This window comes from Pangasianodon hypophthalmus, chromosome 26, assembly GCF_027358585.1.
Source record: "Pangasianodon hypophthalmus isolate fPanHyp1 chromosome 26, fPanHyp1.pri, whole genome shotgun sequence".
NCBI lineage: Eukaryota > Metazoa > Chordata > Actinopteri > Siluriformes > Pangasiidae > Pangasianodon > Pangasianodon hypophthalmus.
In genome coordinates, this window is record NC_069735.1 from 5,389,457 (window position 1) to 5,511,352 (window position 121,896).

A 121,896-nucleotide genomic window follows, 5' to 3' on the forward strand; every position below is an offset into this window, starting at 1 on the left:
CAAGTGGGAGAGCTTCTGTCAAAAGAGGTTCCACTTTGGTCCTCTGTGGTATCTGCTTCATGAATCTGGTTGTCAAACCACATATGTGCCACAGTCATACGGTTCTGAGTCAGAGTTCCTGTCTTGTCTGAGCAGATGGTGGAGGTGGAGCCAAGTGTCTCCACTGCCTCAAGATTTTTCACCAAACAGTTCTTCTTCGCCATACGTTTGGCAGTTAAAGTCAGACACACCTGCAATGTGCAAGAACTGACTAATAGTATTTTTGATAAAGGCTATATCAATATTTAGTTACAATATTTATTCATCTGATTCTGCTAACTTTGAACATAATAGTGAAAGACTTACAGTTACTGTAGCAAGCAGACCCTCAGGCACATTGGCAACAATGATTCCAATAAGAAAGATGACAGCTTCCAACCAGCCATATCCAAGAATGAGAGACAGGGTGCAAAATGTGACACCCAGAAACACAGCCACAGTAGTGATAATGTGAATAAAGTGCTCTATCTCTATGGCAATTGGGGTCTTTCCCACCTCGAGGCTTGAGGCCAGGGTAGCAATTCGACCCATCACAGTGCGATCACCAGTGTTAATGACAATACCTGTGGCAGAACCTTAAAAAGAATTGTGATTAATATCAATTTCCTTTTTATTGGTAACCAGTGGAATAAATTCATTGCTATTAAATTTTATTAGTTTAGTAGTGTAGTGTAGACTCCTTAATGAGCAAGTCAGTAGTAACAGTGGCAAGGAAAGACTCCCTAAGACTACATGAGGAAGAAACCATGAGATGAAAAGTAGTTTTATGCATATAGCTTTATATCATGTATGAGGATTGATTCTGTAGGTCCTGTCATTTTAGTAGCTGTGTTTGTGATTTTATATCTTGAATGGTTAATCATTTCATTGAACAGCTTTCTATATTTATCTTATTAATTTATGAGATCATTTCTTTTTGTTACCTTCAACACAGTTTGTTGAAAAGAACACAATATTCTTTGTCTCCAGTGGATTATCATGGGAGAATTCAGGAGTACGAGGTTGAGGTTCAGATTCTCCGGTAAGGGATGAGTTGTCCACCTAAGAAAATTTCTCACTTGTTTAAAAAGTTCACAAATAAATATTCATTCATAAACATCAATATATTTATCATAGATTTCTTCATATACTCAATATACCATCACTTAGAAATGTGATAATCCGGCTCCCAAAGGGCACAGCAGAAAGCTTTAACCTTCTCTTGACTCCTGGCCACAGATGGCTGTGGCATCATCGGGATTCAAACTTGCAATCTCCTGATGATGCCACAGAGACACACTCATGCACAGAAATTTGACCTTATATGCACCTTTGGTTTGGACAGTGTTTTGGTTTTAATTGGCATTTTGGCATATCAGACCATGAGCTTATTGAATTTAGTGTCAGTTTTATTCTCTCACTGAATCCAAATATCTCATTATAACAAGTCCTTTCAAAAAGCCTAGATGCACCCATTAAAACTCAAACTTTTTCTCTTTGGCTCTCACTGACCTAATGGCCATGAAAACCACTGGTTGCTGGCCACTTGTTTAGAAAGTTCACAAAAACCTTTTCACAAAAATGTTTGAGAAATGCAGTATGTAACTTTAATGAAAGACTCAAATTATACAAAGTATACATTCAAACATTTAGATAAGTGAAGTACAATGAAAATGTGAATCTTTATTCACAATATTTAGCTATTTACTGAAGTATTTGTTATTTTGCTTATTTCCTAGGCTGTTGAGAATATTACCTTGCATCCATGTGCAGTGATGATACGCAGATCAGCAGGGATTCGATCTCCACCCTTGATCTCTACCAGGTCACCAACGACGACATCCTCAGCTTTGATATCCTTCTTTTCACCATCACGAACTACTAGTGCTTGCTACGTAATATATATGAAATTAAATTATGTCAGAAATCATTATATTTCCAATAATATTTTATATCTCTATTTGAATACCTGTGGCACAAGATTCTTGAAGGAATCCATAATTTTTGAGCTTTTAGCCTCTTGGTAATATGAAAAACATCCAGTGATCAACACCACTGCAGCCAGAACAACACCCAGGTACAACTGAAGAAAAATAGCAAAAGTTATTACAAGATTTATGTTACATATAGTACACTACACCATACATAAGCTATGTAAAATTCTCCAATATTTGAAATGAAAGAAACAAAATGTCTTACATTATCATTTGTTGGTTCATTCTCTGTAGTAATCTGAACAGTAAAAGCCAAAAAACAAAGAAAAGCTCCAATCCACAATAATGTACAGAATCCACCAAAGAGCTGTCTGCAGAACTTGATCCATTCTGGGGTTGTAGGAGGAGGTGTCAGAGCATTGGGTCCATCACGTTCTAGGATCTCCTTTGCACGGGAACTGGACAAACCCTTAAAATAATACATGACATAGTAATGTTAGAGTTTTGTGTAAAATGTCTTTTTGCTGTGCTATATGTATACTTAATATATGTATACTTAATGATATGTACAGTGTTTTTTTTTGTTTTTTGTTTTGCATACCCTGTTAAGATCAGTGCCATATTTCCGGTGGAGTTCATCCAAAGTCAGCCTGTGATCACTCTGCAAATGAGCAGTATACCTTAAATATGAAACAATTACAAACAAAACAAAACAAACCAAAAAACAGACAAAAAACATACAAATCATGTAAAATATGTTGGTTGTAACATTCACACGTCTTACCAGATCCAGTTCTTTCTTCAGCTCATCCCTGTTCTTTTCTTTATTATCCCTTTTGTCAGTGTCAGCAGCCACCTTGTATTTGTCATTCCCCCTCTGTGTAAAAAAAAAAAAAAAACAGAATAAGTATATATTATATTATAAAAGTATATTATACACTATTAAGGTTCCCCTTAAGGGTCCTTAAGTTGTCTCTCTGGGGAACCCTTAACATTTCTTAAATTTATCGTAAGGGGTTATCATAAAGTATCGTAAAGGGCTCCTACTAGACCCTTTTTGGAAAATAAGGACCCTTAAAAAGTGTAGTTAATGTAGGAAAAAAATCTGCTGTAGTTAACTCACTCCTAGTCCCATTTTTTTCTATTTTATTAAAATTCAGCAGCTGTCCTCCTGCCCTCCAGTCCTCTTGTCTGTGTCCTGCAGATGCATCAGAGATTCTGCATCACCAAATCAGGTACATAGATCTTTATACTCCTTCCTTTCACCTGTCTGGTGGGTGTGGTTTGGGTAAAACTGGACATAGGGGTAGGAAATTTGTCTACATGACAACAAAACAAAACAAACAAAAAGTATTCCCTCAACATCTGAGATGTTTCTGGAAAAGTTGTTAAATTATTTGCGATACACACTGTTCCTATAAAGGTAGGTGACTCTCACATTATTCCCAAACATGTTATTCCTGTTATTGCAGTCTAAATGGCTTTGTGAGGAACATGAGCAAGCACAGGTATCCCCAACAACTAGCAAAGGCTGAATTTTTAACTTTAAATAATTTAAGTAAGACAGATGGGTATTGTATTCTAGTGCCAATAATAAAGTGAACCTATTTCTTTTAAAATATAATTAGTCAGTATATGTATTATTATTTTTTTTTTTTAACTGACATTTTACATAGTTTTCACTGTCTGACCAAAGTGGCAATAAGACACATGGCAAAGAAATCAGGGTTATTTAGGTTATTCAAGGTTATTGCTAAAGGTAAAATACGGAATGTGGAATACAATGATTTGTTTAGACTATAAGGACTATGGATAATTTTGTTTCTCATAATGTATGAGTAGGCAAAGTTGAAACTACATGAACACTTCTCATAACTCCATGGTCCCTGGTTCAATGTAACAGCTTGGGTTAGTGTCTGTGTGGAGTTTTGCATGCTCTGCCCGTGTTCATTTGGGTTTCCAACACATGGTATGTGGTATGTGGATTGGCCACTCTAACCCCTTTAGACCCTGCATCCATTATAATGGACAGTACATTAAAGGCACTGTCTCTAAATGTAGACCTTTTTACAGCCAGGAACACTCCCAATTTAATCCTAGTTATGACAGTTAGCAAATCAGAAGCTTCTAAATGTCATTACACCAATTTCTGGAATATTACATACCGTTTAAAGAGACAGTCAAATTGGTGTATGTAAACTTTTGACCCACTGGAATTCTGATATAGTGAATTAAAGTTGAAATAAATCTGTCTGTAACTGATTGTTTTCAAATGACCTCTGATGTAAACAAAGTAGATGCTGTAATTTGCTTGCCAAAAGAAATGTACAGTAACATGAAATGTGTGGAGTTGTGAAAAACTGATACTACTGAATATCTTTAGAGTTGTATATAAACCTTTTGCCTAAACAACATTCTAAGTGCTCACTGCACTTCATACAAAAAGTCCACAGTTTTGTTGTTTCATGTAGTTTTTATGTTGTTCAACTGTTTTTATACTGTTCCTACTGTCGTTTTAACATATTTGTTTGCAAAGTTTTATGGAGAGTTAGTCTGCAGAGTATGAATTAATAAAAACAACAGATCAAGAAGAAATTTATATTATGATGACAAAAAAAAGAGAGGCTAAAAGAGATCTTTCTGCACAGGGACAAAAAATCTTTTTATATGTAGTTTCACCTGTATGTTTATGTATAGTTATTACATAGAGTTAGCTGAGAAAAGCAAAAGAAAACATAAATCCAACTGATAGATTTACAGCTGATAATGATAGTTGATGATAGTAATGATAGTTTACAACTGTTGAATTTTTTTCTTTTCTTTTTTGTCAAAGGTTTAAGTATAAAAAAGCACAGATTAATATTTTCTGGTGCCTAGAAGAAAATCAGGTCTGAAGGGGCTAAATTGTTCCTAGGTATGAATGAGTGTGTGAATTTGTGTGTGTATGATGCCCTGCAATGGACTAGCATCCCATGCAGAATGTATCCTTGTGTGTGTCCTGGATAGGCTCCTGATCCACCACAACCCGGTTACTAAAGATGAATGGATGAATGAATTTTTTTATGCGAAACTATTTACCAGAATGACAATGATGAGAGGCATGATACAAAAGCACAAATGCAAAGGAAATATGAAAACAATGTTAAATAATATACAGTATAACACATTACCACAACAATAGTTTGCAGGTAAACTTGGGTCTGTATACCATACACATCGACAATGTGGGCAAAATATTCATCAGAATTTTCCAAGCATTTTAGCCAGAGAATTAGTTTTTCCATGTTTCTGTTGACGCAATTTCGTTTTCACAGAACTTGGACTTATCCCTGGTATTTGTCTTCCACAAATAGAATTTTTCAGTTAACCCATACTAAAAACTGTATCTATTCCAGTCAGTGTCCAGGTGAAAATAATTTTGTTTTAAAAGCATACTTATGCTTCTGCATAAATTACAAAACTGACTGAAGAAGTAAAAAACATTTTTTTTGCATTTTTGGTTTTATTATTTAATTGAAAATAATACTACAAAAATGTAGTAATTAAATGAAAAAGTTATTTATTTATAAAGATTAGTAGAAAAAGTAATTTATGTACAAAAGCCAAAGTGGAATACTCAACTATTCTGTGTCCCTGTTTCTTTCCTCTAACATAGTAGTAATTTGATTAACTTGATATATATATACACACACACTATATATATACACACACACTATATATATCCAAAAGTGTATGGACATCTGACGATCACACTCATATGTGCTTGTTGAACATCCCATTTCAGATGTAGTCCCCCTTTGCTGTTATAGTAACCTCCACTCTTCTGGGAAGGCTTAACACTAGATTTTGGAGCGTGGCTGTGGGGATTTGTGTTCATTCAGCTACAAGAGCATTAGTGAGATCAGGCTGATGTTGGGTGAGGAGGCCTGGGGTTCAGTCGGTGTTCCAGTTCATCCCAAAGGTGTTCAGTGGGGTTGAGGTCAGGGCTCTGTGCAGGACACTCAAATGCTTCCACCCCAACCTTAACACACCATGTCTTAATGGAGCTTGCTTTGTGTACAGGGTCATTGTCATGTTGGAAAAGGTTTGGGCCACAAAGTTGGAACCAAGGGAAATTGTAATGCTACAGCACACAAAGACATCCTATACAATTGTGTGCTTCTAACTTTGTGGCAATAGTCTGGGGAAGAACCACACATAGATGTGATGGTCAGGTGTCTACAAACTTTTGTCCATATTGTATATATACACAGACACTATGTTCCATTGCTCAGCAGATGTGTAATATTTTATGAATTGAAGTCCACTGTGAGGACCATGGTCACCTGTTGTGTGCTCATCAAAGAAACAGACATATCTTCAGGCCATTTTTGTGATAGAAAAAGTATGGATCAGCATACCCAGGTAGCAATCTCAGTTCAATTGTATTCAATTTTATTTCAATAGCACTTTTGTTAAGCAACTTTACAGAATTTCAGGGCTAGATCTCAAATGTATGGAAGTCCAGAAAGGCCATGCACTATTTCTTTTTTTTTTTTCTTGTGATCTCAGTAACAAAAGTTAATTTCTGATGATGGAAAAAGTCTGAGAGCATTAGTGAAAATGCTTATATTTTGCATTCTTTTCTAATTTACATCAACAATTTTCGTTACAAATTACATTATTGACAACAACTTGAGTGAAAAATAGAATCTTTGAAAATTTTTTATGAATTTCAGAGTTTCTTAGTATTTGGTGTGTCCCCTTCTGCTATAATTACGGTGTGCACGTGAGCTGGCAATGGCTTATGATCCATTTTAGATAAAATCCATTGGTGTGTCATCTGAACACATGGTTCAATAGAAGAGATTAGGCATGAGTGACATAACATGGTCAAAATTGCTTACATTTAAATAGGGACCTAGAAATAGTGCAGAATTTTGAATATTAATATTCAAGATATTGAACATTTACTTGCTTTGTTTTAAATATAGTAAAATTCTAAAACCTCCCGTTTATTTCCAATTTTAAATAAAAAAAATCCCAGATTTTCAATGTGGTCTCAGACTTTTGGACCCCACTGTACATGCTGTATATTACATACTTTAATCAGGGATTGAAACAACAGAACATAGCTGGTGCAGTTGTAATTTTGTGCCTCACAGTGTTAGGGTTCTGGGCTTGATCCTGATAGCGTTTAATTTGACTTTATTTTTCCCAAATGCTTCCTTGAGGATCAATAAAATCTCTCTCTGTCTCTCTCCACACACACACACACACACACACACACACACACACACACATATATAGCTAGCTAGCTGTATGTTTGTCAGTGCTAGATAATTTCCAAATTAGTGTCGATAATTTGTCATGGACACTAAGGCACCCTGACCTGGTGGACAGTTTCATTGAGAGATGCTGCCTAACAGTTTGCAGCTCATGAGTCAAATGGTGATCAAAATATTTAGAAATAGAATGTAATTACTGCAAACTCACCATAACACCAATACATGACAATGTACCGCTGGCCACAATCATGTAATATGCTAAATGATGTAATATGCTAAATCAATCAATTCTATTCAATCCAATTCAATTTTATTTGTATAGAGCTTTTAACAACACACAACAATAGAACAACAAAGCAGCTTAACAGAAATAAATAAATACAATCAAGATATAAATTTTAAGTGTATGAATTTATCCCTAATGAGCAAGCCAGAGGTGGCAAGGAAAAACTCCCTGAGATGAAGAAACCTTGAGAGTAAGACTCAAAAGGGAACCCATGCTCATCTGGGTGACACCGGATAGCACAATTATAAATAAATCCCTTCTATAACAGTGTACTTCCGGTTGGAAATCATGCAATTCATGGTGAAATAGTGCAATTGTGTAACCGGGAAATTCATGATAGTTTTCAGCTGAAGTCTGTTTTGTTGAACTTTTCACTGTTCACTGATGGAGACTTGAATGCAAAACTGTTCCTAGCAATTGCAGTCCTAAAGCTATCATATCAATTGTAGTCCTAATCCATCATAGCATAAATGTTCATATGAATTGTGGGCCAAAGCCATCTTCATGGTTTTTAAGTGGTACCATCCACAGTAATCTCAATGATCTTCAGGCTGTCCATGTGGGGCCATCCTCAGCAGCAGCGAGTGATTTCCAATTGATGAGAACTCCAACCAGAAGTAGGGCATCAGGATGGCTTAGGCAGGTCCGGAGAGCAGAAGGGGTCAGGATCACTGGTATCTCAGGAGTAGCATGTGCAAACATCCCAGTTCACCACAACACTCTATACCAGTGAACCCTCCAGATCTGCTCCTTTACCTAAGAAAAAACTGTTCACAAAAAGCTTGACTAAACAAATATGTTTTCAGCCTAGACTTAAACACTAAGACTGTGTCTGAGCCCTGAACACTAATTGGAAGGCTGTTCCATAACTGTGGGGCTTTGTAAAGGAAAGCTCTACCCCCTGCTGTAGCCTTTACTATTATTATGAGGTACCAAGAAATAGCCTGCACCTTTTGATTGAAGTGGGCGTGGCGAATCATAAAAGACCAAAAGTTCACTCAGGTACTGTGGCGTGAGACCATTCAGTGCTTTATAGGTCAAAAGTAGTATTTTATTTCATGAATGCTACTTTGGATGGATTCCACCTGGTGAGGGCAGACAGGACGAAGGAAAGTGGTAAGAGGAAAGGAGGAGGGCTGGCAGTATTTGTAAATGATCGATGGTGTAATACTAGGCATATCACTGTGAAGGAACAAACATGCTGTAAGGTTTGAAATAAATTTAAGTACCAAAACAACCAACTTACCTGATTGGTGTGTGGGCATGCAGGACTATAGAGAGGTGGTCGTTGTGTGGTTGTCTTTTTGCTGTAACAATTTAACCCAGGGACCATTAGTTTGAGTAAAAAGCATTTGGGCTGGTCTAGCTTTCAGCAGACATTGCACATTGTTTCTGTTCAGTGTTCAATAGAAATGTGCCTCATGTGTTGATGCCATCTAAGTAATTGGTCACATTTGATAAGCCCTGCAGTGGTGTAATCAGAATCTTATGTCTTGAAGACACATTGGCACACAGGCCAAACCATATAGCACCCAGCAAAATCTGATTAACCCCACATCTGTGATATAAGCTCTGGCCCTACATGGATAGCCTAAAGTTTGCTGTGAGATGGCTGTGGATGGTCTCACTTGGTTTTGTAGGCAAGCATCAGTGTTTTAAATCCTGTTGTTGTAAAGGAGAAACCTACAGTACATGTTTGAGAGAGGTTAGCAATATGAGTAGAGACCAGTCATTGACAAAACAGTATCCATATCTGACTGATGAAAATAACTTGTAAATGTAGAGTGGAGGATATCTTTTTTGGACTTTCTGTGATATATGCACATGCAAATGCCACCTGATTTCTTTTCGGTGACAATGGTTAGAGAAAGTTAAGGTGGCACATCAATTTTCTTGTCAATTCCCTCTTTGAGAACACCTCAGAATGATCTCACTTGTTAGAAAAGAAGAAGTGAAGATGTGTAAGTACAATTGACTGCAGAGGTCCATTAGCTCTGGAAGCATACATGTCAGATCCTTGCAGAATAGGACAGCATATCATTGCTGGAGAAGGTTGCTGTTAAATGCTCAAGTGCAGGAATTGAGGCATGGGAATGGGTCACCAGATTTTAGGGGCATGTTTTATGGAATATTACAAATGAGCAAGCAAACAATCAAGAAAGGCAGGCAGAGAGAAAAAAAAGAAATAAAGAAAGAAAGTAGGGAAGAAAAGACACTTCTACAACTGAGTTCTCCAACTTGCAAATGAGTTCCAAATTAGGGTGGGCTACACTGTGGCCACTTAGCTGGTGCCCAGAGGTAAAAGGAGGGAGGCGTCATCTGACACACTCATACACCCACCTTAAGTGATGTGTGACCGAAACTCACTACGTCATCGGTGCCTTAAGTAATAATCACTATAATTAGTTTGCAACAAATTCTTTTACTGCCATAAACTGATCACTTTAAAAATTTTGTACAGTCACTCATACCTGAAAGTGATGTGCATTGTAATGCATTTATTGATCAATTGCTTATCAAGAACCTACAAGCTTAGTTTGTGGTTTTGTTGTTTGGTGGTTGCAATAAGTAAACGCAATAAAGAAACACAAGACAAATTGCATTACTTGATTTTATTGGGCTGTTGAATACCATTACTTACAGTTATTTCATACCTTGAATAAGGAATTTGCTTTGTTTTAATGATTATACTTTTAATGCAATTAATAATTAAATGCATCACATTCATTAATATTATATTTATTATGGATTATTAATGTGTGTCCATGGAAGTGGAAGCAAGCAAATCTTCTTTATTTAATAATATGTTTCCTTTTCCACCCAACCTAAAAAAAAGGGAAAACGGTTATCTGTTAGCACTTTCCATTTTCCTTAATTGATGAAATTATATGTAATCTTTCTTTAAATATTTTTTTTTTATTAAATCGATAAAATGCTCATTGATATCTATTGTATTATTTGTACAATAGATCTGACAAAATATTTCAGGTTGGAAGTGATTTGATTAATTTTTGAAGGCACTTAATAAACTCAGTAACTAAACTTTTCATAGGACAATATAAACATAACATATACATCCGTCCTTACCTCCAGGGTTCCGTCTAAGGATGTATCTTCTAGTCTCATCATATATAAAGATGAGGAAGGCATATGGTAAGGCACATAACCACCATGATGGTCTATAAGGAAAAATTGGTCAATAGTTATAATAAGTCATTATAAATGGCCACTGCTACACTACAGCTGAGTGTCAGTGCAAGTGTTTTTGATGCTTACGACTTGTAAAATTTGTATATATACACACAGTATATATATATATATATATATATATATATATATATATATATATATATATATATACACACACACAGTATATAGATTTGTAATCAAGTTGAAATTTTAGTATACCATTACTTTTTTTTTCTTTCAAATTATAAGCTAGGCAAACTTACTTGAGTGGATACATTCTAAGTGCAATATCCATGCCTGGACAATATGACAGAAAAGAAGCCAAAGCTGTCTCCTCCAAAAGCCCAAAGATAAGGATTTTATTTCTGAAAGAAAATGGTGAGGATGGTGAAAGATTGTGAAAATAATCAGAATTTGGCAGGTAATTCTGGTAATTATGAAATCTGACTCCTCTTTAACTATGACAACTGCTTGAAAGTGATTTACGTACTTCATTTTTTGCTGTATAATGGAATTCATCCTGGTCTTACAGATGATCAAATCAGCCCACTGCACTATCACAATACTGACAAAGAATGCTGTCTGGCATGTGTACTCTACAATTTTTCTGCTCTCAAAAGTCTGCAAAAAATAAACAGAACATACATGCATTTATGAGTAAAACAATGCAGAATAGGAAGTTTTAACATCTTGTGTATTCTACTCCATTTTGACCCACATTTGCAGGACATACCCACTGTTGGCCATAACTGTCCTCCAAGTCATTAAAATATTTATCATCCCAGTCAATACGCAGTCCTATCAAGTATGAAGGCAGGAATCCATTCTCAGCTAAGATTACAAAATAAGTGAAGAAACCTGCAGCTGCCTGCATCATTCCTAAAAATAGAAAATAATGTGGATTCCATTAACATTTCTGTAATCCAGATCTGAATGACTAATATCCTAATTAAATTAAATCCAGCATCTCAGTCATCTTACCAATCTGACCATAAGCCATACTGATTAGCCTTTCATTCACTAGCTTGTCTTTTTGTGGGTTTCTGGGCTGTCTTTTCATGATGTCACTCTCAGCCCTTTCATATGCCAGTGAAATAGCAGGCACCTGCATTAAAAAAAAGAGGAAATGAAATGTAAATGCCAAGAAAATTTCATGGCTTTCCCAAATCAAACAACAACAACAACAACAACAACAATAATAATAATAATAATAATAATAATAATAATAATAGCAGCAAGCAGTGTTCTGTGGGATCCAAGCACTCTTTGCAAAAAAAAAAAAAAAAAAAAAACACTGGCCCCAGTGGCCAGTTCTTGCCAAATAACATAGAACAATACAGAAGCCTTAGATGAATACTTATCAGGTTTTGTGATGATATCTCAATGCTAGTTGTGTGAACTGCATTATGAAAGCTTTATTGGATGAAGGCGGCCATGTTTTTGAAGTAATTCAGTGATGATTAAAAATCCAGTTACAGATGTTGGCCATGTTTTTTTAATTAATTAGGTTATAGGTTAGCACATAGCTGAATCATACCAAAATAACAGATTAGCTCAATTTATTTGTGAGAACCCAGGAAATCCAGGGAAAAAGAATTCTGAGAGACTTACAGTTCTCAAGAACATATATAGTGCCTATATGTAGTCCCTATAGTGCCATCATTAAGCTAATTGGTAGCTTCTGTAATCCTGATTAGCAGGATTACAATAAGGAATTTAATGTCTGTGGCTTACGGTTTGGTGTCCACGATTCGTTTTAGGGGAAAATAATAATAATGATAATAATAATTATAATAATAATAATAATAATAATAGCTACAGCAGCTATAATAAATAGCAATTAAGGGGGCCAAGCACTTTCTGATGCCAACACTTAACAACGGAGGAAGCCCATCACCACTTGTTCTCAAAGGCATATACTGAATTTAAAGGCAAGATATCATGCCATCACATCATCACTTCCTGTTTTTGGTAGTCCTCCTAAGTTGTAAATTAACTCAAAGCTTATTTGTTATCTTAATTCATGTTGCTAAAAACATGTGATAAATTTGGTGTAGACACAAAAAAGCGTTTCTGAGATATGCCTTCAAATCATCTGTTTCATGGCATAGTTATCAAATTTATTTGTCAGTTATGGACAAAACACTGCAAATCAAAAATTCGAGAAACAACTTTTGTTTGGCTTGGTCTGTGATACAATGCTGTGATACAAATTTTGTGATAACTGGACAAATTCAAATTATTTACATCAACATCATTCAGCACCTTCCAGGAAACTAAGAGAAAAAGTTGTTTCTCGAATTCTCTTAGTTTCATGATAGTCATGATTTGGTGTTGAACAGTTCAAATGTTATGAGCCATTTTGGAAGCTGTTTTGGAAAAAATTCAAAATGGCGGAAAATCAAATATGGTGGAAATTAACACATGGTGTCTGAACTTGGCTTGACCCAAAGAATCATAGGAAAGTGGAATCATGTTTCTGTGTCACTGTGTTGTAGTGGTTTCTATTGTAAACTTCTGTCCAAATTTGCTCTATATCAAGTCCTCTATCACTGTGCTAAATTTCATAAAAAGCATATGAAGAGTTCTCTGGGCTGCCATAGACTCCCATGTGTGTACTACTACTACTACTACTACTACTACAAATAATAATAATAACAACAACTTACCATGTCAGTTCCCAAGTCTATACAAAGTATAGTGACAGTGCCAAGAGGGAGAGGAATGCCAGCAATAATGAAGAGGAGGAAGGGGGAAATCTCAGGAATGTTACTGGTTAAGGTGTAAGCAATTGATTTTTTCAAGTTGTCAAAGATGAGACGACCTAAAGAGAGGATTATATTTGTGTTACTTATTTGGCTTAACTCAAACCAAACTTGAAAAACATGCAATTCATTTTTTTTTACCTTCTTCTACTCCAGTAACAATGGAAGCAAAGTTATCATCCAGGAGAATCATATCAGCAGCCTGTTTGGAGACGTCAGATCCAGCAATACCCATTGCTACTCCAATGTCAGCCTTCTTCAGGGCAGGAGAATCATTAACACCATCACCAGTCACAGCCACAATGGCACCCTGTCAGTAAATAATGTTAAATGTTAAAGATATTTATTAACTAAAAATTAAAAGTATTAGTAAAACTAATATAAATAGTTCATACTTGTCTCTGGCAACCTTCCACAATAATCAGTTTTTGCTGAGGAGATGTTCTGGCAAATACAATCTCAGTGTGGTGTTTCAAGACATCGTCCAGCTGCTCTGGTGTCATTTCCTTCAATTCTGCACCATGGACCACACAGGCCTTTGCCTGTCTGCAAAGTTGATTTACATCAGTCTGGTTAAAGAGTTTAAGAAATGTTTTACACTGTAAATATATACATTTATCACTTAAACCGGTCCACCGACAATGCTGTATCTACAGCCCTACACTTTGTCCTGTCCCACCTTGACAAGAAGGGAACATATGCCAGAATGCTGTTCATTGACTTCAGCTCAGTGTTCAATACAATGATTCTACAGAAAGTGGTCACAAAGCTGAAGCTGCTGGGCTTCACTCCCTCCTACTGCAATTGGATCCTGGACTTGCACAGAACAACCACAGACTGTTCAGATCGTCTGCAACACCGGATGCAGCACCATCACGCTGAGCACCAACACACCCCAGGGCTGCATGCTCGCCCTTTGCTGTTCACTCTGATGACATGTAACTATATTGTGAAGCACAGCTCAAACTGCATCATCAGGTTTGAAGTTTGTGTTTAACACAATAGTCTCAATTGTGACTCATCAGCAGCAACACTGAGACAGCACACAGAGCGGAGGTTGAGTAGCTACTGCACTAGTGTCAGCTCAACAATCTGTCTCTTTATGTTGACAAGACAATTTGGATGATTGTAGACTTTAGGAAGACCAGGGTGCACCACTCATCACTGCTGATCCATGGCTCTCCTGTAGAGATAGTGTCAACCTGTAAGTTTCTCGGAGTGCACATGTCTGATAACCTGTCCTCAAAAAACCATGCTCCTGGCCAAAAAAGCCCAGCAGCACCTCCGTTACTCCCTCCATCCTTACCACATTTTGCAGACGCCTCATTGAGACTGTCCTCACCCGGTCTCATCCCTATGCTGCCTCAGCAAAGCCATCAGAATAGTGGCTGACTCCTCCCATCCCTCCCATAAACTTTTCGTACCTTTGCCATCCAGCAGAAGATACCAAATTGTGCAGGCTAAGATCACCAGACTCCAGAACAGCTTCTTTCCACATGCTGTCAGGACTCCCAAAAATAAACTACCTTCCTCCCATCTCCCTTGGAATGAACAGGCACAACCCCCATGGTCACACACTAGTCACCTTAATCACTAGGCATCTCATCTCCTTATCTTGTTCTTTTTCATTACTATACCACATTCTTAAAAACATACTCAGGAATGTCACTATGCACTGTCCGCCTACAGCAGCATTACCTGTCATACAGTTACAGCATTAGAGTCACATTATTTCTAACACTCTTCTATCTTGGACTTCTATCCAGGTGGTAAAACTTACTCACCACACACCAACCCACACTACACTATACTAATTAGTATACTGTATGTTGTACTGTTACAGTAATTATGTTGTGTTGTGTGTTGTGTTGTATTTAATGTCTTGTGTTGTATTTATTGTATTTTCCTCATTGTACAGTCCTTGATCAGTGTCCATTTATTGTCTTGTCCATTGTTCACTGCAACTTTTTCCTAAGTTTGCATTACATGTTGTCAGGCGTGTTCACTGTTGTCACTTTCTGGAATGTTGCACCAAGGCCTTGCAGAATTCTATTCTGCCGTATACTTGTACAGGGCTAGAATGATAATAAAGCTCTCTAATCTCTAATCTCTTATTCATTAGGCAGAAGCTTTCATCCAAAACAGCTTACAGGTGGTTAAGGGACTTACTCAAAGGCCCAACAGTGGCATCTTGGCAGTACTGGTATTTGAACTTACAACTTTCCAATCAGTTGCCCAGAGCCTTAACTGCTGATTTATTGAAAAGTTTTGTTTGAAGCAGTTAGTGGTGAGTAAACAGGTTATCATGTGTGTTTGCAACAGGCAACATGAAAAGTCTATCTTTGGTTATCTGCCATGTCAGTCAAATTGCATCTTTCAATGAAAGTATGCAGTCCTTGTCCATATCTGTTGATGAAACATACCATACCCTTTACAGAATGCTAGAGGTCTGGCTTAGGCACCACTGCATAGCCTATTTCATAATACACATTGCTTAGAGCAAATGAAAAATTCCAGGTAACCTGGGGTTGACGTCTCCAACAGGGACGTTCAGACGAGCAGCGATGTCTTCCACAGTCTCATTGCCTTCAGAGATGATACCCACACCCTTAGCAATGGCTTTAGCAGTAATTGGATGATCTCCTGTAACCATGATAACCTGGAAGCACAGGTAAGTATTTAAATATGAGACAATGATGATCTAATTACATTCTTACAACGTGTCCTTCATAGAACTGCTGCATAAACTAAAGAGTTTACCTTGATTCCAGCACTCCTGCACTTAGCTACAGCATCAGGTACAGCTGCACGGGGAGGATCAATCATTGACATGAGGCCAAGAAAGCACAGATTCTCAGTAGTGAAGTTTACATCCTCTGTGTCAAATGCAAAGCCCTCAGGGAACTGATCATCAGGGAGACTGAAATGGCAGAAACCTAGAATGTAAAGAATAGCACAGTGTATAAAACATAAGTCAACTACTCTCAAAATATCTAATTGTCCATTTTGCATCTGAGTATTCAATTAGACTTTCTCACCTAATACCCTTTCTCCAAGGCTCCCAAGCTTCACATAGGCATGTTGGAAAGCATCTTTCATCTCTTCATCCAAGGGTTGCTCTTTCCCCTGAATCATAATGGTCGAGCACCTGTACAGAATGCTCTCAGGGGCTCCTTTCATTACTAATATGTGCTCAGTCTCTGAAGAGTTGGGGTTTTTGTGGACTGAGAGCTTATGTATGACAGTTAAACTTCTGTTAGGGTTAACAATGATCATCAAATAATCACATAAAAAGTTATTTTAAGGTTAAATCTAAACACCTGGTATTTGTTGGTGGAGTTGAAGGGGATCTCAGCAAGCTTTGGATACTTGTCTCTCATTTCCTTCACTGAGCCACAGCAGAGCTCAATACACTTTAACAAGGCAGACTCTGATGCATCACCAGCTGTATCTCTCTGTAAGATAAGGAGATGGTTTTCTTATTTCAGCATTCTTGTTCCTTGCATGATGACAAATAACCTTTAATAGATTGCAAACCTATCAATGGTATAGCTAATATATGCATAAGTAGTTATAAAAAAGTGTGAGAAAAGGGAACAAAAATTGCTTAGAAAAGTAGTAGATCAGAGAACATTAAAAAATGACCAAAAACCTTTAATAATTATACAGACCTTAAGTATTGGAACTTTACTCTGATCACCAAGGAAGACTGCACGGTTGCAGAGGCCAGCTACACGAGCCAGGGCAGACCAAGTGGGAGAGCTTCTGTCAAAAGAGGTTCCACTTTGGTCCTCTGTGGTATCGGCTTCATGAATTTGATTGTCAAACCACATATGTGCCACGGTCATACGGTTCTGAGTCAGAGTTCCTGTTTTGTCTGAGCAAATAGTGGAGGTGGAGCCAAGAGTTTCTACAGCTTCAAGATTCTTTACTAGACAGTTCTTCTTTGCCATACGTTTAGCAGTTAGAGTTAAACACACCTATAAGAACAAATATTTAAATTATTATTTTTTAAAAAAAATATAAGTACTATTGACCACTTTCTTGGTTCTTGATTAAAATTAAAAAAGGTTATTGATTTTAATTCATAAAAATGATTATATTAACTTTGATTCAATAAGTTTAATGTAGAACTATCATGGAGATTTATAGGTACAGTACTTACAGTTACTGTTGCAAGCAGACCCTCAGGCACATTGGCAACAATGATTCCAATAAGGAAGATGACAGCTTCAAGCCACCCATATCCAAGAATTAGGGACAAGATGAAGAAGGACACGCCCAGGAAAACAGCCACACCAGTAATAATGTGGATAAAGTGTTCAATCTCTATGGCAATGGGTGTCTTTCCACCCTCAAGACTTGAGGCAAGAATAGCAATACGACCCATAACTGTGTGATCACCAGTGTTGATGACGATACCTTTGGCTGTACCTGAGAAAGAATATATATTTTTAATTAAATGTACATTTTATTAATTATCTTTTGTTTTGTAAAGAGCTTATTTTATAGTTCAAATGTACATTTGTACCTTCCAGGCAATTTGTGGAAAAGAACACAATATTCCTTGTCTCTAGAGGATTTTCATTTGAGAAGTCAGGAGTACGAGTTTGCGGCTCAGATTCTCCAGTAAGAGAGGAATTGTCCACCTGCAAGGGCATAAGTATAGATGTCATTCTTTCTCTGCTCAGCTAGGTTTTAAGTTATCCTTCCCAAAATACTATTATGGTAACTATTTATGGTACATGGGATAAGTACAGTGGCACACACTCCTGTGCATACTTAATGTTTTTGCTTTATTTATCCTGCTATATTCTTGTTAGTAAAACATGTATTTGAGTACGAGTGATCTTTGTGGCTCTGGTAGTATGGTGGTAATTGATTGCAAAAGACAGCTATTTCATAAAACATGCAAATATATTCATAAAAGACAATTGATACAATTCATTGTAAACAAATATAAGCAGTATTATTTTGTCACTTTTTTGTTATTTTGATTTCTACTAGTTCAGACCTTGTCTTCTTCCAGGGTTTTTTTTTTACCCCAAAGGTTAACTTTTAGATATTGTCTTTCACAAGCAGATAGGGACTAAAACAAGAGGAACCAAGAGGAAACCCACATGAACATGGGGAGAACATGCGCAAAAACACAGAAAATAACCTGAGAATGGGGATGGAACCTGGGATCCTGGACCCTGGGCAATGTGCTACCCAAGTCGAAATAAATGGTCTTAATTTCCTTTAAAATGTATGTGTTCTTTTGATCTATTTGGAAGAACTGTTGTCTTACCTTGCATCCATGAGCAGCAATAATGCGCAGATCGGCAGGAATTCTATCACCACCTTTGATTTCCACCAAGTCGCCAACAACAACCTCTTCAGCATTAATGCTTTTTCTCTCACCATCACGAATAACCAGAGCTTGCTATATAAGAAAAATGCAGTTAAATTAAGGCAGAGATGCAGACATCTTATATTCCTTTGTATAGCTTTATTGTATTTTACATGGGGAACAAGATTCTTGAAAGAGTCCATGATCTTTGAGCTCTTAGCTTCTTGGTAGTATGAAAAGCATCCAGTAATCAGCACCACTGTGGCCAGCACAATACCCAAGTACAACTATAAAAAAAGTAAATCTTATTATTTCCTTCATTAATATGTTTAGAAAAAAAATATCAATGAGTTATATAAAATAAATAAAATTAACATTAATCTTACATTATCATTTTCTGGCTCATTCTCAGTAGTTATCTGAATTGCAAAAGCCAAGAAACAAAGAAATGCTCCAATCCACAGTAGTGTACAGAATCCACCAAAGAGCTGTTTGCAGAATTTGACCCATTCTGGGGTGGTGGGAGGAGGCGTCAGAACATTGGGTCCATCACGTTCAAGGATCTCCTTTGCTCGAGAACCAGACAAACCCTTCAAAAGTAGGAAAAAATAAAATTGGAAATAAGTTATTAATTAGTGTTTTTAGTTATTAGTTTTAAGACAACAGAACCGATTAACTTTCTTTTTAAATTCAGTGGGATAAAAAATATTTTGCAAAATATAGCATTGTCAAATACTTGTAGCATCACTATATTATGTTTTATTACAGTGAAAAATGAAAGGAAAACCAACATATCTTCTTAATGTGTTGGGCCACCAGCGGCCACCAGTACAGTTTGTGCAATGTGAATTGCCATAAACTCTATTATTTTCATCATTATTAAACTGTGCAGTGAGCCCTCCTGCCCTGTGGATGGGGAGTCTGAGTTTAATACAAGTGTACTGTAAGTTGTTATTTTGTTATTTGCCTTAGGCAACTATATTAAAACTTCATGCTTCTAACAAGGATATTATAGGTGCAGGGTTTCACCATTGTAAAAAGGCTGTTTTGGCTCAAGTCACTATTTATTTTAAACTAGTTGCAGGGCAACAGTAGATTACATGGCTACTAATAGATGCAGCTTACAAAAATGCTCACAGAAGGCTATCCATATATGGAAAAATGTCTCAAGAATTCTTGCAGCATTCTAACTCACAAATTTTCCTACAATCTCACAACTTACCAAATTTCTCTCAACAACGAAATTTCATATGGCACATTGGTTCTTATGATAAACTATGAAATACATATACTTAAAAAGAACTGTCTGTTTGGTCAGAATTACACAAATGAACCAGAACCGAAACATGGGCACAGCTGACTGAGATTGATTGAAAACTATAAATAGCAAACTGAAAACGGGGAGAAAAAATAGACACATTGCAAATTTCAGGACTTCAAATTAGTCTTTTCTGGCTTCATTAAATTATTTCATGATTTATTATTTAATGTCATGGTCTCTCAAGACATCTGTATAACTTAGATTTGTAAATGGATTTTCATTTTTTCTAACATTTACTGGATTTATGAAATGTGATTTATGAAAAATAATTAATTGGATAATTTCAGCAATTTACAACTCTAAAAATTGACCAGCGGACGAGACTCAGAATAACTATGTTTAATACCACTACACATAGCAATTTCCTTCCATACAACCTTTTAACTGTACACTTGTAAAATAACAGCATCAAAATTCTGAATTTTAGAAATTGTCTAAAAAAATTAACTGGTCATTAAAACATGAAGATTTTAGATGAGTTTAAACAACTTTTTTCAGTGATTAATTTTCTCTTCCAAGAGATCTTCTACTCACTCTGTTAATGTCAGTGCCATATTTATGGTGCAGCTCATCTAAGGATAACTTGTGATCATCCTGCAAGGGTAAATATGATTTAAACATTAGTCAAGCAATAAACATTCATCAAACATTTATCATTCCATTTTTGATACAAAAATATAAGCGCAATTATATCTAATAATAATAATAATAATATTTTTATATATAAAAATATTTTAATGTATTGTTTTCAGTATAATATTTATATTCTATGAACTGTAAAAAATACAAAAAAGTGCAATTCTTACTAGATCCACTTCTTTCTTAAGTTCATTTATGTCCTTCCTCTTTTTCTTCTTTTTTTCCCCTTCTTCTGAACTTGCAGCCAGCATGTACTTATCATTTCCTGTCTGCACAAAATTTGTAAAAGATTAACACAAAAAATTGCAATTCCCAGTTTAAAGTCATAATTAAATAGCAAGTACATAAATCAAGGGTAATTTAAGCACATTATCCACTTACCCCTAACCCCATTTTAAGTTTTTGTCTAGTAACTAATCAAAGCATATCCTTGTCCAAACCTGGCAGACAAACCTTTATATCTTAGCAATTCATCAGCCTGAAGGGAGGAGTTTTGGTCAAACTCCATGGCAACCAAGCAGTTTAATTCCTCCATGGCAACCAAGCAGTTTCCCCAAACATCTGGGAAAGGGGTGAATTGTTTGTGGAAAAGTTTTTAAAGTATTGTAGATACACAAAGCGTCCATACAGGTAGGTAATTTAAACTCTTCAAGTGTGTTTACATAGTAATATATCAATATTACCCACCAATATTATCCATGTATTTCTTGGAATATTTAAATATTTATCACATAAACAAATTCTACATATGACAATCTACATATTACATTATTAAATTTCAACTTGTATATCTTTTTAGGATATGTCAAATTTTCATTCAGTAAGACTTTAGTTGGTGTGGTGTTTATAGGCATACAAGAAACTAATATTAATCTACATACATACACTATACAGCCAACTTGATCATCACACTCATATGTGATTTTTGAACATCTCACTCCAGAATCAGACCCCCAACACTTTTATAATAACCTTCACTATTCTGGGAAGGCTTTCTACTAGATTTTGGAGAATGGCTGTGGAGATATGTCCATTCAGGCACTGATGTTGTCAGGGCTCTGTGCAGGCCACTCGAGATCTTCCACTCCAGTCTTGGCGAACCATGTTTTCATGGACCTCACTTTGTGCACAGGGTAGTTGTCATGCTGGAACATGTTTGAGCCCCTTAATCATGACAGCTGACCTGATAGGTCAGTGTACATCTGACATAATGTCACATGTCAAAAACCAAAGACAATTTACATAACTCTGTCATGACAGTGTCATGCCATTGCCATAAATATAATAAAAATATTATCAGCAGTTTTAAGATATTCACTTTATTTAAAGGTCAAATAGAAATACAGATCACTTTTATTGCAATGTAATTCGTGAGTATGCTTTGAGATTTGAGTGCTATACAGCAGGTTCTCATGCCAGTGTTACCACCATATACCAGGTGCTGAAGACACTGTAGGGAATCATTTGCAAATGCCTACCTAATCTAAATAATGTTTACCCAATTTAATTGATATTGTATTAAATAAATATATATTAGGCTCTCCATTAATTCAGAGCTATTTGCTTTTCTTAAGATATGTTAGAATAGACAGAATGAAAGAAGCTTCCTGCTTAATGTTTGCTGGGGCTTAAGGCCATGACTACTGCTGCCATGATTCAGAAAGGAGCACCATGGTAGAGTATTTATTATTATTCAATCGCTTCTCAGATATTTTATATGCTATTTTATCCATGAAAGAATCTGCTTTTGTGGATACACATCACAAAGCTATTTAGACTTGCCAGAAGAAGCTCCGGAGGAAGGATAAGGTCATGATAATGCCAATCCCCTTGTGTACAATTCAACAAATACATGATTTTGAATCCAGCATTAACTTAACTGGCAAATTTAGTTAACTGCAATTCTTGAGAAAGATCATGCCTGTAGTGTGTTCTGTCCCTAACACATGTTGCTTACTCACACTCACCTACCGTCTCCTCCCTGTGTATTTTACTGTTACTGTTTTTTTTTTGGCCTCAAGTGTGTTTTGACCATAAAATCAAAGCAAAATGCTGTGAAACTAACACTTTAGTACAGAGAACCAAAGTATATTTTTTTCTGTACTGTTCTGCACTTTATAGATTAAAGTGCAGCTTAAAGTGATTAGGAGTAATTATGTAAATAAAAGGGATAAATTAAACACAATAATGCTTACAAAATAAAAAGCAAATAAAAATCTACATAGGAGGTTTTATAATTAAGAAAGAAAAAATCAATTTGCAATTAGCTCTTGTCTGGACATATAAATTTCTTGACAAATGTTTAGGTCTTGAAATTCGGAAGCATTGGTTTTTAAAAGGTTTACACAATGCTTATGAATGTGTTATAAAGTGCCTATGTACTAGTACCCTACAAACAGTGTCACTAGTATGATAAAGCTGGTCATACAGTTTGGGTAAATATAAAATGTTTCTTTTTAAATTTTACTGAATTATTGAAATCCATATACTATTAAATCATGCTATATTATTTGAACCATCTTTAAATTTGAGTAAATAGGCCATTGTCTCCATCAGTCAGAACAATAATGATGCATTACGCAAGAAAATCTTGTGAATAAATGATATGCAGTGACATCTGACAATTTTTTGTCAATCTGAGCTGTATTTAAAATAATTATTTATTCAAATTGTCAGCCAGACTGTCTTATTTGGTCAAATATCACCAGTGCAAACCTAGAATAAGTGTAGATTGGCATACCTAGTTCTGGACCTTTTCCAGAGGTTTTATGACAGGCTAAGTAATTTTCTAATGCAAGAACCATGACCAAACTACAAAGCTGAAACGATATCAACATAAGCTTTTAGTTTCTGAAGTGAATATACTGATTTATTCCCATTTTATATTAGATTACATTTCTTAACAGTGTTCTAAATGTCAGGCATTTTGGAACCTCAAAGATCTCATGATTTAAAAAAAACCTAGTAATAGAATATTACAATGAGGATTTTTTCTGCATTATTAAGTCTTTAAGAATCTTTTCAATTTTTTTCTTCAAAACTTTAGATCTTTAGAATAAACAATGCTTGAATCAACCATACAGAAATTATGTTTAAGTGTAGACCTAATTGGCTTATATAAGTACATTCTTTTTATCCACAGTCTTCCTCCATTTCTTTCTTTTCTCTTCAGTCTTCTGAGATTGTCATCAGCTTGTATCTATGCAAAATAAAATGCATTATACATAAAGAAACATTATATCAGGTATGCACATAAAAATACATAAAATGCAATAAAACCAAAGCATATGCTGCAAAATATTTGAAACAATGATTTTAATAAGGTGGTCAAGAATAAAAATCATTTATTTAAGAAATACTCACCAATAATTCAATTTGCCTTTCTCCAGTTAGGGAGGTACTGTTGCCCTTTATTGGTGTTTCTAAGAAACATGCTAATGTATGTCACAAAGCCACCATCTTACCTGTCTGAAGGGGAGGTGATTTGAATAAAGGTGAATCACAACAAAAGACTTCCCTAAACATGTAAAAGGTGGGGGAACTGTTTGTGTACAAACATTTAAGTATTTTAGACACACCAGGTGTCCATGCAGGTAGGTCATTTTAAGTGGTCAATGACAACCATCCAAAACGTATTAACATATGGGTTCCCTCTACACAATTTAGTCAAGAGATGTTAATGCATTAATAGGCATTCAAACTTATTATACTGTTACAAAATGTACCATTCACCCTTTAATGCAAACAGGAGCTAATACGTGCTCTGGGTCATCAGAAATTGCAATTTCTGTAGAAAACCTAACATGATGATAATGTATCTGATTGATTTTTTAATGAGAAGTGAAATGAGGTCAGTGTAACTGAATAAAACAATTTTGAAGGTCAGTTTTCTATGATAAATCACTTCCATTCTAAATCACAATCATAATATTGTATACATTTGTTAAAGGTTTTGTCTCTGATGAACTTCACTGTGGCTGTGGTACTGGTACAATGGGGGCGGGGACAACACATACCACAAAGAATACTATAAACATCACAGAGGGGGTGAGCTGTTTGTGGACATTTTTAGGGACACAAAGCAAGACAAAACAGATCCTCACCAGCTAAGATCAGACTGATTATGAATATACCTCTTTAGCAGAGAGCACATGATAGTGAGAGGAAGGGTTTCTGTGGACAAATGCTGTTATTGGTGAGTGATTTTTTTTAAGTGCTAGATAGTAAACTCATCCAATTTATATTTAAAGGTCTTGATATTAAATGTTGAACCTGGTTTGGGCAGAGTTTGATTAACAGGAGGACAAAAAAAAAAAAGAAACTAAAGTGAAAACTTAAAAGTTTCAGCTTTTGAAATTTCTCAAGGAAGCCAACAAATTGAAAGAATTTATTAGATTTTCTATTTTAAAAGTGTCTCATAAACTTTGCTTGTATAGACAGTATTTATAATCAGTATTAAAAAATTTTCAAACCATCTTAAGACAAACAATCATAACCTAAATATGTATTGGACAAATCAAATTGTTTCAGTTTTTTCCCTCAGTATTATGCAATATCTTCAAATCTCCATGAGATAACAATAACCCAGAGGTAAATTTAATTGCTTTAAGGGTTCTCTTTGATATCTTAGGAAATTTAATGGGGATTCTCGCTTGTGTTTCATTTAGGCATCAACTTTGTCATAAATGTTTCTCCTATAATTCCTTAGGACAAAGAATGAGACAAAAAGAGACATGAGAAATTCAAAACAGAGAGAAAGATTCTCTTGATAACAAGGCAAATGCTTTACTTCAACTTGTTAACAGTAAATTTTACTGTAATTTACTGGTAACAGGGTTACCATTAAAGTACTGTAAACAGCTGTAAACATATTTACAGTAAAGTAAATAATAGCAAAGTAACTGTAACATCTTACGTAGAATAAAATAACACATAATCCAGTACATTGCTCATTTGACTGATGCTTTAAAAAAAATCAACTTACAGTTGAGATTGTTCAGTGGGTTTTGCTTGAGGACATAACCATGGCAGTTTGTCAGTGCTGGGATTTGAACACACAGCCTTCTAATCTGCAACTCAACATCTTAACCTCTGTGTTATCTTAACCACAACTTTTACAAGTAACTTGCTTTGATTCAATGCAATTTTAAGCTGAACTTAGTTTGAATTAATTCAGTGGTAGAAGTCATTTAATCAATGTAAGCTAGTTGAGCTGGTTGTGATGGTTCTGTGGTTAAGGCTTTGAATTACAGATTAGAAGGTCTGGGAGCAAGACTCTTAACCTTTAGCTCAGTTGTATCCTGCATCACTTGTAAGTTGCTTTAAAAAAAGCATCAGCCAAATGAGCAAATGTACTGGATTTTTTTTTAAAAAAAATTACTATACTGGTTGGCTGAAGAGCTATATAGTTAAATCAATTTATAATAATATTTCAGTAAAATAAAACTGAAATCTCTCTCCGAGTGCAATTAAAAGTTTGATAAAACATGTATTTAAACATACCAGTATAACATTACTATATTGAAGCTTGCTCCCATAAAAGCATAATTAATTTAATGTAGACAATAATTAAGTAGACCTGATGTTTATGATGTTTAAACCTGTATAACAACATCTATAACTAAAATAATAATAAAGTATTTGGCACATAGAGTATATCTACCGTATCAAAATACACTAGTGTTCTTCTTTTCAAATATACTTGGATAGCATATCGAAAGTAATCTCTCCAAATATACTTCAGTATGCTTGCAGTAAACTTGGTATTTTTAAATCAACATGATGCATCATTAACTTGGTAGATGTGAGAAGAGTATGTGACTTTTTTGCAATCTCTACTGAAACTCAAGATGAGACATATGTGATATTACTGCGGTCTTTTCTCTCAGGAGAAAAAACTGAGAGACGTGAGATATAAGCAGACACCTCTCTTTTATTTCCATTTGATCTCATTCCTGTCTATAGAGATAATAAGGTGATCTCTTTTTAGCAAGTAATAAAATTTATGTAATACAATGAAAATGCATCTATACTGATCTTTAAACTTGGATGTTTGAGTATCTTTGACATAAAGGTTGTAAATCATACAGCTAGATTAATTCTGTCCTTTCAAGGAAGTACAACATTTAACATATTAATATTACATATTAGTACTAGACATAATGTATTACAGTGATGGGGATTTGAGTTGGCCATAGACTGGCTCACTACTCAACTCAATCTCTAGCCAATATGATCTGAATTTCACTTTTATGCTGACAACTCACAAATCTAAACCCCTACCACAGATCAACGTCCACCTTCTATTTTAACTGCTTAAAGGACATTAAACACTGGCTGACACTGAACTTTAAAGTTAAACTGTGACAAGACCGAGCTCCGGATCCTAGGCTATTCTTGTCAAGGTTAATGATCTCTGCCTTGATAGAGATGCCATCAAAAAATTCCCTCCCCCACTGCGCGAAATCTTGGGGTCACCCTTGACTAACCTCTTTCTTTTCAGCCACACGTGAACACTGTAACCAAATCAGCTTTCTTCCACCTTTGTAATATTGCCTGTCTCCACCCCTCTCTCAGCTTTCAAGATGCAGAAAAATTGAGCCATGCATTAATTACATCTGTCTTGATTATTCTCAGGGTCTCCCACTCGAATCCCTAAACAGACTTCAATATATTCAAATCTCTGCTGCTAGATTACACAAGAAATCTGCATGTCACTCCTGTTCTTCAGCAACTATTCTGGCTACTGGTTACAGCCCACATTCAATAAAACATTCTTTTATCACATTTAAAGCACTTCATGTACTCATCCCTCTTTGAACTTCTCCTACCGTATACACCTTCCCATTCACGCAGATGTTCCGGTACTGGTCTTCTTACCATCTCTTTCACTAAAGTCTCTACAGTTGGAGCTAGATCTTTAAGTTCCACCAAGTCTTTGCTTATCTAAATCAAAACTCAAGACACCTGTTCACAAACTGTTTCCTTCTCACACACAACTAACTAAAATTCTCTTTCTCTGCTGTTTCTGTGCTTTCTGCTAACCACTTCTTATTGAACTGCTATGTTCTCCCTACACTATCTGTTTCATACATTTTTATTTTCATACATAATCTTGTATACCATTTTATTGTTTTTATTATATGTTTTAATGTCTCAAATACTTTGATTGCTCTGTAAGGCAACATTGTGTTTGTGAAAGAAACTATATAAATAAAACCTATTATTATTATTATTATTATTATTAGTATTATTATTATTATTATTATGCAGTACTCTTGGCACACATGCTGAAGAAGTAATTAGATACAGAACCAGGATAAAAATGCTCAGAGCAGTACTAGGGGCAAGAGCTGTTTCATAATGCAGTTAAAGATTAGAAAATGTAACTAAAATGGCAATTTCTAAAACTACATCAAAAACATACTAAAAACGAGGGGCTTTGTTTATCTTCACATGGTGGTTAGAGCAAAAACATTATTAAGCTAATGTCAATAAAGCTACTGAAGGATTAGTTATTGTACTGAAGTATTATTAGTTATAAGGTGAATATTGCTAAAGCCATTACTTTTGAAAATATTACTTTTTCTATTACTTTTTCCCATCATCCCAGTGTCATATAATCTAACAGGATACCTTTATTAAATTAAAAATGTATTAAAATCTCCCTTACACTATTCAAAACTCAAGAAATACCTAACACAGTAGAATGGCAGGTAGAATCTCTGCGTATTGGATGATCTACTTTGTCATGTGATTGAGGGACACTTAATTTCTTACTCTCATAATCAGGAGACATGCTTGGAATTTCATGTGTATGTATGCGTATGTATGTATGTATATATATATATATATATATATATATATATATATATATATATATATATATATATATATATATATATATATATATAAAATCTTTTTTTTTGCTTGGAATGTGCATGAATATATATATAACATCAGTCAGCGAGGTGGGGTCTGTATAATATATATAGCGAGCAATATACGTGTATTGCACACATGTATGTACTTCACTGATCTAAATTCCTTACTGAGTACATCCTTGGGAAGTAAAGGTTTAAATAAAGTGCTATGTCTATGATGTTATTTTGGGGGGACTGACATACTTTATTTCAAAACTAGGATTGTGAGAATCAGTGGTAAGTGAATTGACATAGCTATACACACAGATATGAACTAAAAATATTTATTACAGCCCTTGACCCTCTTTTGTAGGGTGCTTTTTTTTGGACATACCATGCCATTGCTATCATCCTAAAATGTGGTGTTATTCCTCTGTCCTCTTGTATGCCTTGTATGCTGCCTGTATACTTCTATTTCTTCCTTGCTGCCCTTCTCTTCTGTCTTTTTCTTATGTTCCTTGCTCTTTTCTTGGTTTTACCATTTGATTCTGAAAAATATTTAAACTGCTATATATTATGATGATAACATGAAATTCCTACTTGTCAACTTGGGGGAGTCTTCTCTTCTAGTTCTTTCCCAGTTTACAGAATGATATCAAGTAAACATGGCTGTACACAGCATCAGAAGTAAATAAAATATGACTTATTATCTTGAAAAGAGTTATGCTGTATATACAAGTATTTGCTTCAAATCAATCAACATACAGACATACTCGCTTGTCAAATCTATAACACTGCCTATGCAGTTTGTTGTTTGAGGAGGAAAATATACATCACTCATCACAGTTAGCTGGCTAGCTTGTTGCTAACAAAAGACAGAGATCCATGTTTTTTTCCAACTTTGTTTGTCAAATGTGCTGAGGTTGAAAATGATATCATTCCAACCTGCGAATTACCACTTAGGAGGTAAGCCAAGCATTAAGCATTACTTTTTAGAAAGATAATTCACCTAAAAACACTCTTTAAAAGACTTGATTAGTTATCCCTCTTTGCTAACATTATTGCTAAATTGGTACAGAAAAAAACGCTTGTAGTAAAAACACAAAAAAATATTTGAAATTAATTTCTAGATTTTCTGCTGCCTTTTACGCTGTACTTCCATATTTACCTAACCCTTAACTTTTTTAGAACCCTAAAATGATTTGCTTCATATAGCTATGTCAATTCACTTACCACTGATTCTCACAATCCTGTGCAGTGTGGCAGGGCGCATTATCCTGCTGAAAGAGACCACTGCCATTAGGGATTACAATAACTTGGTCGCAGCAATGTTTACGTAGGTGATACGTGTCAAAGTAACAGCCACATGAATGCCAGGACCCAAGGTTTCCCAGCAGAACATTGACCAGAGCATCACACTGCCAGCTTGATGGTCTGGTTCTGATGCTCACGTGCCCATTGTAGGCACTTTTGGTGGTGGACAGGGGTCAGCATGGGTACTCTGACTGCAGCTACGTAGCCCCAATGCGATGCATTGTGTGTTCTGACACTTATCTATCATAGCCAGCATTAACTTTTTCAGCAATACTTTTTCAGCAACAGCACTTCTGTTGGATCAGATCAGACGAGCTTGGTACCTACCAAAAGTCCAAGAAAAGACAACCAGTGAACCAGCAACAGTGTCATGGGCACCCACTGCTCACTCATGTGTGTGGGGAGTGAAGGCATGCCCATCTGGTCTGATCCTACCAAAAGTAGCACACTGGGAACAGCTCACAAGACCTGCCATTTTGAAGATGCTCTGATCAGTCATTTAGCCATCACAATTTGGGTCTTGTCAAAGTCGCTCAGATCCTTACGCTTGCCCATTTTCCCTGCTTCCAAAACATCAACTTCTGTTTACTTGCTGCCTAACATATCCCACCCCTTGACAGGTGCCACTGTAACAAGATAATACATGTTATTCAACTTCACCTGTCAGTTATATATATAAAACTGACAGGTGAAGTTGAATAACATGAAGGTGAAGTTGAATAATAACAACTGTCTCCAGAGTTTACACAGAATGGTGCGAAAAACAAAAAAAACACTGAGTTACAGGAGTGTGGGTGGAAGATGCCTTGTTTGTAAGAGAGGTCAGAGGAAAATGGCCAGAATTTTTTGAGCTGCCAGGAAGTATATATTAACTCAAGTAATCACTCTTTGCTACAGTGGTAATCAGAGAAGCATCTCAGCATGCATAAAACATCAAACCTTGAGGTGGAAGCAGAAGACCACATTGGGTTCCACCCCTGTGAGCCAAGAACAGGAATCTGAGGCTATCATGGCCACAGGCTCACCCAAACTACACAGTTGAAGATTAGAAAAAAAAAAATCACCTGGTCTTTTTCCAGTCTTCAACTTGTCCAGTTTCTGTGAGTCTGTGCCCATGATAGCCTCTGATTCCTGTTCTTGGCTGACAGGATTGGAACCTGATGTGGTCTTCTGCTGTTTGATGTGCTGTGCATTTTGAGATGCTTTTCTGCTCACCAGGGTGGTAAAAGAGTGCTTATTTGAGTTACTACAGACTTCCTGTCAGCTCAAACCAGTCTGCTCATTCTCCTCTGATCTCTCTCATCGACAAGGTGTTTCAGCCTGCAGACCATACAAATTCTGTGTAATATATAGTGTATATATCCTGGCTTTAAGCAGAAGTAAGGCTTTTGTCTGTACAATGTGTACTGCAGTGCTTTCCCTAGAAATAGTATAGCAGTGTTTTATTTATGTGCAATAAATTGCTTACAGCTAATGAACTGGATGTTAACTAATGTTTATGAATAAAGACTAGAGCACTGGGGTCTAGTCTGGGGGCATACGCATGTTTCTATGTATTGAATGCAGTTTAACAAGTTATTCTTGTACGTGTGGGTGTGTATATTTAGAACTACACCTCACCATGCATATGGAGAAACCCCTAATGGTAGAAAAGTGTATGAGGAGCTCCCATCTCACTTAATCTCACTCAATATCAGTTGACAGAGCCAATACTGACTGTGGTGCTGACAACAAATTGCAGACAGGTGATTTTTGCAGACAGTTTTTTTTTTTTTTTTTTACAGTAAAATCATGCAAAAGGCTCATCACAAGTTTTCCAAATGTAATGTGGGGAATGCACATGTAGCCATAAAATCACCCAATTTTCATTTATGTAAACAAACAAGAGCAGGAAATGTGCAGGCAACTTGTGGCGCTCTTGTGGCATACAGATGAATTTCTTCAATATTGTGGCCAGGAACACATGATCCTTTTGATTGCACATGATTGCACAGTTGGACTTTGACATCAGCAAGCTGGTACTGGAGATGGTTGGCTTGTTTTATTTCTTAGGCACACTATTCGTAAAAGTGACAAATAAACCATTCTTGTTTTATTCTGCTTTATTCTACATACAGTCTACTTCATTGCCATTCTACTTTATTCTTTTTTTCTTTTTTTTTTTTTTTTTTAGCTCTATTTCATTGACAAGCAGGCAACTGGGTTTTTGAAAGGGACATTTTTACCATATGTGATTATTTGGGTTTGTTTCTTTATGTAAATGAGTGTGGCCATGCACAATTGCAGCACTTTATAATGCGTGAGATTTATCAACATCCATATGACGAATGGCAATTTTCTTGTGCATACTGGCTGTTCCTATGAATACATCTAGAACTTCTTCTACACACGCTTTGATAAATGAGACCCCTGACTTCAACAGAGAGTGGACGTGGTGTGTGTGTGTGTGTATGTTCCTGTAGCCTGTTTGCAAATAAAGATGGGAATAATCTGATTATATGGTCATCCTGTCTTTTCACAATGTTGGCGTCCATCTTCAAACATCATGTTACATGACCATTACTATTATCTGGCTTCACTGTACTTGGGGAAAAGTCAATTTCTCTCAGTTGAGTTTTTTTTTATTAGATAAATATAATATGTGCTAGAATTCTGATCATTAATGGTGGAGGCAACAAACAGTTATCTTTCAATTTGCTGAATTTGGATGGTATTTAGAAGATTATTAAGGTTGTTTTTAAGATATGCTTGAAATGTAACCATGGTTTACCTGGGTAAATTTACTGGTCCATTTGTCATTTCAAAGTAGCTCCTGGGTAAAATGTGATGTTAGTTTTTGCTAGCTAGGGTTAGGGTTCGGGTTCGGTACGCAGCTGATTAAGTCCCACCTGAACATGCTTTCCTGAACTAATGCTTGGTTATTCGGCCAATGTACTGCATTACTCAGCTGCTCTTCCATGCATGCAGGATATCTGAAGAAACATGAGGCTGTCACAGCTACAGCATGATGTACCAGAGTTTAAAGGAAGGCCATGTCAACAGGAATGCACAGAGCAGAGAACAGTTGAGCACAGAACAGTTTTCAAAAATGACGTCCCATGGAAAATAATCAGGGGTAAGTCTCATATCATGTTTCATAAGGTGGAGGTTAGATTACGAAGTCATTAGGGTGGGGTAGTTTAAATTCACCTACTTGTGATGTAATACTGATTTACTGTAATACAATAGTGTTGATATTTAGTCTAAAAGCAAAGGTACATTTCACTGCTTGTATCACTCTGCTTGTCTGTGTTTGCTATGTGATGTATAACACCACGGTAAAGACAGCTTGCAGTAAGCGATTCATGATTCAGTCTGGTATAAATCCGCAGTTTAAAGTAATGGTAAAGTAAAGTAAAGTAATAGTTCATTTTATTAGTCTTGATTTGTGAATTCTGGTGATGTAGTTCTTGTCTTTCTTTTCTAAAGCATATAATGTCAAAAGCTATCCACTCAGAGTAATAAAATTGGCTGATTTGTGAAAATTTTCAGTTTTTGTCTGTCAGTGGTAGATAGGTTTGCCAGTCAGGAACCATAAAATAAAAAGGTGTCTAAAGGTGTGTAAGCAGGCTGAAATTAACCAGCCCGATTTGTGAAATGTTTCACAGCTATGTTTTTCTATCTGGCACTAATTTATTGGTGAGCTGGTATGCCATCATGATGAAAAACAGCATTTTTGACTTTGGAGTGCTCTTTTAGATAAAAGATGTGCCTTTAACTATGCCATTTCACTTTAGGTAATATCTGATTTATGAAAACTTTAACATATAGAATTAGGCATATTCTATCATTTAAAACAGCTCTAGACCCACTGCCATATGAAGTAATAGGGTATTTCAGTGAGGGGACCAAGCACTAAAACATTAATGCATTTTTATCAGTTAACCTTTGGTTAATTTTGAGTTGAGAATGTAAAAAAAAGGTTTTGTCCGTGGGAAGCAATTTCCAATAAATATCCACCCATCCATTTTCTGTATCGCTAATCCCACACAGAGTCACAGGGGAGCCTATCCCAGGGGACTCAGGGCACAAAGTGGGTTGGCACCCTGGACAGGGTGCCAACCCATCACAGGGCACAATCTCACACACACTCATTCACACACTAGGAAGAATTTGGAAATGCCAATCAGCCTACAACACATCTTTGGACTGGGGAGGAAACTGGAGTACCTGGAGGAAACCCCCAAAGCACGGGGAGAACCTGCAACCTCTGCGCGTACAGGGCAGAGGCTGGATTCGAACCCCCAACCCTGGAGGTGCGAGGCAACAGTGCTAACTACTAAGCCACCATGCCCCCGCAATAAACATATTATAATGCAAAACTTAAATTATAATGTTTTGTGGTATTATTGTTTCATATCATTACTTATCAGGAAAATATAAGCTAACAAAAATGTAAAGCATGTTCACAAGTAAGAAGAAATGTAACTTGAAGAACCCTTTTGAAATGAGTTAAAATTTTTTGAATAGAAAGAATAAAAGAAATATAGACATAAAACAAAAAAGGCATCACAGGTCTAATGAAAACGCACATTATCATCGACTGTGTTTTCTGATTTCCTCTACCTTTCTCAGGGTCAGGTCTGTGCATTTGGTATGCGTCCATCATGCTCTATGAGCATGCATCACACTGCACCTGAACGACCTAATTTCCCTGACAAAAAAAATCCTTCAGACAACTGTCTGACACAATTATTATATAAATAACTGTTACATTTTTTCTTATTTATGAACATTTTCATTAGCTTACATTTATTTACATTTTCTTAATACGTAATGAAATTGAAACAGTCATGCCACAAAATTATAATATATTTATTGGAAATTGCCTCCCACAAACTAAACTTTTTCTTTACATTCTCAACTCAAAATGAACCTAAGGTTAACCAGTAAAAATGCATTCATGTTTCAGTGCTTGGTCCCCTCACTGAAATATCCTATTACTTCATATGGCAGTGGGTCTAGAGCTGTTTTAAATGATAGAATATGACTAATTCTCTTACGGAAATACCCTACATGCCATACTTCCTATGGCAGTGGGGGTAGAGCTGTGGGTGATGCAACACGATGTGAAGCAGAGTCTGTATTCGCTACATAAAAATCCAATTATAGCAAAAGGTTGTTACATTGAAACCTTTACTACACTTACTACAGGCTGTTCATTGCATGGCAACATGCAATGCTCTATACAGCTGTGGCTCCTTTGGGAATTATTTTTGTTGGCAAAAGCGAAAATAAATATTTTCACATGTTTCATGTGTCTGAAATGTCAGTTACTTGATATTAATTTCTTGTTCATATAACTGTTTTACCTATGGCTGAATCACAGCTGTGCTGATATTCAGTAGAACAAAATCTTGCTCCTATGATATTGCACTCAAACACAAATGTCGTACCCAAATGGTTAGCTACAACTGCAGATGTTTTTACTTCCTTTTGAAAAATGTTGTTAGCCTATATAGGCTACCTTTAAACACAAGCCAGTCAATCTATTAGCTGAGCATTCCAATATAAAACAGAATAGTTTTACATGGGAAGGTGAGGTAAAAGGGAGGTAATACTCAGGTTTTTCCATTTGGATTGGTGATGTTTTTTTCCTTTTTTGCCTTGAGAAATTTCCAGCCCAAATTGCCTACTGTTTTTTTAGTGAACTCAGTTGTGCTCTGATAAAGTTACACCAGCTAGAAATGTCTGTGACTTTGTATATGGGTATCACCCTTTTGCTGAAAAAAAAGGTTTTTTGACTGCTGCTACTCATCATATTTAGCCATTTTGCCTGTCAATGATAGGTGATTTGGAAGAGTCTCTATAGAAATGTTGTTGCTGTTGGTCATATCACTTTGTCTACATGCTTCCCTGGGGGTATACTAGAACAAACAGGGAATAAAGTTAACCAAAAGAAATCAAAAGAAAGACTTAATCCCTGCGTGATGATAAAATTCACAACTGTAATCACACCTATGGCCAGTGGGATGGTGTTGATGGTGGGCTACAGGATGAGGACTAATTTGCAACACCATCCCATTGGCTAACACTAAACCAGGAACATGAGCGTATTCCCTGTGCTTAATGCATAGAGTTTCTTTTTTGAAGCACCACAGGCTAAAGATAACCTTGGAACTCTATAAATAGACAATAGAAAATGTGTGACATAAACTAAATAGTTTTTTAGAGCATAATTATTGTAGGTTTCACAGCACTGTGTCAGCAGGATTATTTTCTCAGCAGTACCATCACAGTAGTTTCAGCTGCAAATCACAAGGTAATGCACTCATTCTAATACACTATATGGCCAAAGATATGTAGACACCTGACCATCACACCCATATGTTGTTCTTCCCCAAACTGTTGCCACAAAGGTGGAAGCACAGAATTTTCTAAAATGTATTTGTATAGTGTAGCATTATGATTTCCCTTCACTGGAACTAAGGGCCTCAACCCTGTCCAGCATGACAATGCCCCTGTACAAAAAGTGAGGTCCATAAAGGCATGGTTTGCCAAGGCTGGTGTGGAAAAACTTGAGTGATCTACACAGAGCCCTGACCTCAACCCCACTGAACACCTTTGGGATGAATTAGAATGCTGACTGCATGCCAGGCCTTCTTGTCCAACAGGAATGTCCAAAAACTCTGTTTTACCAGCTCCGTTTTAGAGGACATGGTTTTAGAAAGGGATGCTCAACAAGTACATCTGGTTTTGAGGGTCAGATCCACATACTTTTGGCATACTTTTGGTGTATGTGAAGAACTATGTGAGAAATTGTTGATCTGATGAAATTTTCTGTGAGGAGATGTTTAAAATTTATTTCTAGAACAAGTCTGCAGTTGAAATTGTGTTGTAATTGTTTTAATTGTATTGGCTTCAATGCCAACTAGGCTTTTAAAAATACTGGGAAAATGTCTATGTATAATTATTATTATACATTATTGTTATTGTATAATTATGCATTGTGAAAGCAGCCACTTCTCAACATTACTGTCTCAGTTCACCTTTATTAAAATATAGCAGTACATTTGTATGATTAATGCAAATTGGGAGTGTATATTTTGTGTGCCCATTTATTTCTAGGGCATTGTGCATTTATCATGAATTTCATAGTTGAAAAGGGGGTTTTCTTAGTAGTATGTCTCCTTTTCCACCCATCCTGAAAATAGAGAACATACACATCAGAAAAATGTCATAAAATAAATTAGTTAGTTTGTTATAAAATGCACATAATCTCCACACCCATATGAGTTAATTGTTCTTACCGCCTGGGTTCCGTCTAAGGAGGTACCTTCTTGCCTCATCATAAAGGAAGATGAGCAGTGAATATGGGAAGGCACAGAACCACCAGCTTGGTCTAAATGGGATGAATAATAGTTATATAATGGGCTACATTGTCAATTTTTGTGGAAGAAGTCATTTCCACATACATTCAAATATACTATATTTATGGTATTATAAACCTATGTGTAAAGCAAACTTACTTCAGTGGATACATTCTAAGAGCTACGTCCATGCCTGGGCAGTAGGATAAGAAAGCTGCCAAAGCGGTCTCCTCAAACAATCCAAATATTAATATTTTGTTTCTAAATAGCAATAAAGAAAGAAGTTACAAGGGATTAGAATGCAAAAGAGCAAACTACATAAAATGTAAACCATTTTAACATTTCTTTGATGTAGTAATGTGGTAATAAAGTACTCCACTGGCCCGCCAAAACTTTATGATTGCTTAATATACTTTCTATAACTGGTTACGTACTTCATTCCCTGTTGTAGGATGGAGTTCCTCCTGGTCTTACAGATGATTAGATCGGCCCACTGCACAATTACTATGCTGGCAAAGAATGCAGTATGGCATGTGTACTCCACAATTTTTCTTCGTTCATAAGTCTATGGTAGCAATGAGGAAAGGACAACATGTAGTGTACTTGAATGTGTAGTATTTATGAAAAGTAAATTCTGTATTTAGCAGTATTTTACAGTCATGTAATTATTACATACCCATTGTTGGCCATAGCTGTCTTCTAGATCATTGTAATATTTATCATCCCAATTAACACGCACTCCTATTAGGTCTGAAGGCAGGAATCCATTCTCAGCAAGAATCACAAAATAAGTGAAGAATCCTGCAGTAGCTTGCATCATTCCTATAAAGACATAAAAAGTCATAAAACTATCAGTCATATTTTTACCCTGATTTCTCCCAGTTTGGTCATTTGTCAATTCCCAACCACTAGCTAGCTCTGTCCTGTTGCACGAGAGCCACCAACCGGGGACAGTGAGGGCTAGAATGTTCTTCCTCCAAGACTTTTCAAGTGCTGCTCATGCTACATCACAGGGCAGCTGAACACACTCACAGGAAAGTGCCTTCTTCCGCAGACATGAACTCATACCGCAAGGATGCCCACAACTGTCGTGTTGATTTGATTGACAAGGGAGAATGTAATCCCACCCCAACCAAGAGATCATCGTCAATTTTGCTCTCTTGAACTCCTGTCCACAGGATATTACAGCATATTGATCATACTGACTTACTGACTGTAATTCAGCTGTGGCTATGCACAATTTGTAACCCCCCTCAACGGAAAGAGCGCATTATAGGACCAATGCTGTCCATATATTATGTAGGTGGAGGGCCATTCCCAGCACAGCAGTGACGCTGACTTGTAGTGGCCTGGTAGTGTATGTGGTGGTGGCTTGAGTGGTTCAGACACTGCAGTGTTGCTAGGTTTTTAAACACCTCAGGGTACCTCAGGGTCAAGGGAGCAAAATTGGCAATGATCTCTTGGTTGGGGTGGAATTACATTCTCCCCTGTCAATCAAATCAACACGACAGTTGTGGGCATCCTTGCGGTATGAGTTCATGTCTGCGGAAGAAGACACAAAGGAAAGAATGGTGGTTTGGTTATGAAGTGGGGTCCTTTGGCTGGTCTGGTTTGAGTCCACTTGTGAACATAGAGATCAAATCAATACAAAGTTATTGTGGCTGATCATGTATCTTATATTGAAACATTTCTATCCTGAAGGGGACGTTTTTATCCTCATCCACAGGGCAGGAGGGCTCACTGAATGAGTATGAAAACTAATGTAAATTAAAATGCTATGGCCTTCGCAGTCACCAGATCTCTATCCAATTGAACACCTAAGGGAGATTTTGGCCCAACGTTTTAGACAGTGCTCTCGACCACCATCATCAAAACACTAACTGAGGAAATATCTTTTGGAAGAATAATCTTCATCCCTTCAGTACAGTTCTACAGGCTTATGCCAAGGTGCACTGAAGCTGTCCTGGTTGCTTGTGGTGGCCCTTTTAAAGATTTATTGGTGTTTTTTCCTATTAATTTGTCACCCATCTGTATATGATGGTGTACCTAGTAAAATGGCCCATGAGGATAGGTACTCTTATAGGTACTCTTATTTCTATCTATCTATAGGTACTATATGTATATCTATCTATCTATATGTATAAACACATATAAGTAAATATATGACTGTAAGTCTGGGTTGAATATATAGACGTATATGTCTATCAAAGGTTTATTTGCATAGTAAGTGGTCTCTTACCAATTTGACCATAGGCCATACTAATAAGCCTTTCATTCACCAGCTTGTCTGTTTTAGCATTTCTGGGCTGTCTCTTCATGATGTCACTTTCGGCAACTTCGTATGCCAAAGAAATAGCAGGAACCTGAAATATGAGTAAAAGTCACAATTATACCATCATCTTTATAGTCTTATATTGAGTGGATCCATGTCTATTTCTACTCTGATTGGAACCTTACCATGTCAGTTCCCAGGTCAATACATAAAATAGTGACAGTGCCCAGAGGAAGAGGAATGTTTGCAATAATGAAGAGCAGAAAGGGGGAAATCTCAGGAATGTTGCTGGTCAGAGTGTATGCAATAGATTTCTTCAAGTTGTCAAATATCAGACGGCCTAGAGACAGAATAATATTTTAGCAAAATACAGATTAGCATTGTTAACCTGATAGTTCTGTAGATATTCCTACCTTCTTCTACTCCAGTAACAATGGAAGCAAAGTTATCATCCAGGAGAATCATATCAGCAGCCTGTTTGGAGACGTCAGATCCAGCAATACCCATTGCTACTCCAATGTCAGCCTTCTTCAGAGCAGGAGAATCATTAACACCATCACCAGTCACAGCCACAATAGCACCCTGTAATCAAAACAAACATATTTACAAATTAAGTCAGTAAAACTTCAATGTTGAAAATGTTGAAAGAAAGCTAACTGTACTGTATTAATTGTACCTGTCGCTGACAGCCTTCAACAATTATCAATTTCTGCTGTGGAGAAGTTCTGGCAAACACAATCTCAGTGTGGTGGCTTAGGATGTCATCCAGGTGTTCTGAGGTCATGTCCTTCAAATCTCCACCATGGACCACACAAGCCTTTGCATCCCTGTAAATAAGCATTGCTTCAGCTACAATCTAAACAACGTTGGAACACTTCAGAAAAGCTTTTAAATACACTATTCCAAAGTATTGCAGTTACCTGGGGTCGACATCTCCAACAGGAATGTTTAGACGAGCAGCGATGTCTTCCACAGTCTCATTGCCTTCAGAGATGATACCCACACCCTTAGCAATGGCTTTAGCAGTAATTGGGTGATCACCAGTAACCATGATGACCTGGAAATGCAAAAATATTTGAGATCTTCTGGGGAAAATCAATAAACTAATTATGTCGTAAAATATACACTGACAATATGAGGAGCTAAAACACTGCACCTTGATTCCAGCACTCCTGCACTTGCCCACTGCATCAGGTACCGCAGCACGAGGAGGATCAATCATGGCCATGAGTCCAACAAAGCACAGGTTTTCAGTGGGGAAGTTCACCTCATCAGTATCAAATGCAAAGCCTTCAGGAAACTGATCATCAGGGAGGCTGTAATGACAGAAACCTGCAAAAGAATACAATTAATTAATTCATTCATTTCTTTAGCACTCATTAATGAATATATTCATCATCAGGAACTGCTTTTTCCTGGTCAGGGTCATGTTGGATCCAGCACACACATTTTTACACATATTCACACCTAGGGACAATTTAGAGTAGTCAGTCGATTAAGTGGATGTTTTTTTCAGAGGTGGGAGGATCTGGAGTAAACCTACATGGACATGGGAGAACAAGCAAAACTCCACACAGGATTGAGCTCAGGATCACATCAGGGACCCTGGAGCTGTGAGGTGTCAATACTACTCACTTTTTTACTGTGCTGACATGCCTTAATATGTTAAGGTATAGTGTAGTTAGTCTTTTCTACCAGGAGAAGGCCAATTCTTACATGGGTGAATTAACCATCCACTGCTATACCATCCACACAGTGTGACCTACCTAATACTCTTTCTCCGAGACCTCCCAGTTCCACATAAGCATTCTGAAAAGCATCCTTCAGTTCATCATCCAGTGGCTGCTCTTTTCCTTGAAGTATAATAGTTGAGCATCGGTCTAGGATTCTCTCAGGAGCTCCCTTCATTACAAGCAAGTGTTTTGTCTCTGAAGAGTTGGGGTTCTTGTGGATTGAGAGCTGGGGACAATCAGATGTTTTTAGGACAATTGCCTTACAATGGCTTTTTTCCTCCAAAAGACAGAATACTTAAAATAAGTACCTGGTATTTATTGGTGGAGTTGAAAGGGATCTCAGCAATTTTGGGGTATTTGTCCCTCATTTCCTTCACTGTACCACAGCAGAGCTCAATACATTTCAGCAAAGCAGACTCTGATGCATCACCAGCAGTTTCTCTCTGTACGAGCATAAGGCATTTATAATAGAATATTTGCCCTTAAACAACACTTCTTTGACCTCATTATAGTATAATAATATGGTGGATATCTGATAACTTAGTTGGAAAAAAAAGATAAAAAAAAAAAAATAGATTCATGAAGAGGAAAAAGAATGATAGAAGATTTGATAGTATGGCCCACCTTAAGGATAGGAACATTGGCTTGATCTGCAAGGAAGACTGCACGGTTGCAGAGGCCAGCTACACGAGCCAGGGCAGACCAAGTGGGAGAGCTTCTGTCAAAGGAGGTTCCACTTTGGTTCTCTGTGGTATCTGCTTCATGAATCTGGTTGTCAAACCACATATGTGCCACAGTCATACGGTTCTGAGTCAGAGTTCCTGTCTTGTCTGAGCAGATGGTGGAGGTAGAGCCAAGTGTCTCCACTGCCTCAAGATTTTTCACCAAACAGTTCTTCTTCGCCATACGTTTGGCAGTTAAAGTCAGACACACCTATTTGATATAGAAAACTGTTGATGCTCTTTGGCTTTTGATTAGTTTAGCAAGTTCAATGAGGTTACGTCTGAGTGCTGAGAGCTTCTCAAAATATGAAAAACATTAATAGCGCATATTAGACAAGATATGGTTAGCTATGCATTTCCCAATGCCCAAATTATGTCCATTCTGCACAAAAACATTCACTTAGAAGATTTCCAAGTGAAATGGTTACCACATGAAAGCATACAAATTTTGTACATAATATATATTTTTGTACATATTCTAGCAAATTAGGCTTATGTTAGGCTTATTTTACACATGCTTAAGTATGACTGAAAGTGAATAATAATTCTACTTTTACTCACAGTTACTGTAGCAAGCAGACCCTCAGGCACATTGGCAACAATGATTCCAATAAGGAAGATGACAGCTTCAAGCCACCCATATCCAAGAATTAGGGACAAGATGAAGAAGGACACGCCCAGGAAAACAGCCACACCAGTAATAATGTGGATGAAGTGTTCAATCTCTTTAGCAATTGGTGTCTGTCCAACCTCAAGACTTGAGGCCAGGGTGGCAATTCGACCCATCACAGTGCGATCACCTGTGTTGATGACAATACCTCTGGCAGAACCTGAAAACGAGATATAATATAATATATAGTATGTACATATAGTAGTAGTACATATAGTATGGATTACATTATTTCCTTATTTGTCATCTTTCAAACAAGTAATTTATTTTTCTACCTTCAACACAATTTGTAGAAAAGAATACAATGTTCCTTGTTTCCAGAGGATTGTCATTGGAGAAGTCAGGAGTACGTGTCTGAGGCTCAGATTCACCAGTAAGGGATGAATTGTCCACCTGAAAGGTAAGCAAGTTAAGTTTATCAAAGAAATGCAAAATAAGCAATTAGCAGGAAGCAAGTGCCTTGTGGCCATAGATTTTGGTGGAGCAGGATAGTATTAATAATGACATAGCCCCAAACAAAATTAAGTCGAGAGGTTATCCCACTTGTATTTACAGGCTATTATCTTTAGAGTAATAGGCAGTTGAAAATTGACAACATACAGTCATCCATTATATAGTCTAACAGCTTGTTTTGAGAGGTTTTAGAAGTACTTAAACAAACAAGTGGCAAACAAGTATTTCACAAATATTTCTGATGTACAGACATAATCCACACCATAACCCCCTTTCTCTCTCCCAATATCTTACAACAGAAACGGTTCTGAACATTAGAGACACAGTCGACACACACACTTTGCCTTTTTTCTGGAAATCTATTAGACTTAATTTATTTGTTACAAAACAAGATCTTAGTTGGAGCACAATCTTCCAACCCTGTCATTAACTGTTGTGTCCACTGCTCCTTCCCCATTGAAATTGTTCACAGAGTGGTCAAGGGGCAGTGAGTATTTTACCCCTATAGGCCTCTATTAGATCTTATTGTAGTTCCCATTTTTGACCACTAGGTGCAATAATAACTCTATTGAAGCTAAGTTTGGCAGTCAGCTCGCTGCATCACGTTTGTAATATAGGAAGGGGGGCAAATTGAAGGAAAATTGGCTTATGTCTGTCAAATAGTGACACTTTTTTAAATTGCTGGCTCAATCAAAAGAGATAATCAGTATTGCAACAGAATTTAAAATGTATGGAGTTAGCAGTTCACATGTGATGGAAAAAAATCTGGAATTTCAGTGTTTCTAGCATGGTTAATTAGTCAACATAGTTATTTGGAAGAGGTTTAAGGATGTCACCTTGCATCCATGTGCAGAGATAATGCGCAGATCAGCAGGGATTCTGTCACCACCCTTAATCTCCACAATGTCACCAACCACTACTTCCTCAGCATTAATGCTCTTCTTATCACCATCACGGACAACCAGAGCTTGCTGAATAACAGAGAACATGTCTATAAGCGGTAACAAGACCTCTCTCCACTCTTTCAGTGGAAAAATATTTTATGTTTATACCTGAGGGACAAGGTTTTTAAAGGATTCCATGATCTTTGAGCTCTTAGCCTCTTGATAGTATGAGAAACATCCAGTAATCATTACAACAGCAGACAGGACAATTCCGAGATACAACTGCAGAAAAAAAATGAGAGAGAGAGAGAGAGAGAGAGATGGTTTGGGGTGGGGGGAAGGGACAAATGGACAAAGGTGTTCTATTAAGATATTGGGTAAGTGTATACCACTGACATTTTAAAACAGTAGGTGTCATTTATTTTTCTTACATTATCATTTGCTGGTTCATCTTCCGAAGCTGCCTGGATTCCATATGCCAAAAAACAAAGAATAGCTCCAATCCACAATAAAGTGGAAAATCCACCAAAGAGCTGCTTACAGAATTTGACCCATTCTGGGGTTGTAGGAGGAGGTGTCAGAGCATTGGGTCCATCACGTGCCAGGATCTCTTTTGCACGAGAAGCAGTCAAGCCCTTACACAAAGTATGAAATCATGTTAGAATTTTGTTAATGGAAAATGTTTAATTTAATAATTAATTTTTACACTTTAATTTTATAATAATTAACTTCATGTAACACAAAGCATTTGGTCTATCATTAATGTTCTGAAATCACCAGCACTTTAAATGTTGAACATTTTGAAGTGTTTTAATATTTTTCTTATAAAAATACATGATTATATTCAGCTACATGTCTAAAAGTGTACAAACAAAAAATTTTTGCTTTTTTTTTTTTTTTACACGTAACACACCTAACCTCTACTCACTCTTTCAAGGTCAGTGCCATATTTGCGATGAAGCTCATCTAAGGTCAACTTATGATCATCCTTCAGGGAAAAATAAGAAGACATAACAAAAATGGTAAAAATGAGTGTTTATCATTAGCGTTCTAACTTTTAAATTGTAAGGCAGAATTTCTCACCAGATCAACTTCTTTTTTTAGATCGTCCATGTCCTTCTCCTGCTTCTTTCCCTTTTTCTTCTTTTTCTCCCCATCCTCAGAGGTTGCTGCTAATTCGTACTTATCACTGCCCTTCTGTGCAAAATATGGCAAGAAAATTTTACACTCAAATAAAAAGTCAGAATAACATATTGATTACAGCATTACCAAAGCACCAAACGTATTAGAAATATCAGAACTCATCTACATTAAGCAAAAGAAAATCAAACTCATTAAAGCAGTTTAAATGTTTGAACACTTACACCTAATCCCATTTTGTCTTTTTAATTTATTCAATGTTCAGCAGGGCTTTTCCTATTCCCGTCCTCTGGAGACAATTAAAAGCTCCTGCTGTTCCAAACCGGGCTCACATACATTTATATCCTACTTGCTCACCTGCCTGCAGGGGAGGAGATTTGAGTAAACTTGGTCAGGATTGGCAGATGTGTGGTTTTTTTTTTTAAATTATAATTTATGATCTATTTAACCTTCATTCCCGTGTTTGAACTTTCAATGACAACCACTAGCAAAGGACAACCAAAGTCCTTTGCTGTAAAAACCTACCTAGTTTTATGGACTGCTATTGCAAAAGAATCTGTAAATCATTTACACAAAACATATAACTATATATTGACTCTACTATAGTGCTTGTACTTAACTGCTGTTTCCTCCTTATTCAGACTTTTCTTTAGAAATATTAATGAAAACACTTTTAAGACTATCCCTGGAAACTATCAACATAATCTCACTCCACTATAATTAAAGTTGAGGATCAAAAATCTTTAATAGCAAATAATGAAAGCCTACCTTGGCTCACAGGTAGTTTGTAAAGCCACTAGGGATTTTTAAACCTAGATCATGTTTTGTAAACGGCTGGCTGTTTGTTGTCAGATGGTGTAGGATAGCTTAAGATAAGAGCAGTAAATCTGACGTCCTTCCCACAATCCCACGATTCTCACATTCATTTCAGCACAGTATAAATGTTGCTGCCAAAATGTCAATTTGCATGTGAATTTGCCTGAAACGTCTCTCCCACCATTTACAAATAGACTTTCGTTTTAGATACATGAAGAAACTCAGTATTACTGAATTAAAAATGTCAGTGAAGTGCAAACATATGAAAGGAATCTAAACAATGACCACTCAGTTGGCTGAAATGCAGATTGAAGGTATATCAACTTGTCTTTAACATCCAGAGCAGCTTCTAAAAATCAGAGTTGAACATTTCACCATGTTAAAGATTAAAATAGACACTGTTCCACATAGTTACATTTTAATAAACACTATTCCTCCCTCTCATAAAACTCCAACATTCATTAACTTGGAACTGCCTGAGAGAGAGTGAGGGCCATTATAGTGGAAGAACCAGCTTTATGCAAGCAAATGACACAGACAAGACAAGTAACAATACACTCAAGAGCACAAGAATTTCACTGCAGATAGGTTAATAATAATGCAGGTTTGCCAGGCATCTAACCGGATCAGGAATAGAACATTGTATCCACTCTTCTTAAAAGTGCAGTGCATTTTAAGGATCAATTTATACATTTAAACATTTACTAATGTCAATTATGAACAATGAATGAATGAAGAAAAGTGCCCTGCCTGATCTTATATGAAATTTGTAACAATTAAAACAAGAAAGTGATATTTAATTTGTTTTCCTATTACAACAGGTACAAATGCTACTCCTGCCCCAACACTGACATTAACCTTCATAAATGTTTATATGAATTGATTAATGTGCATTGTTTCATATTTGCAACAGTGCGACCATGTTAAAACTGCTATGAAGAAAGGAACTCAATGACAGTAAGATAATCGCCACTTTTATAAGAGCTTCTAGTATCTCACTGTTTTGAATCTTAGGGACAATTATCCTTATGTTTTCAATGAATCTTAGAATGATTTCTTTAATTTTACCTAATTTTAACCTTTTTTTACACTAGGTCTGGTGTTTTACAGCAGGGGAAACTGGTAATGCATCGATGATCACAAATAACCAGCAAATGCTATATTATAAAGTGGCAGTGCAAAAGGGGATATAAAGTGTAAAAAGGGAACTTTGTGAAGTCCTCCCAGTACAACAGTTGACATTTTATTTGTTGTTTTTCTGGGTGATACTGAAAGCTGATCTCTGTCTCAACATCAACAGCAAAAAGAAAGCTTTTATAGGACCCTGGAGAGATCAATCTGCCTCTATGTGCCTCTCTTTCAGTCACATGGTCATACATGCACAGGATGGAAATTTCAGCAACAGACAACCTACAAAGAGGAAGAGTGGCGGCAGCAGATCAGGCACCACAATAAATATTTCACTGTGTTGTCTCTGTTTGAACTTGTGTTATGCAGAGATTTTATCAAATAATGGAGTGCTAAATAAAGTATTGAACATAATCTTGTACCTTCTACATTGTTATTTCAAAAAGACCTTTCAAGAACCTTTTTTTGTAAGGCATGTAACATATTTTGCTTAACAAAGCAGAGAGGAAGAGTAATCCAAAGTAGATATTTGAATAGGTTTAGTTTAGAATATTAAATGAAAATTATGTGCAACCATAGTATTGAATAAAATACAACTGCTATTTATTTAACTTCATTACAGTAATATATATGTATAAGTTTGTTTCATAACCATGAGGCACAAATAGCTAAACAATAGATTCTCTGTACCACAGAATAACCCAGTGGAATGTCAGGACTAAGTCTCTGAATGGCCATAGTCAGTCACCCACACTGGTGCTTTTGTGTGAGGCAGGCATGCTGCTTGTAAGAGACCATTGTGCCTAGGAGAGAGAATTGTGTGCTCAGGTTACCAGACTCTAACAGCACCCTTCCCAACACAAGTTTCTACTTTTTTTCTTTGGCAGAATTATCTACTCATATCCTTCCTGCTCTTGGTGTTCTTGTCTTCAACAAGCATAAATTATTTTTTACCCTGATGTTCCATATACAAAAACACAACCAATCTTGTGTAACATTACTGAAACACATGTATACTATGATAAATCAGGAGATTGCACATTTTTCTTATAATCAAAAGAAAGACAATACTCCAAACATTATGACATACTGAAATTGCAAAATACTCTTTAATACACAATAATGATATATTTGACAATATTGTGATTTTGTATTCTAAGAAAATGCATTCTATTTCAATGTAGGTTTGTTTGTACAACACTATGAATGGTTTCTTAGCATGCTGTTTCAAGCTAATACCCTCCTGTAATAACAGTGTGTTAGGTAAGGTCAGCTCTGTCTGGAGCCTCCTACCACTGTTTTTTGTGATATTGCATGAGTAAATTTGCATAAACATAGACCAAAAATGCCTGATTAATTCAGAATACTTCAAAAGTTCTAAAGGTCTGGAAAACTATTCATTTTACTTAGCATATGAAAATTACACCCTTTATGTTTGTATTTGAAGCCTGTTGCTCAAGAGGTTGAGCTACACTAAAATTCTATCAAATTGTACAAACTTGCTTGTACTTTACATTGTGACATTACAGTTTTAAATTACATATTTTATTGATTTCTGAAGTTTAAACAAGTTATCTCAAACACTGCAGCAAACTGTTTTAAAAAGTAACATTTTTCTGCAAATGTTAATTCACAGTTATTTTATATTTGATGAACTAAAAAAAATAGTAATTGTGGCCTGTGCAAATGTTTGGACATCCTTCCAGGTGTAAAGTCTCAGAACTTAAATTAACTGACTTGTTAGGACTCATTACCGAGGTCGAGAATTGTCATTATGAATAATAATTCCAGAGTGTAATAAATTCTATGACTCTTGTGCTAACAATCATGGGCTCCTGAGCAGCTGACTGACGATCTGAAAATAAAGCTACTTGATGCCTAGAAAGATATTAAGCACTTCCAGCTTGCAATTTCCTTTGTCTGAAATTAAAATTAATGGCAGTTAAAGGGAACTGTTGAAGTCAAGAAAGATCTGAAAGGACCTGCAGGAAGGTTTAGCTGACACAGGAGTTGTACTGTTGTACTGTGCACCTCATCACAAAAGTCAACATCTGAAGCATGCAAAACATCTAGATAAGCCAGTGGCATTTGGGAAACAAGTGCTGTGGACTGATGCAGTAAAAAATTTAACTCTTTGGACACAATCATCAAAGGTATGTTTGAAGAAAAAAAAAAGGAGTAGCATTTGATGAAAAGAAGATCTTGTCAACAAGTTTGGGGATGGATCTGTTATGCTTTGGGGTTGTGTGGCAACCAGTGGCACAGGAAACACTGCACATGTAGATGAAAGATTAGGGCCCTGTAAATATAAACAAATTCTGGAAGCACATGTGACAGTCAAGAAATCGAAACTGAAAAGAGATTGGCTTCTGCAACAGGAAAATGAACCAATATGGATACATCAAAATCCACTATGAACATTCCTTCAGGAATGCAACATGAAGCTTTGGAATAGCCCTCACAATATTTAATTTCTTTTTTTTTTTATAGAACTGTTGTATAAAAGCAATATCACACTGGCAATTATGCTTGTACTGAATATCAGCAAGGCTGTGAATACCTGTGGCATGCTTGGTATTCAATATAACAGCACTCTTGCTTGTTTGATATTGCTTAACTGAACTCTGTATAAGCAAAGAATTCAGAAAAAATAGTATCATGATACTAAACCATACCATTAAGCAAATAAAACATCAGCTCAAATTTGGCCTCTTGGTGGTGCTGGAGAGTTTGAGGGGCAGACACTCAAGTTGGTGTGGAGGATCAATTTCCTATTAATTTTCCAAATTTTGTAACAATTATGTGCCTGTCATTTTTTAAATCAAAGTTATCCTTAAAATCATTTACAGATTAGCATATAGAGTAGATGCAACATGCAAACTTTAAATGAAGAACACAAGCACATACACAAGAATTGTGACAAAAGCATATACAACACAACACAAGCGTGTGCACAAAAAATTGTCTCAAGTTGGTTTAAAAAGGCATTGCATTTACAAGCTATAGTTTTCCACAAGTGTAATTTCCTTAGACTTCCTTGAACTGTATATATGTATATGAACTGTATGTATATATATCCAGTTTGCCCTATTTATTTTTTTGTACCCCAACCAGGCTAAAGCAGTTACCAGTAACGGATAAATGAAAAGTTCTTTTAACAACCTTTTGCCAACATGCTCTTTAGCTAGTAATCTTTGGACTGACAGCAAATCAATTTGCAATCAATACAGAATGTATAATTCATTTATTTTTTTTATTCAGTACAAAAGTGATTTTTGATAATTATGATCATTAAACAGCAATTAGTTTCAGTGATTCAAACCTTTAAAAATATTATAATATATTAAAGGTATTCCATCCTGTTAAAATCTCAGGGATATTTATATGTTACTGATATTTGCAGTTATGGGAAAAAGAAAGTACACCCTCCTTCAATTCTATGTTTTTTATTTATCAGGGCCTAAATAACAATTGGGTGGTCCTCACCAACTTCTATAAACAAACAAATAACCTCAGGGGACAACAGAAACACATTAGATACAGTATTTTATAAACAGTCATTTTTTTCCCGAAAAAGTAAACCAACATTCAGAAACCAGGCAGGAAAAAATTAGTACATCATTCCTACTTTCACAATCATAAAGAGAGTAATTAGCAGAAAGTTGTTACTAATGTAATCCACAAGATCAGTTAATCATCAAGAAGTGAAAAAGAAAAGTGACTACCTATATAAAAGCGGAACTTGCAATTATTGGAGCATTGGAGGTGTGTGTCTACATCATATCAAGAAGAAAAGACAGCAGCCATGACCTCAGAGAAGCAATTGTTGCTGCTCGTCAATCTGGGAAGGGTTATAAGGCTATCTCCCAACAATTTGAAATTCACCATTCTGCAGTGAGAAGGATTGTTTGGAGAGCATTCAAGACAGTTCCGAATCTTCCCAGGAGTGGGCGTCCCAGCAAATTCAGTCCAAGGTTACACGTACAGGCCTCTGTAAGCATATTAAATGTTTATGTTCATGAGAACACAATCAGAAAAAGACTGAACAAGAATGGCTTTCATGGAAGGGTGACTAGGAAAAACTCCTTCTTTCCAAAAAGAATATGGCAGCATGATTAAATTAAAAAAATTCCATCTGCACAACCCACAAAAGTTCTGGAACAATATCTTTTGGACTGATGAGACCAAGGTGGAGGTGTTTGGTAATCATGCACAGAGCCATGTTTGGCAAAAACCAAACACAGTGTATCACTACAAACACCTTATACCAACTGTCAACATAGTGGTGGAGGGGTGATGATTTGGGCCTGTTTTGCAGCCACGGGAACTGGGAAACATGCAATCATTGAGACAACTATGAAATCAACTTTAATGTGAGGCCATCTGTCCAGCAGCTTAAGCTGGGCCAAAATTGGGTCATGCAACAGGACAGTGATCCCAAGCACACCAGCAAATTGACATCTGAATGGCTAAATAATAAAAAAAAATCATGGTGTTGGAATGTTCATGTACAGACCTCAACCCCACTGAGATGCTGTGATGGGATCTTAAGAGAGCTGCACATAAAAAATGCCCTCAAACACAATGTTGTAAAGAAGAGTGGGCCAGAATTTCTCCAAAACAAAGTGAGAGACTGATAAACTCCTACAGAAAACATTTACTTCAAGTTATACACGTTACTGAATTATGGGGTGTACTTAATTATGGGATGGTTTCTGAATGTTGGTTTACTTTTTTGGGAAAAAAATACTACATGAAATACTACATGAAATCTGTTGTGTTTTTTTTTTTTTTTTTTTTTGTCATATGAGGTTATTATTTTTTTTTTTGTTTATTGAAGTTGGTGAGGACAACACAGTTGTTATTTAGGGCCTGATATATAAAAACTAAATTGAAGGAGGATATACTTTCTTTTTCCCATGACTGTATGTGTTACTGTTACTGTGACAGTATGACCTTCAACTCTCCTTTGCAAATCACATGGCATGAGCTTTGCTACCTTTGGTGCTTGTTGTTAAAAATACTTATTGAGTTTCAGGTAAGCTATTTTACCTAGTGCAAACACTAGGCCTCATTTATCAATCTTTTAATAATGTATTATGTAAATTAAACCAAAGTAAATTGAAAATTTCCACTAAACTTACAGAAGTTTCAGAAATGCTGATTTTCTGCATACTTGCATGTGTATGTTGATGAAAGGCAGTCACTCGTAAAGTGCAAGCATGTTCCTGACACAGCTCAATTGCATTTAGTAACGCCCACAAATCTCCATGAAAGCAAAAGCTCAGAGAGAGAGAGATGAAATAGCAAAATGAGGAAAAAGTGCCGAGTAGACTCTTAACTGACAGGGGCAGTGAGAATCACCTCGAGCGTGTACACACATGCCAAGAGCTCCCAACAAAGTCACAAAGTGATGTACGACACCAGTGTTACGGGGAGATTAGTTCAGTATGAAAAACACATCAGTCAAAAAATTCTTAAAATAGATTAAATAAGGCAGAGGTCTTTAGTCTCCATTTGAAGACAGAGAGTGACTCAGCTGTTTGGACAGCCAGGGAAAGTACAGTCTTCCATGCATGTCTTCCCTGAGGGAAAATGGGGTACCTGTAGGCAAGCATTAGTGTTTTATATCTGATGCAGGCAGCTACAGGGATCCAGTGTAGGGAATGCTGCAATTGGGTGTTGGGTGTTGAGAACTTGGGAAGACTGAAAAAGTATTACAGCTGTATTCTGGATCAGTAGCAAGGGTTGGCTGGCATGCAGGGGCAGATCTGCCAGGAGTGAACAAGCACCTCAAGTTTACGTGCAGTGTCAGAAGTGAGAACTGAGTTGTCCAGGGATATCACAAGATTTTGACATGAGGATGTATCTTCAGAGTTATACAGTAGCTTAGTCTTGCTGGGATTTAGATCCAGTTGATGAGAAATGAATTCTTAGAGCCTTGTCTATAGCTGTTACATACCAAATTTGGTGTCGTTGAAATGAACAGTCTACAGTAGAAAGAAATTAAAATAATAGATTATCTAAAAATCTAAGTGGGTTGATCTATTAATGCTGTTCATATGCTATAGATCAAAATGTAAAATGCAGGCAGCCCTTTACTACCAAACGTGATATTTTAAGTGATATGTATCCTTGACCCAAGGGTCCCTATAGCTGAGCCACAGATCAGTACACACACCTACTAACACTCACACGTTTGTCTTCCTTCCCTTTTAAGGACCTTTGCAGCTAATTAAGGCTATGAACCTAAATCTAACCCTAACTTTAATCTCAATAACCAAATGGAAACCTTTTGGCTATTTTAGTTGCAGTATTTGTGGGAAAAAAACTGACAGATATTCCTATCCTTGTCAGGACATTTTGAGATTTGAAATGCTGTGGGTTATTTTTGTCCATTATTTGCCTACCAATAATTCTAGAGTTAACTAACCCTTTTTAAAAATGATTTTAGTATGGGCTGCACAAAGGTGCAGCGAGTTTGATCCTAAGCTTGGGTGACTGTTTGGAGTTTCTGAGCATGTTCCCCCTATGTCTGCATGCGTTTCCTCTGGGTTCTCTGGTTTCCTCCCACCTCCCAAAAACATAAGATTAGGTGGATTGCCCGTAGGTGTGAATGAATATGTGTGTGTGTGTCTGTGTGTGCATGATGCCCAGGATAATGTGGTTAATGGAAGTAAATGAGTGAGTATTTCACTGTGCAAATGTTATTTTGAGAATATGAGATGGATCCATTATTTGTACTTGGGGCCAGGCCAAGGACATAGCAAGACATGGCATGCACAAGAGGAGTGGAACTGTTTAGTGTTGGCAATCATGTGGAGGTGGAGCCTATGTTTACATTGTACACACATCATCTGCCCTTGACTTTTTGTGTCCTATCGAACTTTCCTTGAGCCAGGTATTCCTGTGCTTCATGTCAGTACTTTTCTTGCTTTCTCCCTGTTTGTAAACAGTGTTTGTGCTAATACTGAGAGCTGTGACTCAGTAGAGGAAGGTTCCCTTCTACATTCCACTAATTTGCTACTAATAAAATTGAGTCTTAATCTGCAGATCAATTTAAAAAATAAATAATAAAAAACTCATTTCCACATACACCAATGTGTCCAAAATAATTTAATACTGAAAAGATCTTTTCAGATGGTTTAACCAAATGATCTTTGGACACTCACACAAGTATTCTAGAAGTCACAAGTTTAAGGGATTTGAGCTTTAAACATTTGTGACAATATTGCCAGATCCACATGTAATTGACAAAAATCGGCAGGGCATTTGAATACAGTGTGTTATCTGCATCATGCTGTGAAAGATTTGTCCTTATTCTATAAAATGCTCTGCCTCTTGAAAATGATATAAAGGAATTATTGGCTCCTCTGACCTCTGTTTCAAAGTGATATGCTTCAGTGGAGTGTGGTGACTCATTAGAGGAAGTTGTCATAGAAAAATTCCACAACTCTTTTTCTCTTCTGCCTTTTTTCTAAGGTTGTAGAACACTCATCAAGTAATATCAGTACAGGATGAAGCATAAGCCACAACACATTCCAGAAATAATACTCATGTCTAAATATAGGACACTTATCAGCATTCCTTTATATAGAGCTATGTGCTACAGGACATGTCTCCCTTCTTAAAGCTGCTCTGGTTGCTCATGGTGGTCCAACACTGTACAACTTGTCTGCAAATATAACACTGTAATCTGATGCTCTTTTTGTGCTTGTGCTACGACCATGAAAATGGGGGCCTCTGGTACTATTTAAAGTGTTCCATAGAGGTCTTTAAAAAATTTAAGGTCAAATAAATCAAGTTGCCAGTTTATTAGTTATGCATACTAACCATACACATACATTACATTTCAATTTTATCATGGAAACCTCTTATATAGGCCATTTTGTAGTTGTACAATTACCTTATGCCTGTATGACTGTAGCCATCTGTTAAGATGTTTGCTACCATCTTACCATAAATAGAAAGAGGATCACCACAGGACGACAATATTAGTTGGCTGCTGGGCAATTCTCAACACTGATGAAGGGCTACAAGATGATTACCAATAATGAACTTCCATGTGTTAGATTAGTCTCCTGTATTGTATTAATGATTGAATCCTATTAGAAATTTACAATTCAAATATAGACTCAGCTTTTCACAATATTCAGCTACACAATTTCTAATCAAGCCTTGAGATGAATTTTAGTACACTTCAAACATGCTAACAAGTTAAATGAACAAATGCAGCTTCCAGCAAGACTACTTGTGTGGGAGTCCAAGAGAGCAGAATTGGCCATGCTCTCAGAGTGGGAAGGTGACTTACTCTTTCTCCCATGTCAAACACAGTGACAAGCCAATCATGGGCATTTATGAGCTCATGTATGTGGAAGAGGATAGTGCTTTCCTCCAAGTGTGTTACACTGTCCTGTGACTCATCTTTTCAAATGCAACTGTTCAAAAAGATGTAGTTGCCTGCCTACGTTTTTTTTTTTAACGCGCCACCACTACCCCTGTTCAGAGGACCACTGAGAATTTGTTAGGATGATGAAGGCCCCATAAAGAGGGAGAACACATAAAACACTAACAATTTTTCATTTGCATTACAATTATGCAGACCAGCGTCAAGGGATGCAATAGATATCACAAATATATGACAGATATAACAGAAAAACAGTGCAAAAAAAACCCCAAAAAAAACAAATAAAAAAAATTGCATTTTTACAGATACACATACAACACTGTGGGACTTCAAGTAGGAGACACTGTGCAAATCTGGGTGTATCATTAGGACTGTGTTTTTGCACTGATTTGGTACGAGACACCTGAGCAGGAATAGTCTCACTTGGGGTCTTTTCCCTAGGTGGGAGGTGTTGAGATACCATATCAGATCTTCGTCTTTCCTCTCTTTCCTCCTTGTCTCCCTGTATGTGGTGGGCAGTGTGTGGATCTTCTGGTCATGAAGTCTGCTATGATCTATTTGGTTTTAGTGGTGTTGAGACTAGGTTGTTCTCTGAGGTTTTGCACCTCATCTCCTGTCGGCCGTCTCGTTGTTGTCTGAAATCAGACCCACAACAGTGGTGTCATTTGCAAACCTGACTATTGTGCTGGAGGAGTGTTTTAGGGTGTAGTTGTGTGTAAACTGGGAGAAGAGATCAGGGCTGAGGACACACTCTTGCAGCACTCCTGTGTTCAGGATGAGTGTGGGGGATGTGCAGTTTCCAATCATCAAGTTTTGGGGCCTGTTGGTTAAGAAGTCCATAATCCATGAGCAGAGTGGGGTTCTCAGGCCAAGGTTGCAGAGTTTGTTGACCAGTTTGTGGGGGACTATTGTGTTGAAATCAACAAACATCCTCACATATGTGTTTTGTTGTTCCAGGTGTGTGAGGGCTGTGTGAAGTGCAATAGAGATTGTGTCCTCCAAAAATCTGTTTGTTTGGCATGCAAAATCGTGTTGGTTGAGAATAGGGGGAGGACGGTGTTGGTGTGCTCCATTATTAGTCTCTTAAAGCACTTCATGGTTATGGGAGTCAGGGCAACTGGGTGGTAGTCATTCCAGTATTGCACTGCTGACTTCTTGGGAACAGGGTTGATGGTGCTAGTTTTGAGGCAGGTGTAGACAGAAACTTCCTGTACTGAGAGATTGAATATGTTGGTAAAGACCTCTGTTATTTGGTCAGTGTACTCTTTCAGTCCGCAAGCTGAGACCCTGTCTGGACCACCTGCTTTGGTGATGTCAGTTTAGCACAGGGTGGACCTCACCTGGTGGCAGTGAAGAACAGGTGGTTGTTCATTCTCAGATGAGTATGAGCTCATTTTGAGGAGATAAATATCTTGCATTCTTAGGAGCTGTCTGAAGATGCCAACAGCCCTCATAAACACTCACAATTAAATGTTCTCACAATTGCTTATACATTTATATCATATCTATGTCCAATGTTAGCCTATAATATGTGTTTTGCATAGCTTTCAACAAGAAGTTTAAGTCTGGCAGCAAACAGTCTATTGAGAGCTAAAAATAATGGGTGATTAATGGTGTTTTTACATATGCAGCGTTTACTTCTAATCCATTTGTGGAAGGGAGAACACAGCAGCTGCACTCTTGGTGTGGACCAAAAAAACCTATCCAAGAATGTCTGAGCGAGGTGGTCTTGTTCCAGTTCTAAGTGAACTCTAGTGAGTTATTGCAGTGAGAAAGTGATTTGACTTTGACTCAGCCTGATTACAGGAAGTGAACCAAACATGCCATGTATTTTGGGTTGCAGCATTTTTTGTTGACCTGTGACCTGCTGTAGCTCTGCAAGAATACCATGTGTTCTGGATATTGGGCCCATTGAACAAAAAGAGAAAATAAACACTGGGTGTAATAAACTAAATGTTTAAACTAGTTATTCATTGAATTATTTAATGATTTATTAAGAACAGCTTCTGTATTCTCTCTTATGGTGTGGACCAAGCTGCCCTGTATGATGGACTAATAGATGTGAAAGCACTTTAAGTGTATGGGCAAACCTAAAGTGTCCTCTGAGGGCAGCTGAGAACAAGTATTCTGATCGGATAATCATAGAATGTTTTTTTTTTTTGCACATTTTTTTGCACTAGCTACATTTTGCCACCACGTTATCAGAACATCACTTTTTCCATTTTGAAATTGACGACTGGAGAAACTACAGAGGTCCAGACTTCGATGTCCTCATAGCCAGTTATTGCCATTTGAGGGTGAGTTTGTAATCTCTTGTGGGTGGGAGCTTGGCTAGATATGGTCATGGTCACTGTGGTTTAAATTATTTATTTTTTATATTTTGGTATACACAACCAACCAAGTTAATCAGAAGACACTGTGGCACCTGAGTGGTCCATCAGAAACGTGTTTGCCTATTGTCAGGGGATTGCGAGTTTGAATCCCAGTGATTCAACAAGACAGTAAAGCCTTATGTGGAAATGGGAAGGGATGGCACTGATATCTCTCCCCTGTAACACTGGCCAATCATGGGTGTCTGTGAGCTCATGCATGCAGAACAGGGCAGATAATACTTTCCTCTTCAGCAGCTCTGAGGGTAGCCAAGAAACAGTTGTCACTTCTGATTGGATAGTCATGAAATTCAAGTTTTTTTTTTCTGCACATTAGGCTATCAGGAAATAACTGTTTCCATAGTGAAATTGAGACTGGTTCTCACTGCGCTGTGAAGCTGCACTTGCTTGCTCCTCCCTCCCTAGTTGGTAAATGTCATGTGATAGGGAAAAGTTATCTAGTGAGTGAGAATTGGCAAGACCAAACTGGTATGAAAATGGGGGGAAAAACCCAGAAAATATTGTGAGCTGGTACAAGCAAAAATAATTGCTAGAGTGGGCCCCATCAGTTGAAATTCCTTTATGAGAGGACAGAAGTGGGATTAAAAACAGTCTTAGGCTTGGGACATTTGACAATAGTATTGGGAATCACCACTAGATTCCAACTATCGTGATGGCTAACAAGTTAAAGACAATTTAAATGTCTATGGAAAATGTGATGTCTGCAGCTTGAGGATAGACAAAAATAAATTGTGTTATATCTTGTAATATCGTCACGGGTTCACCAGGCTCTCTCACCACCACCACTCAACGATCACAATCTGATCATGGCCACCTGTCACTCATCAGCACATCTCATCAAGCACCATATAAAAGCACACACCTCAGTTCAGTCACTTGTCTGGTCTTGAACTAGGAAACAGACCCTTTACTGCTACCACTTGATCGGCGGTGCCTGTGAATTATCTCCAGTGAACTTACCTGTGATTTTCCCTCGTGTTCCTCCAAGTGTGTTGTTTTCCCCAGCAATATTCACCTGCTATCCATACTCCACCGTAAGACTGAGGTGTGTGCATCAATGGTCTACTCTCAAGCCAGCATCCATAAGATAAGGACTTTATTCTTATCATTTCATCATCCATCGACTGCACAACCTGCATTTACCTACCTACTTGTTTTTGCACCCGCTGTTGTGAAAAATATAGGTTGTTTGGATTAACTTACCCTTTCGCTCAGTGTGTATCCTGACAAATATGTTTCCTTTTTGCCTATTTCCTTTTTACCTTAAGAACCTGCTGTCTGCCTTGGAGCACAGCAACAAAATATCTTTGTCTGATGCATCTTAGCTTCCCTACGCTTAACTAAACATTAGTGCTAGAGATTGCAGCTACAGCCAACTTGTAACCAGCTTCCATTATTTTTCCGCTGTGATGATGTAACGTGTACACAGCACACGTTGTGTATGTCTGACCATGCCCCCTTCTTTCCCCCCTCAATGCCACAGCCGATACTATCGTCAATCGGCAATAGTTAAGGGGGAACAATGGCACGTTGCACAAGATCTCACAAGCCTACCTTTACCTTACAGTAACAAAAACAGAGCATTCAACAAGCTGCTACAGTCCTGAGGGACCATGACAGGTTAGAGTAGTTTGAGCTGAAACAAGGTAGGCATGGATTAGTCTGTAGTGTCTAATAGTGTTTCAGTTTCACCCCTCCTTACAACCATGGTGTGTAACACTTGGATAACATCTTTGTATATCTGGTAATGTGTGCAGGCTGATATCTACCCACAAGTTTGCATAATGCTGCATGAATGGATGTATTCACCATAAATACCAGCATCATGCATGAATCATTGCCTTTTTCCTTCTCACTTCTGCACAGGTTGGACTATATTAACAGCATGGAGCTATGTGATTAAATCACACTCAGAGTTACATGTGTTCTGTCCTCCAAAACTGCAAACAGCCTCCTCTCTTTTCTTGCTACCTTGGTAAGAGAATTTTTTCATATATTACAAGCAATATTTGTATAACTCTTGGCTAGGGGCTCCATTTCCACATAAGGCTTTGCCTGCGTCATAGAATGGTACTCCCCCAACATTTATTTTGGACTGGGTATTCCCTCCACACAAACAACCCTTTATTCTACCCTTGGGATAGATTGCCTGAGTGGGTAGCCAGTAATAACCATGCTATAGAAGTCTCTAGGAAGTCTTTTAGAAGGAGAGGAGAGGCATCTGTGATACCAGTCATGACATGGTACATTTTGCTGGAAGATTTGAATCTTGCCAGAAAGTCAAATCTAGCCCAAGGGCCTCAGCCTAAAGAGTGTGCTGCTGCAAAAACGTAGGCCCGGAGTGGGATGTTCAAAAAATGATGGTCTGGTGTCCACAAACTTTTGGCCATATGGTGTATCTTCACTTGACTGCTAGGGCTGCTTGCACACTGTGTGCACATGTATGAGCTTGAATGAATTAGCAGAAATAGGCTGCACCTGAATTTCTTTGATGGAATGCAGTGAGCCTGGATTGACCTGATATACTAAATCAAGCGAGGCTATTTCAAATAAGCCTGGCTTTTATTAGCTCACATCATGGAATTACACCCCTGCGCTGTTTGATGTCTGCAGGACTTACATGTGTGGCAAGGAGCATCCCCCTTGTAACAAAGTGCCCAAAAGATCTTCCTTATTAGGCTATGTGTGAAGTGGGTGTCTTTGAAAGCTCCCTTCTTGCTAGTAATTATTTCAGCTAAAAGAATTACAGGCATGCTCTGGAGATATGCTTGCCTGGCATGCCATGACTCTGCAGTGACATTAGCCTGTAGATGTAGATGCCTAGCCCCTACTGACACTCTATAAGAGTCTTCTCCTCATTTATACAACTCCAGGACATCTATGTTACAAATACCTGGATGTAGCCATGCACATTCTCCAGATTTTACAAGGTTAACATCTTCCCTCCCAGTGCTGTTTGCGTGGTGAATATCTCTGAGTAGGTTTCATGGCAATCCTGAACTGTTGTTCATGAAATTGTTGGTACACTGTGGTCTTACATGCCACCTCTGGGTTTAAATGCTAGTGATGTGTAACTGTGGTTCTATAAAGCTTGGATAACTGCCATGGTTCCTTGTTATTCAGAACCTGTGTCAAAGAAGGTTATAGGGAATTATCCATATATAATGGTGGCATTTATTGTGAATACTGAAACATGTCACTACTTGAACTTTTTGGTCAATCTTAGCACATGTACACAGTAGTGGTATAACCTGACAACTGACCAATCTCAATTATTGGGATTATATGTCAAATATACATGAATATAAATCTTTTTGACCGCATAAGTATTCATCCCCTTTGCTGTGAAACCCCTAAATTACATATTCTGGAACAAGATATGGTTACAGAGTCAAATGTTAAGCGAGCTAATGAGAAATTACATATCATTAACACTTCTTATCAGTTATGGCTTTTTTCTAGAAGTGTGCCCTTGAGAAGCAGGACATTTAAGCTTCACAAGCTGACAGATGTTGAGGCTAAAAAGGCCAATGTTTCCCAGAATTCAGTGTTGTTTTAGCCAGCAGGCTGAGCATGTTCTCCCAGTGGTGAAAGAGGGCCTGTGGTGTGAGTCAACATACAGAGCAGACATGACATTCCAGACGCACCTCACTACTCTAGCTATGTTTGTTCAGATGGAGCGATGTGCTTTTCCTCCTGCACTCTCTGACTCTTCTCTGAAAAGCAGCTGCAGTCATGTAAAATAAAAAAAAAAAATACAAAAGAATGCAGATATGCTATACATATGCACCTACTTCAGTATGTTTTATTCATTCATAGTCAGTGGCCAAGTCAGTAGCCCTGTTGTAATTCCAATTAATCAATTTCATCTACTTCCAAACTGACAAAAAAAGAGTCACTGTTCATTTCACATTTACGTGTACACAAGTTTAATTGTAATTCCAAATAAATTAGTGGAAATGAAGGAGCTTTCATTAGAACTTAAAGGGCTTAGGACTGAATTTAAAAACAAACAAAAAAACCTTTTAGTAACTTTTTTTGCCAAGATTTTAAAAGTAAACATATACATATACATTGATTACAAGTAAATGTACACTATATGTGGACACCTGATCATCACACCCATACATGAGCCTTCCCCAAAATTTTGCCACAAAGTTGGCAGCACACAATTGTCTAGAATGTGTTTGTATGCTGTAACATTAAAATTTCATTCTACTGGAACTAAAGGGCCCCAAACTGTTCCAGCATGATAATGCCCCTGTTCAAAAAGCGAGGTCCATAAAGACTTGGTTTGCCAAGATTGGTATGGAAGAACTCGAGTGTCCTGCACAGAGCCCCGACCAGTCCCAGTGAGCACCTTTGGGATGAACTGGCACTTGCATGACATCAGTGCCTGACCTCACTAAGGCTCTTGTGGCTGAATGGGCAAATCCCCAATGCCATGCTCCAAAATACAGTGGAAAGTCTACCCAGAAGAGTGGAGGTTATTATAACAGCAAAGTGGCATACATCAAGATAATTTACACCTGGTTTTGGGATAATATTTGTGTGTTTTCTCAAGTTTCCTTCCACTTCCCAACATGCATGGTGCCCTGTGATGGACTGGCATCCCATCCAGGGTGTATTCCTACAAAAGATAGGCTCTAAATTAACTGCAACCCTGACAATAAGTAGATTAATGAATATACAGAGACATTCTTTGCAGTGGCACAGAGAGTAAGGTCCCCTATTCAATTCTGAACTAGAGTAACTGTCTGTGCGGAGTTTCTGTACACATTCTCTCTGTGTCCACATATGTTTTCGTATCTCAGTTTCTTCCCACCTCCCAAAAACATGATAGTAGGTGGATAACTTGCTCCTATACGTGTGAATGAATGAGTGTGTGTGAAGTGGCCTCCCATCCAGGATCCACCATGACCCTGACCAGGAAAATGGTTAATGAAAGTGAGTGAGTGATATACAGAGATCCAGCTCCCTCTGCTGGTTAACATGCCTTTTTGCTTTTGTGCTAAATGCTGGAGGAAAGAGACCTTTAAAGAAGGTATAACACAAGTACAAAGGGAGCCATGATGTTATATTTAATGATGCCATTCATAAGTTCCTTCATCCCTGGGGATGCCTCATTCCTAAATGATGCAGTATCTGTGTGGTCCCAAGATTTTTATATTTGCATACAATTGCTTGTATAGATGCTTGTGGTACCTTCAGTTGTTTGGAAATTGCTGCTCCGGGGATTGGACCTGTGGACCTGCTCCAGGGATTGGACCTGTGGAGGTCCACAAAATTTTTTTCTGAGGTCTTGGCTGAGTTGCCTAGTAGCGTAAGTGTAAGTAAATGTTTGGCCTCAACTGTACAGCTTTGGACAAACGCATGTCTGGTAAACTTAGCTGGGCTTTCTGTGTGGGTGAGTTCACTGACGGTGCCACGGCAATGACAGGCCACTTGCATGTTTTCACAGCCTGGGTGAAACTGCTCACTGAACTGCTCACTCACTCACTGTATCATTCGTTGTGATGCTGGACTATCAATGGAGCCCAATGGTGTACTGAATGATTGATGGGTGATTGGTGATTGGTGAATGAATGATTGGTGTACTGAATGATGTGATTCAGATAATAAATTTTGTCAAAGCATGCACATTTAACACTTGCTTGTTTGAACAACTGCGTGAGGACATAGACATGGAACACACATGGCTCCTTCTACACACAGAAGGCCAATGACTGGCCTGTGGCAAGGCCGTAGCTTGGGTGATGGAACTAAGTCAGCCACTAAAACTGATTTTTTTTTTCCGAGAAGGGGTCTGGCTTACTGACTTAAATGTAAACAGTATTTAGAATGGCTGATAAAGTGTTTGCATTCAAAGCAAAACTAGATTCTTAGACAAAGAGGGTTGAGAGCTGTCTATGACATGTTCCAGTTATACACAGAATACATGGGAGAAAGAACAAGCCCACACTTGTCAAACCTCATGCAGAATCACCTGTGTGCACTCTCAGCGGAGTTTGAGAGCTATTTCCCATCCAAAAAAGACCCACAGTTTGGAGGGAATGGATGCTGAAGATCACCAAGCCAGCAGGGTTTGTTGAAGAGGACATGACAAATACTATGGATCTATTAACAAACATAAAAAAGGTTATGGAGTTATAATTAACATACAGGCCTATGCTTTATTCATAGTGAAAATCTATTTTGGCAAGTACATTGTTATGCTGCATCTGTTAAAATAATGGGAACAAAAGAACATTAAACTTCTTCCTTATTACCTTGAGATGGTCTCGTCTGTGGTTGAAGCAATTACACTTCCGGTGTCTCCATTAGGGATTATTCCTTTCAGGGAAGTTTCACCAACGATTGCAGCAATTTTTTTTATCTAACCCTGACACAGCAGATGTACACGGCCCACAATACTGGCCTGAGCAGCCGAGGTGGAGCATATGAGCCATGTGTGTTTGGGTACACAAGGTCCACTGTGTTCCACGGGTTGCGAAATTGACATTTTGGGATAATATCCTCCAATAGAACTGATGGACACAGAAGCCATGCTTTCACCAATAAGAATGACATACATAGAAGCCACACGCACTCCAATAGGAATGGTAGACACAGAAGCCACACCTCCTCCAATAGTACTGATAGGCACAGAAGCCAGGCCTCCTCCAGTAGAGACTGACTAACAGAGAAACCATGCCACCTCCAACAGGACTGATAAACAGAGCAAACACACATCCTCCAATAGGACTGATACACACAGAAGCCACACTTGCTTAATTTTAGACACATAATAATTTCAAACATGAAACCTAATCCTAGACAAACAATAAACTTAGTGAAATCCTAATCCTACCAATAATTTAATGCTAGGTAATTGTCTCTAAAAATAATAAATTAAAAAATGCTAACCATGAACAAGTAGAAGGAAAATGAAATAAAAATCTGTTTAACATAAAGTCATCATATAAAGGATATATTACACATATAAATGTGATAACAACAGACACTATACTTTATCATAGATTAAAGGCCAATAAGTAGTAGCAAGATGTCTACTCCTGGCAGAATACTACCCCACTGCTGGGCCAAGACTGCTAGACAGCAGATTTTAAAACATGCATAAAACCTTACATAGGGAGAACTGAGCAATCAGAATATACCCAAATAAACCTGTCAAACAGATATTACCCAGGGCATTAAACAAAGACAAAGATCCAACCAGACCTCTACTGTTGGCCCAGGAAGCTGGACCAGGTTAAGGTAAATTAACCTTAACAGAAGCCACCCCTCCTACAATAAACTGATAGACAGAAGATATACCTCCTCCAATAGAAGTGATAGACACCTAGATGTCATACCTTCTCCAGAAGGAGTGATAGACACAGAAGCCACACCTTCTCTAATAAGACTGAAAGGTACAGAAGCCACAGCAATCACCCCTCCTCCTATAAGATTGACAGAGATAGAAGCCATACCCCCTCGAATAGGAATGGTAGACATAGAATCCACAACTCGTCCAAATGGGCTAAAAAACAACTTTCTATTCTTTGTGGACAGAAATGAAGAACTGATTACAATAGTGAGTAATAGTAAAGTATTTGATGCCAATATAAATTTAAAGCCTCAATATAATTTTTTTAAAATGCTGGGATATCATTGTTACAAAACTTTATTATATTGCATTGACATACAATTGTATGCAATTACAACTGTATGAAATGGTATCTCACGTACAGATGCAGCAAAAGGTTTACATACACCTTGGCTAAAGATATTCTATGTCATTTTTCACAATTTCTTTTGACAAGTCAATTAGGGCCTCTACTTTGTTCACGCCAAAAGTAATTTAAAAACAATCAATTAGAGACAAATTTATTTCAACTTTAATTCACATTTTCAGAATTCCAGTAGGTCAAAATTTTACAGACATCAAGCTGACTGTCTCTTTAAACAGCCTGGAAGATTCCAGAAATTGATGTCATGACATTTAGAAGTTTCTGATTGGCCACTGGTCGTAATTAGGAGTAAATTGGGAGCACACCTGTGGCTGTAAAATGTATACCTTTAGAGACAGTGCCTTACTGCCCTCAATACCATGGAAAAATACAAGCAACGCATCCAATACCTCAGAAAAAGACTGTAGACCTCCACAAGTCAGGTTCCTCCTTAGGAGCAATTTCCAAACTGAAGGTACCACAAGCATTTGTACGAACAATTCTATGCAAATATAAAAAAATCTTGGGACCACACAGACATTGCATTGTTCAGGACAGATGCACAACCTAACTCCCAGTGATGAACTTTGGTCTGAAAGGTTCAAATGAACCCCAAGACGAAATCAAAGGAACAAGTGAAGGCATTACAGGTACCAAAATATATACAGTACATCAACCATTAAGAATGTCCCATATCGTATAGTGTTTTCAAAGATTTGACATCTATGTATCTTTTACATTTATATCACCACATCATATGCAGGGATGTACAATGTCTGTAACAAAGCAAACTTTGTGACAATAAATACATAAAGCAAATTACAGATGAGTTTGAAAGGTTAGACCAGAGGTTCCCAAAGTAGGGTTAGCAACCTCACATAGGGTTGCTTGAATTACAAATGGGGTTGCAAGAGAAACTCGCAGTCTCTTCTTTGTTTCATTCAATAACTTAAAATAATTTATATTAGAAATATCAAAGACAGATTTTGTGTGTTAATATTTTGAAATGTTACTGGGAGTCACATTCAGACAAGCCGCATTTAAAGTAATGGAGTTTGTGTTATTTTAGTGTTATTTTACTATCCTGACATGATGCACTAGTGTAGTTCAAGCAATAAAAATGGACAAATTTCCCCGTCCATCTACCTCCACTAAACAGTGTTATGATTCAAACCACATACTTGCACACTGTTGTAAACTGGAGTAAGGAGGATGATGGCCAAGCTATCACATATGCTGGAGAAAGACTCCCACCCCATGCATGAGACTCTGGTGGCACTGGGCAGCTCCTTTAGTGACAGGCTGCTCCACCCCAAGTGTGTGAAGGAGTGGTATCGCAGGTCCTTCTTCCCTGCTGCTGTGAGACTGTACAACCAGCACCGCTCCCAGCAGACCCCACCACTTAACTGGACAATAAATCCCTGGTACTAAATTGGACAATAAATCTTTGGTAACCCCCCGTCTCATGGGAACAGTGCAATAATGCAGTTTGGTCAATTTAATACTGTTGTGTGTTTGTGTTTTTGTGCATTCTTGGTGTGTCTCTCTTTCATATTTTTATACTTATATATTTTTTAATTTTTTTTTATATCTTTATATCTGCTGCTGTAACAAATCAAATTTCCCAATTGGGGATGAATAAAGGATTATCTTCAAATCTTACATTACTCCTATATTATAAATCTGGATTTTTAAAAAATGTAGAGTGGTCAAGGGTCAAGTCAAGATTCACACTGGTTTACAAGTGAATCGAAGATAGTAGCTAGTAACAGCGGCTAATGTAGCATTTGCGTTCCCATTATTTATGGGTGTAGCAGGCAGGAGGTCTTGTACATAGAGGTGGCAAGATGAAGTGTGCTCATTAAACTATTTTGCCCCACTGTGATAGCTCTCAGCCTGGTCTGATCAGTGAGCTCAAGTGGAGTTGTGTTCTATCATAATCCAGAAGTTCAAGGTTCCCTGGTGAACTAGTGGGTAGCCAACCGCAGCCACTGGAGGGTTGCACAAGCCAGTGCAATCTCAGTGCTGGTCCCAAGCCCGGAAAATGGGGAGGGTTGCGTCAGGAAGGGCATCTGGCAAAAAACTTGTGCCAGAATCCAAATATGCAGATGGGTGAACTGTTGTGGTGACCCTGAACGGGAGCAGCTGAAAGAGGGAAAAAAATAAATAGTGAAGTTTGGCATCACATAGATATTTTTAATATTTTATACTGTGTTCCCTGGAACAAAACAAAGCAGGACAGGAATCCTAAAAACACTGCCTATTTGAACAGTTATAGATATCTCCAAGTATGTGGAAAATAAAGTATATTAAATAACACACCCATGTTAACGTAATGATTTTGACTCAGTAGTTTATTTGTATCATTAAACATTGCAGAAACTTGCATAAGTAGTCATTTAGTGTTTTCAGTCCTCTGTGCACATGGTCTGTTACTGAGTTTTGTGAGCGTCACTAAATGCAGTTGAGCTGTGAAAGCAGTTTTGCACTTTACCACCTGTAAAATTAACATCAACATACAGAAGAAAATATCAACATATAGAAGAAAATAACAACATATATATCAGCATAAAGAAAATTAGCATTTCTAAACTTTTGAAATTTTGAAGTTGGGTTACCTACAGCGTGATTAAATGAGGCCCATTGTGCGGTTTTGAAGTCTTTTGTTTTTTGGTGGAACTGAATGTCACAGTTTTTGACTGAGGTTGTGCAGTAGGTCAGGATGGGAGCCAGAGCGTTGTCAGTAACCGCAGCCGCTCAGACAGCGAGGCCTCCTCGTGCACGCGCCTGCACCCGTTTACTGTGGGACTGAAATCGTGCTTGCTATAGTTATTTGGCTGTGTGAAAAATGACACGATTTTCAAACAATTGTTCGGCAAAATCAACCAACAGCCTCAACTCAGGGTTTTTGTATAAAAATACAGCATTTTAGTGTCGAATTTACATTTACTGAATTTACATTTTTTTAAAATCACTTTATTAATTCTCGCGCGCGCTGTTCACATGCTGAAGCAAAGCACTGCTGCACCGGCAAAACCGTCATGCCATTTTCTTGTACTTCTAATTGCTTTTACATGAATCGTCGTCATTTCCGCTTCTGGAAACAATTTAATTCGGCGCCATAAAAACCACTGACGTGGTCCGTTGTGCCTGACTGCACGGGGGACCTGTGAAAGTCCCTCAATGATGAAACAGCGCTCGGACCGCTGTGCTGTGGCCGCGGACGCCTCCGGACGGACCACTGCGGCACGAACACAGCCGTCTGCTTGAAAGAGCTTGTTCTTATCTGACATCAAAACGGCTCCAGCGTGTGCAAGCTCGACCATTTTTTGTTTACATCCGCCATGCAGGAGTCGGATAAACGAAAAGGGGCGGCGACGACGGACGTGCAGGTCGACGAGCAACCCAACGCGCTCATCGCGTGCAAAGTCCCCGACGAGGTCTTCAATGACACGCGCGTGAAGGTAGGCTACAGTTCCTCAGACGCCTCGCGCTGCAGCTGCACCTTTAACATCGAGGGGCCTAATCGCTTTTCAGACCGTTTACTCTACTCCTCATTTAGGCTGTGACACTTACATGCAGGTGAGGTGTGCGATGAATCATCATGAGTCAGTAGACAGCGAGCATCCACACGCAACGGTAATAATAATAATCATAATAATCATAATAATAATAATGCAACGGATTATGAACATAAAGTTTAAACATAAAACAGCTTAAACTAAAAAAGCTTGGTTGTCTATTGTTCTTTGCCACAAATATCTCCAAAAAAAAAACAACCTGTGCTATATATCCAATAATCCACTAATCTATACAAATAAATCAGTCACCAAAATACTGTATTCATACTGTCTTTACATGGACACACAAACCACTAAATAAACTGACCTGACAAATAACATTCTTCATTACCGAGACAAAAGAATAATAATATTCACATGTCTATAGGTGTATTTTCCCAACCAATGTGGAAGAAAAATACAAAGGAATATCTAGGAAAACAACAGCAATGTTACAATAACATGTACAAAAATACATTGCACTGCTCAGAAGCAGCAACTGCTCCATGGTGATGTGTACGTTTTCATACAATATGAATATTACGGGTAGACGTAGACTTGTGGATTACCTTACTGTCCTTACTATTATACCCTAAAGTATTAGCATTCCTGTAAACATGGCCAGTTTACTTGCCAAAACACATATAATTGTACAGCAACTATAACTGTACTCACAGCTTGTTAGATAGATTATTAATTCCTGTCATAACCAGAGGCAACCAAGCTACATAGTATTTATAGCTAGAAGCTCTACGTATTTAATATCTGTTGCATTGCATATAACAATATTTTTCTGTAGTGTCCATGTTAAATAAACAAAATTGTTGCAATTTTCATGTCTTTAGTGTATTCTGTGTACAATTCTTAAAATATCATACCTACTGGAGACATGACCACCTGTTCTTTGTGCAAACCGTTGCTTTTCTGTCCATCTCCAGTAATTTTGGACAGATAACTAGAGAACCCAGACACTAACATAACTGCAAACACTGTATTGTATGAATATGATTTTTAAGCCTTGAATCGCAGTGTTTCAAGTCTCCATGCCTTATATATGCATTTTCCTGTTCAACGTAGCTTATATGTTACTCATTAACTTATGTGTTACTCATTTGAGGTGTCAGTTTATTATTCCAACAAGGCAAACATCATGTTACTGCAATGTGTGGAATAGATCATGTAGACCAGTGCTTTCAGCATCTGAGTTCATTTAAGGGTTGGAATAGGCAAAATGACTTTAGTGCAATGTGCCATGTTTTTTGGGGCTGTAATAGTAGAGTAACTTCCAAAAGGTGGTCATCACTGTGTGAGACCTTTTGTAAGGATGAACTAAAACCATAAACTGTCTCATAAGCAATCATTCATTTGAATTAATTTGTTATTGTGTTGCAAGAATTAAAGAGTTATGAAAAATGAAAGCATTTAGGAAATACATCATTTTATGTGAAATATTAATATCTGTAATTAATTCATTTAAATATCCAGCAAAAACCCAAAGTGTATATTTTACTTAGTTTGCTGGTTTAAATTGAATATTATTTGGCAAGTGCTCACAAAGCTAGAAAAAAAGAAAGTAACTTTACTAGAACTGATTGCATACTAAAGTGGGGGTGTGGTTTCTGAACATGATTTGCATATGCATTTCATTTTGAGTGTTATGGATGGGTTGTTTTCAATATTTCCTGTTTTGTGTTGGCTTTAGGGCCTAAGGGTATTTTATTATAAATGTTTTGAAAGATCAAGTGTTTCTGTAAAATTATCTTCAGTCAGGTGTATGGATTGTGTGTGTGCCAACAAATCAGTTGAGTCGTCATCTTGGGTTCTGTCAGTTCAGTCTTTATCAAGGCTGATGTAAGATGTTTTAGAAGATGTGAACTTTTTAAGCTGTCGTGCATGAAATGAATAAGTAAATGTTATGTAAAACAAAGGGAAAAATGTATAAACAATGTACAGCTGATGTGATTGTATGCTTGACATGGTAGCGTGGCATGCATATTTTATGACTGAAACACATTTTAAATGAGATGAGGTAAACAAAGATTGCTTCAGGTTGAGGTAGTGTAACTATGTTTTCTATAGTTAATGCAAATTAAGTAAATTCAGTATTAAATGAAGCGTGCGTCTGCCATAACGAGTGAGTCCTCTTATGTTCTGATTAACCTCTACTGAATCTAGAATGGACACAAATGCTGGTGTCAGTGGGTCTTGTAGCTTATCAAAATGAATATTAAAGTCTCGAACAATTACTTCGTCTACAGAAACAACCAGTTTCGAGGCACAGTCTGCAAATTCATGTAAACATTCCGAATATGGCCCTGGGGGTCTGTAAATACTACTTAGTGGATATGAGTGAGTAGACTTATATTTTGTGGCTATGTCTGATATGTTAATATAAAGAAATTCAAATGAGTTGTATTCATGCCCAGGTTTTTGTGTGATGCCTAGAACATCATTATAAATAACTGCAACCCCTCCTCCTGATTTTAGGCAGGTGGATGGCCTCTGGTTGCTGTCTTTAGATGAAAGAAAAAAAAAAAAAAAAGGCCTCAGCGACCTCGTCCTCAGTCTGTGCAGCATGGCTCCTCGCTGCTGGTGGGCATCAGCCCGGCAGACTCATTCTCAGATCTACCGGCCAATGGGGATGATAAGTTGGGCTCTGTTTCTTGGCGGAGAATAAATTGTTGTTGTCTATTCATGTGGAAGAGGGCAGGGTTTCCAGAGCTCTCCTCAAAAGTGGTGAGCTAGGCCTAGTTGCCTCGCCCTCCCGCTTGAGTACTATTAAATTACTATTATACACGGCTCCTCACCACAGCTGTCAGCTGGCCGAGTGGCACTCACCGCTTGGTGGAGAATAAACAGTTGTTGTCTATTCATCTGCAAGAGAGCAGAGCTTGCAAAACGCTCAGCGAACATGGTGAGCTCTGTCACCCAGCTGGGGGTTTTGGCCTGCTGGCATCACTCTCGTCTGTTAATTTGGAAGAGGGCAGAATTTGTAGAACACTCCTCGAAAGCAGTGAGCTCTCCGCCAACTGGGGCATCAGCCTGGCCGACTCATTCTCAGCCTGCTGAGCTAGTTGGAACCGTTTAAAGTGTTCGTGGCCATTAAGGAGTAATGCTAACTTTTAGATGATGTGTACTTTGAACTCTCATGCATAAAGTAGAGAAGTAAATTTTTTTTAAAATACAGGAACAAAAGTTTGATTTTCTTGTTTTATTTGTGCAATTGAACTAAATTGTGTAAAATTTACTTATAAAAAAGACAACTGCTAGTTAAATCTACTTTTGTTTTTAATGAAAACACTCCTTGGTGCCATGTAAACTGTACAAAGACTTTATTTGTAGAAATTGTTACCATGCTTTTCTTGAGTAAATCTCATGCCAATATTTTTGTCAGTGTGTGCTTGTTGAACATCCCATTCCAAAACCATGGGCATTAATATGGCAAACTATGTAAAATAGCACCCTTCTTTTGTGGTGATGAGATACACTCCAATGTTTCACAGCTAATCAACACTCCCGGTCACAGGCTCTGTTGAATTAAGTGAAATAATTTATGTGTACAGAATGTTTGCACTGAAAGGATTTCAAGTGTTGACTATTGCAATTTGGTGTGTTCCATTTTTTTTTGTGCAGATAGCTAGCTATTGTAGTTTTCTATAGAACATATACATACATATCTGAATGTCTGAATGCCTGGGAGAAGATAAGGATTCTGGGCATTATAGTATTTATAATGGTAATATTAGAAGCTGACAGTTAAACTAAAACATTCATGATCATTATTATTTATCACTTTAGAGTGTGGTTTTGCCCCATTGAGTTAAACTAGATATAATGCAATGAAAACTTTTAAAGAATAAAGATGAATGCACAGGTAAAATGTACATGTAAAAAAATCTTCTGTGCCACTTGACTACAGCTGATGATACATTCTTTCATTAACCATCTGTCTAACCATACGTCATGAAATGCACCAAATTACACAGAAAGTGTCCTGCACTGTATATATACTTATTTAAAAATATTTATTACATATCATGTATGTTATTACATATATTACATACGTTATTCAGATAGCGTAGTGGATATGTGGGTGTGATTAAATTATTTTGGTATAGAATGTGACCTTCAGTGCAGTGGAGTGAAAGTTTAATACGTGGATATGCATTGTGTGCTTGTGACAGAACGTTGATATTCATCATATAGATGTGCTACAAGTATGAATATGCACGTAATTCAATTCAATTTTATTTGTATAGCAATTTTAACAATGTACAGTGTCATAAAGCAGCTTTACAGAAATAAATTCATTCAGGATATAAATTTTTTAATGTATGAGTTTATCCCTAATGAGCAAGCCAGAGGTGATGGTGGCAAGGAAAAACTCCCTGAGACCACATGAGGAAGAAACATTGAGAGGAACCAGACTCAAAAGAGAACACATCCTCATCTGGGTGAGAACGAATAGTGCAACTATTAATAAATCCCTTCTGTAACTGTGTACTACATGGTCAAAAAGTGCAATTGTGTAACCAGGAAATTCATTATAGTTTTCACATGAAGTCTGTTTTGTTGAACTTATCCACTGTTCACTGATGGAGACTTGAGTGCAAAACTGTTCACGGCAATTGCAGTCCTAAAGCTATCAAAACATAACTGTTCATATGAATTGAGGCCCAAAGCCATCTTCATGGTTTTTAAGCCACCTGCAGAATTGTGTAGACAATAGGAGGTTTTGTTGACATATGTCTTCCTAAAAAGTATATGGCACACTGCATCTGGTCTAATCATACACTGCATGGTAGAAGATTAGGTCTCTGAAAGGATCTCTGAAGGGATGACTACCTTCAATGTTTTGTGAAGTTGGTGTAGCTTTCTGGATGTTCCATTGAAAACACGATTGCTATTTTGGAAAAAAAGAGATGTAAAATTAGGTAGAAAAGCTCTAAAATATCCTTGACCTCTGTTGCTTTAGTGGACAAAATACCTTTATACACAGTTTCCAGTGACAAATAGGTCAGTGGCCTATTTGTAAGCAAGCTCATATTTGCACAGAGACATGACTTGCAGTTTGTGTTTTTATGCAATTTAATAGAAACTTCAAGGAAAATATATACTATACTGTAAAGTTTGTTTTTACTCATTGACTGAACTGTAAAATAAATCATTTTTCTGCCAAAGTGCAGTCAAAATTTTAAAAGACAACATCTGTTTTATTTGAGATGTTATTAGAAACTGCGCTGTTGCTAATGTACAGAGTTAATAGAATTAATGTAAATAGAATAGAATATTTGTGACATTGTGCTATGTTTATTACTAAGGGCAAAATGTGATATTAGCATTTTTGTGCTGAAAAACTTAAACTGGTCTGAATAACCAGACATTGTTCCTTAAAGCTGTACTGTACATTTACATTTATTTATTCACATTTATACTGGACTTGAGGGAGGATACAGTCCATGCAGTTGAGGTTTAAGGGCTTGGCTTGAAGGGCCTAACAGTTGGCACACTGACAGTCTTCTAATTAAGGCCAATTCACACTGGAAACGTCATGTGTAACATCATGTCACATGTCACAACAAGACCTCATTCAGTTCTATTTTAAAAAGCTCCTCACCGGCGCCATCAGAGGTGTCTCAGTGAAGTGTAAAGTTCCAGTTTTCACGAGATGCTGCCCTCGTTTTACACTTGGAATCTATTTGGTTTTCAGTTGTGAGTGAAGTGTAAATGTGCAAAACCACACTTTGTATAAACAGTGAATTTTATTAAAAATCATAATCTACAGTTGATCTCTACACGGGTATCAGATTAGCTGACTTTAAATTAATACTCTGAATTTTTCTCTATCAGATAAAGTCATTGTTTAGAAATACTCCACAACCACCAAGATGATTTACAGGAAATAATCTGAATTAAATCTAATGAATTTCAACAAAAGTGTAAGTGCGGATAGTGTGTTTATAATGTACAGAAACATTTCTATTGTAAGATATATATATTATAAATACTGTTAGAGGGAAAGGTGGATAATGGAGTGAATAATGTCCATACATCAGAAATATGTGTGAAATACGTGGTTCTCCATGGAAACAAGGAAACTTCCTTTTCCAGTGTCCACTTTTTTGGGCTAGATTCAGGTCTTGTGTGTGGTTTTTGAGATGTAGTTGGGCTGGACATGTGGGTGAAACTTGACTGTCTACAGGCTTTCTCTGAAAATGCACTCGATAGTTAAGCTTAGAATAAGATAGAATTGAAGTCACATGTGATAGACTCTTGACTTAATTTTGTTTAAGGCTGTCATTATTAATTTCTGCCTGCTCCAACAAAAATTATAGTCACAAGCCTCTGCTGTGTTACATGCCATTACATCACCTAGTCATGGGCATTATTTAGAGTAATCTGTAGTCTTAGTCTGTAATCAGGAAAAAAGAGCCTCTTAAAAATCTTATTTTAAGTATTTAAGTGCAATTTAAGTATAATAGGAGAAACTATAAAAATGGTTGTGTATGTTTTTACAGTGGTCAGATATTTAATCTGTGACTGACTCCCATGTCATATCAACACAGGAGTATAGAACCTGTATTAAAAATGTAGTACTCAAAAGCTCTTCCTTAGTGTGAAGTGAACATAGTATTAGGTACTGGTGTGTAGTACCAAAACAAATACTAATGAAAAGTCATAAAAAGAGCTTTTTGTTCTCCTCTCATGTCTCCTCTGGGAACAATGGAAAGAGTGGGAAAGTGTTTTTCAGCACACTTCAGCAGTGATTATGTAATGTAGACTGGCTCAGTTAAGTCTAATCTCTTCCTCTTTTCTGAAATACCAAATGTGTTGCTTATGTTTGGATGGATACCATTCCTTTAGTATGAAATCCATTCTGATAAAGATGAGAATAGATAGATGAAACTTCAAAATCAGAATGGACTTTTTTGAACAAATGTGAAACGTAAAAGAAACATGGGGATGTTCTACTGATTTTTCACTATTTTCTGCTGCTTCCGTTAACGGTCTCCACAGCGGATGATTGGTCCACATGTTTGATTTGGCACAGGTTTTACGTTGGATGGCCAATGTAAATCATCATGATTTATCTAGGCTTGGGCACTGAGAGTACACTCCCAGTGGCTGGGTTGGTTCCCTGCCCGGGAGTCGAGTGCGGGATCCTAAGCTGCTAGACCACCAGGGACCCACTGAAGTACTTGAGTATACTATTAAATACCTTAAAATGGGCTTTCTTATGGCTCTCTAAATTCTGCTGAGTCCTTTCCAAGTGAAGGTTAAGACGTTAGACTTCTGATCGGAAGGTTGTGAGTTCAAATCCCAGCACCACCAAGCTGCCACTGCTGGGCCCTTGAGCAAGAGTTGTATAAATGAGATAATTGTAAGTCGCTCTGGATAAGAGTGTCTGCCAAATGCCGTAAATGTAAATGTATTAGATATTTTATACAACACTGTTGTAAGGTGAGGTCTGAGTTGCTGTTAGTCTTAAGCCAGCTTCACACTGTATGATATTTGGCCTGGTTTTGCTGTCGCAGGCACAAACTTGCCAAACATGGGGCCAAACACACCAAATTGCCATAAATGTAAATGTAAATGTAAACTTGCATCGTAAAGGATAATCTTTGTTCGGGAGTTGAGATCCGTGGTCTTAGAATGCATAATGTGACATGCTCACAGGTGGCCGATTTAGTGCCGCTGCAACCAAAGAAAGCCAACGACAAGTTCTGGTAGTGTCCAAAAATTTCGTCTAAAATCTACCAATAGGAGGACAGCAGATGATTACACATAACTCATGGGACAGCTATAAACAAAACATATGGGATTTATAAGAAGAGCAGTTTGTTGAATTGCATCAACATAATGCCTCTATAATGTTTCTTCACACTTATATCATGACAGGACAAAAAAGGACAAAACATGGAGAGAAATAGAGTGTAGCTAGCTAATTAGCATGCAAATGCTCTCTTCATAGAGTTTATTTACTCTTATGACAATGTGAAGCTATTTTTATGCTTTCCAGTTGAAGAGCTACAAACCTGTCGCTGTGCACCCAGTGTGGCAGAACATAGCAGCTATCTTCATCGTTTTGTGTAATTGATTGTGTAATCTGATATGGAGAGCATATGTTATCGCACATATGTTATAGAATTCTGACATGTAAAAGACTTCTGGAATCGCACAGTGTAAAATCGGCTTTACCCTGCAGATTAGCATAGCTGTTTTTTTTTTCTTGGAGTTTATATAGTTGCAAGTGTTGAAGCTGCATGAATCTGTTCATTGCACACTGGAAATATTTGAATTTTCTCTCAGTTGCAATGTGCCAATGTCCCACCCACTTTCTAGTAACCCCACTGTTAGTAGAGCATAAGCTAACATGCTTCTTCTAAGACAAATGCTGCCTGCTATCTTATTTTTCAAACTGCACTTCATGCAATGTCAGATCAGACATGCATGGGTCTCTGTACTGCAGAAACATGTGTGTGTTATTATATGTTGTGAACCTGGACTTTAATTATAATTGATGTATGTGTTTTATCCAGAGTGTTTTAAAGAGCCAAAGAACCTCTGATTCATATCTTTGTCTATACCACAGTGCGGTTGAATGCTCCAGTCTGATAATGTGAATCAGAAAATGTGCCTTGTTTTCGTACAACAGCACAGCTAGTTCCAGCTGTAACATGATCTTTAATATTAATGTGTGTGTTCTAATGTTGTTGTTTCTATAGTAGCAGTTCATACACAGGGACTTGTACAGTGGATGCTCCATATAATCTAAGAATACTAATAAAAGGATTTAAAAAGGGGTTGTTTAACAAAGTAATTCTTATAATCGTTGATGTGTTGAAGTTTTTGGAAGAAGTCTAGGTTATAAGCGCTCTTGGTCTCGGTACCACTTTCAGTTTCCTCCATTTTCTCTGTAATTGACAGGCTGCGCTGTGTGTGTGTGTGTGTGTGTGTGTTTGTGTGTGTTTGTGTGTGTTTGTGTGTGTTTGTGTGTGTTTGTGTGTGTTTGTGTGTGTGTGTGTGTGTGTGTGTGTGTGAGAGAGAGAGGCTGGTGAGGGAAATGACTGTTTATCAGAGCTATAATGTAGATGAGAACAGGCACTAACTTGTCTCTCGGATGTTCCACAACATTAAATTTAACTATAAACTGTTAAAATGTGCGACCTGTTGTTCTTTAATAAATGAAACATTGCAATTTCTGTCAAATCACTAAATTTCTGAAAAATGCACTCTAGACCATGCTGGTATACAAAAATAATGCAACCCCCCACACATGCATTATTTTTGTATACCAGCACAGTCTGTCATGTGTTATTCCTTACTTGGTAGCCATCTCATGACTCTGCCACTTTTTTCCACCTCGTTACCTTGGTTTCATATTTCCACTGTTCCAGTTTCCTCACAGACACAAAGATTTTTCACAGTTTTAATCTTTTCATACATGCTTTCAGGCTGACATGTGCCTTGTCAGGTCTCATCCTTCTGAACTTCATATAATCATTAACATAAAAAAAAACATTTTCACTGTTGTCATGTTGCACTCACAATTCTGAAGCGTGAGTGTGATGAATTCCTGTAAATAGTTTTTTCTTTTTGGAGGCAAATGTAAAAGTCCTCATGTTCTGGTGCCAGTTGGTGGTGCTATGACAGTGTGCCAGTAAGGGTATTATTACACTGAGTTATGGAACTTACATGTGAACTTTGGGCCTATGATGGACAGGAGAATTACACAGCGTCTCCTGTTCGGACTCATCATTGGTTGTTTGATCACATTACCATGGCAGCACTGTTCAAAATAAAAAAATGTAAAAAATTTTAACATCATGTTTAACATCATGAATGTGTTGACATCAAGCTGCCCAAATGTGATGTGAATCTGATCTATAAGGCGTGTTGAAAAGATTGGTCTATAAGCCCCACTTCCTCATGCCAGCTGGTGGCATTATGACAAGGAATCGCTAATCTCATGTGTATGTGCTCCCTCAATTACCTTACATGATAAAAATCATGTAGGAGAAGTATTGAACATTTTGGTTTAAAGCCTCATTTCCTGTGTCCATTTGGTGGTGCTATTACAATGAATCACTCATGCAATGTGTATGTGACTATTCCCCATCATTAACATACATGTGGATTTTCAACCATATCACACAATGTACAGTGGAATTATGCCACACTTTCTGTGTTGTGTGACACATTAATTGATCACTTTTCCATGGTAACACTGTTCAAGCTATCAAATATTCCTTTGAAATTTAGCATCAATAATCTCTTGACATTGTGCTGACCACATTTAGTATGAATCTGATCAACCATCCAGGAGGAGCATTTAAAGGATTAGTTTATAAGCCCCACTTCCTGTTTCCAGTTGGTAGAGCTATGAGAATGAATCACCGCATGTACATGTGATTATGCCTCATCACTGAACATACATGGGAATTCTGGGCCACATCTCACAATGTACAGTGCAATTATGTCTCACTTCCTGTTTGCGTGGCATTGACATGTTGATTGATTGCTTCACCATAGCAACATCATTTGAGATATCAAATTGCTTCAGAATTTAATATCATGGATATCCTGATATCATCCTGATCTAATTTGGTATGAATTGGACAAACGTATTAAACATTTAAATAAAAATAAAATTTTTGTACCTGTCAAAACGTACTAAATCCGAAATGGCTGACTTCTGTTTGGGCAGAGTTGGATGGATGCAATTGTGAAATTTGTCTGTCAACAAAGACAAGAAAAATGTCACAGAGCGCTCTATAGAGTCACTGGCCAATACCCAGGCCCAATCTTTTACCAGAACATGATGGCACACACTTCTGACCTGTGTACCAAGTTTTGTGCAATTTTTGAGCATGCTAAGACCCAAAATGCCAGACATTTTCATGTTCACTGGACATCTGTGTGATGTCACTAGTTTCCAGTCACTCACTCTTTTGGATTAACCAGTGCTTTAAATATTTTGCTCCTACACAGTATGTTAACATTGATGCTAGTGACTTTGAAAGTTGGCAAATGGATATTCTTCTAATTTGCCACCTTTTTCAGTATGACCAGGAAATGCACCCTTGTTAAAACTCTGGTATTGGTTGTCTGAATGAAAGAGGGGAAGGAGGAGGGACAGAGGCAGCGCTCCATTATAAGAAGAGCAGCAGATATCATGACGGTTGACATGTGGTGGAGGGGACATTTTGGAGCTCTGAACAGATACCAAATGCACTTCACTTTACAAAAAAACCTGCAATAACTCAGTACTTCTCCTACAGAGAAGAAAGGACTGGCTTAGAAACAATTCATAATAGAAATGGCATTCACAGACAAGTACTGGAAATAATACATGTATACTGGGAAATCTTTCTGGGACTTTCTTAGTGGTAGTATACTAAATCATTTTGTATTGTGTTGTTGTATTATATTCCCCTCTCATGCACATCAAGACAACTCAGTACAATCCTTTCTGTTTTAGTGGCTGCACTTGTGGACAGTGATGTGTTCAGACAAGGCTGTTTAGCGATGAAATTTCTGCTTTCTGAAAATGAGGGGAGGGGATCTGCAGGAAGACTTTTGCCTTGACCAAGTTACAGGACCTTCTTTGTTGTCTTTTTCTATTTTTTTCATATTCAGGACCAGTTTGAGACACTGTTTCATCAGTTTGATGTAGGAGTATATTTCCAGTTCTTCAAAAGCTTTCGCCGTGTACGCATTAATTTCACCAACGCAGTGGCTGCTGCTCAGGCGAGAGTGAAACTTCACAAGAGTGATTTCAATGGCAAAGAGATGCGCCTCTATTTTGCCCAGGTACCAAAAATCTTATTGGAGTACAGTAAACCCACAATCAGGAATATATGAGTAAAGCCTATTTTTAGGATACACTCACTGATTGTTGAAGAGATTAACAAAATTTGTTAACTTTTACTCTATTTTATCTCATATATCATCATTTCTTAATCAAGCAATTAAGAGTTACATAAAGTTGAGTCAGTTTAAGACTGTAGTAAACAGTGCAGAAGATAAAAAGAAATATGAACTGTTTTTTTTTTTTATACATATATTCAGTGGTTCTTTGAATTTAATTTAGTCTCTCTTTGTTTCATGTCTATCTCCTTCTCTCCACCCTCTCCCTGCACTATTCTTCCTTTAGTCTGTACATATAGGCAGTCCTCGACTAGAGCCCCCAAAGCCAGAAAAGCAGTTCCTCATTTCTCCTCCAGCTTCTCCTCCAGTGGGTTGGGAGCAGTCTCAAGATGCTACGCCCATCATTAATTATGACCTACTGTGTGCTGTCTCCAAACTTGGTCCAGGTAAAAATACACTACAGTAGTATCAGAACAGAATCCAACATTTGATACTAAATTAGTTCTTACCCATCAGTGGTGATACTTTCTTAGCCTTACTGTGAGCTATTTGCTAAATTGGTCTTGCATTCTAAAAACATGAAAAGAAACACGTTAGACAATTAGCCAGTTTGGTTACATTGGTTTTATACATTAACGTGATACAGTGGATATAAAAAAGTCCCCTGTTAAAATTGCAGGTTTTTTGTGATGTAAAAAATGAAACCAAGAAAAATCATGTCAGATCTTTTTCCACCTTTAATGTGATATAGTAAGAAAAAAAAATTCAAGTGAAAAACAAATACAACTAAACATTTTAGCAAAAAAGAAAGAAAAAACTTGTAATATCTAGGACTGTTTGCATGTTTTTGTTTCTGTTTGCATGCTTTTTGTTTCTTATGTTCTGTAAAGCTGCTTTGAGACAATGTTCATTGTTAAAAGCGCTATACAAATAAAATTGAATTGAATTAATAACCTTGCTGCATATGTACACACCCTTTTATAATGGAGCATGTGTCTGTGCTCAGCCAATCACATTCAAACTCACATTCAACAGTAATTATCATAGGCCTGTAATCAGTGCAGGTCAGCTGTTTCTGATTTTCTTTACAGCTTCTTGGCTTCATCTGACTGGTGAAGCCATGGTCCGCAAAGAGCTTACAAAACATGTATGGGATGTCTTTGTCGAAAAGTATCGATCAGGAGATTACATTACATGTACCATGGAACGCCGAGAAGGCCATAATCAACAAGTGCAGAGAATTCGGCACCACAGTGATGTCACTAGGAACACAATGTCCCTCCAAAATTGACAAGACATTCTCTCGTATTCTGTACATGTCTGGGCTATGGGGTAAGGTGTCCCTTTCTCATGAAAAAAAAACATCCAAGCCAGCCTAAATTTTGCCAAACCATGTCACAGATTTGTTACGGTATGATGAGACCAAGGTGGAAATTTTTGGGTGTAATTCTAAAAGATATGATAGCTTATCACTCAAAGAACACCATGTCCACTACGAAGCATGTGGTGGTAGCATTGGGCTATTGGGCTGCAATCATTTTGGCACAAAACCTGCTGCCTCTGTGTGAAGAAAAATTTCACCTTTTGGCACCTATTCAGAATTTTATCAAAACTTTGTGGAATGACTTGGAGAGGGCTGTGCACAGCAGATCCGCTCATTATTTGATAGTTCTGGAGAGTTTTTGCAAGGAACAGTGGAATAAAATTTCCAAATCAATAAATGTTGACTACTGAGTTGTCATGTGGGGGCCCAGGAGGGCCAAGGAGAGTCCAGGGATGCAGAAATTCTTTAATGAAAGAAAACAACTGAGAAACAAACAAGGACTGGGAAAGAACCAAAAACAATAAGGGCTAGGCTAATGCTAGGCAAGGCATGGCAAGGAAAACTTGAAACTAGAAAACAAAAGCTATACACAGTGCAAACAGTAACCATAAACTACCATGCAAACAAACACAGACATCAGCATAATGCTCCAACAACCAAAGAGGGAAAACACAGAACTTAAATAGTGTGACTAATAGGGAAATACAGGACAGGTGTACAAAATCAAGAAAGGAAATGGAGCAGACAACAAAAGAAGAGATTCAAAAAGTGAGTGAGGGGGTGCTATGGGCACGGTGGCTTAGTAGTTAGCACTGTTGCCTTACACCTCTGGGGTTCGTGGTTCGAATCCTGTCTCCGCCCTGTGTGCCTGGAGCTTGCGTGTTCTCCCCGTGCGTCCGGGTACTCTAGTTTCCTCCCCAGTCCAAAGAAATGCGTTGCAGGCAGACTGGCATTTCCAAATTGTCCGTAGTGTGTGAATAGGTGGCAATTGGTTGGCACCCTGTCCCGGGTGTCCCCTTTCTTGTGCCCCAAGTCCCCTGAGATAGGCTCCCCGCCACCCTGCGACCCTGTGTAGGATAAGCGATACAGAGAATGGATGGATGGAGAGAGGGTGGTCTGGGGAGGAATTGTCCATGGTGGCTGTGACATGAGTGCTGTATTACAAGTGCTTTAACTTGGTTTCATTTTTACATCATAAAAACCTGCAGTTTTATCAGGGATGTGTGGACTTTTTATTCACTGTACATACTGTTTTTAATTATTAATTATATCTGTTATACAATATTTTAGGTAGTCTAACATTAGCTAGCTTTCTTGAAAACCTAGATACTGTAGTTCACTTAATATGTTTGTAGATACACTCACTGAGCACTTTATTAGGAACACCTAATCAGCCAGTTGTGTGGCAGCAGTGTAGTGCATAAAATCATGCAGATATGGGCCAGCACAGGGGATTGTGATCTCTGTGGTTTTGACCGTGGCATGATTGTATTTATATTTTCCCTATTAGTCACCCTGTTAGTCACATGGACTGGTTTGAGTATTTCTGTAACTGCTGATATCCTAGGATTTTCATGCACAACAGTCTCTACAGTTTACTCAGAATGGTGCAATAAAGAAAAAAACATCCAGTGAGCAACAGTTCTGCGGACAGAAACGCCTTGCTGATGAGAGGTCAACAGAAAATGGCCAAACCTGGTCGAGCTGACAGTAAGGCTCCAGTAACTCAGATAACCACTCTGTACAATTGTTGTGAGCAGAAAAGCATCTCAGAATGCACAACACATCAAACGTTGAGTGGATAGTCTACAGCAGTAGAAGACCACGTCAGTTTCCACTTCTGTCAGCCAAGAACAGAAAGTTGAGGCTTCAGTGGGCACAGGATCACCAAAACTGGCGTGACACCGCGGGACCACGGAGGGCTGAACACACACACACACACACGGAGGCAGTAAATGTGGGGGAACGTGCTCTTTATAGTCCTTAAGTGAGTAGTGAGAGGGATGGTGAGGTGGGAGAGTGAGTCGAGTGAAGCTGGGTGCAGGTGGTGACGTCTCGGGCTTGGCGGGCAAATGTGCAGTGCGGCACAGCGACGAGACAGCAGTAATGCAACCGGCAGTCTTACGCAGCGGGGTGATTGCTGAGCAGCAGCGGCTTGTCCTCCTCGCTTACGTTGGCGTCTGTGGGGGAGGGGGAGGGGGAGAGAGAGAGAGACAACTGGTAGTGAAGTAGTTTTCTTCACTTACCTTTCTGCCTGGCGAGTGGCCACGGGCTCGTTTTATAGCTCCTCGTCTTCTCCCTGAGGGTGAATTGGAGCCGCGCCACTCATTGGCTGCCAGCCGTGCGGCATTTAGTCGCTCCGCCCCACAGCCATGCGCATTCCGGCTGTCCAAAACAAGTGTGGTGCTGAAATGGCGCTGTCTTTTCAGCACCGCTCCGTCAGTCGTGTGAGGAGCGTTAGATGTTTTCCATGTGTGGGCTGTCGGCCCGCTGTCACACTGGACAGTTGAAGACTGGAAAAACATAGCCTGGTCTAATGAATCTTAATTTCTTTTCTTAATCTTATAATTTTCTCTTTTAGGTGAGCAGTATGAGTTACACACTGGAACCACCACCACTCCTAGTGTGATAGTGCATGTGTGTGAAGACGACAGCTCAGATGGTGAAGAAGAAACAGAAGGAGGAACCCGGGCCCGCCCCAAAATCATTCAGACTCGGCGCCCAGATTATGCTCGCTCTGTCAAGAAGTGAATTTACTTGACGATCCTGGCAAACTAGTAATCAAACTCCACATCACCAAGGAAGCAGCAAATATAAGCACCTCTTTCTGATATGGAATATCCCATCTTTACCATCACATATGCTTCTGATTTAAATCTGGTTAATTACAGTAGAACAAGCCATTTAGAAGTGAATTTGATTTTATTTGATTTAACAAAGGGCCCTTCTGCTTGGCATTACATTCATATACTGCGAAAGTGGCATATGGAGGGTGCTAGCTTGTGTTGTTTTTTTCTTGAATTTTCTAAAATACATTTTCTTCATGTGTGAAAGTTAACTCTGCATTGTTGAGGGCCACTCACTGTCATTATGTTGTAGCCTGTTGTCTGTCTATGTTGGTTCTAGTATTGTGCAAAAATGTAATTATTGTTGCTACAGTTTTCAAAATTTTCTCTGATTATTATGCACTTGGGGCCATATTCAGAGCTGAGTTAACCATGTGTAGTGAGGAGTTAATACTGACATTGCACGGATTCAGACCTCAGAGACAACTATAGACTTGATCCATGCTCACGCCAGCCTTATGCCCTACAAATTTATTCATTGGGCTGGAACAAAATCAGGTGGTGATGGACATGTCTGGAGGTAAAACACTGCTTCAGTGAACACCTAGTTTCTTGTTTGTCTTGTTGACTAATCTTTGCGTAGTGCTAATAGCCACTAGATTGTTAGCTTGTTAAATAGCCTATTACCAGCAGGGTTGATTTATCTATATTTAATAGCTAAACAATAGCTAAAAAAAATATGTATTCATTTTTTATAATGTTATTGTATGACACAGGGTGTTCTGAAACAGTAAGAGTAAGCATTTCCTCCTGAGCTGGAGTCAACTTTATGCAGATTAGAAGTGGCAGCCCCATGGTGCTTGGCTCAGGAGCCAAGGTGCTATTGTCTGACTGCAGCTAATAATGGTCCATGGTAATGGATAGTTCCATCTACCAAAGTGTCCTCCCAAAAACATATTGCATGAAAAATTATTTATAGGAGTATCATGCTTCTCTGTAATGCAGAGGTGTCCAAACTTTTTTCAATGTGGGCCAGATTAGACCACATCAAAATACTACTTAGGAATTATGCAAAATACTAAATATTTACGATATAATATGTATACATGCAAATCATAATGCTATTGCAAATGAAAAAGTATTATTGTTTCCAGCTCTTTTGAAATCTCACCTTCTTACTGTTAACTTTGTGCTTTTTTTTCTGCAGCCATCACTAAATATCATTAATATGCAGGTATAGTCAGAGGAGGAAAAAAGGGTCTTGCAATTTAGCAATTTCTGCAATATATTAGACTATTATTATATTGTTAAATTAGTCAATTTGAATCTTTGTCTTCTTTTCATTAATTGTAAACTGTAATTTATTGTATCTTGCTTTAATGATATTTTTTTTATTGCAATTGACAGCAAAAAGAAAAAAAAATGTAATATGCTTTGTGAGTCAACACTTTCTATCACCTTTTTTCTGGCTTAAAGAAAAGTGCTTATCTTTAAATGTGGTATATCCAGACAGAACTGCAAAACTCCTGTCCCAAGAGCTCTACACAAATTAAAATCAGATTGACTGATTGTTAATGAAAGAAAGGCAACTTCTGAGGCATGAACTACACATGGGTAATTTTAATAAGTGAATAATTTTAATAATCTACCCAGAAATTCAAGTTAAAGAGAACTTTCCCTGCATGAATATTGACGTAACTTTTGAACACAAGTCACCACCTCTGAATACGGCCCTTGAAGAATAACGCCTTATTATGTGGTACACATTTGACATGACTTGAGTGTCGCTTCATATCTGTTACATAAAAGAATCTAATGTGATCTGTTGATCTGCTGTACTCTATTGTCTGTGGAGATTACTCAAAACCACTGTCAGAGGATAAAGAAAGTGAAACTTCAAAATGCATCCTGTGATTTATAGCAAATTTACCATCCTCTCTACTCAGTATTTGCTGTACTTGAATGTAGCCCCTATCCATTAAATAAGCTTTAGGATTATATCTTGAATGAACTGATCTCATTCACAGACAGCAGGAATATACTGGAAAAAAAGTGATTCAGTGGTTCAGTAAATATGACAAAAACAAATCTGATTTTTACACGCATGTAAACTAGAAAAAAGAAGTAATGTTTACTTGAACCGATTAGACTCTTGTATGTGCGCAAATCAAAGCATGCTGACCAGAAGTGGACCATGAAGTTGCCTCAATGCTGCACATAAATTACTATTCTTTTTTCTATTTGCTTTGCATATTTTTAATAACAAAGTTAATTAATAGTTTAATTACAAAATTACTGTAACTGTGCCATACATGTGTGAGGGTGTGGCCTTTGACCTCGATTTGCATATGGGTCTGAGAAACTTGAAACTGGTTTAATCTTCAGCTCAGTGGTGGCTCATCTCTAGGGACATTACATAATATATACTATAATTTCAGGGAGAACAGTGAAAAGTCTATTAATGACTCATCCTGTACTGTCCAATTTGAGTCCCGTTTGTGTAGTTCTCAATTCAGTTCAATTCAATTCTATATTGCTTTTATCAGTGGACATTGTCAGAAGGCAGCTTTACAGAAATCCAGATAAGCCAGTGGCAACAGTGGTGAGGAAAAACTCCCTGAGAAGACAAGAGGAACCAGACTCTTCTGAGTGACACCGGATAGTGCATTTATGAGTCATTACTCATGCACAGCTGTATGCTACAGTCCCCTCCGAAGGTACTGGAACAGAAAGGTCAATTCTTTTTTTTTTTCTATACACTGAAGACATTGGGGTTTGAGATCAAAAGATGAATATGAGACGACAGATCAGAATTTCAGCTTCCATTTCCTGATACTTTCATTTGATCCTTCCACTTTTCCTCCCTGATGAAGTCCATTGTTGTGTTGGCAGTGTGTTTTGGGTCATTGTCTTGCTGCATGATGAAGTTCCTCCCAATTAGATTGGATGCATTTTTCTGTAAATTAGCAGACAGAATGTTTTTGTAGACTTCTGAATTCATTCCAGAGTTACCATCATGAGTTACAGCATCAATAAAGATTATTGCACCTGTTCCAAAAGCAACCATGCAAGCTCATTTCCCCTCTTTTCTCAACTTCAAAATGGCTTGCTTTTCTCCCATAGACAGCTTTCTGGTCTTCTTGTGGTTTGTCCTCCTTAAAAACCAATGTAGTCTTCACAGTTGAAACCCAGGGCTCAAACCAAGAGTAGACAGAGCTATTAACTGTTTAAACAATCAGTCTAACAGGACACACCTGGATAACAAGAAACTTGTCAGTCTCGTGTTCCAATATTTTTGATCACGTGAAAAATGGGTGGGTTCAAACAAAATCACAAGCATCAGGATGTTTCAGGCAGGAGGGGAGAAGGAGACAGGATCACCGGCATTTCATCAGGCAGCAGGAGTACCATGTAGTGAGAGAGAAAGAATTTGGATACTACTTGCATGTGCATGTGAACAGTCAGTAACCAGTCAGCCCTGTTATGGCCAGTCGTAGTGTCTACCTACTTACACTGACCCAACACCATCATAAAGCAGAAAACATATGGGTACAACAAGTAATTCACCCAGACTCAAATAATGACAAATAATTGACCCACTGTACTATTTTAGCACTGCTGCCTTACTTCAACATTTTAAAAATTGGCCATGGCCAAATAACAGCAAAGCCAGTTAGGCTACTCACTCGTTTAATGGCATTTCAACTGACTTTCATTTGTAAGTAATTAGTAATCATTAGTAGGTGTATTAAAAGTAGCAAACCATTAGCCTTTGCTACCCTAGTTATGATGGTTATAAAGTTATGTTTAACAAATGTATTTAATCATAATCTAATCTAATCTAATCTAATCAAATGTATCATCATCTCTTCACATCCCCCCCTTCCCCTGCATGTTTATATTACAAAGGTACTGTTCAGGGCAATTTGACCCGGCAGTGAAAGTGGAGGCTAAAAGGGGCAGAAGTGTCAAATACTGTTTGTTTCTTTGCAACTGTGAGACATTTTTCACTCCAGTCTCTCTCTCTCTCACACACACACACACACACACACACCCCCACACCCCCTCCCTATTCTCTTGACCTCATCTGTAAGAGAATGCAGGTGTTGTTATGACTTTTGGCGGGAAACTTTTCTGTTCCCGTGGGCAAACTCCACCCACATTGAGTGGACACTCAGCGGGGGAGGGGCAAAACATATAAAGCTTCTCTGCAAGGGAGTCCTACCAACATTACACTCTGCAGCAACATATGATATACTCTCTGTCAGAGCTTTACAAAATGAGCTGCAGAAGTAAACAGATGACAGACCTGGAGGCTCTGAAACTCATCCTTGATCATGAAAGTGAAATATAGGAGGATGTGTCTGAAGATGAAGACCATCTTGAGGTCAATTCTGAATCTGATGATTCTGATTATGAACCAAATGAGGAAACTGCTATTCATATTCCTCTAAGCAAGACATTCACATCAAAAAATGGTGAAATACAGTGGTCTTCATTCTCAAATACACATCAGGCAAAACTGTCTGCAGAAAACATAATAAAGACAGTGCCAGGGCCCACTAGGATGGCAGTGACTCGTGTGACAGACATCAAGTCAGCTTTTGAGCTGGTCATGCCCAGCTCAATACAGAAAATCATTCTTGAAATGACTAATTTAGAAGGAAGGCGTGTTTTCAGTGAGAAGTGGAAGGAGCTGGATAATATGCATTTACATTCATATTTGGGGGTCCTCATCGTGGCTGGGGTCTATAAGTTCAATGATGAATCAAAAGCCAGTCTGTGGGATGCAGAGACAGGCAGGGCTATATTTCATGCCACAATGTCTCTGGAGACTTTTCACATTTTCTCCAGAGTAATCCGATTTGATAATTGGGAGACAAGGGCTGTCAGATGGGAGGGAGACAAGCTGGCAGCTATTAGGACAGTGTGGGACAAGTAGGTAGAGCAACTTCCACTACTCTATAACCCAGGCCCTAATGTCACAGTGGATGAAAGGCTAGTGGCATTCAGAGGATGCTGCCCATTTAGGCAATATATCCCTTCCAAACCAGCTAAATACGGCATAAAAATCTGGGCAGCATGTGATGCAAAAACCAGCTATGCATTGAACATGCAGGTTTACACTGGAAAGCCGGTTGGCGGAGCCTCAGAGAAGAATCAGGGTACGAGGGTCGTGCTTGATATGGCACATGGTCTCAGGGGGCACAACATAACCTGTGACAATTTTTTCACAAGCTACAACTTGGGTCAGGAGCTTCTAAAGAGAAAGCTCACGATGGTCGGAACGGTCCGAAAAAACAGGGCTGAACTCCCTGCTGAGCTGCTGGTAACCAAGAACAGGGCCCCTCAGTCTTCCATGTTTGCCTTCACAGACGCGACAGCCCTAGTGTCTTACTGCCCCAAAAAGGGGAAAAATGTGGTGCTCATGAGCACTTTGCACAAAAATGCTGAAATCAGCACAAGAGAGGACCAGAAACCAAATATGATTCTAGACTACAATGCCACCAAAGGGGGGTGGACAACTTGGACAAAATCAGGGGTTCCTACAGCACCAAGCGAATGACTGCGCGCTGGCCGCTGGTCATCTTTTACAACATCATTGATGTATCAGCCTACAACGCATTCGTCATTTGGATGGAGAGCTTTCCTGAGTGGAATGTGTCAAAGCTATACAAGAGGCGCATCTTCCTTGAGGAGCTGGGGAAGGCACTTGTGGTACCACATATACAACGGAGGCAGCACATACCAAGGACCCCAGCCGCTGCAGCTACAGTGAGGGAGATCCAAGAGAGGACTTCACCTAGTGCACCAGTACGTGAGGTAAGTGTGTGTGTGTGTGTGTGCATGCGTGCGTGCTTGTCTGTGTGAGAGCATGTTGTGTGTGTCTTGGGATCAGCAAAAAAACAGTAATCATCATCCTCTTATTTCTAGGTTGCTGCTGGGGGAAAAAGGAAGAGGAAGAGGTGCTAGGTCTGCAAGCCATCTGATGATGTCAAGACAAGCATGACCTGTGTGAAATGTGCAAAATTCATTTGCACAAAGCACACTGTGATGACATGTCCCTCATGTGCTGTATAGATGCACACACATGCACCTTGTTCATTTCCACCTACTCATTTTTGTGTATTTCTGGTTCTAAACATGGCATAGTGTTTACTATCACAATGTGATGACATGTCACTTGTGTGCTGTGGAGACTCACAGACACATACGTACGTGTTCATATTGCTAATCTTATTTTGTTATTTTGTTATTTTGTTCATTTCTGGTTCAAAAACATTGCTTAAATAAAGGTTACTTTCAATACAAATCCTCATGACTCATTTGTCTTGATTTTAATTCAGCGGGTCAATTTGACCACGAACATAAGAAGTGTCTCGTGTTAATTTATCTACATCACTCCATAAAAAATGTAAAATAAAATTTTAAAAAATCAATGTCATGTAAAACTATTGTTTTTATATGTGGGTCTTTCCAATGTACATTAAAAAAAAGTTTTAACATGCAGTTTTTATGAAAAACGAGTGAATTATCCTCATTAAACCATGATCTGTGAAAGGTAAAGAACACCATTGCACTAAATATTGATTGAAATGGTTAGTAATGGAGTTAATAATGAGATATAAATAATGTTTATTGAGATTTTTTGGTTTATGACACCTTTGGATATTTAAACATGCCCCGGGTCAAATTGACCCAGGAACATCACTGCTGTTCCTGAGAAACGAACATAACCGGAGGTGGAAGGAACAAGCTTGAGTGGTTACATTATGAAATGCAACTATTGTATTGTGCTGTTGTACAAAATCCAGCAATGAAATGTTTATAAAAGAGTCTATATTATTCATCACTCTTGGTGAAATTAACTATTTTAGCAAATCAAATGATCAAATATCTCATCCTGTCCACCGCCGAAAGCACCTACGATGAGCATGTGAGCATCAGAACTGAACCAAGGAGCAATGGAAGAAGGTGGCCTGGTGATGAATCAAGTTTTCTTTTCTATCATGAGGACGGCTGGGTGTGTACACATCGCCTACCTGGGGAAGAGACGGCACCAGGATGCACCATGGGAAGAAGGCAAGTCGGCAGAGGCAGTGTGATTCTTTGGGCAATGTTCTGTTGGGAAACCTTAGATCCTGGCATTCATGTGGATGTTACTTTTACATGTACCACCTACCTAAACATAGTTGCAGACCAAGTACACCCCTTCATGGCGGTACTCCCTAATGGCAGTAGCCTCTTTCAGCAGGACAATACACCCTGCCACACTGCAAAACTTGTTCAGGAATGTTTTGAGGAACATGACAAAGAGTTCAAGGTGTTGAAATGGCCTCCAAATTCCCCAGATCTCAACCCAGTCGAGCATCTGTGGGAAGCACTGGACAAACAAGTCTGATCCATGGAGGCCCCACCTGGCAATTTAAAGGATTTTCTGCTAACTTCTTGGTGCCAGATACCACAGCACACCTTCAGAGGTCTTGTGCAATCCATGCCTCAATGGGTCAGAGCTGTTTTGGTGGCACAACGGGTATCTACACGATATTAGGCAGGCGAGTTCAAATGTTATGACTGATCGGTGTATACTTCAATTCAATTTATATAGCGCTTTTAACAATGGACATTGTCACAAAGCAGCTTTACAGAGACATATAAATTCAGGATATAAATTTTAAATTCATAAATTTATCGCTAATTAGCAAACCAGAGGCGACAGTGACGAGGAAAAACTCCCTGAGATGATATGAGGAAGAAACCTTGAGAGGAACCAGACTCAAAAGGGAGGCTGAGCGACATCTGGGTGACACCGGATAGTGCAAATATAAATAATTACCTTCTACGACTGTGTACTACATGGTCAAAAAGTGCAATTGTGTAACCAGGAAATTCATTATAGTTTTCACATGAAGTCTATTTTGTTGAAGTTATCAACTGCAATAACAGACAGCTGTCTTTCCCCTACTGTTTATGGCTGAATAAGAAATAAGAAACAGCAATTAAGAATTAAAAAATACTTTATTCTTAACTGAGGTACTTACTTATTACATATGGTGTTATATTTTTGCTTTGAGAGGTTTTTAGAGCCAAGATGTGCAGAGAGCACTATACATGTTGCAGAACTGTGGAATCAGAGAGGTTTGAATTCAGTGCATATGTGAACGTGCAAAGAAACTTGTACTGATTCCAAAAATCACTTGTTAAAAAAAAAAGAAAACAAAAAAAGCCCTTTTCTACTAAATTAAGTTTATGTGCTTTCAAAAAAATATCCTGCAAACAGGGTTTTGGCACAAATATTACACCATAACCACAATTAAGTATGCATGAGTGCTTTGCATATTTTATATATATATATATATATGTGTGTGTGTGTGTGTGTATGTAAATACCTCGAGATTGCAGAATGTGGTTTACTTTACATTTTGTCATTTGTTTGTAATTATGAGGTAGCATGCATTATTTGTCTATGATTTTAAACACAGATTCTTTGGTAGGAAATTTTATTAGCCCATTTGATGTTTTCATTTCAAGCTTACTGTATATCCTTATAATCAAATTTTCATTTAAGAACTTAATTTCAAAGAGCTTGCATTTTTGGTACGTGGAATCGTTTTTTAATGCCTAGGATCAGGGAATCAACTCTTTTTGGGTTCGACTGCCAGCACCTTCAATGTGAAAGCAATATGGTGACTTGATGCACAACACAAACTATACTGTGTTGTTAAGAAAATTAAATGATCTAGCATTTACATTTATCAGCACCACTGGGGTGGCTACTTGGCGAAAGTAGCTTGAGCTGATGGTAGGGAAGGGTAAGAAACACTGATAAACATGACCTTGAATTTGTGATGCAGTCAGACAGCCTGATAAGGTAGGATAACACAACAACCTGCTTCCATTGTTTCTCGAGTTATGTCATGAAGTCAACACTGGAGTGTAGTGTAAAGTATTCCCATACTTTGGAGGACAAATGTTTTCAGTTTTTAATGGATGAACATATGAATCATTAACTAAATACAAGTAGCTAATTAATTTGATCTGAAATTTTGCATCACTATGGTTCTCTATAGCAAAGAGTCTTAATTCTAGTGTATAATATTGTTATACACTGTTGTAAGTCTGACATCTGTAGCGACTTATTGAACATCCAGACTGCAAAACAAGTCCAACATGTTAATTAGTATTGATAGTATTATATTTCAAATATATTTTCCATGTCTAGTCCCATGTTGTAAACCAGTGTGCTGGGCTATGATGTAGTGTATAAGCTAGGAGGAAGAAACTCTCTTAATTATGCCACTCTGTGAAAATGCTAAAACACTATGAACTGGAAGTGGCAGTAAAGAATCTCTACAACAGACTCAACTTGTGTCAGATGTCCAGAATTTAATTTAGTGTGCATCACTTGGGGGGAAATGCTGGCCAAAGTCAGGACATATATCTACCTGTATCTAGAAGTTGCTATCCCCAACAGACACAAGTTATCAGTACATGAGCAATCCCTCACATTGGTAAAATTCCACTGTCTGCTATAAAATTCATATTTGCATAACATTTTAAAAATATTTTATGGCTATTGCCCCTATGATGAACATTTTCGACGAGGCTGTTGTATGGTATGAAACCTTAGCAGAAACGTCACATTATTATGTAAATACATAAACTCTAATACAGAACATTTGAGATGATGACATCAAGTATGTAAATGGAAAACTTTATTTGAGCAGAGTGAGCAGTATTTATTGCTTTGTATTACTTTAACTCCAGTGGATGTATCCCTTCCTCAAAATGTTGGAAACCATTACTATTCATTTATTTACATGAACATTAAACATCTAAGACTGCATTTCATTTCAGACTTTTAAGCAAACAAAGTATGTAAAATGGTCCTAAGTTATCCATTTATTTATTTTATTACTTATAAACAGGCTTCACAGAGTAATAAATAAGAGTGTAGAATAAAAAGGTAGCAGGCAACATTGATTAGCTCCAGGTAAACAAAGGAAACAGCTCCACCTGTAGCCGAGTCAGCAGATTTGTCAATGGCACCAATACTTCTGTGTGAGGGTGTGGCAGTACATCTCTGGGGAAACAAAGGAAAGTTGTATTGAAATACACTGGTAAAGTACTACAAACTGTAAAAACACTAACAGGGAGCTGCATGGACTATGCACACACCTCCATATTTCTGCCCACATACAGCATTTAAAAGTTCATATGGCTATGATAAAAATGTAATGCACTTTTACGTATTCATTTATTTGACATGGCATTAGCTATTTATTTCTTTTTGGCATTTGAGAAATGAACCATTTTCAATACAGCTGTCTGGAAAGCTTCCAATACTTCATGAAGCTTCACTTTGCTGTCACTAAGTGACAGTAGCTCTACTATTTGACATATTGCTGTTCTTGCCTCAGTCGACTGTGTCTATTATTTAAGATAGCAGCAATGCCACTTCGGATACAGAATATCTGATCTCATAAAAAATAAATCCATCTTGTTGTGAATTGAACTTTATCAACTTTTCCAACCTCTTGTATTTTGGATCAAGGATCAAGTCCCAAACTGTTCAGGCTCAAGTTGATTGCTCTGCACCGCAGCATAATTACTAGAGGGTATGGAAATTTTGCTGACCATTTATTACATTTCTCTGAAGATGCATTGCCACAGCAGGGTATTTAGCAAACAGCAGACAAGGCTGTGAAGCCTGCTAGAAAATAGTGAGCTCCACTGCTCTTTTGCCATGCCTGGTCTGCCTTATGGAAGAGGAAGAGGGAGGACAATTCTTGCATTGGAACAGAGAAGAGCAAGGGGGGGTCCAAACCTTTTTCAAAGGGGGACAGATTACACCACATAAAAATACCCAAGGGCCAGTCAGTGCAGACTCTCAGCTTTAATTTAATGGTATTACATCCAAATTGTATGAACAGCGTAGGAATTATAGCACCTTTTTTATGTGGTCCCCCTTATCCAAAGTAATTTGACAAACTAACAATCATAAACTTGATAGGTAAAGTTTGTCACAACAAACTTTGATGTTGGCTTGACAAAGCCGGTCTGAAAGGTTGAAATAGTTATCAGTTTGAAATCTGAAGGTAATGTGCAATTTTAAGAAAGAAAGAGAGACAGATAGATAGACAGATAGATAAATAGTGTGCCAATAATTGTAGAGCTGATTAGACAGATAGAGTTACTAGTAAATAGATAGATGGAGAGAATGGTTGAAAGATAAATGGAGAGACAGACTGATGCATGTAGACAGAGAGAGATTTTTAGTGTTTGAAAGACAGGAGGAGTGAGTGATACAGGTAGCTTGATAAAGAAATATGGAGAGAGAAAGTGTGTGCTACTGGTAGACTGATAGAGATGGATGAGAGAGTGTGTGGCATTGATGGACAGATAGATGAAGTGAGAGTCTCTATTACAGGTACACTGACAGAGTGAGAGGGAGAGAAGAGGAGCTGCAGGCCGTTTGCACACAGGTGTGTGTGAGTTTTGACAGTTGGATTTTGAAATCTTGAACATTCTGAGCCAGGCTCCGAACAATCCGTCAATGTATGTGTATGGAAGTTTTTGGGATTTTTGATTGTCCGCTATGGGAAAACCGTAAGTCCGATCAGCTAGAACAGCCTGAAGGACTGTGCCAAGTTTGGTGGAAGTAGCTTAAGGAGTTATAACAGTCTGAAATTTTGAATGGAATTCAACTGGAATTTGAACCACTTTGAGCTTCCGTAATGGGAAAACCGTTATTCCGATCAGTTAGAAAAGATGTAACAACTCAAGAACAGAATGAAGGTCTGTACCGAGTTTGATAGATGTAGCCTGAAAGCTCTGGGAGGAGTAGCTTATAGAAATTAATGATCTCAGAAGAAGAAAAATAATAATAAATATAGCTGCATGCAGGAGTTACGGGGCCAAGCACTACAGAGGTAAAGTAAGGAGCTAAGCAGGCATCAGAGCATGGTTATGATTTTTCATATCAAGTTTCAGTACAATAGGCAGTAGGCTTGCCAAGATATTTCATAAAACACTATGTGGTGCTTTGAAGATGCGTTATATGGAAACAGTTTGCGATATCAAAAAGTTTTTTTTGCCTGCATGCTCTGATGATGATCTATGTGAAGTCCGGTGAAGACTGGATAAATGCTCTAGACGGACTCTGAAAAAGTAGGTTTTTTTAAATGAATCAAAATAGCGGCTAGACAAAATGGCCTACTGTGGAAAAATGGCTACGGTTCAAAAGTTATTAGCATAAACATGAGTGAAACTTTGACCTGCTGGTGGCGCTAGAGGGCTTGAAATAGCGACTCCAAATTTGCTATGGTAACATTTCAGACTGTCCTCTTTCTGTGTGCCAAATTTCATAACTTTCTGCTGTACGGTTCTATGGGCTGCCAAATACTCAAGAGCGGAAGAAGCAGAAGCAGTATTATAATAAGAAAGCAGTATTATAATAAGTTTAAATAGGAAAACAGTATGTTGGTTTGTCAAGCCAACATAATTAAATTGTCAATTTTAATAATTAGTTGCAAATCCACTTTGGTTAAGGACTTTATAGAATTCAGGGAAGGTTTTCCATGCTTAGTGGATCTCCACTAGTAATGTTCTGTGCCCTGTTTGCACTAATAAAAAGTGGTTTCTCCCAGGATAGCTTTTGGCTGCTTCAATAAGGAAAGACGTACAAAAAATTTTCACAACATTAAATGTACCATGGATCACCGTGAAGGCCATCATCAACAAGTGGAGAAAATCGAGCACCACAGTGACACTACCGATTACTCTCCGCATTCGACAACAATCTCTTGTATTCTTCACATGTCTGGGCTATTATGCTTTAGGGCTGCTTTTCTTCAGCCAGAACTGGGGCTTTTATCAAGGTGGAGGGAATCACGAATAGCTACAAATACCAGTCAAATTTAGTGCAGAGCCCCGACCTGAATCCAACTAAAAATCTTTGGGGTGACCTGGAGCAGGCTGTGCACAAGAGATGCCCTTTTTGATGGATCTAGAATGTTTTCACAAAAAAGAGTGAGAAAATATTTCCAAGTTAAGGTGTGCCATGCTGATAGACTCTTACCCAAAAAGACTGAGTGGTGCAATATTTCAACAATGTATTACTTTAGGGGTGTGCACACTTATTCAACCAGATTATTGTAAGTTTTTTTATTTTTATTTATTCGCCCTGGTTTGTCAGCATTTGCTACTTTTAAATCAAAAAGCTTGTAAAGAGTTTTATCAACTATCAAACAAGTAGCAGAGCTGCAAAGAGAAAAGCAATATATAATCTTAATCCATCATGTCATACATCTTGTTGGTTGGAGCACAATTTAAAGAGACAATCTTTTTTTCTTTATTCAAGTTTATGCGAAACCAAAACGCACTTCCTTAAAACTGATAACATTTAAGAAATCATGAATAATGTGATAACCTGATTGATAATCTCACCCTTTCTTCAGTGGATAATCTCACCTGAATATTACAGACTTGTACCCAAGACCGCTCATGTGTTGAAAATGTGCACAGATCCGTGTTCATATCTCTCAAGTTTACACAGAAACATTGCTTACTTTGTTTATCCTGCTTTCTCTAGCACACCAAGATGTTCAGTCATCCTTCTTGTTGTCAATAAGTTCTTGTGTTTCCTGTGCAAGTTTTCTCTTCATCTCCAACTGCTGTTTCAGTGCTGCTTGGGCCTTCTTCTGCTGATACAGTTTAGCTCCAGCAAAAGCAAGACACAAGAGAAGAGTCTTGGCTGCCAGAATGTAGAACAGCAAGGGAACGTTGTCTAAAGCCTGAAACAAAAGCGTTTAAAAGAATGAAAAGGAATAAGAAACAGCACTGAGTGTCACTGGTAATTGAAACTGTATAATAAATGTAATTGGTATTCATATACAATTCACTATAGTAATGACAGCCCGTTTGGCGTAAAACCAAGTAAACATTAATACTGGGAACTTTCTGGAAAAGTCCAAAACAGCTGAGGGCTTTCTGGAAGGGGGAAGGGAACCTAAAGATGGCAGAGCAGCTGCTTTACTACTGCTCCTCTTTACACCTTTACTTACTGATATCTGAATGAATACATCTTAAATAATGTTAAACACTGTTTATGTATTTATGGCAATATTACAGGACCTCAACGCTATGTCGCTGTTTACGAGCAATACAGGATATTCAGGACACTGTTTAAAATAAGGTACTGTTTTAAATATACCTCACTTTTGGCTCGGCTATATGAAGCTGAACAGCGGACACTAATGAACAGACACGGTCAGAAATCTACACTGTGTATAACACAACACAATACACAACACACAACACACTATACAACACAACACAATATACAACACACTATACAACACAACACAATATACAACACAACACAATATACAACACGCAGGGTATAAACACACAGATCTGTCTGTCATCCATGAATAAGGAAATATAAGCTAGTGCTCTACATCTTTAACCACATCAATAATTAGCAGTTTTAAAGACTCTCACACCAAATGCTCCTTACCCGCCAGTTTATCATTTTCGTTCTTTGCATTCAGGTCTTCAGAAAATCTCTAATAAGTCGAGCTGGAGCAATCATACTCCATTTTTAGCTAACTCGAAGCTGTGTTCTCCCCGCACCATTGGTTGTTCCCGCACACAGCTCATGTCCCGCCCCTGAGCGTGTGATCCAATCAGGACACATCCCTCCTTACTTCACACTAATTCACGCCATTCTTGGGCTGTGGCCGAAATGGTGCCCTACTCCCTATTCCTTATATGAACATCTTGAAATAATTCATGTAGCCTGCTCAAATAGTCAACCCAAAGTCCTTCTAGTGAAATTTCTCCACACGGCGGCCATTTTGGCTCCTCTCCGGGGTGTAACGAAAACTGACGCTGCGAAAAGTTGACGCATTACTTGTGCGCATGCGCTGCATTCGAACGCATAAAGGGGCGTTTAAGGTACGTTCACACGTGCAGAGACTCGCAGCGATAAAGGACCGGAGACCGTTCATTTTCAATGAGAGCTGGCGACTTCCGGCAACTAGGTGTGGGCGTGTCCAGTGACGCGACAAAGTTGAGAAAAGTTTATGGGGCGACTACCAATGGGAGTGAAGACAGTAGCGCGCACGTGATCCGTCTCCTGTCAGATTCTGTAGTGCAGGAAAGATGGAGGAAAAATTCATCCTAATGGCTAGCAATTGGCCAGTAATTTATGATATGTCTCTGGCATACAGACACACAAGTAAAATGACAAATAGCATACCATACCATGACTAGTAACCTTACCTCATAGGCAGTCAGATTTGGTTGATTAAATCCTAAAAGAATGCATTTCAAACCGAGTCCTGTCCAGCTGAAATACTGCTGGAACCGGGCTTCATCCAGCCGCAGCTCCTGCTCCAGCCGCTGCTACTTGCACTGCTGCCTGCGAGTCCGGGCTGTTTCCCGGAGCCCCAGACAGTCCGGCGCTTGTGCTTGTGCAAAGAGCACACACTGCTGCTTCTCCTTCATCTCATATGATATGATGCATATATACACGGGTGAATTTTATATACAAACGGCAAGAAAACTGATTTGTTGTCAAAAGTGGATTGCGAGTCGCACCACCACTGATGGCCACCAGTAAAAACGCCTCCTGGCGACCTGATAGTACAGCGACTGCAATCAAATGTGCAGTAAGAAAGCGCACGTGCTCAGTTTATTTAACTCGGCTAGGGAAGAAGCTCTAGTCTATGAAAAATATTATATATTAATAACAGTAGATGACAATAGATGAACCTGAAAACAGGACCACGTCTATTTTAATTAATTTTTTACACACAATCTTTTACCTTCTGGCTGGCAAGAAGTTTAAAGATAACAAAAAATATTGTGTAGTTCTTGAGTCAGTTGTGGTAGTAATGATGCAACACAAATTTTACTCTGATTAAAAAAAATTGAAATCTTTTGAATGGCATGACTTCTGAACTAAACTCTAAGTGTGCGACAAGGTTCAAGGCTAGCAATTATAAATAACATGGCACCTTTGGTGGCAGACCAACCAATTTTTAGTTATTTTAACATAAGTTAATCAAGGTCATGTACTAACCAGTCCAAGGTCAGCAGTTTGCACAAGGCTGTAAAATGGCCGAAATGTCAACTGTGTTACCCATCAACTGTAACACAGCTGACAAGGATTAACATGGTTGACAATGTTAGAAATTCAGTGTCAATTTATGCTCACACTGAGTGTTGTTGATAAAAAAATATTCACAAACTATTGTCATTACACAGAAATTACATAGGAATTGCCTAAAACCATGATTTGCATTACAATGGATAAATGTAACTGATCTAATCACGGCCATGAACTCAGTATCCATAATATTATATAGACATTTGTCAAGGGTTATAAAGCATTCAGAATTCCTCATGATTGACTTAAACCTATATAATATTATAGATTTGACATATATCTATTTCTGCTTAGTCATGACTGATAAAGTGTTATGATGTTATTGTATAAGTCCTTACAACTTGAGGTATCATGATGCATTATAAAACTTCATTTACCTTTATAATAATATAATATATTCATTAACATTATAATATATATATTATTATAATGTGCGTGTGTTTAAAATGCTTTATGGATACTGAGTTCATACTTACCGTAAACACTATATATTACAATGATTTCATGGAGTATTCATAAATTCGATATGACTCCATGATTTGAAATAAGCCATAATATTACCATAATATTAAACAGAGTGATTTGTGTTTTAGGGAGATGGGTTTATAAACAGCGCCAGTATAGGGCTCGGCGTGATGCTGATCCTAAGAGAAGGGCTGCATATTTACAGAAACACAAAGAGAAGTGGCATGATGACAGACAGCTAGGAAAGGTGAAGACAATGAAAGATTTAAGTGAGAGGGTGAAGAGAAGGAAAAGAGCATACTTGAGAAACCCAGCGCCAGAGCAGAGAGAGAAAGAAAGTGATAGAGAACCAGGTTACTCCACCTCAGAGTCCTGAAGTTGGTCCTCAGTCTCAAATGTCGAGGTACAGGTTTATTGAGCAGATAATAGGTTCAACAACAGATTTTATTATGAAATCACAATGAAAAGACCAGAATATCACTTTAGCATTCTTTGGTAGGCATAGAACACATGATCATTATGATCATGAACACATCACATGATCAATAAAAAATTATTGGAAATTATTAAAAATTACTGGAAGGAAAAAAGTCAGGAGAAAGGAGTCTAAGTTGTACAGGGAGATTCAGGCTCTGAAGGAAGCACTAAAGCAACAGAAAAGAAAAACTGACAAATTCAGGAAAAGATGTGAAAGACTACAGCAAGATACAGAGTCACCCAGATCAAAAACCCAGTGCCTGTTAGGAAGGATACTCGTGTCTAGAGAAGTCCGCAAAACTTTAGTTTTCCATCACGCCCTAATACACAACATCAGCAAAATGTATGCCTCTACCAAACACAGAAATACTAGGAAGATCATTGCAGCTCTGGTGACAGGAAAGATCTTGAAAAAATCCACGCTTTCATCCACGCTTTCATCTCCTCATGCTCTTCCTATGCCCAGGCCAAGGTTCCCAGAATGCTTCTAGCAGTAAGCTGGTACCCCTTCCCACACTTCAGAGACCATGATCTCACTTAGCCATATCACTGACCTCACTGTCTCCAAAGGCAACATTGTAATCCTGGTAATCATCAAATCATGGTATCTGAAATATTGAACAGAAAAAAACAAAGAACTTCCTTGATACACAAAAAATGAATATAATAACGCCATAGCCTCTGAAATTCTAGATGCAGAATAAAGTGTACTTTGTAAAAGTATTATATGATATAAGTGCAGATGGGTGACAGAATAAAGGAAACCCAGTGGCTGTCTTATTCTTTGGGACACATTTTTTCTGGTTTGGTCTGATTTACCCTGGCTTCTCTCCTTAGAGGCAACAGTCACTGCAGTTCAATACAAAGTTATTCTAAATGCTCACCTTTATCCTGTGTTGAATCATTTACATCCTGATGGAAGTGGTCTCTACCAGAATGACACTGTCCCCTTTCCACATAGCACAAAGGGTCACTGAATGGCTTGATAAGAATGAAAATGATGTAAATTAAATGCTATGGCCTTCACAGTCACCAGATCTCAACCAAACTGAATATCTATGGGGGAAGTTTGAGAGACGTGTTTGGATGAATTGTGTTCATCCCTCCAGTTCAGCTCCAGAAACTTGTAGAATCTATACCAAGGTGCAATGAAGCAGTTCTGCTGACTCTTAGGAGACAATTAGGTGTGATCTGACAATGTCTGAGACATTTCTGGGCTTTTCAGTTACAGAGAAGATGCAGAATATGTCTACCAAGTAAGTAATGTTTAAGGTGTACCCTGCTATTCAGACATCCAGGTCAGCCAGGTTCCCTGTGCAGCAGATTTAGGATAATGGCCAAGTCACGTGGGCAGTGGGGATTAGAAATTCACCATAATCCTCTGGAGAAAAGGGGTGGAGATAAAGCACGGAGACAGAGCAAGCCATGTTACCTCTAGAATGGAAAGGCAATCACAATAGCTCTGAATTGGCAGTTATAAAGAGGAGTTAATGTCCTCTTATTGTTTGTCAAACCTTTCTCTTTGTATTATACCTAAGGCCAAAACTGGCATGGATCATTCCTCTGAGATTTCTAATATCACAGTGATCCACACTGACTTGGACCATCTAGAGACTGAGGAGGAAGAAAGGGAAGAGTCTGAACTAGCAGATGAAGTGGATGAGGATATTGGCATGGGAGGTGAGGATAGAACAACAGGAAAGCAGACATCTGGCAACCAAATTTCTGCATCTGATTTACAAAAGAAAGCAAAATTGGCCCCACTCATAGTGCATGTAAACCCGGGAGAATGGGGCACAAAGTTTATGGATAATGCTAATGATACAGAGCCTAAAGAAATGGAAGCTCCAAACAAAGATCTCGATAAAGAGGTAGAAAAGGAGCTGGAACAAGTGTCTGAATTACAGGCTGAGGTTGAGTCACCTGTGGCAACTGAACACCGACCTCAGACTGAACTACAAACTCAAAACAGACCACAAAGCAATGCTGAATTTTTTTCAGTAACTACCAGGGAACATAAAGAACAGCCATGTTTGTCTGTTTATGAGCATCAATCTCAAGTGGCAAAGGCAAGAGCTGTAGAAAAACAAGTTGAGGGGAAATCAGAAATTCTCTGTAAAGACCCAAAAACAAGAGTTTCAATAAAGATGGAGGATAAGCCAAAGGAACATTCTGAGGAGGGACAATGTGCAGAGAAAATAGCTGAGCAGGAACTGGTGGCATCTTCTAAGGTAAGAATAATGGACATTCAGTGTCAAGAGGAAAGGAAAGCACCAAATTCTGTGTTCAATAATGATGTTCCAATGGAGAACATTAATTTAGGTTTAAATATGGCTGATGTACAGGTATATCTGACCTCAGTCACCTGTTACAGTAAAGTAGAGGGATCTGGATATGGAGAAACAGAGAAGTAACACAGTTTTCCTGCAAATGATAAGCTTGAGGAGATTTTAAAAAAATTTGCTGGTGAAAGAGTAACAAGGTGTGTCTAACTTTTACAGTGGAAGTGATATTAAAGAAAATAGATTCATTCAGATTCAGTCAGAGAAACAAGTTCCTGTGTCTTTGAACATGGAGAAAGAAACAAAAGAGCCAGTGGAGCCTGATGTCATCAAATTATAATGATGCAAATAGAGAAAAAAATGATAATGATGCAAATAATGAAGTAGGTAAGGTGGATCAAACAGGATTAATTATGAAAGGAGGAACTGAGGATATAGACTCACTAAAGCAGTTCAGTATGGAGAAGCCAAAACCTGCAAAGGAAGGAGTGTGTAAAGAGCGGTGTGTAAGTTTGGCTTTTGAATAAGTCCCAAACACTGCACAGGGTGGAACAGCCTGAGTGATAGAAGGGAAGCCAAAGAAGAGAGGGAATGAGGGAGAATGTAAACTGACATTACCTAGGTGGTTGATTGACAGAGAAAGCTCATAAGTGCAGAGTCAAGAACTCCCTGTACCCACTGGCAGCTTTTACAGAAACGTTAACATGGAATATGAAGGAGAGGTTATTACCAAGGTCAAAGGTCAAGAGATCATGATGGAAAATTATGTTCCTGTTTCTCTTCCACCAAAGAAGGTAGCTCACCTGAAGCAGGTGCCCCCAGTTGTGATGCAGAAAGAGGAAGTGAAGCCTCCAAAGAGATGTACATTCGATCAGATTGAGACGAAGGTTTACAGTCCTGATCGTACAGACTGGGAGATCTCTCTCTATGTAAAGGTACTCACACATGTCACGAGTAAATACTAAATCACCAGACTTAAATTTAACTTTCTCTTATAAAATAACAGTGAAATAAAAAGTACAAAGTAATAATAAAAAGTATAGTTAGAGTAATTTACCACTTTGATGCCTTAAATGACATTTGTACCTTCTGACCAATCAGATTTCTGAATTTCTTTACCTACTGCACCTGTTACATGTATATACTTTTGACTCTATATGGTATATACTATACTATTAAAGGCTTCCACTGCGGCTAGCTGAAACTTGGACAACAAAGCATCCTGTTAATATTTTAATATCCACGTGTAATCAGAAATCTCTTTCCAAACCCTAAAAAGGTGTACAGAAGCCCTGAAGAATAAGGTTAAAAAAAATTAAAGAGTATTTAACTGTGTTTGGTTGGTTGGTTGTTTTTTTTGGTTATTTATTTATTTTTCTGCATTGTATAACATCAATCAGTTTAAAAACTCCAGCATCAGTCTTAACATTTTAACAATAAAATAATAAAAATCGGAAAATAAATATTAGTACGTTATACAAACTTCGAACAGCTAATATTTTTCTCCTTATTCTGAATTTTTCAAGAAAGCTAAGAGCTGTTAATTAGCATGTTATACCAGTTTCGACCACAAGGGCAGGATCCTGTCTACATGGGACCTGTGGTAGCACAGGCTCCTACTGAAATTTGGTTGGCCATCACGGGTGTCCCACTACTGAAGCCAGCAGGTTTTCAGTCGGAAAACTGACTCTATGTGTCCAGCTGCACATTTTATTGCAACGTTTATTTAGACATTTATATAGTGAGGTGGATTTCAGGCATTTTCCTGCTCAATACCCTGCTGTATAAGGTGAATGTCCTACAGGTATGTGCCTCATGACTGTACCCACCCCTTTGTTACATGGCATCTGCTGCAGCAGTGAGAATGAGTCTGTGTTGCTGTCCCTGCTACACTTATATTATTTTAATGTTAAATTACTGTATACCTGTTCTTATTAGTATCTACTAGTGCTCCTGGAGTAACTGCTGTTTTGCCTGTCTATCACCATGCTGCAATAAGAAGCCAGTGTCCCCATTGCAAGGTTTGGAGCAAGCAGTGGTGGAGTGCATTCCCTTCATCTGTGTTGCAGTGAATTAACTCCTGATAGGGCAGGTGGTGGGGTTAGGCTCCAACACTTCCTCATTATTAACCTGTAACACAGGTGACCTCAAGGATGACTGGGTGGCCACAAGGAACTGAACATCTTTGGCAAATGCGGATGACACAACAGTTAGAGGCCTGGCCTCCAACACCAATGAAGAGACCTACAGAGAGGGGGTCAGAACGGTAGCACTGTGGAGTGAGGAAGACAACCTCATCCTGATCATGGACGAGACAATGGAACTGATCATGGATCCGGAAAACAGGCAGGATCATACACATCACTTACCATAAATAAAGCTACAGTAGACAGTTGGTCAGAGCACACCGGAGCTGTTGTCAAGAAAACACATCAATGTGTCTTTAACCTCAGTCTCCTTAAGAGGTTCCTCCCTGAGGCCCAGAATCCTCAGGTCATTCTATATCTGAACTATTGAGAGCATCCTAACCCAAAACGTGACCTGCTGGTTCGGGAACTGCACTGCTCCTCACCAAACAGCATGTAGTACGACCTGCCCAGCGGATCACTGGAGGGGAAGCTCCCCTCCTTTAGGACATTACGCCCATTATGGATCATAAAAGTTCCCAGCCACCCAAACCACAGCCTGCTCATGCTGCTCCCCTCTGGCAGACGATATTGCAGCATTATTACATGCACAAACAGACTCAGTTTTTTCCCACAGGCTATTAGATTTAGATTAGATTAGAACAGCACCACACTGTCATGGCCAGACTTTAAACTGCATCACACGTCTCTTTACTTTACACAAAAGTTTACATGTGCTTGTCACTTTCTTATGGTTTACATTGCTATTATGCACAGATTTATTTTACTATATTCTTAGTGCAATAAATATTTATACATAGTTTATATTAGCGATGTAGCGATTTATGCATACTTCTCCAACCTGCACAATATGTTACCTTGTTCACACGCTTTTCAACTGACCGATTTGATGTAGAGAACTCTGTAATGTAAGAATTTCATCTTTTAGTCTGTTAATCCTGGGTAAACTGTGTAAACTGTGATATGACCCACAGAATTCTGATTTATTTTTTCCTCACTTATCTTTTCTTGCAATTTGTTTGTGTTTGTTTCTTGCCATTGCCACAGAATCTGTCGTTCATTTTTAAAATATGTCTTCCTGTGAATTTATTCTCCTATGATTGGTGTTATGAATGTACTCTTTATTATTATTATTATTATTATTATTATTATTATTATATTTATCCCTTGACAAGTCGGCTAAGCCATAACCACCTCCAGTCTATGGAGCTTGAGTGCCCTCTGTTTGTACTCTGTTGTCAGAAGGGTAAGGAGAAAGAATTTAGCTGCTTGTTGTGGTTGAAGTTGGTATAACATGCTAATTGTTTGCAAATTAGCTTCTGATTTTTTGCATATGTTTGTCTTCTGGTGCACCTCAACGGCAAAAAAAACCCAGACAAGACAGAAAGAAATAGTAGACACATTCCATAGCAAAGCCTGAAGGCATTGTTGAAAATCACATCTGCTGAAAGTGGGTTTGTACATCCTGATATTTGTTAGGAAATTGGCGTATTTCCTAACATAATAAGATAATAATATCCATAATAAGACTTTTACAAAAACATTTTTTCAACAGCTTTTACACCCTTTGTTAAGAGAGTTAGGAGAGTTTGGATTTGCACTACACTATTATACTCTGTTCTACTTTCTATGATGAAAACAAACTTTTATAAAAGACCTTATACAATTTTTTATGCTATGCAGACTTGTTTACCATGCACACATGGAAGAATTATGAAAAATGTCTATTTTAAAAGTATTCATGTATTTCTACAGACTTTTGTGTTACCGTAGCTAAATGCTACTGTGTGTGCAGTTTCAAATGGAAGGTGCATTGTGTGTAAGAAGGAAAAAAACACTATCACTTATGAAACAGTACATCATCATCATCAAAGTACATAATGTCTTTGAGGTATACATCGATCAGCCATAACATTACAACCACTGCCTAATATTGTGTAGGTCCCCCTTGTGCTGCCAAAACAGCTCTGACTCATCGAGGCATGTACTGTACAAGACCTCTGAAGGTGTGTGTGGTATCTGGCACCAAGATGTTAGCAGCAGATCCTTTAAGTCCTGTAAGTTGCGAGGTGGGGCCTCCATGGATCAGACTTGTTTGTCCATCACATCCCACAGATTCTCGATCGGATTGAGATCTGGGGAAATTGGTACTAACACCTTGAACACTTTGTCATGTTCCTCAAACCATTCCTGAACAAGTTTTGCAGTGTGGCAGGGTGCATTATCCAGCTGAAAGAGGCCACTGCCATTAGGGAATACTGTTGCCATGAAGTGGTGTTCTTAGTCTGTAACAATATTTAGGTAGGTGGTTCATGTCAAAGTAACATCCACATGAATTCCAGGACCCAAGGTTTCACAGCAGAACATTGCACAGAGTATCACACTGCCTCCACCAGCTTGCCTTCTTCCCATAGTACATCCTGGTGCCATCTCGTCCCCCGGGAACGCGACACACACACACACCTGACCATCCACATAATAGCCAGGCCACCTTCTTCCATTGCTCCATGGTCCAGTTCTGATGCTCAAGTGCTCATTGTAGGCGCTTTTGGTGGTGGACAGGGGTCAGCATGGGCACTCTGACCGGTCTGAGGCTGCACAGCCCCATACGCAGCAAGCTGCGATGCACTGTGTGTTCTGACACCTTTCTATCATAGCCAGCGTTAACTCTTTCACCAATTTGTGCTACAGTAGCTACTCTGCTTCCAACACATCAACTTTGAGAACTGACTGTTCAACTTGACAGCTGCCACTGTAACGAGATAATCGATGTTATTCACTTCATCTGTCAGTGGTTTTAAGGCTGATTGGTGTACACTCACAATATAAACCCCCCTGAAAGCCAAGTACAGCAAAAAGTACTTCACGTGGTTCTAAATTGACAGGGTTTTAAAGTTGATCTGCATAGTAGTATTATAGTAGAGTTATGGCACAACTGCTGTAAAGGTGTTTTACAAGTGTTTACAGCATGATCAGAAGAAAAAAAAATCTGCACATAGTACATACATAAATATTGCCAAAATCATTTGTTTACACATGTACCGTTTGGAGTGAAGCTGAATTGTTGCTCCAGATACAGTAGATGTATTTCAAAAACTAAAGAACATCAATAAATACATGTTTGAAAGTTGTTTATCCACTCGACACTTGAGTTTTGTGTGCCTGTCCATTTCAGAACAAAGAACTACAGTAGGCAACTGGAAAAAATTCAGAAGACTGGCTCACATAAACAGTCCATTTACTGATGCTGTGTTCTACAACAAAGAACAATTGTTTTATCAAGGATTCTTGCGGTCTCATACTGGCATATCTTAGTCCACCCTGGACTCTTCCAGAACATTAGCATTTCAGGACAGGCAGCCATTTCAATACATTACTAAATAAATAATAATGTATATTTTGGGATTACGGTCTAAAACAGCATAGTGCAGATATTTAAGTCTGCAAATCTAAAAATGCAGATCTGCAATGTAAAGGTCAGAAGTGAGAAAGATGCTGCTATACACTGCTACTTTTCTAAACCATTGACTATCTAGAATGGCTTGGTTTGATATAGCAGCTAAAAAGTTTGGATTCCCCAGTATTGAGCTGTTTGTGAAGGTAAGAAATTCTTAAAGCTAAATTTCATATAGTTCAAAATATATAGATGAATACTATATATTTTTAATTAACTTAATTCAGGTGATGGATACAATCTATACAATCTTGCATCTGTTTTTTTCTGGATGTCTCACACCACAATTAGACACATATTGATAGTGATTAAGCTCTTTGCTCTTATTACTATTACTTATTACTTGCTGCTACCTAACATTTTTAGAGGTAGACCTGTATTTTAAAAAGAGAGAGAGAGAGAGAGAGGCTACTGAGAATCTACTGTATATGGCCAAAAGTTTGTGCATACATGACCATCACACCCTTATATGGTTCTTCCCCAAACCGTTGCCACAAAATTGGAAGAACATAATTGTCTAGAATGCGTTCGTATGCTGTAGCATTACAATTTCCCTTCACCGGAACTAAAAGACCCAAGTATGTTCCAATATTAAATGTTCCAGCATGACAATGCCCCTGTGCACAAAGCGAGCTCCATGAAGACATGGTTTGCCAAGATTGGAGTGGAAGAACTCGAGTGTCCTGCACAGAGCCCTGACCTCAACCCCAATGAACACCTTTGGGATGAATGTGAATGCTGACTGCACCCCAGGCCTCCTCACTAATGCTCTTGTAGCTGAATGGACAAGGAAAGGAAGGAGAAGAGTGGAGGTTATTATAACAGTAAAAGGGGAACTAAATCTGGAAAGGGATGTTCAAAAAGCATGTCTGTGATGGTCAGGTGTCCACATACTGTACTTTTAACCATGTAGTGTATGTGTATTTCTTGAAATCTCATTAACCTAAATCTCAGAATTACTCAGGTATCATTATCACAGAGGAGTGTTTTGACAAGTGGTTTCTTTCTTTCTTTCCTTCTTTGCAATGATTATGACACTTTCATTCATGTTTGCACAGATTTGTGTTTTCATCGCTTCTCACTGAGGATGTACTGTATTGTTTTGCAGGCAGGAATTGATGGGGAAAGCATTGGCAACTGTCCATTCTCTCAGAGACTCTTCATGATCCTTTGGCTAAAAGGAGTCATCTTTAATGTCACAACTGTGGATCTCAAGAAGTATATCATTTCTGTGTGGTGATATTGATGAATGTGTTTTAGTACAAGCAGATTTCATGTTGGGTGATGAAATACTTTCATAAGAGCTGTATCATGCTCTTGTTATTCTGATTGGTAGATTTGTATCTTATAGGAAACCAGCTGATTTGCAAAACCTTGCACCAGGAACCAACCCACCTTTTATGACCTTTAATGGTGAAGTGTTGGTGGATGTTAACAAGATTGAGGAATTTCTCGAGGAAAGGCTTACACCGCCACGGTACAGGACCCAATATATATTTTTTTAATATATTTTTTAATCTGTTCAACCACAATTGTTTAGAGTGCAGTTGTTGCTTTAGTTGGTGTTCCTGTTTACTCTTTGTCATTTACCATATATCAATGCTTCTAAAGGTATCCAAAATTGGCTGTTAAACACCCAGAGTCAAACATCGCAGGAATCGATGTATTTTCCAAGTTTTCTGCCTATATCAAGAACTCTCACAAATATGCAAGCAATGGTAAATAATTCAACTTTTAAAAAAATTGGCCTTTGTGGAATTCTTTATTATTATTATTATTATTATTATTATTATTATTATTATTATGTGCATTCTTTAGGCTTGGAGAAAGCTCTGTTGAAGTCCCTGAAGAAATTGGATGATTACTTGCAGTCTCCTTTGCCAGAGGAGATTGATGCCAACAACCCTGATGACCCAGGACCATCAACACGCAATTTCCTGGATGGACCAGACCTAACTCTTGCTGACTGCAACCTGCTTCCCAAACTACACATCATCACGGTATTGTGTCTTATTTGTTGGGACTACAATATGTATGCAAACATGTCATTCAATTTAGATGAGAGCCTGAATCAAACCTTTAACATTTAGGTAATTCATTTTAAGCCTAACTATTGACTGATAGCTTTCAAAAACTAGCTGATGCTTCATTTAAGGTATTTTAGTAAACTTATGATGCTGCACAGTGATTGCATTATTATATTTTGGCTCAGATTGTTGCAAAGAAGTATAGAAATTTTGAGATTCCAGCTGACATGAAGGGGATTTGGCGATACCTGAACTCTGCCTACCAGAGGGAAGAGTTTACCAGCACCTGTCCTGCAGAACGAGAGATTGAGTTTGCTTATATGGATGTTGTCAAAAAGATAATATAAGTTTGGTGCTCGCTGAAAATAGATGGAGCTGTGTGAAGGTATACTTAGACTACAGAGATTGAGAGAGTGTGTGAGGGAGTGAGAGAAAAAGTAAGAGAATGAGAGATTGAGAGAGTGTGTGAGAGAGGAGAGAGAGAGTGTGCGAGAGAGAGTGAGAAAAAATGTATGTGTGTGTGTGAGAGAGAGAGAGAGAGAGAGAGAGAGAGAGAGAGAGAGTGTGAGAGAGGAGAGAGAGAGTGTGTGAGAGAGAGTGAGAAAAAATGTATGTGTGTGTGTGAGAGAGAGAGAGAGAGAGAGAGAGTGTGTGAGAGTGTGAGAGATTGAGATAGTGACAGAGATAGCGTGAGAGTGTGAGAGATTGAGGGTGAGAGAGAGAGCGAGAGAGAGAGAGTGTGTGAGAGAGGAGAGAGAGTGTGTGAGAGAGAGTGAGAAAAAATGTATGTGTGTGTGTGTGAGAGAGAGAGAGAGAGAGAGAGAGAGAGTGTGTGAGAGTGTGAGAGATTGAGATAGTGACAGAGATAGCGTGAGAGTGTGAGAGATTGAGGGTGAGAGAGAGAGCGAGAGAGAGAGAGAGAGAGAGAGAGAGTGTGAGACATTGAGATAGTGACAGAGATAAAGTGAGAATGTGAGAGAGGAGAAAGAGTGAGAGTAAGAAAGAGTGTGAAAGAAAATAGTGTGAGAGAGGAGAGAGAGAGTGTGTGAGAGTGTGAGGGATTGAGAGTGAGAGAGAATGTGAGAGAGGAGAGAGAGTGAGAGTAAGAAAGAGTGTGAGAGGAAAGAGTGTGAGAGAGGAGAGAGAGAGTGTGTGAGACTGTGAGGGATTGAGAGTGTGAGAGAGTGTGACAGAGTGAGAGTAAGAGAGTATGAGAGGAAAGAGTGTGTGAGAGAGAGAGAGTGTGTGTGTGTGTGTGTGTGTGTGTGAGAGAGAGAGAGAGAGAGAGAGAGAGAGAGAGAAAAAACTTCTTTGCATATCGTTATAATAATAGTTAAGCTTTATCTGTAAGCAATTTATGCATTTTTATCTCTCATAAAGGAGGATGCCATGGGCTTGATATGTTAAAGATTCTTTATTTGTTTATACTTCATATATTCGTCTTGTAATTTGTCATATCTATTAGTTTTCTGCCGAGTTTTTCCATCAGAAAATAGAACTAATCATTTTATGTGATTCCTAAAGTCTGACAGGGATTTTCTCAGATATATAACAAAAATACGCTTTAATTAATATAATAAAATATTATTATAACAAAAAGAAGTAATGAAATACTTGATTGCTGTATTAACTTGTCTCTTTTTTAGATATTTATCTTTTGTCTTTTATGTACAGCACAATGGTCAACTATTGTTGTGTTTATTTGTGCTATATATATAAAATTTGATTTGATTTGATAATGCATATTAATGTATTGTTCATTATTATGTCTATTAAATCAGTGAGCAAAAAAAGTGTCTATTTCTTCTTCTTCTTCTTATTATTATTATTATTTATGTGCACTATACTGTATGTCACCATTGAAGTAATAATATTTAAGTAACCCCTGAGAATGTGTCATGGTGCTTTGAATTTAAAACTTTGTTTAAAAGAACTGACGACAGTTTTGGAAGGTTTTTGTAACTTTGACGCTCTCCTAACATGACAAGCTTAGCTTGTGATTTATTTCACGTTACTGAAGCTTGTAAAAAACAGGTTTAAAAAGGGATTGGGAGGAAGGACAAAGAGAAGAAAGGCTGGCAGATGTGTTGGGTCCAATCTCTCATCACTCTTCCACATGTCTCCCACTGACTTGGACAGACTTGTTAATTGGTTGTCGAGGTTACACTGCTAGCAGCCCTCAGAACAATCAAATAAATTTTAAAGCCATAATATCAACAGCTTGGGTTTATTGGTTACTAAATATACTTTGTCACCAGAGAGACCCTCACCTAGAGAATTTTGGCTGGAGCTTGAGCAAACATTCAGATAATGTGAAAGGGCTGAAGGGGAAGAAAAGCAGTTCCTCTGAAGAGCAAACTACATTTGTACCTGAGCTCTTTGAACTTTTGTCTTTTCAAATTCCTTTAATATTTCACAATGATCACCAAGAACGGGAGGTACAAAAATAAAGTTTTGTTTATTATCAGGACCTTTTTTTTTTTTTTTTTTGCATGCTTGTAAAGTTTTATTTATGTCATACAACACTGACTTGTAGAAGGAGGTTAACAGGCTTTCGTGCAGTGAGGCTACACACGTCATACGAGGTCACTGGGGTAAGTCATGTTAAGTATGTTGTTGAAGCATCAGTTAGAAGTGGCCTTAGATTTGTTTGCTGATGAGCATGGGCTCATGTTAGAATGCGATATTGAAGTGTGAGAAATGCTTAATTTTGAGAGCAGTATTTCCAGAAGCAAACTGTTAAAAAAAAGCAGACAAACAAAAAGCAGTTGTTAATAAATGTTATCTTTTTATACATTTGTATTACTTTAACAGAAAATTAACTGTATATGTCAGGCACTATTAAATTGAATTTTACTGTTTAATTTCAGCCCACCTCTCTTGTTAGTTTTCTTGGGAGTTGATGGCAAAGACTTTTTGAATGCCTTTCCATTCAGGAGATCAGTGCTAGCCCTTGGTGAAGCACCTTTGCTGACCACAGATGACACTGTAGTTGATTTCATGTTGCCCTCTGTGATCTGCAATCATGGCAAAAGTTGCCAAAATGACTGATTAGCAACACTGGAAAAAAAAATCCATATGGAACGGTTTCTAAGATACTTTATACCCGTTTACTTGTATAGTCAACAATTCTAAACCTACCATTTTACTCTTTTTTCCTGAACTGCGACTGTTGCTATTACCTTGAAACAGATCAGAACACAGAAACATACAGTTTTATACATTGCAAGTACCAGGGAATCCAGTTAACCCCTTAAAGTCCTGGTTTACTCAGTTACTCATCCTAAAGCATACTGTTCAGTGAGCATACAGTGAAACTAATAGGAAAGGCATAGACTTATGAGAGTGAAGAATATAAATCCACTGCACTGTAAGAAATCAAGGATACTATATTGTTACTTTCTATGTCATTGGGGTGGTACCCTCAAGTCTATGTCTTTTGTATCGTTAGTATCGTTAAATGTGCAGCATAATTCTAAAAAAAAAAAAAGAAAAGAAAAGAAAAGATTGAATCATTTATCTTTAATTAGCTTTTAGTGTAAGGCTTTAAGTTAGACTGCATGTGCCTTCCCATATAAAAGCTACACAGTAAAATTAGAAAAGATGTACTTGTGGGTATTACATCATAGATAAGGAAGAGTCAAGTTTAGTACTTTTTTGATGAGAATTTTCCTGGGAATTTAAGGGGTTATGTTACTGGAAACAATCATATAATACAATTTTAATGTTAATTTATTATCAAAATATTGTTCTTAGTATTATAATGTTTATCTTAGCATGAGTAAATATGATTCACACTAGTAATAGTTTGCAGCAAGAAATGAGCAGCTATGGTAAAAGCTTCTTCTTTCTCTTACCTCTTGTTATGATGGTGAGACGGCTGTTCAGTGTACTGTTCAGTGACCTGTGAAGCTCCTCGAGAGCACTCAGCATATGCAGAATCCTCTCTCGTCTATCTGGTGTGCTGCTGGCTGGATTTCTCTTAGCACCTTTGCTCTCTAACAAAGTCTTGCTTTGTTTATTTGAAATAACGCTTACTGGTGTTAGCTTCAGTGGTTTGTGAACACTGCTCTCTTCCATTGGCGCATGCTCCTCTATTTCATGGTCATCCATTACAGAGCCTAGGTTAAGCTGGCTATCCAAACCACTGGTTGCTGCTACTATGTTTTCTAGTCCATCAGAATCAACTGGAACTGAAGCAATCTTCAGTGTTTGGCCTTGACCGTTAGTTGCTGCCAATATTTTGTCCAGATAATGTGGACTGCTTGTGGCTTTGTCTAAGCTACCTGAAGGTCTTACAGGCACTGTCATTTCCTGTCCATCAAAATACGTAGTCATATCATGGATGTCTGGGCCATTCGTCCAAGGATCTGTTGGTTTCTTGTCACCTTAGGATTAAAACAGGATATTAAACATATGAGTACTTGTGGTCTCAGTGGCATTATACCACTATGCAACGCTATGTTCACTGTATTCTGTTCCAACTTGTACTCTTTTTATATTTTTATATTTCAATATATTATATTTCAATATAAAAAATCTACTGGATCACGTAGCAGGCACCCATTAATGGGAAGCTGAAGCATTCAAAAGAGAATAGATTCAGCAGGAAATGTTTAAGTCTTTGCTCTTTCATACTGTCTCTTTCATAGACAGAATTAAATAACTTGTATCATAAAACACATCTACAAAGTTGTAAAATATGGTTTTGGGAATGTCAGGGAGTTGCTAGGGATTGGACTGTATAGACATGATGCTGTCACATGCAAACTTGCGAACAAGACTGCCAAATATAAAGATATCCGTTTTTAAAATTATTTTAGTCCCTTACATATTGAACAATATTAAAACAACGAAAATATTTTATTATTGAAAATAATGTTTTGTTATACAATAAAGAGCATCACTTTTAGAAATATTCTGTTATTAATGTAGGGAGTTTTCAGAAATCATACACTACTGTCATTCATTCTATTACTGTATATTATATATTATATAATACATCACAATTATTAATCAAATTCTGCTAACAGTCTACTTTCTGCACCTACAATCACAGACATATTATGACAGAGAATGGGATCATTGGCTGATTAAAGCAAGTCAACATCAGACGTAAAGCCTAATTGATTTCAATCACAATATCAATTGTTGAAATTGTATATGTTTATAATTCAATTTCCTTATGTACAACAGAAAATCATGTTAAAGTTATTACAAGAGAAAATTATTTGACTATAATCAGAGACTTTACCTCTTAATGATGCCTGTTGAAGGTCTGGTACTTCTGAGGTTATTGGTGCAGCATCCACAGCTGGAGCTAAAATCAACATTGCTACTACTGACATTAATTTCAGCATGCATCCTTTCTGCATCTTGGCTTTGTCTGGGACACTATATATTTCAGATCTAGCTTTTCAGGCTTTTACAAGCAAAAATAACTGTCCAGTACAGAGTTTAATTGAGCCTTGTTTTTAATAGATGATATATATCATCTCTCAATGCGATACACACACTTGTTACACTAATGCGCCCCTACAATGAGAAGGCTTGTCGAACGTGTGATGTCTATTATGCGCTGTTGCTGCAATGTTGCGCTTCGCTTTCTCTACCATCATGCAGGTGCTGTCACGCCTTTTAAACCAAGTAAGGTTTGGGTGTGGGGTAGAGACCTGCCTTGGCAATGGCCAATCTGGAAACATCCTCCTCCTTATCATGGATTGGCGTCTTTGTGACATTTAGGACTGTGTTTGGTGTTGGGGCCTTCCATTGTAAAGAAGGCAGCAGGCAATGGGCCCTTCTGCGTCAGAGCCTCTTTCTCCTTTGGCCCCTGTGCAAACACATTAGGAAATGCCCTATCACTGCTTATACAGCAGGTCTCCTGGCCACTGTCCTCCTCCACATAGACAATGGGAAATGTCAAATCCAAAGATTATTTGATTCATAAATCTATGCAAATACATTCATAAATCCAAAACATATCCATATGTGAATGCATTGGCACAGAGTAGCATAAAGTACATGCTATATGTAGACAAATAAACATAAAAATGATAAGCTTATGTATGTGGGTTTTGTGAGACAAATGTGTATGTTATTACAAGACATTTAAGGGATAGTGGGTTGTTGTGATGACCAAACTGTGCAAATGTAATCAAAAATAGTGTTTTCATAATCTGAAATTGTTAGATTTGGGTGAGAAAGTGATTGCAGGGTTTTTTATTTAATGCTGAGGTTAATGGTAGAAATTCCAGTCTCTGTTTGTCTGGTTCTCTGATGTCAGGAGAGAGGGATGCGGAATCTGAGCTAAGCAGGCGACAGAGGAGACAGAAACACAGCACTGGATGAATGGAGTTTTAGAAAGCCAGTTGCTGGGAAGGCACCACTTAACCTGCAAGTATTTAGTAATTCATTACCCTTGTATATTTGAATACTGACTCATTCTTTGACATGTGTGTATCTGTTTGCATGTTTTTGTGCCAGTACTTGCATGGGTATTGTACAACCCATTCTTGTTCTTTATTAAAATTCCTTGGTCCTATCTTTAGATCAGTGGGAATAAAGAGTCCTGAAGCTCTGTCTGTGTGCATTTTTTCCTCCTTTCTGCAAAAAGCTCTTCTAGATGAGGTACCACTGAAGTCAAAAGGCCCTTAATTTGCCATAAATTTACATAAAAATACTTAAAGGTAATAGAGTTCCTCTGTTAACTTGTGGTGTCAGAAAAAGACAAGAAAAAGAGATAGATGAGCATAGAGCAGATAGATGAGCAGCATAAGGAAAGCAGGTATGTACATGTTGAAGTTGTAATGGATTGGTGATGGGGAATTAAAAGGTTTTCTGACTTGCTAAGAGAACATGTCTTTACCATTACATTTAACCACTACTGTTACTTTTCCCTCTTCTCACTACTAGTGTGCCAGGTTCATGCCTAACTACATACAAGACATTATTTGCTATCAATCTGTAACAGACTTCACGGATGGACAAGGAGGAGGTGGGAACCGAGTGAACACCAACATAAAGTTTATTATTAAACACAACTCAAACATAACAAGCCACAAACGCAGCACAACCAAAGTGCGTGTGTGTGTCTGTCTCTGTCTCTCTCTCTCTCTCTCTCTCTCTCAGGCGTCTCCAGCGTCTCCTTTATCCCTCTCTCCCACCGGTTAGACAACTCGGGGCCAGGAGTGAGTTCTCCCAGCCTGGCCCCTCCCTCCTCCGCGGCCAGGTTAATGCCTCCGGCCTGACGGACAGCCCCCTCCTCCCCTCTCGGCTACGTCCTCCGGCGGCCGGCCCCGCGTCCTGGGAGCGAAAGGAGAGACGAGGGGAGGAAGAGGGGAGAGAGGAGGAGCGAGCAGGAGAGACAGAGCAAGAGTGAGAGAGAGAGAGAAAAGAAAAACTGGTTCCCTGGTCCCCAGACACGCCGTGATCTGGTCCTCGGCGAGCCGGGAAGCGATCCCCCACGACGCCGGGCGCTGGCACTGGACCTCCAGGCGGACGGCAGCGACTCCTCCGTCCTCCGGCAGCCGCTCCAGCATCACACTTCCTCGGCGCCGCGATCCTCCCGCAGCCGCTCGGCTCTCCAGCAGCGCGTCCCTCTCTCTCTTCCCGGGTTTCTGCACCAGTGTAACAAACTTCACGGATGGGCAAGGAGGGAACCGAGTGAACTCCAGCGTAAAGTTTTAATAATAAACAGAACTCAACTGTAGCACAACCATAAAGCGTGTGTGTGTGTGCGTGTGTGTGTGTGTCAAACGTCTCCAGCCGCTCCTTCCTCCCCCTCTCCCGCTGATTAGACACCTCAGTGCCAGGCGTGCGTCCTCCCAGCCTGGCCCCTTCCTCCTCCTCCTCATCACACTAACCAACTGCTTTTGCTTCGTTTATCTGATTCATTTGAGGCCTGTGTGTTGCAATAACAATACGATTAAGCCAGTTGCTGACTAAGGTTAAGAATGCTACAGATGGGTTGAGATTAGTTAGACTGTATTATTAGATTTTTTTAGTTCCTGTTAGTTCCTGTGTTTTGGATGTAGGGTCTGTGTCCTATCTGTGATTTTCAGTGTCTTTTTCAGTGACAATCTAAAAAAAATTACTAGAATGTATACATACTGTATGTTGTTTGTATTCGGTGTATGATTATTAGCTATATTTCCACTAATACTAATAAGATCCTCTCTATCAGCTATTCGTGTGTTTTATTTTGGTTAACATTTGAGGTTTTCATTTGAGGGCAATATCACACCCCGGTCATTTAAAATATTTGATGTTTTAGGTGCTTCAGAGAGTAAACAGTTTTTAAATAAGCATGCAATCACTGTCACCAACATGAGAACATTTGCATTTATATATACATCTGCCAGACACCCTCATCCCGGGCAACTCACAGTGCTTCATAGTCTCCATTAAAAATATATCCTCTTGCTAGTACAATAGGTCAGTATCTTAGAGTACTGTCAACCTAAAACCCTTTTGGAGAGGAGTTAGTGCAGTGAGTTGGTACAACAACAAAAACAGTGCAAATTTTTTATTATTATTATTTAAACTTGATGTTCATTTGGTGAAGAAGTAGATCTTCAGTGTTTGTTTGAAGACAGCCAGTGACTCAGCTGTTGTGGCGGCCAGGGGAAGTTCATTCCATCACTTTGGTGCCAGGACAGAGAAGACATTGTTGCATGTCTTCCTTGAGGGATGGAGGTCAAGTCAGGCCATTCTAGAGGCTTCAAGGAGACATGGTGCAGAGCAGGGTTTGATCATTTCTGTCAGCTAGGTGAGGGTCCATTTTTAATTTTATGGGCAAACATCTGCCAGAAGCCAGTGGAGATAGAAAACTAGTTGTGCAGCTGGATTCTGGATCAGATGCAGGGGTCATATGATCCACAGGGAAACTCTAGAACAACACTCTAGGCAGGAAATGGATTTTTCTCCTTTGTTTATGGCAAAGATTTTGAAATGGTATTATTTCAAAGTTAAACTAATAGTTAATATATTATATTTAACCCTATCTTTATGACATTCTTTTAAAATATGCTAATTTCACTAAGTGTAAGTGTAAATGGACCCCACTCACCCTGGACATCACCTGTTTTCCCCTCTGCCCTATGGGAAGAGATACAGAACAATCAAAATGAGGACTAACAGATTAAAGAACAGTTTCTTCCCACAGGCAGTCAAATGCATAAATCCTCCTCCTTCCCTCCTGCTTCTCCCAAGCAATACTGAACAATAAACCAATGTCTCAGGTCTACAAGTGCAATAATACACACGCACACACAACACTGCATATTTGCACTAATCTGTAAACACCTCTCATATGTTTACACAAATCTTATACTGTTACACTTATGTTTATTATTCATATATCCTGATATACATTCCTAGAGTATATAACAATACTATGTATACTGTATTCTGCACTGTTGTTTTTGTTTAATTTGCTCCAGTGTGCACTGCAATATCTTGCACTAACCATTGTATATATTACCTTTTGGAATACCTCTCTTCTTGTCTATTTTATTTTTTATTTGTCTATTATGCCAAAACCTTGTGAGCTGCTAAACAGTCTTTCGTTGTTCAAAACAACGACAATAAAATTCTATTCTATTCTATTCTAACATTGGGTTTCACTTAATTAAACATGCAGTACATAAACATGATGCTAGATGGCGCTATAATACCGCAAATTTCATCTGAAAAGCGCCCTTTAGTTTCAGGGGAATCACTTCT

General features: G+C 38.0%; 8 protein-coding genes, 2 long non-coding RNA genes and 1 pseudogene across 18 annotated transcripts in view; 5 read left to right on the plus strand and 6 right to left on the minus strand.

Moving 5' to 3' along the window:
• The window catches only part of LOC128316966 (sodium/potassium-transporting ATPase subunit alpha-1-like), a 9,504-nt gene extending 6,312 nt beyond the window's left edge, over positions 1-3,192 (minus strand). Inside the window, exons 1-9 of the mRNA XM_026931939.3 lie at positions 3,076-3,192; positions 2,737-2,829; positions 2,554-2,613; positions 2,218-2,421; positions 1,988-2,101; positions 1,775-1,909; positions 963-1,080; positions 346-614; positions 1-230 (exon numbers count right to left, since the gene is read on the minus strand). The exon at positions 1-230 is cut by the window's left edge and continues 79 nt beyond it. Coding sequence (XP_026787740.1) covers positions 1-230; positions 346-614; positions 963-1,080; positions 1,775-1,909; positions 1,988-2,101; positions 2,218-2,421; positions 2,554-2,613; positions 2,737-2,829; positions 3,076-3,087 — 1,235 coding nt within the window. The 5' untranslated portion in view covers positions 3,088-3,192. The remainder of the gene's footprint in view (positions 231-345; positions 615-962; positions 1,081-1,774; positions 1,910-1,987; positions 2,102-2,217; positions 2,422-2,553; positions 2,614-2,736; positions 2,830-3,075) is intronic.
• Positions 3,193-10,102: 6,910 nt separating this feature from the next.
• LOC113537467 (sodium/potassium-transporting ATPase subunit alpha-1) lies at positions 10,103-21,236 on the minus strand. The gene is made up of 22 exons (XM_026931938.3): positions 21,133-21,236; positions 20,919-21,020; positions 20,647-20,706; positions 19,178-19,381; positions 18,965-19,078; positions 18,750-18,884; positions 17,991-18,108; positions 17,625-17,893; positions 17,131-17,439; positions 16,780-16,914; positions 16,498-16,690; positions 16,220-16,395; positions 15,982-16,118; positions 13,855-14,005; positions 13,601-13,769; positions 13,364-13,518; positions 11,676-11,799; positions 11,428-11,573; positions 11,185-11,315; positions 10,958-11,059; positions 10,593-10,684; positions 10,103-10,330 (listed from the first exon to the last, which is right to left on the minus strand). Exons 1-22 carry the CDS (start codon positions 21,142-21,144, stop codon positions 10,302-10,304), a joined length of 3,063 nt encoding a protein of 1,020 aa, XP_026787739.1. The 5' UTR covers positions 21,145-21,236; the 3' UTR covers positions 10,103-10,301.
• A 3,568-nt stretch (positions 21,237-24,804) lies between these two features.
• On the plus strand, positions 24,805-47,508 carry LOC113537354 (uncharacterized). Of its 3 annotated transcripts, XR_008301020.1 has the most exons (7): positions 24,805-24,946; positions 32,895-33,042; positions 42,567-42,861; positions 42,967-43,073; positions 46,880-46,923; positions 47,061-47,088; positions 47,330-47,508. It is a non-coding gene; the product is annotated as an uncharacterized LOC113537354 (long non-coding RNA). The 3 variants fall into 3 exon arrangements; XR_004577331.2 differs by having other exon boundaries at positions 46,880-47,088; XR_008301021.1 differs by lacking the exons at positions 46,880-46,923; positions 47,061-47,088.
• LOC113537353 (sodium/potassium-transporting ATPase subunit alpha-1) lies at positions 36,939-45,569 on the minus strand. 2 transcript variants are annotated; one of them, XM_053229767.1, is made up of 22 exons: positions 45,375-45,569; positions 45,094-45,204; positions 44,939-44,998; positions 44,442-44,645; positions 44,179-44,292; positions 43,963-44,097; positions 42,949-43,066; positions 42,565-42,833; positions 41,906-42,214; positions 41,590-41,724; positions 41,315-41,507; positions 40,705-40,880; positions 40,469-40,605; positions 40,225-40,375; positions 39,962-40,130; positions 39,734-39,888; positions 39,516-39,639; positions 37,953-38,098; positions 37,711-37,841; positions 37,436-37,537; positions 37,217-37,308; positions 36,939-37,110 (listed from the first exon to the last, which is right to left on the minus strand). In XM_053229767.1, the coding sequence occupies exons 1-22, from the start codon at positions 45,384-45,386 to the stop codon at positions 37,082-37,084; spliced, it is 3,072 nt and encodes a 1,023-aa protein (XP_053085742.1). In that variant the 5' UTR covers positions 45,387-45,569; the 3' UTR covers positions 36,939-37,081. The 2 variants fall into 2 exon arrangements, with proteins under 2 accessions (XP_053085742.1, XP_026787591.1); XM_026931790.3 differs by having other exon boundaries at positions 45,094-45,207; positions 45,375-45,568.
• A 1,271-nt stretch (positions 47,509-48,779) lies between the features above and the next one.
• LOC113537484 (uncharacterized) lies at positions 48,780-73,552 on the minus strand. 4 transcript variants are annotated; one of them, XR_004577333.2, is made up of 5 exons: positions 70,042-73,552; positions 68,226-68,411; positions 64,161-67,748; positions 63,878-64,008; positions 48,780-51,085 (listed from the first exon to the last, which is right to left on the minus strand). It is a non-coding gene; the product is annotated as an uncharacterized LOC113537484 (long non-coding RNA). The 4 variants fall into 4 exon arrangements; XR_008301022.1 differs by lacking the exon at positions 70,042-73,552 and having other exon boundaries at positions 68,226-68,568; XR_008301023.1 differs by lacking the exon at positions 70,042-73,552 and having other exon boundaries at positions 68,222-68,568.
• rcan1b (regulator of calcineurin 1b) lies at positions 68,762-87,046 on the plus strand. 3 transcript variants are annotated; one of them, XM_026931967.3, is made up of 4 exons: positions 68,762-69,067; positions 80,804-80,977; positions 81,321-81,480; positions 84,940-87,046. In XM_026931967.3, the coding sequence occupies exons 1-4, from the start codon at positions 68,948-68,950 to the stop codon at positions 85,107-85,109; spliced, it is 624 nt and encodes a 207-aa protein (XP_026787768.1). In that variant the 5' UTR covers positions 68,762-68,947; the 3' UTR covers positions 85,110-87,046. The 3 variants fall into 3 exon arrangements, with proteins under 3 accessions (XP_026787768.1, XP_026787770.1, XP_026787769.1); XM_026931969.3 differs by having other exon boundaries at positions 69,046-69,185; XM_026931968.3 differs by lacking the exon at positions 68,762-69,067 and adding an exon at positions 69,093-69,242.
• Positions 87,047-88,488: 1,442 nt separating this feature from the next.
• LOC113537747 (piggyBac transposable element-derived protein 4-like) lies at positions 88,489-91,923 on the plus strand (annotated as a pseudogene).
• A 2,920-nt stretch (positions 91,924-94,843) lies between these two features.
• On the minus strand, positions 94,844-99,824 carry LOC113537294 (small integral membrane protein 11). The gene is made up of 3 exons (XM_026931711.3): positions 99,666-99,824; positions 98,716-98,940; positions 94,844-95,228 (listed from the first exon to the last, which is right to left on the minus strand). Exons 1-2 carry the CDS (start codon positions 99,693-99,695, stop codon positions 98,752-98,754), a joined length of 219 nt encoding a protein of 72 aa, XP_026787512.1. The 5' UTR covers positions 99,696-99,824; the 3' UTR covers positions 94,844-95,228; positions 98,716-98,751.
• Positions 99,825-103,711: 3,887 nt separating this feature from the next.
• Positions 103,712-105,783, plus strand: LOC128317529 (uncharacterized). Its single transcript, XM_053229747.1, has 2 exons — positions 103,712-104,494; positions 105,337-105,783. The coding sequence occupies exons 1-2, from the start codon at positions 103,754-103,756 to the stop codon at positions 105,508-105,510; spliced, it is 915 nt and encodes a 304-aa protein (XP_053085722.1). The 5' UTR covers positions 103,712-103,753; the 3' UTR covers positions 105,511-105,783.
• A 3,992-nt stretch (positions 105,784-109,775) lies between these two features.
• Positions 109,776-113,730, plus strand: LOC113537535 (chloride intracellular channel protein 5). The gene is made up of 6 exons (XM_026932056.3): positions 109,776-110,292; positions 111,255-111,364; positions 111,498-111,623; positions 111,758-111,864; positions 111,965-112,146; positions 112,359-113,730. The coding sequence occupies exons 1-6, from the start codon at positions 110,230-110,232 to the stop codon at positions 112,518-112,520; spliced, it is 750 nt and encodes a 249-aa protein (XP_026787857.1). The 5' UTR covers positions 109,776-110,229; the 3' UTR covers positions 112,521-113,730.
• A 656-nt stretch (positions 113,731-114,386) lies between these two features.
• Positions 114,387-118,006, minus strand: urp2 (urotensin II-related peptide). Its single transcript, XM_026932107.3, has 5 exons — positions 117,428-118,006; positions 116,031-116,561; positions 115,315-115,355; positions 115,049-115,190; positions 114,387-114,909 (listed from the first exon to the last, which is right to left on the minus strand). The coding sequence occupies exons 1-5, from the start codon at positions 117,546-117,548 to the stop codon at positions 114,878-114,880; spliced, it is 867 nt and encodes a 288-aa protein (XP_026787908.1). The 5' UTR covers positions 117,549-118,006; the 3' UTR covers positions 114,387-114,877.
• Positions 118,007-121,896: the final 3,890 nt, after the last annotated feature.

Coding starts and splice junctions, on each gene's coding strand:
- LOC113537467 (XM_026931938.3), bottom strand. Junction 16,915..17,130: donor GTAAAGTTCCAATACTTAAG/GTCTGTATAATT, acceptor CTTATCTTACAG/AGAGATACAGCTGGTGATGC. Junction 11,800..13,363: donor TAGACTTGGGAACTGACATG/GTAAGTTGTTGT, acceptor TTTTTAATGCAG/GTGCCTGCTATTTCACTGGC.
- LOC113537353 (XM_026931790.3), bottom strand. Junction 44,999..45,093: donor TAAAAAAAGAAGTTGATCTG/GTGAGAAATTCT, acceptor TTTTCCCTGAAG/GATGATCATAAGTTGACCTT. Junction 37,538..37,710: donor ATCCTACAACAGGGAATGAA/GTACGTAACCAG, acceptor ATTGCTATTTAG/AAACAAAATATTAATATTTG.
- rcan1b (XM_026931967.3), top strand. CDS start 68,948: ATGCAGGAGTCGGATAAACGAAAAGGGGCGGCGACGACGGACGTGCAG. Junction 69,068..80,803: donor TCAATGACACGCGCGTGAAG/GTAGGCTACAGT, acceptor TTTCATATTCAG/GACCAGTTTGAGACACTGTT. Junction 81,481..84,939: donor TGTCTCCAAACTTGGTCCAG/GTAAAAATACAC, acceptor TTTCTCTTTTAG/GTGAGCAGTATGAGTTACAC.
- LOC113537294 (XM_026931711.3), bottom strand. CDS start 99,695: ATGCAAAGAACGAAAATGATAAACTGGCGG. Junction 98,941..99,665: donor CGAAAATGATAAACTGGCGG/GTAAGGAGCATT, acceptor CTTTTGTTTCAG/GCTTTAGACAACGTTCCCTT.
- LOC128317529 (XM_053229747.1), top strand. CDS start 103,754: ATGTCCTCTTATTGTTTGTCAAACCTTTCTCTTTGTATTATACCTAAG. Junction 104,495..105,336: donor AACTGGTGGCATCTTCTAAG/GTAAGAATAATG, acceptor CTTCCACCAAAG/AAGGTAGCTCACCTGAAGCA.
- LOC113537535 (XM_026932056.3), top strand. CDS start 110,230: ATGGCTTGGTTTGATATAGCAGCTAAAAAGTTTGGATTCCCCAGTATT. Junction 111,865..111,964: donor TCACAAATATGCAAGCAATG/GTAAATAATTCA, acceptor TGCATTCTTTAG/GCTTGGAGAAAGCTCTGTTG. Junction 112,147..112,358: donor CCAAACTACACATCATCACG/GTATTGTGTCTT, acceptor ATTTTGGCTCAG/ATTGTTGCAAAGAAGTATAG.
- urp2 (XM_026932107.3), bottom strand. CDS start 117,548: ATGCAGAAAGGATGCATGCTGAAATTAATGTCAGTAGTAGCAATGTTG. Junction 116,562..117,427: donor TCAACAGGCATCATTAAGAG/GTAAAGTCTCTG, acceptor TTTAATCCTAAG/GTGACAAGAAACCAACAGAT. Junction 115,191..115,314: donor CAGGAAAAAAGAGTAAAATG/GTAGGTTTAGAA, acceptor CCATGATTGCAG/ATCACAGAGGGCAACATGAA.